The 127,014-nt window shown below is 40.7% G+C and overlaps 1 protein-coding gene across 1 annotated transcript; it reads left to right on the top strand.

Moving 5' to 3' along the window:
- The first annotated feature begins 8,439 nt into the window (after positions 1–8,439).
- Positions 8,440–121,841, top strand: LOC127577498 (Golgi apparatus protein 1-like). Its single transcript, XM_052028725.1, is given in 28 exon segments — positions 8,440–8,852; positions 35,055–35,087; positions 37,871–37,957; positions 41,581–41,796; positions 53,130–53,315; positions 56,837–56,908; positions 61,120–61,303; positions 65,789–66,003; positions 66,724–66,845; positions 71,274–71,375; positions 74,479–74,633; positions 77,409–77,547; positions 77,779–77,801; positions 78,148–78,198; positions 78,201–78,232; positions 83,350–83,412; positions 83,580–83,693; positions 84,613–84,701; positions 91,790–91,907; positions 96,033–96,125; positions 98,256–98,393; positions 100,194–100,317; positions 102,697–102,839; positions 106,503–106,604; positions 106,753–106,860; positions 109,070–109,190; positions 118,841–118,947; positions 119,656–121,841. Coding segments are annotated over 28 exon segments (3,516 nt in total). The 5' UTR covers positions 8,440–8,441; the 3' UTR covers positions 119,824–121,841.
- Positions 121,842–127,014: the final 5,173 nt, after the last annotated feature.

The raw sequence follows: 127,014 nt of genomic DNA, 5'->3' as shown, positions 1-127,014 counted from the left end.
ATCTGATGGTGGAGGAGAAGTAGCTGTTCCTGAAATGTTGAGTGTGGGTTGTCAGGCTCCTGTACCTCCTCCCCAATGGTGGTAATATGAAGAGGGTATGTCCCGGATGGTGAGGATCCTTAATAATGGATGCCACCGCCTTGAGGCACTGCCTCTTAAAGATGTCCTCTATGATGGGGAGCATTGTACCCATGACAGAGCTGGCTGAGTTCGCAACCCTCTGCAGCCTCTTCTGATCCTGTGCATTGGGAGCCTCCATACCAGGCGGGGTGATGCAACCAGTCAGAATGCTCTCCACCATACTTCTGTAGAAAATTTGCAAGAGTCTTTGATGACATACCAAACTCCTAACGAAGTAGAGCCACTGGCGTGTCTTCATGATTGCATCAATATGTTGGGCCCAAGATAGACCCTCTGAGATGCTGATGCCCAGGAACTTGAAGCTGCTCACCCTTTCCACCACTGACCCCTCAATGAGGACTGGTGTGTGTTCTCCCAACTTTCCCTTCCTGAAGTCCACAATCAGTTCCTTTGTCTTGCTGATGTTGAGTGTGAGGTTGTTATTACGACACCACTCAACCAGCCGATCTACCTCACTCCTGTACACCACCTTATCACAGTCTGACGTGGGTGTCTTTGTTATCCAGTTGCTCCAGATGGTGGTGGAGGGGGATGTTGCTTCTCCGTTCAAGGAAGAAATGAAATGCCCTCGGACCATACTGATTTGGAATGCAGATGGAGAGAAACTGGTGAAGGTGTACTCGTAGATGTGAGTGGATAGGGACTGGAAAAGGAAAGAAGCAGGTTCTGTGAGACAAGAGCAGGATTAAACAATGGGGGTATTGGGATAATCCTGTTTATGGATCTTGGTAAAGAGATGGAAATAGGCTATGCTGGGCTGGAGGACTGAGACTGAAGGCTATGGAGGAAAGTTCTTCAAATAAAAAAATTAGGTCCGTGACTGGGAGACAGTGTCTTGATGTTCAGTGGTGGGGTCCTAGAGGGAGGAAAAAGGTGGTGTCAGAGAGCTGACTTTTGACCTCTGTGACGTAGAGCTCAGATTACCAAGCGATTACTGCACTACTCTTGTCAGCAGATTTGCTGAGGATGTCAGGGTTGATCCTGAGCAGAATACTGCGATTTAAGGGGAGTGGGGTAGTCTATGTTCAATGGGAAAGGGCTTGCTTGTGAAACCTCATTAAAGTCTTTGAAGAAGTAACATGGGGATCAGATAAGAATTGGAAATTTCCATAAGGCCCAGATTGTGTCATGTAATAGGTTAACAAATAAAGTCAGGGCATCTGAATTAAGGACAAGTAGAAAACCAGATGGATTTGACGGAAATCAGAGCGGAGGTAAAGCATAGCTACCCAAGGAAGCAGAAGACAGATGGCATTTTAGTTGACTCAGTGCCAAGACCAGTTTTGTTCCCAAGTTATGCTAAATATTTAGACCTTCGAACCAAAACACCAATTTTTAAATTCACAAATTATATTAAGTTATGGGAGAGTAGTTAATATCACAGAAGGTTCTAACGATTAACAGGAAAACATTAATTACTTGTCCATTCTGCAAGTTTATTGCTAAATTTCAAAGCAGGTGAATGTGTCATATTACATTCTGGAAAGAAAATTAAGATCATGTATTATTTGGAAAATATGAATTAGAGGAACATAAAACATAGTAGAGCATGGGAACAGGCGCTTTGGCTCACCAAGTACAGATTTGTGGGGGGTGGGGTAGCTAGCATTAGAATATATCTCCAGAGAGAGAGAGAATTAGACAGTCAGGATGTTATGTTAAACTTGCTTTGAACCTCAGGCAACTATTGAACTATGGGATACAAATCTGGGCACTGGGGAGGATATAAAAGGTTTGCAGGAATGAGACCAGAAGTGCAAGGTTACAACTGAGCTTGAAAAGCGAAGGCTGAGAGGTGATCTAACAGGTCTTTAACATCATGCATGTTTTTATGAGAGAGTGAATTTTCTTGGAATGGAGCTGAGGAAAAATAGAATTTGCCGTCAAAATTAAACAGATCATTAAGTAGAGAATTACTCACAGAATGATGAGAATGTGGAATTCACTATAACAGAGAATATTGAGGCAAATTGTTTAATTCAATTTCAAGGGAGACTAGAGAACAAGGATTATGTTGATAGAGCTGGATAAGAAAAGGTGGGAGGAGACTTAAGGAGACCATAAATGGACTAGTTGGGTTAACTGGCATACTTCTGAAAGATAATTTCCATGTAATTCCAAAGATAAACAGCTGCAGAACCTACTTGCCCCATACCTGGTTCACTAATTTGTGCTCCATCTTCCATGTGTGCAACACACTTTCTCTAATTACTACCATCATTCTGCAGAACACTCAGGCAAGTAAACACTATAACAGGAAGCAGAGAGTATATTTTCCAACATACTATAGTCCTTACTAATTTATCTAGGATTCTAAACTGGAAATAGACATTGGTAGCCAAGAAGTTCTAAATATACACACTATGCATACAGAGAAATCACAAGAAGGGGAAGGCTACAGGAGAAAGTGAGGCAAATGTAAAAAAGGGTATTTTTTTTCAATACCTGAGGTGTTTTTTTTACACACTGCATGACTCATTTCATTCCCTTAGCTGCTTTCACTATTTAAGTTCTCCTACTTGACAACAGATAATCTAATTCCACACAGTCTATTACTCATATTACTTATTTCTTTTTTGTGACTTTGTAGCTACCCCCTGTTGCTAAGTGCACTGTAAGGTCACAGACGAAGGAAACTTTCACTCGGCCTCAGGTGTCAAATGAGAGAAGGCCTCTAAGGTACTTGAGTCAAGTGTTCACTTGTTAAATGTTATGCTTGACCATGAAATAAATTCAGGCTTCTGACCCAGTTCCCAGCAGCTGCTGTTTGATATTTGGGTTGCTGTCAAAGTTAGGCATTTATGAGCTTTCTTTCATCTGATACCAACACGATTAAAAACATTTCACCTTTTCAGTCCTGTGTTGGAATCCTTCCAATAAAAGGCACTTTAAGAGCTGCCAGAAAGACCATTTTCTCTTGTGTCCAATGTCTGGTTATTGTCTACAAAGCAATATGCTTGGGTTCCTAAATGAAGAACAGAAAATGCCGAAAATGCTCAGCCTGTCAGGCAAGATCTATAAACAGAAACAGTTGATGACATTTAATTGGAACTTTAATGAAAGGTCATTGACCTGAAGCTTTAACTTGATCCTCATACTCATGATGTTGTCTCCACTACACTGGAGAAACTAAACATGGATGAGATGACTGCTTTGCAGAGCATGTTTGTACAGGTGACCCTGAGCCCGTAATTCTCTATTCCACTCCCACTCTGACCTCTCTGCCTCTGACCTCCTACACTCTTCCAATATAAGTGGAAGCTACAGCAAGTTATCTTCTGACTTGGCCCGTTACAGCCTTCAGAATTCAATACTGAATTTGACAATCATCCATTCCTGTTTGTGTCTCATATTTCCAGCATTCAGTCTCTCTCTCACATCTGGTATTTCAGATTTCATTTATCTCCTTCTATTTACCCCTCCCACATTAACACATTTACCACCCTCTTTCACTGCACCACCACTGCTTGTGTCACTGTCTCCTCTGCCTTCCACCCTATCATAGACCCCTTTAGTTCTCTTCACCCTTCACAGCCCCCCCCCCATGCTCTTCAACTTGTTTCATTTCTAATTTTTCCCAATTCTGATGAATGGTCATTGATCTGAAACGTTAACTTTCATTGCCTCTCCACAGATGCTGTATGGCCTGCTGAGTATTTCCAGTTCTCTCTATTTTTATTTTCACTTTCAGCATCTGCAGTATTTTGCTTTTGCATACAAATATAATTGTCCATTATAGTAGTAAACAATTTTATTTTTTTATGTCACTGTGTGTCCTGTACCATTTATTAACACAGAGTTTTGTATTTGGTTTAGCTTTGATAGCGTGCTACTTTTTTCTTTCTGGCAAGGATTTTGTCTAAATTAATGAGGGACTTTTTGAGTTGGACAAAGGGAACAATGAGTATTTGTAAAAGGTAATGTGCCAGACTGGAGGACAAATGGAGTATCACTTGAACTCCTGTTGTTTCTAATCTACATTTAATGACCTTGGTATTGAAACCAAATGTCAGTCTGCTGACAGTAATATAGGGAAAGCAGCTGAGACGGAGAGAGCAGTTAAAGATTTGTAGATGGGTTTTGGTGGGCATTGCTATTTGATAAACAGATAGCAAAAGGCTATCTGACATTGATATATAGAAAGTGTTATACTGCTATTGAAAACCATTGGCATCGATGAATTGATCTGAGTGACTTAGAAATAGAATTTGGGAATGAAATGAATCATTTTCAATATCTGGGCAACATGGTGGAGCAATTTAATAAAGTCACCAAAATGGAGCTGTGTAAAAAGCTGTGTAAAAACAACATCCACATTTATAAGTGCCTTTAAAGAAGCCTTGACAGCGTAGCTACCTACAATGGAGCAAAGGGATTGAAAAATGTTCCAATCCAATGTTATGATTTGGGTGAACTCTTGACACTTCTACTGCTCTCATTGTATGCTATGAATTGAGACGTGATATTATGTGAAGGTAACTGGAATAGGAAGGCTTATATTATCACCCATGAGATTTATTAATAAGTAACAACAACATTGTGGCAGTACCTTCATCACAATTCAAGAAGGGAGCTTTTGACCACCCCAAGGGTTGGAGTAAACATTTGTCGATATCTTGTAAATGAATAAAGGAAATTAGCAGGGGATAAAGTGGAATGACAGCAGCAAGATAAGTCACAGAATTTCATGCAACTTAAAGAATCTATAGGGAGAATATGTAAGACAATTGATAAAATGGTGTGCTGTCGGCCAATCTTCAATGTTAATATCTTGTCATAATGGCTAATTAGGAACCACATTGTGGCGAATTGATTAGTAAATAAAAACATGTAACAGAATCTCTGTCTGGCCACATGCTCTCAATAACATTCATGTTGCATGTCCACATCAGAGGGTTAACCTTTACACAGTGTTCATTACTAAAATGGTAAGATGTAAATGAGAGAGCTCAGATGTTTTTTGATTGTTCTTTGTACTTTCATTTATTTGTATTGGTTGTTGAATGGTGATAGATGTTTATGAAATAGAACTACACATGTGAACTATTTATACGTACAACATAGAACAAGGGGTTTCCAGATGTCATCACAGGCATCCTTGTGGACCAGAATTTAAAATTGCCATGGTGAGGGGAAAAGGGTTGATGCCAAGCTGGAGTTGTTATGCGATCAGTCTTCAGAACATTGTAAGAGTATAATTAGAAACAGGAGTAGCTTATTTGGCCCTTTGAGTTTGCTCTGCCCTTCATCAGGATCAGGGCTGATCTTCTGCCTCAGTGCCATTTTCCTGCACTAACCCAGATCCCTTGATTCCACCAATATCCAGAAATTTATTGACCTTTGTTTGGACTGAACTTAACGACTGAGCCTCTATAACCATCTTGGACACAGAATTCCAAAGATTCACCACCCACTGAAGGAAGAAATTTCTCCTTTTTCTTCATCCAACATGACCTATCCCTTATTTTGACACTGTGATCCCTGGATTTAGATTCCTTAGCCATTGTATGTTTCAATGAAGTCAAATCTCATTCTTTGAAACACTATAAGGACCTAGTCTTTTCAGTCTCTCCCCGTGTGATTTTACCTGCCATCCTACAACCAGTCTGGTGAATCTTCACTTCACCTTTTGGCATGTATATCCATTTATAGATGTGGAGAGCAAAATTGTACACAATACTTCAAGTGCAGATCCACCAAGGTGCGATATAATTGCAGAAATATATCTTTACCTTTGTGTGTAACCCGTCTTGCAATAAATGCCAACATACCATTTGCTTGCCTAATTCCCTGCTGCACTTGCATGTTAGCTTTCAGTAACTTGTTTAGTGCTCTGGATGCGTTCCTAGGAGAGGACAGCTGGTGGAATCACTGCTAAAAGGGATCATTATAGCATTATATATAGAAAGATTTTATATAATTTTACATATAGAGAGGTATGTAATTGCTATGCTGAAAGCCTGGCATGAACTCCTGCTCTATCTGCTGCTGCACGCTCCTGTGCCAGGAACCTGGTAGAGGATGTGGCCCTCCCTTGACTGTCCTGCAGCAACTGAATGCTTGAAATTATCTCATTGCTGTGCAGTGGAGTGAACGTGTAAGGACTGGTGTTGGGTAGGCTGGGGTGAGTGGTGTGTCACCTCAATCTGAAGATCTTTCGATGGTAACAAGTTCAATGGTGGTCACAACCTTCTGAACTTGCACTGAGCAGAGTCATGCAACTGAACAAAGAGAAGGGAAAACAGCAGATGTCATCATATCCAACAGGAGGTGATGAGAGAGACCATGGGGTCTGGTGCTTCCAGACCTCAGCAGTAGCCCTACACTCACCAGGATGACCAAGGTGCAGCTCTGGGCCCGCACCGCAGTGCTGAATGTTACACCACTCAGTCCAACATGTCCAACACTAGCCCTCAAAGGCAGCCTTTGCACATCGCCTTAGTGGCTCACTCCATGCTGAACTGTGCAGTGATGAGACTGCCCTTTCATTGCCTTGGCAGTGCCAGCAGTGGGCAGGGGTCCACACCACATTCCTGGCAGGAATGCACAGCCTGATCTTTTTACAGAACAGGTTGTATGAACCTATGAGCATTTGCACTCCAGGACCAAGACACCACTACTGAATCAGGACACTACAAGGTGGTGCCAAGTGGGATGTGGGATCCCACTGTACTCAGCATTTCTGTTTTTTCTCCTGCTGGATAATCTCAAAATTTTCCATATTATACTCCATGTTGTTGCTTTCACAACTCCGCTTGTCTGTATCTTCATGAATGCTCTTTGTGACCTCATCATATTCTAGTTAGTTTCATGTCATTAGCAAACTTGGAAGTGATATATCTAGCCCCCTCAGCCAAACTGTTGATTCAGATTACGAATTATTGAGACCCAAGCACCAGTCCCTGTGGTTCCCCCACTGGTCACAGCTTGCCACCCTGAGAAGGACCCGTTTGTTTCCCATCTTTTACCCAACTCTCAACCTGTGCTGCGAAGGAGACCTGAAACTCAACAATGGAAATGAGAAGATCAAGAGAGGGCCAAAGGCCAGAAGGGGGAGTCCAAGTGAAAGGGCAGTGTAAGAGAAAGGGTTGTTACTGAGGAATGGGGCAGGGGGGAATTCCTTGCCGAAGGAATAGTCACAGAAGTGGAGGCTTTCCCCTCTCAGTCCTGAGAAGAGTCTTGACCCGAAATGTCAACTTATCCCTTTTACCTCTGCTGACCTCCTTTGTTCTTCCAGCATTCTGTTTTTTGTTCTTGATCTATGCGAGTTTATTACCCCCCAATTCCACGTGCTTTCATCTTGTTCATCGATGTTCCATGTGGGACCTTATCAAAAGCCATCTGTAAATCCAAATATCCCACATCCACTGGTTCTCCCTCACCTACTCAACAAGAAATATACTCAAAGATCTCCACTGGATTAATCAAACATGATTTCCCTTTCATAAATCCATATTATTATTTTCAAAGTGTTTTGATATCACTTTTTTTTAGTAGATTCCAGCATTTTCCCCACTACTGATGTCAACCTAACAAGTCAGTTGTTCTGTCTTTCTCTCTCTTAAAAAAAAGGGTCTCATTTATTACCTTGGCAGGAACCATTCCAGAATCTATAGACTTTTGGAAAACAACCAGTGCATCTACTATTTCCACAGCCATCCTTTCCAAAACTCAGGGATGTGGTTCATCAAATCCTCGGGGGTTATCTGCTTTCAGGCTCATTAACTTTTCCAGTAGTATTGTTTTACTCGTACCTAATTTATCTGAATTCCTCATTTGCACCAGACTCTTGGTTCTCCAGTTTTCTTCCTTCAGGACAGACACACAGCATATGCTTACTTCCTCTGCAGTTTCCACACTCCCCCATTATAAATCTCCCCTGTTTGTACAATGAACCACACTCACTAGCCCTTTATGTACCTACAGAAGCTCTTATATTCTGTGTTTACGTTTCTCTCCAGCTTGCTCCCATATACTATCCTCCTTTTCTTTATCATTTCCTCGGGTATTCTTTGTGAAATGGTGTGCAAGGTTCAGCTACCCGAGCAGTTTGTTGCTGCGATGTAAATCGAGGGTAATGCTGTTTGGCCAGGTCACCGGCCAGGACCCCGCGACCCACCCCAGTATGTGGGTTGCCGGCTGACCGGCCGCTGCAGAACCGCCACCAGGAGGTGGGAAGCAGGAGGCGGGGAGAGAATGAAACGTCATGACGCGTAGGTGGGGGGGGTCGACGCCAACGCGATTACGTCGCTGCGCCGCACGTTATAAAGGCGCGGAGCGGCTGCGGCGGCCACAACAAGATGGCGGCGTGTGGACGTGGGAGCTCGGTGTTGGCGGCGGCGGCTGCTGATGGCCGGCGATGGCTGCGGGCCCTGCATTGTATGCGGGCGGCGGCGATGGCGCTTATTCTTCTCTGTCCCTGCGTCTGCAATGCGGAAGGGCAGGCGATGTCGGATCATTTACCGGAGTCGAGGCAGATAGAAGTGGGGAATCGGGCCCCGGTGCAGCAGCAGCAGCCGCCGCAGGGCCCGGGGCAGTCCCAGGGCCTCCCGTTCCAACCTCCGGGCCGGCCTGTGTTCCAGCCCCCGCGGAAGAACATCTGGCGGATTTCGGAGGACCCGGCGTGTCACGAAGATGTGGTCCGCATCTGCCCCAAACACACCTGGCAGAACAATTTTGCAGTGCTCGAGTGCTTGCAGGACGTGAGGGAGGTGAGCGGTGGCCGCGGGCTTGTGCTGGGGGCAAGAGAGGGCACTGTGCATTTTCAGGAGCACCGCACCTGGGGGTTGCCGCTGGTGGCGTTCACTGGCTGTTGGTCCCTGTTCCTGTGTGGGCAGAATGGGGGAGTGGCCTGGCTGCCAGACGGGAAGATCCGACTGGCTGACGGGCGCCGCTCTTTTGTGGGGAATGAAGTTTCAGGTTGGTGGTTATTCGCCACTTCCTATCTGTGTGTTAGAGAGCGAGGAAGCAATAAGACATTCCGTACTGGACAGTTGACACAAGGAAGTTTGAGTGGCTATTGCATTGCTGTGTATCGTGGAGCTTATCAACTGCTGGCCGCTATTTTAAGTAAGATGATCTGTCCGTATTTATCTTTTTACCGTCATTGACTTCCTGATGTTTGTAGTTTTAACTAGCCACGTGTAACTGGGGATCTGGGTGGGGCAGCTTGCAAATATCCATGGCAATGGTTAAAAGCCTGAGGTAAACTTGTTGCCGGAAGAGTTCCACCTGGATATTTTGGATATGAGACTCTGAAGTTTATTGAGTTCCACGACGCAGTACATTATCTGTGAATGTTAACATTTATCCAGAGAGACACTTCATGTAAATTCAGAATGGCAGTTGTTTTTGTATTCTCTGGGGAATACAGGAACAACTTATTTCAACGAATTCTGTAACTTTTCCTAGAAATAATTCCTCTTCGCTACACTACATCTCCCTTTTATTTTCCAAAAATATTTAGGTATTGTATATGGAAGGGTGAGAGTAACATGGAGATTTGAATCACGTATCCATAGTGGTTACTTGATTTCCAAGAAAGTTGGTTGCTATCCAGGTAGAGCTCTTGTCAGGAGATTGAGAATTATGATGTGTTTTAAATAACATATGATGTTGTGGTTAGAACTAGAGAAACATTAGCATTTGGGATCAGTACCAATTAATTTATCAGGAATTACCTTGCAGAAGATCTGAGACCTTTGTTGTCTTCAACACTTTGATCTAATTTTATTACAGGTTGTAGTGAGACGTACATTATCTGAAAGAAATAATAGGTGTTTAGTAAGATCTAATAAAGTTCCATTGTCTGAGCTTAAGAGGAAGGGATTGGATGGAATTTCATATTAATTGATACTTCAGTAATACTGGACCCAGATAAATGCCAACATTTCTCCAGATCCAAACACAATGTCAAATATCACTTGCAAGATATTGAAATTATTCTGACTGAATTGTGTATGCAGATCTGTGCAATAGTTCCATTCTAGTGGAGATATTAAAGGGAAATTTCAAAAGTGGGGTCTGTGTTTGGAAGCAAGACTCAGTCAAAATCTGAATTAATTTATAGGGTAACATTAGTTTGGTTTCTCTAATTACCTGTATGTGCTGTATACCAACACATTTCAGTAGTTGTAGCTTAGTTCTTCTATGCAATTCTGAATATAAAACTGATAGTACAACTGCAGGGTTTAGGTGTTCTACTGAGTTGCAAATAAAAGTATAATTAATGGTCAAGGAAACCACAGTTCATCTTGTGCACTTTTATGTGGGGAGGGATCTAATGCTTTTGTCACTAGCATTGCATGTTGCTAAGGTCTAGCTCTTCAGTGCTTGGGCTCCTTTTTATTTTGTAGATTTGAACCATGGAGATCTGTTGACCCTGGGATTGAGGACCACATGTTATATACAAAGAGAAAAGGTTAGAAGTAGTAGCGTTCCTCATGAATCCCATCTCAGATATAACTTGCTGGTGACTGTAGTGTCTGGCATCTTGTGCTGTTTTCTGGCAGTTATAAATTGTCCTGAGATATGGATTCCTGAATTCTGTATCCCATATTACACATCCTAAAGTTCACTTCCCAAGTTGGTTTTGTGATTGAATCTGAAGTTCAATTCCTGAGATTGCATGGTAAGAGTTTTGACTGATTTGCTCAGTTTGAATATTCTTGGAGGAGGTTCTTGACTCTTATAATTAACATGGCTTTGAGTCTGAGAGAATCTTTTGGAGGGACTAGTTACTAACAGATTGTTGGAGGGGGTGGTCTCTGAAGATGTCACTCCCCAGCATGTGTGAGCTGGGTTGATACATGCTAAATTGGGCTAGAGGCTCAGCTGAAAGCTTGCTTCTCATCTAAACAAAACTTGTGATTTGACAAAACTGCTAATTTGTTATCCCAACACAGAATTGCTTGCCCTGCAGTGCAGTTACTTGGCTCACTAATGCAGTGGGGAGGACCTTGAACAATTTTCTAATGGTTTCTGACCTACATTTGTCTATTCTCTTCCTTTAACTGCACAGTGTAGAACAATAGATAGGGTTGCTGATTCATGTTGTAGATGCATTTGTATAATTGGTTCCACATAATGTTGACTGTTGGCTTTCGTTAAGCAGAGTGAACACATTTGCTCTTTGCAGATTGCTGTATCTGTGAACTGAGCAGTAATCTGTAAATGAAACCTGGCACTTGGTTATTTAGTTGATCATATGAGTACAGGATCTGAGCAGGGTCTATTCTGGAGGGTAGTTGTCACAAAAAAAGGATATCAGAGTTCTGGCATTACAGTTTAAATCTTTTTAATTCAAAGTAAAATATTCCAGTTATCCAATTTTGCCTGTTCTCCCTTGCCCCTTTGGCTGTCAGCTCCAGTCAATGATTCCTTGAGTAGGTACACTTGCATTGGTTTGCAACTATTAATTCTTTCCAGTTTGTTGTGACTTGCATTATACTTTTGACTTGCAGGCTGCTTTATGGTGGTTGCTGACTCCTGCTTGATATCTTCACCTGAAGGTTGATGGAAATTTTGCATCCTGTAACCGTGGAGCACTCTGGAATTAATTTTGATTTCTGATTACCGGTGTGCACAGCCTGGCTTTTATGTAAATACAGATTTGGTCTCTGTTTTCATAGTATTGAACCAGTGAAGTACCTCTTATGAGGATGAACAGCAAGTGTAAAGTGGATCAGACATTCCTAAAGTCGAACAGTCAAAATCATTGTAACAGATATCCAATAAAGGATGATAATTTATTATTTCTAAAGAGGGTGTTTAGCTCCTAAATTGCTGCTCTGTTAATTTTTGCTGCATTTTGCAAAATCCACTTTTTTCTTTCTGGTCTTATGTATTTATTATTCAGCTTTGATTTGTTCTCTGTGCCCGCATATTCAATCGCTTCTTCTGTCTGTTACTCTTTTGCATCCCTCTTGTATCTGCCATCTGGTTTATCTAAATTTTGTTGCCTAATGTTAGAAGTTTTATGTAGATCCTATAATAGAAATCTCCTTTCATGTTGTAAATCTTACTTGGTTTTGCTTTATAAAAAAAAGGTTATCTATCTAATTTGCTTAGTTAGGTTTCCTTTGTCATCTCTCATTCCCATTTGCTTTCATGGTTATTATTGGAATCTTACTTGTGTTCATTTTTTTGTGTGAGTCTAAATAAATGAGCAGTGGCAGACCGTTTAACTGGTTAAGGGCGGTAAATGTAGATTGGGTACATAGGTAGGGCCATGGTCAGGTTTGGGTTTTCCTCTTCCTCAACCTCTACCTATAGTGATCCCACTGCCAGAGTCGTAGGTTATTGGTGAAAAATGCAAAATAGGGCTTTGATCTGTTCTGTATAGCCAGTTAATATGCAAAAGTAATGGGGTGCTGCTTTATAAATTAACTAGGTGATGAACCAATTGAAAGGAAATTTGAAGTAAACCTTCTGTAACGTTATTTTATTGTATACATCAATTAGATTCATAAATATAAACTAATGAATTTTCTTCACGGATGTAAAATATTTGTTTCTCAACTTAATTTTGGATTGATTGATAGCCTAGCTGTTGCTATAATTTTCCTGGATGCTCATAACACACCTGTAACAACTTGCATTCACTTTATTGAATATGGTTGCTGCTTGTATTTGAACTACTAGGTATTTCCTCAGATTAACTGAAAATGCACCAGAAAATTTTCAGTATTTTGGTATTTCTTTCCCCAGAGTTATGCTGATCAACCAACAAGATTTGTGGAAATAAAAGCCAATATTGTGCGCTTCTCCTTTTCAACATTCTTCCACCGTTCAGACTAATTTTTCCATATTTCTATCATTTAAAAAAAAACTACATTATTTAGTGAAAGCTAATGTGTCAATGCAGCAATCAATGTTTTGAACCATATCTAAATAATTTACCTTGGCTCTAAATGTGATTCTTCAGGAAAGGATTACTGGTCCTTGATCGATCAAGAGGTTGTGTATGCTCCTGGGATTTATGCTGCTATGCGCCCAGTGAAGTTGACAGAAATAAGGCAGGGTTATCACATTTTCTTGGTTGAGTAATAACTTTGTGCAGTAGTGTCAGCTTCTGAATCTCGTCTGGATATTGGGAGGCAAGCCTGCCCCCAAATTCAGTGGGTGATCTGTAATTGAGAAATCTTGGTCAATAATGCATTCCTTCTATTCAGTAAATATTCTTTCTCATAATGTTCTAAAATTAGTTTTTCAGGGCAAGTTAGGAATTTAAAGAGAAGAGTGAAGGTCATACACCAAAATAGCAATTTGTGTAATGATGAGCTGAATGTGACAGGAAGAAGCAGTGAGTTTAATAGTCAAGGTGCATCACTGCAGAAGGTTAAATCAAGGGAAAATGGTAGAAGGATAAAATTAAATGCTTTATCAAGAATGCATGAAGAGTTTCCAACAAGGTAGTTGAACTAATAACACAAATAGCAATAAATTGGATTGATCCAATTGTCATTGTTGAGATGTGTTTGCATGTTGATCAGTATTGGAAGTTAAATATTCCAGGGTGCAATACTCAGAAAAGGCAGACTAAGTATAAATAGAGGGGATAATACAGATTGATATATTTGCACTAATGAGGAATGGCAACTTTACAAAAATAGTTTGTGCAGTGAGTTAATGTACATTTACAAAAGCTTCCTGGAGTGATATGCTTTGAAATGAAGAAGGAAGTGGCAATTATGTGAAATAATCTTGTTCAAAGAACCAGGATCAATTAATTAATCTGATAGCAAGGGCCTTTGCAGGAAAAAATGACCAAGGTATGATGAAATTTTACACTGAGTTTGAGCAAAGCAAACACAAGTCGGAAACAAGAGTATTGCACTTAATTAACCCAATCACTTAAACACTGGGTGAGTCAGCAAAGGTAGATTGGAAAATAAGACTAGGTGGTTTGCTAGTTGATAAATAGCAATAAACATTTGAAGAATTATTTTAAATTCTTGAAGTATTTCAAATATTTATTAGAAATAAAAGTTGCACCAGGTGGATTGATGCATCCTAGATAACTCAAAGAAGTTAAGGATAGCATTTGTTTAAAATCAATGCTTATAATGTAGCCAAGAAGAGTAATGAGTTAAGAATAGGGAGAGATTTAGAAATTAGTCAGGGTGACTAAAAAAGAATCGCTCAAGAAGGAGAAGATGGATGAGAGTAAATTAAGTAAAATTTAAAAAAATTGTGAGAGCTTTTACAAGTATATAAAAGTGTGGGAAAAGTAAATATGGATCTCATCAAGGAGAAGTTATAATGGGGAATAAAGAAGTAGCTGAAAATATTTACTATCACAATCAGGGTGAGGAAAATCAGTACCAGTCAAGGGAAGGTATTGGAATAATTGAGTGGGGCCAGCTGGCCAGTGTTCAAGGATACTAAAACAGAAGGCTGGGGGGAAGGTGCGTAGATACTTTAGGAGTGATCTTCTAAATTCCCTAGAACTGTCCAAATTGATTAGGAGTTAACTGCTATGTGAGAAAAATTGAGTGAAAATAAACAGTTAGCCTGATGTTAGTTGCTGAAATGGAAATCATGCTTGATGGGAAGTCTTTTAAGGATGTAATAAAAGATGGATGAGGAAGAACCACTTGATGCACGTTTAAGGATTTTGAAGAAAAACACTTGATGAAAGGCTACGTGAAAGATAGTGGAGGATAGGACAGATAACATTTGGAGTAAACGTAATTTTTGGGTTATTAGGCTATTACTAATGGCATGCTGCAATCTTCTGTACTGAGCTATTTATAATGAAATAATAGGGTTGTGAAGTATACTCAGATTTGCTAATACTACAAAGCTGGGTTGAGAACATAAGCTGTGCAGAAGATATTCTGTAAAGGGAAATAACAAACTGAATGAGCAGGAAGATGGAATATAATGTGCAGAAATTACATTATTGATTTTTAGCATGGAGAATAATAAAGCAGTATTTTAAATGATACAAAATTAGTAAATTTTGGTGTGAGTAGGGATTTGAGAAAGCTGGTACATGAATCATAGAATATTGACCTGCAGTTACAGCAAGAGATCAGAAAGGCATTTATAGCATTTTGTTGCTTTAGGGGTCAGAGTTTAAGAATAAGAAAGTTGCTGCATTTGTGTCTGCCTTTGATGAGAAAGCACCTAGAGTCTGTGTGTGATTTTTGCCTCCACCTGAGGAGTGATTTGTTTGGTTTGGAGGAAATGGAGTGTAAATATATAAATATTCAAGGTTCTGAAAATGATCAACAGGACAGATGCTGAGAGATTCTTTGTCTTTGGCAAATGTTCAAGATCTAGGGGAATTGTTCTCAATAAGGGTCAGCCATTTAAGACTGAGATGAGAAGAAATTTTTTTCACATCGGCTTGCAAATCTTTGGAATTTTGCTCCAGAGCTGTGGTTGCTCAGTTACAGCAGTACTGGCTGTGTATATTCAACACTCAGGTTAATAGATTTTTTGATACTAAATGAATCAGAGAATATGATAATTTAGCATCCAAACTTACTTGAGGCACAGGATCAACCATGATCTCAATTAAATTTGGAGCAGGTTCCTGGGGCCATATGCCCTGACCCTGAATTTCTACATAAACTTAGCAACTTACTATCACTGGGATAGCAGTTTAACAATCCCAAAGAATTGGGGTTTGTGTCTGCTCACTGTCAGATCCGTATGATATTTTTGTGCATACATGGGTGTCCCAACAGTTCAATTCAGAACTTCGTGGCATCTGCATACAACATGCGGAAGAAAAGACCTTGGCAGCTGTTCCTCCTCCCATCAGAAATGAATCAAATCGGCTCATTGTTGTGTTGTCACCCTGGGTCATTTAGTGCGTTAAGCAACCATTAAAGAGCTTCAGTTCATCTAGATTGATGCTAGAGTATTGACAGGTGTCTGTTCAAGCACTGCAGTCTGAGGAGCAGTGAGTTTTCCAGTTTTCTTTCTCAATCATTAGCTTGATTGCTGATCTAGTTTCTGTTGAGATAACAGTAGTACAATTTGATGTGTTATGGGTTGCTTTATTTAACATTGGTTTGTTTTTCTTATTATATTCTGTTTCCTCTGTCATGGTCCATATAGTGTTAACATTTGGATAGCTTTTTGCTTGTGCCATGATCTAGTTAATTTGGATTAGTTGTTTTTCTCTTTTGGTATACTGTTTTCTTAGCATATCCCTTGGATAGGAGTACATTCATTGTCTGGCAAATTGGTGCAGTTATTCAAGAAAACTATTTAGAGTTCTATTTAAGAAAACCTCTTCAAACAAATGACTTGAAATGAAGATCAAAGAACTGCAAATGCTGGACGTTTCAAATAGAAACAAAATTGCCAGAAACACACATCATGTCAGGCAGCACCTGTGGAAAGAGAAATGGAGTTAATGCCTCAGATCAAAGACTCCTTGTCAGAACTGGGAAATAGTTGTAAGTTGTGGATAGGGTATTGGAAGGATTGATAAATCAAAGGGAATAACTGATAGGATGATGTCACGATTGCTGTGGGGAAAAGTTGTTGATGAAGTAATCTGGTTATTGGTTTAATCAAAACAGATAAAGTAAAAAAACATGAACAAAGAAGATGAAGGTAATTGGAGAAAGAAAACAAATGAGTATAAAAGCTATGAAATGCAAATCTGAGGGGAATACTGAGCAGGAAAGGCTAGGCTAATAGAGGGGGAAAACTAAAGCAATATTACACGTGGATGACCTGGCCACACCTTCCAAACTGATATGTTCTGATACAAAAATAATGATTTAGCTGAAGCTGTTGAATTCAATTACGATTCTAGAAGGCTGCAAAGAGCTTGATATGCATACTTCAAGTAGTTTAACGTTTTCAGATTAGTTTAAGTTATCTGTAAAAGTCAGGGTATTAAAGAAAGGGCTTAATTTCCGAAAGCTTTGCATGTGTCTCTATTTTATGTTACAGGTTTACCTTTGGCATGTTTACTTTCACCATTTCACAACTTTTGTATGAGTCACTGTGCAAACTGGCTTTGAGGTGTCTCCCAGTGCCAGGTGATCCTCTGACAGTTATATTACTTCATAGCCGTATGAGAAAGGATCTGAAGCAATGTCTATTGATTGCATACCAGCAGTGCTAAAGCTAATGGTTCTCACTTACTGCATAAATATTAGTTATGCCATCTTGACTATTGCAGCTCTGTATGGGCACTCTAAAGACAGAAATGGTTCTTCTAGCTGGTCATGAAAGTGCCAATGTCCATATCTGTTTTAGAGGTTCCATCTCATTGAATGATCAGACCAATGAATTAAGGAAAAAAAATACCCCAACCACCAGGACTTTAATAGTGCCCATAATCATTGTTTAAAGTTGCGCAAGCTCTTCAGTACTGATTTGCATAACTTTCATCTTTGTGATTTCAACCTCGATGTAGCTTGAAAAACTGGTATGTATAGGGCAGGGATTCCAAACATATCTTCTGATAGATTCAATGCTGAAGATCCCTGACTTTGATTTTTTTTTCCCTGAAAGTTATGGGCAACACTGAACTGTCTCTGCACAAAACCTAGGAGATTTGAATACCAATGGAAAATGTAAAAACTCTCCAGTGGTTATCCAGAACAGATCTTGGTATATATAATCATTCATTGCCTGATGCTCAAATATTAAGGGGCTATCAATCACGTTGATGAATTTTCTTACTCTTCATATAGTTGTTTAGCCCAACCATGTAAGTGTAAAAATTATAGTTGCTATTCGATGTCTGCATCAGCCATGAGATGTAAAGGAGCCAGATAGGAGTCTTGAATAACTTCAGGGAAAGGATTGCTTTGAATATGACTGAGCTGAGAGGAAAATTGAATCTAAAATTCCATAGTTTTTGGAGCTGTTTCTGCATGCTGAAGTTACATTTACACTAATTTGTAGCATGTAATGCAACTTCTTGGTAAAGCTTCTGGTTAAATGTGTGTGGAATTTGGGTTTAATTACAATGTGAAATTCTGGAGCATTTTAATACTGGGAAGCATTCTGGTACCAAGCAGGGTGACTCTAAAATGTTTATCTTATTCTTGTGTATTACTAATTTTTTTAAAAAAATGTGTACCTGGACATTAGGGAAACTCAACTTTTTGAAGCACAGTGCAATCCTACTCGGCCATTGTGTAGATAGGTGTTTCAAGCTGAACACAAGCTTAAATTTTCAGAATTCTGTATTGCTTGCTGGGAAGTCTTCTACTAACACACTGAAATGCTCTAATATATTGCTTTTTTTTCTCTTGTTGGAGCATTTGCTATTCTGAATTATTTTTTCTGACAGCCTTTGCTTATTTTGCTCCCTTACTGAAATGGCTTCTCTTATTCAATTTCTTATTGCATTTGTCCTTTGCATTTGGTTTGCCTTCAATCCATATCACCGTTGTGTGGGCTGCAGCAAGTTGTTGGTACTGCTTGGAGTGCTAAACTGGTGTGAATGCTTGCAGACTTTGATATTGTTTCTGTTGGGTTATCTATTTTGTAATACATTTGTTTACTCTCTGCTATTTATTAGGTGGTCTGACAGTGAGGTAGATGTTAATGATTCATCTTTCATGGCTTTGGCATGTTGTTTATCAGCTGGCTAGAGCTCATGATAGAAGAGCCTGGCCCCTTGAGATTCAATTATGAATGGTGTGTACTAGAGTTCTCTTCTGTGGGGGTATCTAAGATGAGAATCATGGGTAATGATGCATAAACATGATTTGACATAAATTAGGGAGCTGGGCAGCAGAGTTTTTGGATGTCCTTGTTTATTTGTGAGAATAAGGCAGGTTAGTTAGCAGTCAGTCCAAAGTTAGTAACGATGTTGATGAAGTATTCAGCAGCAGGTGAGCCAAGGTAGTCATGAAGCTATGGAGATGGATGTTTATATTACACCTGACAGTCCATATATGTGATTCAGAGTTCATCCCTGGATCAGATATGACAGTAAAACTGTAAAAGGTCTCTTAGACAGTTGTCAGGGAGAGAGAGAACTAGATATCAACAAATAAGGTCACATGATATATAACTTTTGAACCCTCTTTTATCAATAAGGACAAGGGCAGCAGATGCATGGAACCCACAACCTGTCAGCATATCATACACTTCGCCAGTCCTTCTTAATAACTGAATCTAATTCTGGTACTTGCTGTCCAGGATCTAGCCAGCAATGTCCAGATACTGAAAATTAATTTTTAAAGAATTTCTCTAATGTTGAGGTATTTGTCATGCTGTGAGTTTGCAGTTTCTTCCCATTAATTTACAAGATTATCACATTTAAAATATTATCATGTTAATTGTTTTATTGCGTTAACAAGTTTGCAATGTAGCCAAGCCTGAGGAAACTTGCAGCAACCAAACTTCATTTAAAGGGAAATGAACTCGGGTGTTGGGGTTTGTGTCTCTATCAATACCATTTGAAACTTTTTTGGAAGTGTTGGTATAAAGTCATTTGGGACTCAGCCTTGGATTAAAGAATGGGTTTGTTAGTGTCGGACTGGAGTACATATCGATGGGTTTTATACTTTCAAATTTAAAAACTAGCTCTGTTAACAAGTTAACACAATTGCAAATTAACACATTAACTTTTTCATGTGTTAATTGTGCATGGTAATGGAAAGAAATTTCATCACAGTTTTCATTTCTCAAAGAAATAGTGTTCTGCTGTATTTGCTATGTGCCACATCCAGATGGCCATGTCATTTCAGGTGTTGCATTACTAAACTACCTATCATTTTCCCATCTTCTCCCCCCCCCCCCCCCCCCAAAAAAAAACCTCATTAAAGGCAGCATTGTTGCATTTAATTTCCTACCTGACTTGACAGTGTACAGGACCACTGGTGATGAGTTGTGACCTTCACTGCCATGTGATCTCATGGGCAGCAGGTGGGAGGAACACTGGGGGAGAAAGAGAGAACCCACCCTGTACTACTTTCATCAGCTACATCAATCAGATCATTAAATCTCTAGTCAATAGAATGAGTCTTGTAGCTGAGTGTGAGGCTCTCCAGATTGGGGCATAGGAAGTTATTTGAGGCAATAGAAGTAGGCTTTTGTCAAGAAGTTCAGATGCTTAGGTCAAAGATTAGCATGCAGATGTATCACATAATTAGGAAGGTAAATGATATATTGCCCTTCATTGTAAGAGGACCTTAATACGAAAATAAAGGTGTCTGACTGCATTCCCGTGGGGCCTTGGTTAGATCACATCAGGGTATTGTGTACAATATTGGTCTCCTTGCTTAAAACAGGTTCAACTTGTCTTGGAGAGATTGCAACTAAGATTTACCAGGTTGGTAACTGGTACAGCAGGTGTGGTGTATGAGAAGAAATCAAGTAATATAGTCTTCTGTAGAGTGTAAAAGAAATGGGAGGTGCCTTATTAAAACGTACATAATTTTTAAAAAGTTTGATGGGGTAGATATAGTGAGGATGTTTGCCCTGGCTAAGGAGTCAAGAATGTGGGAGTGTCCATATCAAAATGAGTTGATCAATTAGGACAGAAATGAAGAGAGATTTCTTCACTCAAAGGGTAGGGAATCATCGGAATTATCTACTCTGGGATGCTTGTAGAAGCTTAGTCATTGCTTGCTTTCAAAACAGATTAATTGCTTGGTATAAGAGGGATCAAGGGATATAGGGATATGGCAGAAAATGGTGCTTAGGATAGAAGATCAGCCTTGATCTGTAGTGGGGAGGCAATGGAACTTTTTACTTCATTTTTTTGGGATATACGGATCACTGGCAAGGCCAGCATTCATTATCCATCCCTAATTTACTTGAGAATGTGACAAGCTGGTGCCTTAAATTGTTTTGGGAGTGCATTCACCAGAAGGACTGTGGTACTATTAGGTAGTGTGTTCCAGGGTTGGGTCCCAATAACAGTGAGATATTTCTAAGTCAAGATAGTGTGTGATTTGGAGGAGGCCCTGCAGGTGTTAGTATTGCCATATGCCTTCTGTCTTTGCCCTTTTGGAAGAAGCAATTGGAGTTGTCGGAGGGAAGGGGAATAAAAAGTTAGTGTTGGATGGAGTGCCTGGCAAACAGGCTGTTTTGTCCTGGATGGTGCCAAGCTTCTTGAGTGTTGTTCGAGCTGCGCTCATACAACTTATCCTTTGATGGGGGAAAATATCGTTGGAGTCAGGAATGGTTCCTCGCCACAGCATGTACAAGCTCTGATCTGGTCTTGTAGCCCCAGTGGTTGTGGTGGTCCAGTTGAGCTTTTGATCAGTGGTGCAACACAAAATATTGATGGTGGGTATCTTGCCAATGTTACTGCCTCTGACTACAATGGGTAGGTGGATATGGTGCAAGATTTACTTGTCACTTATTAGCCCATGTCTGCATGTTGTCTAATTCTTGCTGCATATAGGTGTGAACTGTTTCATTTCTGACAAATTGCATGTTCTGCAGTCATCAGTGAACATACCCCTTTTGATGGACAGAAGGTTCTTGAAGAAGTTGCAGAAGATGGTTGGGCCTGAGGAACACCTCCAATGATGGCCTGGGACTGGGATATTTCACTTCCACAAGAGCAACCTCCTTTCTTTGTCCAAGATATGATTTCAGTCATTGGAGTTCTTTCCCCTTGTTGTCCACTGACCATTTGTACCAGAGCTTCTTGATGCTACGCTCAGGCTAATGCTCCCTTAATGTGAAGGACATTCACTCCAATTGACCTCAGGAATTCAGCTCTGTTCCATGTTTGGATTAAGGTTGTGATGAAGTCTGAAGCCTAATGTCCCTGCAAAACTGGTTGTATGGTTATTGGTGAATAGGCAATGTTTGATCGCACTTTCAACACAACTTCAATCACTTTGTTGATGAGTGACACTGGGCAATAATTAGCCAGATTGGATTTATCCTGTTTTTCTTTGTGTGAACTGGGCAATTTTTCCACATTGTCAGGTGGATGCCAGTGTCAAATGTGTATAGGTACAGCTTTGCTTGAATAGTGTGTAGTTCTGGGGTGCAATCTTCAATGCTATAGTTGTGATGTAGACTGGTGTCTGGTCCCATTTCCTTTGCTCTATCTAGTTTTCTCTGCCATGACTTTATTCCTCAGAATAAAAAGGATAGACCTAAGAGTGGCTTCTGTGATGGTCAGGGTATCAGGAGGGACCTGAAATGGGCCATCTACTGAGCACGACTGGCTGAACGTGACTGTGAAAACTTGATGCTTATTTTAGCTCGTGTTGAGTCATGCCAACATTGAGGATGGGAATGTTCTTAAAGCCTCCTCCTGTTAACTGTTGATCTTCCAAAAGGGCAAAGACAGCAGGCACATGGCAATCCTCACACCTGCAGGGCCTCCTCCAAATCTCACACAGTCTTGACTTAGAAATATCTCACCACTACTTCATCGTCATTGGACTCAACCCAGAACCAATGTTGTTGAGCTAAATGCTTATTTATAAAGGTTTAGCATCCTGAACATTGTAATATTTTTGAGTTTCTGGGGTTCATGTCAGGAAGGGTGTCCAGGCCTTAAAGTATGAAGAGGGGATTGAAGTGAATTAAGTGGGAAGACTACACATTTTTTATAAAGGCTCAATATAATTTCTCTGCTTTTGTATTATCTGTATTTATGAAGCCAAGGATCCAATACGTACCTTTATAACATACTTAACCACTCCCTTCCTCTTTTGAAGATCTGTATACACATGCCCTCAAGACTTTGTCCCAGCACCCCCTTGAAAATTTTGCCATTCATTTTGTGTTGCTTCACCTCGATCTTTCTCCCAAAATAGGTCACTTCAAATTTCTTTACCTGATGAATGTTGGTCCATTTCATCAGTTTGTCTGTCCTGGTTGCTTTCTTTCTTGCTGTATACTATATTTGAATTTCATGTCATCTAAAGCCTAAAGGCTTGTCTTGTTTACCCAAGTCCAGATCATTAATGTGTATTAAAAATAGCACTGGTCTGAAAACCCGACATTTAGCGGGACACGAGCAACCACATCAGTTGCACACTTCCTGAAATAGGACATCAGTTCCTATTTGAGGACTCTTACATTTCCCTATGTTAGGACACTTTGTAATTGTAGATTTTGAAGTCTAGCAACTTAATGATAAAGTGGAACCTGCTGCTTATATTTAAATTTTAGGCTTTTACACTGAAACTTTGTTTGCAATACACGGTCTTGACAAGAAGAATGGAGTATTTTTAATGATATGTCCTTGCATGAATTCTCAGCAAGCCATTTTATCTTGAGTCCTGTGATTAAAAATGTGTAAAATGGAAGCTTTTTCCTCCATTTGCTCATTCACACATGAAAAAGGAAACATTGCAGTCTGATATTTGGAAAAGCAGCACTTGATGCTGCTTTTCCAAATGTCAGTCAGAAATGTAATGTCGTTTCCAGCCTGCTGATTGGGAAGCAAAAATGCTTAATTGCCAATACTGTTTGTTTCTGTCACTTCAAGTTGATATTGGCTCGTGGAATGCTGAGGGGAAATTAATTATTCAGTAGTACAAATTAACCAATTTGAGGAAATATAGGATACTGCTTTTTTCAACAATTTCAATTTAAACTATCAGATAATATTGAACAGTTTTGAATAAAGAGTGGACCATAATATCATTATTGTGCTTTGTATCAGCTCGTTAAATTCAAATGAGTTTAGCTAAGTTTTATAAATCCCATTTGCCAAATGGTGAATTTGAAACCATTCTACCTCAAGGATACGTTGTCAGAATTTGACTATTTGAGGGTAGTAATGTTATCTGGAGATTCAAGGTTTTACTTTGATTGGAAAAAGTGATACGTGAGTGAGACATGTTCAAAATACCCAGAAGTTCTCGCCATATGCAGTATGTCACATATGTTTAGTTGGTAGTTAAGATTACAGCAAGATAAAGATTGCATGGTATTAGTATCCTGTGTGGATGAGCTGTCATCTGCTCATGAATGTCAATGCAATGAAGATTCTGTAGTTTGTTCCTGTGGCTGTCTTGCATAGGAGGTGTGTTTGGATAGTGGAAGAGACCCAGGTTTCATTGTGTATTGTTGTCCATGATAACTTTGAATTTAAACTCCCATCTAAGACACTGATGTTGAAGGTGAAAATATAAGTTATGTACTGTTTCTTTCATCTTATTAGCAGCCTGTAAAATTAGGTTATGTTTGAAAATGATCAGTTCGAAGTGGCCATTTTCCATTTTCACCAGGCGTTGACCACAAATACCCCTGAAAACTTTCGCACTCAAGGCTAAGCAATGGGCTCCTGGGATATATGCCAAATAATTAATGTTGGTCACCTGCACAACTATACTCTCTATAACAAGAGAGTAAAGCTGTGCAGGTGTGCATTTTCCAGTAGAGGTGACGATTCAGGGGTTAGGAGCTCAATTTTGTTTTAACTTTGTTCACCCTAACAGTTGTACTTTTCCCTTTGCTACTATAAGGTGCGTGAAATGGCTCAACACAGATCAGGCATATGAGTGGCCATTACCAAACCACATCCCTTCAGATACAGGGCAACCAACAAAGTATTGCAGCAAAAGGAATGAATTGTGGGCAGAGCATGAGCTTCCAGAAAGCTGCTTATTACAGTCTAAAGTTAATTCTAGAGAAAAACATACTGTATAAATCTTTTTGTTCTCCTATGTATTTAAGTATCTCCTTTGTAGGAATTGCAGTGTTGGATGTTTGAGTTCTGCCATTATATAACTAATAGCAATTTAAAAAGAAGTACATCTCTATATGGATGGGCAAAATTTGGTGTTTTGAAGCCTTGTAGGAAGAGCCTAATGCCGCTCAGGAGGATACTAAGTTTTTTTTATTTTCAGGAATCTGCCATATAACAATTATATAACTATTTTTGAACCAAAAACGGAAACGCTAGAAGAACTCAATCAGTCAAGCAGCATCTGTGGAAGGAGGTTACAGTTTGTTTGAGTTCCATTTGTATATGGTTCAGTTTCATTAACTTGTTTAACATAAATTAGTAAGTGGTCAAAATCTCTTTGCCTTGTAAGGAGTGTACAGAAGTATTGAGTACAAGCCCAGATTCATATATCACTTATGCACAGAAGGTACCTTTACTGATGAGTTATACATCTTCCATTTATGGTGCACCTTGCGACCAATCACACTAACAGGTAAGTGTTAGTTATTTTTTGCTTCTGAGTAAATAAGAGTGAGGTATTCATTTTGTTGTATAGCTGACTTAAGCAGAATTTTGTGTGCATAAAGTGTCGTGACCAGAATGTAAATGGTTTTTGTGGTATCCTGTCATGTGAATGTGTAGAAATTGCTTTAACATTAGTGTGCCCACCTTATCTAAGCAGGCTCCTGTTTCTATATTGTGCAGGATCCATCCAACTGTACTTTTGCCAGATGTTGCAGGGTGAGATGAGCAGAACCTGCCTCCATCCCACTCTAATCATCCAAAACAGTGAAATTGGCTGCAAGTGATAGTGGGCCTCGGGGATGTATCCCGAGGTTTGTTTCCCAAGATATTTAGCAGCTATTTAATCACTAACAAATAATTTAAAACATTAAAATAATTGAGAATATAAATCATTTATTCGTATTAATCTTTATCAACAAGCATTAACCTTTCTTCCCCACAGGTGACCTCATTCAAATTAAGGTTGTATTTCGTACACTGGCCCTGCCTGGTTTAAAGCTGAGGACTGGGCTCAAAATGCAAATAGACCATCTGCTAATTGGGTATCAGTCAACATGACTTGGCTTGTGAAGTATTCCTTGGTTGTATTTTTAGCATCATGTAATTTGGATTACTTGAGAAATACTTATAATTACAAAACTGTTGGCAGTTGCTCCTCTGGAATCTGGTGGATTTTTGTGGGTAAGGTCAGCTGATGTAGAAAAAAAAGACACAATTGAATTCTTATTGCAGAAAACAAATGATTGTTATACTATCTGTGTTTTTAATTTTTGGGTCTCAGTCCGATGATAAATGGAAGCAGATGGAAGAAACTGGGATTTTTATATCAATCACCCAAAGCCTTAACTTGTAGATTCAGCAACGCACAAAACACAGGAGGAACTCAGAGGGTCAGGCAGCATCTATGGAGGCAAATGGACAGTAAATGTTTCAGGTCGATGGGTCTCAACCCAAAACGTCAACTGTCTATTTCCCTCCACAGATGCTGCCTGACCCACTGAGTTCCTCTAGCGGTTTGTGTGTTGCTCTAGATTCCAGCATTGGCAATGTCTTATGTCTATATGTTGTTATAGATTCAGCATGCTGATTGGGGTCACCAATGGCAGCATTTAGACACCACATGAATGGGCTCAGTGTCACTATGCAGAGGAGTTAGTTTCAAAGCCATTTTTGAGACCCCAGTTAATTGAGCTATGTTCGAGAAAGTGGTGCATTTAACTGCAGTGTAATGAGCAATGTTGTAGATGAACTCAGTCATGCCTTTGACTCCATAGTTTATTTCCACCAGGAGCAGAAAGCTTAGCCAGTTTTTCAGCTCCCTACTCAGGACAGTGATCGGTTTTCTCACTTACCCAGGATCTGCAGAAAATAGATAGTGGATGTAAATCTTCAGCTTGTGAATCTTGGTTTGGGCTCCATTGATTTGAAATCTTAGCTCTTATTATCTTGTAAGGATTGAAACTGACATGATCTTGCAGGAGGAATTTTTTTTGAAAAGCATCTTGTGTTGGCAACTGTTCAGAATGTAGTGATTTCAAACTATTACTCTCTCATTATTATCTGCACAACCAGATATTTTTGTCACAAGGGTTGCACTTGCATTCTGTAGCTATCAGTACCATGTGGTCACTCAGATGTTGAGTTGTAGCTGTTGCTATCTAGATTAATGCAAATAATGCTAATTGACTATTGCTTTTTGGGATGTAATATGTGGCTCATTGCCCTGTTGAAAAATACCAGTTGAATACATGTAGTCAAACTTCCAAAATAACTTAAGCATAGATTCCTGTTGAGAATAACTATCCAGAGACCTTTGCCAGAAGTTGGATATTTAGAAAAGGAGGAATTGATCTCAGTTCTGATACTGTATTAAGTAACCTGCAACATTTTCTCTCGAGGCTTACTGTGCAGAATGATTCCTTGAGTGAGTTACTACAGAATGAAACCCAAATCCAATTTTGTATTTTAAGTAAGGAGGTAGAACAAAGGAAGGAAATCCAGTCAAGTTTTAGACACCTACTAATATCATGATGCAATCTGGTTTTAGAGTGGCTCAATATTATTAAATTCTTTTTTCTTTTTCTCTTCCTCATGCCTCGTCCATCTTTTCTCCTGAGAGTTACAAGGTGCCCCACTCACAGCTGATTACTAACTTGTTCATGTGTAGCCAGAGAAGCTTGCTGTAGATGGTTCTTCCTTCTCTCTCCAGCCTTTTTCTGCAGTACAAGATAGCTTAGATCGGTGATACATCTTGTTAAGAATCATAGACGCCAATCCATGTTATGATGAGACAATGTGCGAGTGCTTTGGAGTGCTGTCAAGCAGCACTGCTTCAAAAGCATTGCTTTTCTTTCCCAGCTGTCTTTATGGTCCACGATCTGAATCAGAATCAAAATCAGGCTTGTTATCACTAACTTAGATGACGAGAAATTCCATTTGAACTGAGTGACTTGGGTTCCATGAGTTTACACTGAAGGTTTCTTTCTATTAGAGCAGTCAAGGTTATCTTTGAGATGATTTTTACTTTCTTAGGAGGTTGAGATTCAGTTTGTCACTGAACACTAACAAACTTCTACAAATGTACTGTTGAAAGTATCCTGACTGGTTGCATGATGGTCTTGTATGCAATCCGAATGCACAGGAATGTAAACTGGAGAGGGCAGCTTCACGTCCGTCTGGGGTGGGATGTAGACTGCCATCAGGATAGCTGAAGTGAACTCCTGTGGTAGGTAGTATGGGCAACATTTCACCATTAGATATTCCAGGCTGAGTGAGCAGGAACTCGCCAGGACCGTCACGTCCGAGCACCACTAGGTGTTGATTAAGAAGCAGACCCCTCTGCCTCTGACTTTGCCCGAGGATGTGTACCTGTATCTCTATCCGATGGAAGGGGAGAGAAGAGAGAATGTCCTGGGTGGGTGGAGTCTTTGATTATGCTGGCTGCTTTACCAAGACAACGAGAGGTAAAGACAAGAGTCCAAGGAGGGGAGGCTGGTGTCTGTGATGTGCTGGGCTGTGTCCACAACTCTCTGCAGTTTCTTGCAGTTTTTTGCCTGTGCTTTCCATAAATCCCCTGCCATCCCATAGACAATCTGCACTGGCTGGCTCGAAGGGAAGCCTTCATTGTATATATACATCACTGGACGATGAGCTACAGCCTACAAGACACCGCTGTACTGCAGAATGGGATCATGTGACATGCATCCAGTCTTACTTTAAAGTCCAGCACTAACACCACACAGGAAATGATGCTATAAAAGACAGACCCCAAACCAAGGCCCTCCTAGCACTAAGTTGCCTCGAAAGGAGGATCTCTTCAGTATCTCAGCTGCAAAAATGCACTAAGATCTCTCTCAGGTTTCACCTGGAAGCAGCAGCATAACAGGAGAAATAAAGGCACGTTTAGGCAGTCAATAAGTGAACAGATCCAGTCAGATGTATGGTGGAGAGCATTCTGACTGGTTGCATCATCGCCTGGTATGAAGGCTCCAATACGCAGGATCGAAAGAGGCTGCGGAGGGTTATAGACTCAGCCAGCTCCATCACAGGCACAATGCTCCCCACCGTTGAGGACGTCTTCAAGAGGCGGAGCCTCAAGAAAACGGCATCCATCATTAAGGATCCTCACCATTCAGGACATGCCTTCTTCACTCGACTACAATCAGGGAGGAGGTACAGGAGCCTTAAGACCCACACTCAATGTTTCAGGAACAGCTTCTTCCCCTCCGCCGTCGGATTTCTGAACGGTCCATGAACATTACCTCATTATTTTGTCCCGTAGACTGGATCTGTTCACTTATTGACTGCCTAAACGTGCCTTTGTTTCTCCTGTTATGCTGCTGCTTCCAGGTGAAACCTGAGAGAGATCTTAGTGCATATTTATGGAAAGCACAGTTCTACTTGCAACAGCCAAGGGTAGTGATCCCTAAAGAACTGATTGAATGGATTGTTTGTCATTTTTCACCTTTGATGAGTGGGAAAAGAAGACTTCAAAGGTGTGCAGGTGAACTATAACAAAGTTCACCAGTTTACCCTGATTGTGAAATAATGCCTTCCTTTACCCACTATTTGCAGTGGTAGAACAATGATCTTTATTTATCCTGTGGATTCTCTACTTTTTTTTTTAAATCATCTCATCGAGAGTGGTCATTGGGAGCTTTTAACCTCATTTGGAGGCTGGACAGTTTGACTGAGGTAGTCATTTTGCAATGGTCCTGACAGCATGAGAACTAAGCTTTGCTTAAGGTTTTGAAAAATATACTAATGCAGACCAGTAGGAATATGTACTTCAGCTCCACTTAAGCTTTCATTTTGCTTACAATCTGTAATCAGTGGCATACTCATGGTACACTATTACATGTTCTCTTATACTTTCCTGGTAAAGGGACTAATTTGAAAAGTGAATGAAGGGAAGAGGCACGCAAGATTTAAAGCACTTTTCTAAATAGTTATAGTTTCTCATCTTAAGAGTGAGTTATGTTTCATGGCACTGAGGGATTATAATCCCAAAAAAGCATACAAAGCAGGTCTTTCTGGAGGGCTTTGTTCTAGCTTCCAAGGAATCTTGGGCTTTTTCAGAGAGGAGTTATTTGTTTGTGATTCCAAAGGTGTCTTTCCTAGACCAACCTTTTCTTCAAGCAGTTAGATTTTTAAAAAAATCAACTCGTACATGCTGACTCCACCTCATTTGAAAAAATTTCCAAGCAAGATCTGCTGTGACTACACTTTGAAAGTACTTTACTACTGTTGGTCACATTGGAATATCACAAGGTCCTGAAAAGTGCTCCATAATTGCAAATTTACTTTCCTTGCTGTTGTATGAAGCATTTTAAGATCAGATAAATAGTTATATATGCATGGTTAGCTGTGCGTAGACTGCCACAATCCAGTGTGCCACGTTTTCAATCTTAAAAAAAAACTCCCAAAAGATAGCTGCGAGTCATTTTGTATCTGACTCGTCATTTTAACAGCCAGAGTGTGATTATTGGTGGCGTGTGTGAAATTTGCCATCTGCCTGTGTCCATAAATAACTTGGTTGAGACAGCTTGAGCTTAACTGGACAGGTGTGGATGGCATTCCAAGGCCACTTAACTTTGGTTCACGTAGTGATTTTGATCTTTATCCATTGCAATGACTTCTCCTAGAGTCCCTATCTCTCCATATTATCTTGATTGGTACTTCCAGACCACTTGAGGAGCAGCAGGAGTGCTAATACTGAAATGGATGCAATGTGGGGCCAGTATATGCTGGTATCAACAAGCTTGTGCCATTGAAGGTTTCTAATAAATTTTAAAAGATTGTTTTCGTTATTGTACTCTTAAGTCGGGTACACTTGCACATTTACTTTTGTGATAGTAAAATTCTGCGGCTCATTTGGGCACTTTTAAAGAAGGCATTACTCTGAATTGTGAGCAACATTTTTTTGTCTTAAAAAGATGAAGGATTCTGATATTACACTTCAGGTGTATAAAGGGATGACTGGAACATATCTGTATTTATAGCATAGGGCATGTAAAGAGGTACTTAATTGGCTGCATAGAATAGAAATGACCTGTATGAAGCTATGGTAACTAATTTGTACGCAGATCTCTCAAACAACAATGAGAAAATGACCATTTTCTTATATGATGTTGGTTGAGAAGTAAATCGTACAAAGGTACTGGAAAATCTTCCTCTCTCTTCATAATGATGCCTGGAGTTGACTTGTGTCTATCTGATTGGAATTGGTTTATTATTGTCACATGTACCGAGATACAGTGGAAAAACTTGTCTTGCATACCATTCATACAGATCAATTCATTATAGGGCATTGAGGTAGTACAAGGTAAAACAATAACAGGTTTCCATTAAGCATTCAGAAGGAAGATTTAAAAAAAAATTTAGATACTGGGATCATGGGGCATTGACCTACTGGAAAGTTAATGTATTTGAATGTCCATTGACTAAATACAGGAGTAGCTGACCAGATTTGACATTCATGCTACAAAAGTACTAAGCAATGACCATCTTCAACAAGAATCTAACAAAGTACTCTTGATGTTCAATGGCATTATCATTGCAATATCCCTCACTGTCAGGAACCAATTGTTAAAGGGGTACTCAAATAGACAAGCCACAAATACTGTAACTGCAAGAGCACATTAGAGGCTGACTATTCAGCAATGAGTGACTCACCTGACACATGAAAGCCATTTACAAGGAAGATGTTGGGTACCTTGCTGTAGCTCCAACAGCATTTAAGAAGCTCAAAACCATCCAGGACAAAACAGCCTGCTTGATTGGCACCCCAACTACCACCCAAAACATTAATTCCCTTCACTATCACTGCATAGTTGGCTGCAGTGTACCAACTAATGATCTGAGCTGCTCTGACAGCAGCCCTCAAACCAAAGACCTTAACCACCGAGGAGGGTAAAGGGTTTGAGTGCATGGGAACACCACCAGCTGGAGGTCCCCCTCGTGACTTGGAAATGCATTGCTATTCCTTCATTGTTACTGGGTCCAAATCTTGGAACTTTCTTCCTAATGGCAGTGTGGCATTACCTTCAGAAGGACTGCCACTTTTCCAAGGGCAATTGAGAATGGGCAACAAATGCTGTCCTTACTAGCTAGACACATTACGAAAAATTCAGTACCAAAAGCCGCATGTAGCTGTGAAGAAGCAATTATATTATATTGCATTGTAATGGTGACTTTGAACATATTGTTGTGGCACAGTTCAATGAAGATTATCCTATACTCTATTGAGAGCTATATATATTTCTCATCAGAGATTATTGAATAAATAAAAGATGAGGCTTAATCTGAACCAGGCAAATTTAAAAAGGAAGCAATGAGACGAGGCAAAAGTAGAAATTTGGGAATACTGGTCACATGCCCATTTTCAGAAGGCTAATAGAAGGAAAATAATCGATGCACATTAAATTGATCGAACTGGGATGGAGGGAATCATTGTATTTAATGCCTAAGAACTCCTATATGGACTGGAACTGTAAGATAAAAACAACTTTGATTAAGAAATTCATTACAAATTAATCAAATATTTTGCAGATACAAGGGAAGGGCAGTTCATAAATTATGAATACAGCTTGAATTGTTTGTTTATATTTGGTTCGGTTCATGAGTGTTTTATCACTTAAACTCACCGTTTTGGTGAAATTAAATATTTTTGCTTATTTTAGGAAATAAAACTTGAGAACTTTTGTTTCTTGTAACAAATTGCAACTAAAATAAATAGAACATGTAGGGTTTTTGTGTTGTCCATTGCTATCTTGACTTTCATTACTCTGGGTTCCTGCAAGTCCCCTGAATCCCACAAATCACCCACCTGTTGTATTGCATGCCCACAAACACAAGCGGTTGATCACTAGTCTATGCACAGTGTGTACATTTTCAAAAACACTTTTCTTGAGGTAAAATACATGGTTGATGTTATTTCAGATTACATCCCTAAAGTCCATTAGGGTGCCTAATAATCCAAAAGGATGTAAATCATAATGATCATAATTGAGTGATGGGGATGATGCTGGGGTGTTGTTCACAGTGCACAAGTTCTAGAGGAACTTGCTTCATGAGCAAATGGCTCCTTCGTGTTCTGTATTTGGGTTCCTAATTTTCCCCAAAAGCTGTTTACTAAGCATTAAATGGTTTTAGTTGGTAGTAACACGCTTCAATTAACAGTAAATATTGCTTTGCTTTCATTCTGGACTGACATTTGATTAAAGTTACTTTTATCGAGATATGCCTGAAAATCAACATTGTTAAAACAAACGGACATTTAACCAACATCAGTTTTAAATCTATAATATCTGGTGACAGGTCTTAAGTCATTGATTTCACCATACTTCTCATTCATGACGTGATGACGTGTTTCTGGTTTTACTGAGAAATTCCAAATTGCCTATGTCTTGACAACCGCCCCCTTTGCCCCCCGAACCACCTAAGGCAGAGTTTAATGTTAAAACTAGGTAATTTGGTATATAGCCGGCACTGCGTAATCTCAAAGCTGATGCAAAGCATTGGAAAATATGATTCCAGTTGTTTTGACAGTTATTGCTACAAAATGGTAAAAAGCTTGTTGCTGCTCATTCTTGCTTAATCTGCTTAACAAGTGTAACTCCATAATAGTTTTGCAGTTAGCATTTGAATGGAGTCATTTCCGTGTTGACATTTAGATTGTTCCCAAGTCTCGGTGCCACTACCCACTGCCCTTGAGGTGGCTATGCTGAGGATGTGACCATCATCTATCTCCATCTGGAATGTACATCTTCCAATAAGGTTGGAAAGAAGTGCAGAGGACTTTGTCAAGGGTCAGTCTGTGCAGCTGCATAGTGCAGGACTCTGCTGTATCGGCTGTTCCCAGGGATGCGTACAGACACAAACGTCAGCTGCTATTGCAGCATCACCAGCTTCATGAAAAACACTTTGGTCTGCCTGAAACTTGCTGGTCATCTAGTGTGGGGAGTGCCTCAACTGAATGCTACAGTCTGGCAAATTTCTAGGACGAGGTGCTGAGAGATGCATTGAAGCTTGGTGGAGCTGTCGCAAAGGCTGTGTGGAGAAAGTCCACAGTATTGGGTCCTCTCAGCACTTTGTCCAGTGGCCGTTAGTGGAACAATAATTATTTTTATGCTTGCTTAAAAAAAGCTGTAGCAGTTAGCATAAAGCTATTACAGGACAAGTGACCCGGGTTCAATTCCGGCTGCTGTCTGTGAGGAGTTTGTACGTTCTCCCCATGACTGCATGGGTTTCCTCCAGGTGCTCTGGTTTCCTCCCATATTCCAAAGACCTACAGGTTAGGAAGTTGGGGGCATGCTACGTTGGTGTCAGAAGCACAGCGACACTTGCAGGCTGCCCCCAGGGCACTCTACGCGAAGATGCATTTCACTGTCTGCTTTGATGTACATGTGCCTAATAAAGAAATCTTATCTTAAAAGATTTGTCTACAGTTAGCATTGAACATCCTGTGTAAAAACTGAAAAGAACTCAGCAAAAGTAAATGTTTCTTGAATCATTTATATCCTGTTGTGTATTTAGCACAGCAGTGTTCCATAAAATCAGCCCCGTTTGAGAAGGATCACAGCTTCAAGAGTGTTCTTTTTTCACACAAATCTTTTTACATAATGTCTCCAGTATGATTGGGTCCACATGGGTGGAGTTTATCAATTGCTATGATGCATTCATTTCACCAGCTCCCTTTTGTATGGTGGGCATTTCTTGGAGATTAATGATATTCAGTTAGAGTCATGTCTATATCATTGAACAAAATCTGCCATGAGCCGGTGTTACTGGCTGGCCTTTGGAATGTAGTTTCAAGGAATAACTTGGTTTAAGTGGAAAAACTAATTTTAAATGACTACCTGATGCAGCTTTGCTTTTACAGGTTTATCTTAAAAAATGTGTTTCGAATTAATGTCCAATTCACCATATTTGAGTAACCTAATTTTGAGCAATTGAATGCATCATTTGGGGAAAAAAACTGTTCAAAATACTTCAGTTATTTTCATGTAGTTTTAAAGGTTGCAATAAGCTTTTGAGGTAATGGAAAAGCATCTTTTATATTATTTGGGTCATTTGGGAAATTCTGCATGCTTTTCCATTTGCTCTCTGCCTAGAATCTTCCTTGCAATCTTTAATTATGTCTTCCTAATTTAGGAGAGTATCTTTTCTGAGAATTTGGAAAAAGTTCCCCTCAACACCAAGAGGATAGTGTGAAATCAAAGTGAAATGTGCAAATTTAAATATTTCCATTTGACGCAGATTTACCACCCATTGCTAATATTGCTTTCTTCCTTTACAGGCAGATGACGAAATTTCCTCTGACTGCAACCATGTAAGTAAAGAATCTTTAGCTCTGTGCTCTATGTACTCATCTATAACTACTTTTAAACTGTTTAAAAGTCAATTGATTTATGATTATTTCATTCTTTTAATCTTCAAATGATCGACTGTTTAATCCTTTTACTACAGATGGCTAGATAGGTACCATTGTTGAGTACATAGCACAATGCATCTGAATGTAAATTTAAACACAAGCTTATATGGTCAGTAATACTGGCAGGGACCTGGCTCACCTGCCAGCAAATTCCAAACTTGTGCTTCAGTTTCCCAGACAAGTTGAAGTCAGCCAGTGTAGCGGACCCTGGAATGCAAGAATTAGGAGCAGGAATAGGCCACCTGGTCCTTTGAGTCTGATCTGCTGTTCATCAAGATCATGGGTGATTTTTACCTACATTTGCACAGCACAGAAATGGGGCCTATGGCCCACCATGTTCATGCCCATCTACATCAATCCCATTTGCCCGTATTAAGTCTATATCCTTTGGTGCTCACTTTCTTCCATGTCCTTTGTGGTGAATAGAGAAGTTTTCAGAAATATCCTCGCCCAGATCTCATTCCACACACACATAGAGCATAGAACTTTACAGCACGGTACAGGCCCTTCGGCCCACAATGTTGTGCTGACATTTTATCCTGCTCTAAGATCTATCTAACCCTTCCCTCCCACATAGCCCCCCCATTTCTCTATCATTCATGTGTCCATCTAAGAGTCTCTTGAATGTCCCTAATGTATCTGCCCCCACAACCTCTGCCGGCATTGCGTTCCACGCACCCACCACTCTGTGTATATAAAAAAAAAACCACTTACCCCTGACATCCCCCTTACATCTTCCTCCAATCACCTTAAAATTATGTCCCCTCATGATAGCCATTGTCACTCTGGGGAAAATGTCTCTGACTGTCCACTCGATCTATGCCTCTTATCTTGTACAACTCTATCAAGTCACCTCTCATCCTCCTCCTCTCCAAAGAGAAAAGCCCAAGCTCACTCAACCTATCCTCATAAGGCATCAATCTATCCTCATAAGACACAGATTACTCCTTTGGTCTCAGAGTGGACCCAATCTTTCCCTGGCTCCCTCTGTTCCATTTTCCTGCACTATGTTTGTACCCCTGACTCCTTTAAAATCAAGAAATCTGTTGATCACTCTTTTGGATGAACTGATTGTCTAAATTTCCACAGCCTCCAGGATAGAGAATTCCAAAGATTCACCGCTGTCTGTGAAGAAATCCTAAATGGCCTACTCCTTATCCTGAGACTATGACCCCTTGTTCTAGACTGTAAGCATCCTTACTGCATCCAACCTGTCAAGCCCAGTAAGAATTTTAAGTTCCAATGAGATCTCATTCTAGGGAAATGTAGACCTAGTCTATTCAATATGTCCTCAGACCTGCTGTCCCAGCATCTCGACTTGTGACTCATCATTGTATTCCCTTGGGTAAGTATGTTTTTCAGGCAAGGAGACCAAAGGTCGACACAGTTCTCCATGTGCAGTCTCATCTATATAACTGCAGTAGGTTATCTTTACTCTTGTACTGAAATCCTTTTGTAATGAGGCCAGTGTATCTTTTTTTCTGGTTGCCAGTTGCATGTTGGCTTTCTGTGACATTTTTTTTCAAGCATACTGAGGTCCCTTCAAACATCAGCATTTCCCAATCTGTCACCTTTAGGAAAAATGCTTGTTCCAATGTGGATGACCTTGCATTTTTTTCACATTATGTGCTATCTGTCATGTCACCAATTTAGTTTCTCTTTCTCCCCTGAAGCCTCTTTGTATCCTTCTGCCTACTCACACTCCCACCTAATTTTGTGCCATTGACAGACTTGGAAACACTGCATTTGGTCCCTCAGCAAAATCGTTGATATAGATTCTGAGTAGCTATGGCCCACACAGATATCTATGGGGCATTCCACTACATACAGCCTGCTAACCTGTAAAGGACCAGTTTATTCCCATTCTTTGCTTTCCGTCTGATAACCTACTCAATCCATGCCTCAAAAATTTCCGATAGTCAAACATGGCTTCCCTTTCATAAGTCCATGTTGACTGCTCAGTCCTATTTTTTTTAAGAAATTCTGTTGCATGTTCCTATATGGATTCTAGCATATTCCCTGGAACTGAAAAGGGGAAAAAAACATTTGGTACTCCAAATTCCAATTATTATCAAAAAAAATAATGTTTTGGAATCTTCAGATGATAAATTTGATGACATAATATAGGTTAGGAATGAATTTTTTTATGACTGAAATATTTAAAACTGATGTGTAATTGATGGGATCCAGTTTATGAATCATTGTGATGTTGTAGAGGATAACTGAGACCTGATGATAAATACCACAGTATCTAATGATGCCTTTGTGACAGGAGGGAAATTATTGAAGAGAAAATAACTTAATTGAGCAAAGTGAACAATTTAGAGAAATGGAATAACTTGAAGTTTGGATTTCCAGGAAGTTTCTTGATTTTCCTTTCAACCAACAAAAATCACTGTACATTTATAGACCAGCTTTTTAATAAAAATGTTTTGCGGTCGCTCCTTTGGCAAATTATCTCCCTGCTATCTTGAGTACAAGTGTCAGGCTATTGGAATCTGAAGAGCAAGCTGATATACCTTTGAGTAATTATTTGCTTCTAGGTTGAGAAATTGATCTCAAGTGGTATTTTCTGTTCTTAGCCAGAATATGTTTAGTAACAACAAAACTTGTTTAACTGATACCAGCATTTTTAATGAAGTAGGTTATCATGGATCCTAATTTATTTCAATCTCTTTCAGCTGTTGTGGAACTATAAATTTAACCTGACAACTGACCCTAAATTTGAAGCTGCAGCAGGCGAAGTTTGCAAAACTACCCTGAGTGAAGTAAGTATATGAGTGATCGGCTGCACTGCAAAGCATTAATAATGGGGAGTGGTTTGGAAAAAAGGGGCTTAACACAGATACTGGTAAACTGAGCTGGATACCTTTTTTTTGCAGTGTGAAGAAACTACTTTTAAATGCATTAAAAAATAAAATATTAAAGTATAGGGTGGTATTTGGTTTCTACTGTAGATTCAAATACTGTAAATTTTCAGGATTTTGCTTGGCAATGGGTTAAATTGCCCATCGTAAATTTGGGTCTTTGTATTCCTGTTTTTCTTGCAGCATATGGGTATTGCTGATGAGACCAGCATTTATTATCCATTTCTGATTGCCTTAGAGAAATTGCTGTTTGAACAGCTCCAGTCTGTACAGTGAAGTTACTCCAATACAGCTGTTAGGTAGAGTTCCAGGAATCGGACCCAATAAAATGAAGAAAACAATATGTTTCCAACCCAGGATAATGTGTGACTTTGAGGAGAATATTCAGCTGGTGGTATACCTGTATGCCAGTTGTTTTTGTCCATTTTAGTGGGTGGTGCTGTGAAGTACCCTTGGTTTAGCTGTACTGCATTTCATTGATGGTAAATACAGCATCTAGTGGTGGATGGAATGTTGGACTGAGGTTTCAATCATGTAGACTGCATTGTTCTGGATTGTGTTGAGGTTCTTGATCACTGATCTGCACTCATGCAGGCAAAAAGAGAATATTCCATTGCACTCTTGTTTTGAGTCAAATAGATAGCAAAAAGGCATTGTGGAATTGGAAGGAGAGTTACCACTGTATGAATCTTGGCCTTTGATCTGCCATGATTCTTTAGAAATTTCTGGTCAGTGATAATACCTCCCCACCCCTCACCTCTGAGCACAATGATGTTAATAGTGGGAGACTCTCTGGTGTGGCCATTGAATGTCAAGGTTAGGTAGTTATACTCTGTTGTTGGAGATTAGCATTCCTTGGCACTTGTGGCAAAAAAAAGGTTGCTTGCCACTTCTTAACACATTCTTAAAAACTGTCCAAGTTGGCAAAAGCTCTGGAATTAGATTTTTCCCTTCTGTCCTTCTCACGAAGTGAAGGCCATAATGAAGCAACTGAAGACAATCAGCTTATGACACAACTTGGAGGAACTCTTGCTGCAGTACCCTGGGGCTGGGCTGATAATCGCCAATCATCCACAAACATCCTCCTTTGGATTAGATATGACAGCTTCCAATGATGGTTTGGCCATTGATTTCAGTTTTACCAACACTCCTTGAAGTCTCAGTCACTTAGATGTTGCATTGATTTCAAAGCCATTCACTCTCTACTTTTTATCCTTTTTGGAAGTGAGGGCGGAATGAGGTCTGGAGCCAAGTGGGTAAGCAAATCTTGATAGCACTGTCAATGACAGTTTTATTACTTTTCTGATGATTGAGAATAGACTTCTTCATGCTATTTAGCTGGATTGGGTATTTCCTGTCCACAAAAACAACATTTATCAGGGCAGTTTTCTCATACTGGTAGATGTAAGATAGCTTGGCTTGTGGTATGGCTGGTTTTGGAGCACGTTTTTCAATACCACAGATGGGATGTTCTCCAGTTCCATAGCCTTTCCTTCATTCGGTGCTCTCAGGCATTTCTTGATATCATGTGGAGTAACTGAATTGGTTGAAGAAGCACTTCTGTGTTGGTGAGAATCAGAGGAGGAGGCCGATCATCCACTCAGAACTTCTGGCTGAGGAGGGTTGTCAATACTTCAGCATTCTTTGGTTCTGTGTTGGGCTCTGGCTTTGAGGATAGGAACTTCTGTGGAACCTCTTCCAGCTCATTGTTTAATTTTCTCTGCCGTTTATGGCACTGCTTTGGGACTTTAGACCTTTAATCTAATCTGTTAATTGTGGGGTTAATTTGTTCCCGGCATGCCCTTCTAAACTCCTTGGTTAATCCAGGTTGGTCCCTGGTTTGATAGTGAAGGTAAAATGAGGTTGCATATTCTGATAGAATGCACTTTTTCTGTTGTGATGGCCCAAAGGGCCTCCTGGAAACCCAGTTTTGATCTACCAGATCTTTTCAAAATGTATCCTATTTAATACAATGGTAGGGCTATGCAATGCAAGGGAGAGTGACCTCAATGTGAAGAGAAACTTCCCTTCCACTATGGTTATACAGGTCACATCTACCAATAGTGTCATGGATGGGTTTGTATACAAGTCCAATATGACAGTTATGTCCTTCAAGACTCGGTTAGACTGACTAGCTGTGGATTTCATGGGCTAATTGGTAATGGACCAAAGGTTTCCTCACCCAGAGTTCATTTTGTGCCCTTGCTAGTTTGTGCTTCCAAATGTTTTTTGATGTGTAGCTGCCTGAAGGTTGAGTTAAATGATAATCAACAGCAAGTTTCATTGATTGTGCTCTAACTGGTACAAAGAGACTTCCAGCGGCTTGGAATTTATATTGAAGCCTCCCCGAGGCCGCTACTTCCTGATTGTCTCTCTCAGTGCTGTCACCTCTGGTTGTTTTATAATCTGTTGTCCTCATAGTGGAATGTGACAGGCCCTTTCTTCTCGGACAGACAATTTAGATCACAATCCTGAAAGTTTGTGAACTAGAAGGATTGGCTTCAACTGATCTCACTGAATCAGAATTAGATTCTGAATACAATGCCAGTGTTTGGTGATCTGTTTTTTCTAACTGTGTTTAGATTTAAATGAGTGGCATGTCAGTTTTGAGGGCAATTAAGAAAACTGCATTATTGGAGGTCTGGAGTTGCATATGCAGATTTCCTACCCTGAAGGGCATTAAAATATCAGGTGGGTTTTTATGACAGTCGTTATTATAGATACCACATTTTTAAATTATGGGATTTGCATCACTATTGTCTGATTGCTAGGCCAATCCAGTGGATTTACCAGTGCAGTAATTTAACTACTATACTACTCTGGTGAAATGAATATTGAGTATGTCTCAGTTTTAAAGACAGAATCTTGAATCTAGATGGACCTAACCTTTGGAAATGGACTCTGTCTCACTCCAGCTGGACAGGAAATCAAAGGTGTATCCCATCTTTCTCAGTCTAGCCAAATCTGTCCCTGCAGTCCCGGAAGTAGCTTGCATCAAATAAAATTAGTTGTCCGAACATAGAATGTCTTAACAATCCCTAACGTCAAACTGGTATCTTTGGTGCAACATCCTTGGCTTGGCATTTCATTCAGATTGAACCTGATCTCAAAAGCACTTTGTGAATATAATTCCTACTTTCATATATGTTTCACCTAGAAATCCTTTCTAAATCAGCTAGTCCACTGTCTCACAGCATAGTCATTCTCAGATCCTGAATGGAAAGTGAATCAGCTTGCCATGCCATCATGTCACAATTTTGTTTCTGGTGTGAGAAAGCACAGTAGACACGATAACATTGAATTATCTGGAGTAAAGAATAAAGAGTAAATAATTCTTGGTGTTTTTCTTTCATTTTGCTCTGGAGGCAATGTAGAAGAGACATCTGGTTGCTTATTTAGGAACCTTCAACGGATATTCTGATGCAATTGCATTTAACTGGACTTGGCTGGGAAAAACTGCACCATTTTTGCTGAAAAATATTTGTGGTTATGTTTATTAAAAATTTCTTTTTTTTTATATACAGGTGAAGGAGTGTGCTGAGCAAGAACCAGGAAAAGGCTATGTAATTTCCTGCTTGATTGAGCATCGTACAAACATAACTGAATACCAGTGTCGTCAGTTCATAACCAAAATGACAGCTATCATCTTCAGTGATTACCAACTCATCTGTGGCTTTATGGACAGTTGCAAGAATGACATCAACCAACTCAAATGTGGAAGCATTCGGCCTGGTGAAAAGGTACTGCCTGTCGCTGTGATTAGGAGCAGTCACCAAGAGTAGGTTGCATTTGTAGATTGTAGCACTGACCACTTGCAGCATGAGGTTGTTACAAACTTTATAAAACTGTACTGTAAACAGTTATAAGAAAAAATGAACTGCTGGTCAAATTCATTAGATGGTTGTTTAAACACAAGATCACAAGGAAGTAAGAGTTAGGAGTAGACCACCAGACCCCTCGAGCCTCCCTGCAGTTCAGTATGATCATGGCAGGTCTGGGCTGGCTTCAACTCGTCTGTGACATTTCCATAACCCTCAGTTCCATGATCTTTTAAATATTTATTATTTCCACCTTGGTGTAACTATTGATCTTGCCTCCGCTAACCTTAGGGGCAGAGAATTCCAGAAATTCACCATCTTCTGAGAGAACAAATTTCTACCCACCTCAGTTTTAAATGACTGACCCCTTATTTTGTTGCTGTGTCCCTTTGTCTGAGACTCTCCTGCTGGTGAAAACATCTGTCCATCCAGACTAAGGGTCTCAACCCAAAACATTGACTGTCCACTTCCCTCCATAGATGCTGCCTGACCAGCTGAGTTCCTCCAGCATTTTGTGTGTTGCTCCAAATTCTAGCATCTGCAGTCTCCTGTGTCAATATCTATCCTGCCAAGCTCCCTTAGGATCTTGTCTGTTTGGATAATGTCACTCCTCATTCTTCTAAACTCCAAGGAATACAGGCCCAAACTGCTGACTTTCTCTTGATAGGACAACCCTCTCATCCCAGGAAATGGTCTGGTAGTTTTTCTTTGGGCTGCTATCAATGCTACTATATCCTTTTTTAGGTAAAGGGACCAAAACTGTGCACGGTATTCCAGGTGAGCCCTCAACAACACCCTGCACAACTGTAACAAAACTTCTCTATTCTTAAACTTCAACCCCTTGGCAATAATGGCCAATGTCCCATTTGCTTTCTTAACTATTTGTTGAACCTGCCTGCTAACTTTTTGATTAAAGCACTAGAACATGTAGGTACCTCTGAACTTCACTCATTTGCAGCCTCTCTCCATTTAACTACCTGCCTTTTGATTCCCTTTAGCAAAGTGCATGACCTCGTACATCCCCACATTACAGTTGATTTACTAAGTTTTTGCCCAATCACAGTTTGTAATTTTAAGTATGTTTTTGTATCTTTGTTTGAAGTTGTTTTGAGCTCGAATGATATATTTGTAGGTTAGTATCTAGACACTAAAGCCTGAGTAGTGTTAACTGTACCTCAGTCTCCTCTGCCTCTGTGCCCATTGCTGTTTATTTCAAGGCATCATCAGCGCATCATTGACCATGGTGCAGTGAATGTGAATGGCAGCGAATATGCACATAAATTTCTCTTTTAGATTGGGTTGCCAGTTTTTGGGTGTCTGGTAATCCTTAGTCCATTTCTGGACTTTGTTACTGAAGTCGGGAGAACATTTTAAATGGATTACTAAGCATCCTTTATCCCCATCTCTGCTGCTACAGGACAGCAAAATCAGTCAGTCTTTTTACAATTTATACAAATGGCTTGTATGTTGGCACAGAAGTATGGTTGCTAAATTTGCTGATAACACAAAAATTGGTAGGAAAGTGAGTTGTGAAGCAAATATAAGGCTACAAAGGGATGGATATAGGTTCAGTGAGTGGGCAAACATCTGGGAAATGAACTATCGTTGGCAGTAAAACTGCACAGTTTCCCAACGGATAAATAAAGCACATTATCTAAATGATGTGGGATTGCAGAGCTCTGAATGCAGAGAGCTTTGAATGCCTTTGTGCATGTTTTACAGAAGGCTAGCATTCAGTTACAGCAAGAAATTAGGCAAGTGAACAGAATTTTATCGAGACAGCAGATGCTGGAAATCTGGAGCAACACACAAAGGAGCTGGAGGAACTCAGTGTGTCGGGCAACATCTATGGAGGAAAAAGGACAGGCGATGTCTCACATTTGACAGATTACTTCTGGAGTACTATGCACAGTGTTGGTCTTCTTATTCAAGGATGCATGTTAATGGAAACAGTTCAGAGAAAGTTTACCAAAATAGTACCTGGAATGAGTCTGTTGTCCTGTGAGGGAAGGCTGAACTGGCAAGACTTGTATCTGCTGGAGTTTAGAAGAATGAGAAATGATTGGAACATAAGATTCAGAGATGTATTGACAGGGTTGGTGTTGGGGATGTTTCCTTTCATGGGAGAGTCTCGAACTAGGAGTTGCCCATTTAAGACAGTTTTGCCAGACTTTTGAAGATTGAGGGTCTTCGGAGTACTTAATAGGTGTTGAAGCAGAATCGCTGAATATCTCTAAGACACATAGGTCCTTGACAAGCAAAGGACTAAAAGGGTACCAAGAGCAGAAGGGAGTGTAGTTACAAACAGATCAACCATGAACTTGTTAAATGCCAAAACAGGCTTCAGGGAACGAGTGCTCTACTCCTGCTCCTAACATTCTAACAAAACAATCAATATTCCTCCACACTCCATTGGCAGCACTAATTTTTGCTTCAAATGGGTCTTGACCATCAGTTTTCAGTTTTACTTCTGCTTAAAGCTGTGTACAAGTACAGTTCTTTCAATGATTTGGCACACATTTGGGGGAGTGAGGGGGGAAATGTATTGGCATTTGTATAAGAGCACAATCTATTGGTGAAAGATGATGAAGCTAGGGGTTCTTGCAGAATGATTGAAAATTTACTTGTATTCAATGGTGGCCTGAGAAGCAGCATATGAGGGAGGAAGGAATAGAAGGATATATTGCAGAGGTGTGCTGTCCGTCCCAAAGACCACCTGAGTCGTTGCATCTCTTGCCCCTTTCAGCAGCATCTTTTCCCAATGCTTGAGTGGTTTGACTCAACTTGCTCAAAGCAGAGATGATTTCTCATTTGTGTATTGACTGAGTGGATTTGGTGCCAACCCCTACCTCCTTAGAGTATTGTGTTCAGGTTAGGTTGCCCTGCTATAAGAAAGATGTTATTAAACTGGAAAGAGTGCAGAAAAGATTTACAAGGGTGTTACCTGGTCTCAGGACTGATTGGACAGGTTAGGATGTTAGTGTAGGAGACTGAGGGGTGATCTAAGGGGTATATAAAATCATGAGGGGCACAGATAGGGTGAATGCACTCCGTCTTTTTCCCATCTAGAACTAGAGGGCAGAGGTTTAAGGTGAGAGGGGAACAATTTAATAGGGGCTTGATGGGCATTTTGTTTTTTAAAGAGGGTGGGATGTATATGGAATGAGCTGCCAGAGAAAGTGGTTGAAGTAGGTTCAATATCTTTTAAAAGACAGTTGGACAGGTATATGGATAGGAAAGGTTTAGAAGGATGTGGGCCAATGAGACTAGCTTGGATATGCATCTTAATTGGCATGGACCAGTTGTGCTGAAGGGCCTGTTTCTGTGCTGTATGACTCTGACTTGGGCAGTGTAATAGAGAACAGTATGTATGAATAAATAACATTGCTTTATTGAACTTGCAAACTCTATTTAAAACATCTGGAAACCCTAGCTGTTCTTGTTAGCTGGAACAAATACCTGTGAAAATCTGATAAATCAGAGGGTGTGTGCATTCCCCAGCTTAACAATTGCCTGGCAGAGAGATTTTCATTTGTAGCTTCAGTTAGAATCTAAAATTAAATTTATTGTGCCCAAGGGTATTCCACTGCAGGTCCATCATCCTTCCAGCTTTGCTGAAGTTCCTCTTGTCATTGCTTCTGCCAGTCAGAATGCAAAGTATACTTCTAGTCAGCTATGCCAATTTTCAGCAAATTTGTTTTCCTTTCATTTTCCTTCACTGTTGCAAACCTGCACCTTGTGTACTTCTCCATCAGCATAAGTGCCCTGTTCTTGTACATTCTTGCATTGAACAAAGTCAATTGCTGTTGTCTTGGCAGCTATAGTTGTATCATCACTCCATGGACTTCAGAGTAAACTTCTTTCTCGTCTTAAATCTAGTGAAAAGCAACTTTGCTGTCTTGTCCAAATCACTTCCTTTCTTCACAATCCATTCACTGTACTTTTGTCTGGCAATTGCCTGCATTGGAATATCAGAATAAGGTAGCCAACAATGTTTAATTTTCCTTAACCATGGCATTGTCACTTTCAATGTGACATTCTGATCTCCCTCAGGTTTCCTGTAAGGTTCATAAGATGGTTGGAGGAAATCCACCAAAATCTGAGTTATGTTTTCCGTACTGCTTCAGTTATTTGTGTAGCTCGTGATAAATCTCCACAGTTGAAGTTGGTGTCAGATGCACTGTTCTGTATCCTATAGAACAGTACAGCACTGGACAGGCCATTCAGCCAATGATGTTGTGCCGATCTTGATGCCAATTTATACTAAATGTCCTCTTCCTGTGTATCATCCATATCCCTCCATTCCCTTCATATTCATGTGTCTATCTAAGAGCCTCTTAAACTCCACCAAACTGCCTGCTTCCACTACTACCCCTGGTACCTGGTAACCCATTCCAGGCACCTACCATTCTCTCTGTGCCCCTCATGTCACCTTTAAACTCCACCACCCCCCCCCCCCCCCCCCCCGCCAAACCCCAACCTTAAAAGCATATCCTCTGGTGTTTGACATTTGCCCTAGGGAAAGGATTCTGACTACCTACCCTATCTATACTTCTCGTAATTTTAAAAACCTCTTTCAGGTCTCCCTTCAGTCTCTGATGCTCGAGGGAGAACAACTGAAGTTTGTCTGACCCTTCCTTATAGTTCATACCCTCTAATCCAGGCAGCATCCTGGTAAACCTCTTCTTCACCCTTTCCACTATCTCCACATCCCCCATATAACGGGGCGACCAGAGCTGCACACAATGCTCCAAGTGCAGTCTGACTAAAGTTTTATATAGCTGGAGCATGACTTCTGTACTCTGAAACTCAACATTCCTACCAATGGAGGCAAGCATGCTTTACGCCGCTTTTACCACCTTATTCACTTGTGTAGCCACTTTCAGTGAACTATGGACTTGGACCCCAAGATCCCTTTGTACTTCAATGCTATTAAGGGGCCTACCATTAACTGTATACTTTCTCCTTTCATTTGACTTCCCAAAATGTGACACCTCACACTTGCCTGGATTAAACTCCATCTGCCACTTCTCTGCCCATATCTGTAACTGATCTATATCCCACTATGTTGTTTCACAGTCCATTACACTGTCCACAACTCCACCAATCTTGGTGTCATCTGCAAATTTGCTAATCCACCCAAATCATTGATGTATATCACAAACAATAGAGGACCCAGCACTGATCCTTGTGGAACACCACTGGTTACAGCCCTCCATCCAGAGTAACAGCCTTCAACACCTACCATCTGTCTTGTATGGGCAAGCCAGTTCCAAATCCAAACTTGCAATTCACCTTGGATCCCATGCACCTTTATCTTCTGAATCAATCTACTGTGAGGAACCTCATCAAATGCCTTGCTAAAGTCCATGTAGATAATATCCACTGCCTTACCCTCATCAAGCATATTTGTCATCTCAAAAAGACTCAATCAAGTTCGTAGGGCATGACCTACCCTGCACAAAGCCATGCTGACTGTCCCTAATCTTGTTTCCTCCACCTAATTCTATGTTTTGGATAACTGTTGCAAGGCCAGTTTCTTCGAGGTACTTGATGGAGGGCTTTTCATCTTTTATAACTGCAACATCTAGATCTTTGGCAGATAATTCTGTTGGATCAAATGCAGTTGAAGGATTGTCATCTGCTTGGTTTCTACGATTCAGGTGCCAATGTGCTCTTAGAGCAGACTCCTTGATCTGTTTAAATTTGTTATTTCAAAGGCAATAATATTCACCAGAAGCTTTAAAATTGATATTTTTACCAGTTTCGGTCTTCCAGTTGAAACAGTGCTGCTGTTAGAACTGTGGCATTGAATTCAAATTCTGATGGTGACGTCTTAGAGTCAAAGAATCCAGAACAGGCCCTTCAGCCCATTGCTTCCGTGCTGACCTTTTTGCCCATCCACACTAATCCCATTTACCTGTGTTAGGTTGGTATCTTGTCCTCTTGTCCATTGACATTCCCACATTCTTATCCTTCAGCCTATCAGCAATCTGCAAAATTAGTTTTCTTTTGGCTGCATGGTGATACTGCCTTGAAATTGTACCTGAACTTGGTAACACATTATTTGCTGATACTTAACCACAGGTAACACTCGCGATGGTAGGCAGGTGTGCTTGCTCAAGAAAACCTTCCCCAAAGGCTGCTTGGATATGTCAAACATCCTTGCAGCAGAGACTTATTTATTTGCCCGTATTTTGTAATTTCTTAAGACCGGATTTTTTTGGTGTACAAAACACTATCATGTACGACTGACTTAGTTCTCTTGCAGTGTCATTGCATCCTCCTTCAGCATGCCACTGTATAACTGAATTACCTTTCTTTGCTGTAACATTTCAGTGCAAGTTTGCAAGATTTATATTGAATAAAACCACTAGGTTTTTACTATCATGGAAATCAATGACGTGGAAATGTTTCCAAGCCACACTTTACAGTGACACAGCCTCTGTGTACAGTATTAAACTTCCCCTACTGACAGTTTTCTCTTCATAGCATCAGCCTCCATGAATGCTAATGATTGAGAATTACTTCTATGTTTAATTTGTGTAATAAACCAACTTGAGCACAGAGAACTGCCTCATATTGTACACTTCTTTATCATTTGGGGCTGTTCTTGGAAGAATTTTTGGGAGGTATTTGCCAAAAGGTTAAAAAAAAATGGAAGCTTGCTTATTACTAATGTGCAGCAGTACATTTATTTTAAAGTTGTGCATTTATTTAAAGGTCTGGGCTTTTTCATATTTATAGTGTTTGACCTGGGACAAGTGCATAATTTTTTTTTCAAACACAGATGGATGCATACCTGGCATACGTAGTCAGGTCCCATTAGTCTCGGGTTGGTTATCCAGTCTGCTGAAAGGCTTAGGAGAGTTTTGGGTAGAGCCAAAACACCATCCTAACTTATTTGGGCTGAATGACTTGCTTCTGTTCCATGAATTGTTTGTAATTTTGTGATATATAGTGCAATTTATATCTAACCATGTGTTCCAGAAAATGATGGTCCTTGAATGAGACGATGTCTTATTTCACCAAAAAAAAGTATTCCCTTAAGTTGAGTATTTTTGAGGCTGGCACCCAAACCATATTTCCTCATCCTTCACCCTCAGCTGGGAGTCCATGCATTGTAATTGAATAGGTTAGGGATCTGCTTCCAAGACTTGGTTAACTGCACAGAAGCATTCACAGTTAGAAGCCATGCAGGAGCATCTTGAGAGGTTATTCTGGTGGTTCAATTCTTTGAATTGTCCATTATTAAAGACTGTGATTGTTATCTGTGGTACATACCTCCCCTTATGTTGATTTCCAAAATATTTGCATTTAGAAATGAGTACATCCGGGTATGCATGTGCTGATACTTGTTTAAAAAAAAGACTTTCCATTAATTGGATTGAGTTTTTTGCAAGGTATGGTGAACTGCAGGTAATGCTGCTGTTATACAGTATAACACCCTTCAAAAAATGTAACTGCTTTATTATTAAGTACAGGATTTTTTAGATTGTAGACATTATTTTGTATAGGTGGAAATAGTGGCTGCTGGTAGAATTAAATTGAGCAGTATAAGTTAATCAGCACTTGCAACTGGAAATTGTTCAGTTGACCCAAGATTGAAGCAGTGTGACGAGCTTTAAAGCCATTTCTGGCTGGTGCTATGTTAGGGCTTTGTGTTTGTAATTTTCTGAGAATGAGTAATTTAGAAATCGGCAAAAAAAAGTTAAAAGTTCATGTCTTAACATTATGGTTTCCAAAATGAATGGAACTGAAAGAACAGTATGATTTGCCAGCGGTGCAAAGTAATGAAGGTCTGCTGGCCAGCGTGGGTGGTTCAACCACTTGGTAGTTTCATTTTGTTATGTTAATAATAATAAACCTTAAGTGTCTTCTACCAGAGTGTAAGAAAGATCTGGGATCTGATGTAGGTACAATGTACTGTTTGGAACATTGTACCACAATTTAATTGTGTACTTAACTTGAGTAAAAGGAATATTTAACACCTGCAATACAATTCATCTTGCCATGCATGTTCCACCATTGCCAGTAGAAGCTATGGTCGGTGCCTGGACTTGCTGGGGACCCATTTCTCTCCTTTAATTATGTCTTTATTGCTTATTTTTTAAATTTATTTTGCAGAATATGTTCTCTTTAGTCTTTGCTGCATAAGTGTCCTGATTATGCCCAGTTAAAAAGAGCACTTGGAATTGTTTGCAGTTTCCTATTGGGAAATACCAGCTGTATTATGAAACTGTATTAATTGTTGAGGCACCTTTGGAATTACTCCCAATCAGCAATTGGCACAAGCCTAATTATAGCCCATTAAAGTAGCTGATGAACTGCAAATTGTTTTAATTGCTTGCTCTAATGTCTAATCTAATTCTTACTCTACAGCATCAAGGCTGGAGTGCATGAGTATTCTGTTAATACTTTAACTTCAGTTTTGTACTGAACAAATAGTCCCTTAAATAGAGCCACAAGGGTGCCAATTTATCTACATGGAGATAGATTAGAGAGCTTGCAGCTTCTTTTGCAAGGTCCCCTTCACCTACTCCAGGACAAAACATTTCACTCTGTATGCATTTGTGCGAAGCTTATTGTTGGAGAATACTGCAAGTGATTCATTGCAGTCTACCCCACGTTATACGGAGACACAGGGATTCTGCAGGTGCTGGATATGGCATCGTTCCTTCTGTAACTTCAGGATGGTACGTCCAGAACAGTCAATGAATGAAGGATAACAGCACTGAGTGTAAAGGCATCAGGTCTAAGTAAATCGTATTCATTCTTCAGTGTAACCTGTTCCCATTTCCAACCTCAGAGTGGGGACTCCAACTAACTCTTGATTTCTGTTCATCATTCTCATCAGATACTCATTGGTATCCTTTATGCATGCAATTGAATTAGGGATCTTCCTGGTGCATGCAAGTGCATTTCGTGCTCACCAGTTTTTTGCATTGGCGAAGCTATTGAATGTGTTGTCAATTTTACACTTGCACATTATCATGATCCACAAATCCTTTCATATCAAACTAGTTGCAATGCTGAGGATGAATTTAGCCTGCTGCTGAATTAGCTACCACTCTTTCCCCCACCATACATGTACTTCAACCTAAAAGTAGTCATTATCTTTGTGGCTCAGGAGGAGGGCATTTAGACTATCGAGTCCATGCAGCTCTGTAGAGCAATCCAATCAAACCCATTCCCATGCTCTTTTCCTGTAGACTCGCAAGTTCTTTTTTATCCCCTATGCCTATCCAGTTTCCTTCTAGAATTGGGCAGCGTGATTCAGGTCATTAACATGTGCTGCGCAAAATAAAAAGTGCCTTCTCACCTTCCAACCTGCCGCTGTGCCCACCTCCCACCCACCCCCACATCTGTAGCCTAGTAGCTTAAATCCTGTATTCTCCAAAGATTGAGAATAGCCTTGCTTTATCTACCTTGTCTAAATTGTCACAGTCTTCTCTACATTTGTCAAATCTCTGCTCAACCTCCTTTGTTTCAAGAGAACAGCCTCAGCTTTTCCAACCTAACCTTATAATTAAAATCCCTCACCCCTGAAATCATTCTGATAAATCTCAGCAACCTTTTGCTTCACATCCTTCAGGAGATGTGGTGATCAAAACTGAACTCGGTAGTCTAGTTGTTACTTAACCAGAGTTTTGCACAGCATAACTTCGCTGCTTTTCCTTTTGCACTTGTACCCTTTTGAAGCTGATGATCCTTTTCTGAATACTGTCTCATTATATTATTGTATTCCTGATGGTTGTCCTCCCTCCATTGCTATTCAGCTTTCTCATTCCTTTATGCATCTTGTTCATCTTATTTACATCTCATATGCTGGTACCCAGCCCACTTCCAATTTAGTTCAGAACCTCTCCAATCACATCAGTGAACCTCATGGTCATAGCTTTGGTCCCAGTCATTTTAAAGTATAAACCACCTTTTTTTTTTATTAAGTGCCTCCTATCTCAGAACTGTTCCCTCTTGTACATACAGTGAACCTTGTTTAGATCCTCCATTACTTGCAATTCCTTCTCTTGCTGATATCTGGCATTGAGAGTAATCCAGGACCTGGATGTTTGAGGTGCTTTTTAATTTCCTCCCTAGTTGCTGCAAGTCTGACTGTAGGATATCTATTCAGGTCTTCCTCATGTTGTTGGTACCAATATGCACCATAGCTAGCTCACACCCTTGCTCCTGTAGGATATACTGCAACCTCATGATATTCTCTACATTGCACCGGGAGGCAACACTTGTGATGTTAGTTACAGTCTATCTCTCCCAACTCTGGAATCTCTAAGGATGGTTGCATTTCTACACACCACTGTTCTCCCTTGTGCAACTTTCTGCTTATTCATATCACAACCTACACACCACTTTGAAGTTTTGTAGCTCAACAGCATTCTGTAATCCTGAGTACAGATTGAGAGTGACACACATTCCGAAGGTTTCTGCACCTCCTGTTCTTCTGGATGGCCACCCATTTACAGAATTGATTTTCCTGCCTGTGAGGTTGCTGTAACGCTGGCTGCCTCTGAAGCTTGGAAACCTTGAACTTGAGCTAAAGCAATTGTGGATGTTTTCTGCACAGTTGGCCTCCAGGAAGTGTGACGTTAAGCAAAGTTTCTAATCAACTGGCATTGGAATTGCAATCAGCAGGTCTTGGTTGCTATTCTGTGAATTCATGAAAAGGAATTCTCCCTTTTTAGAAACTATCTTGTTTAAACTATTAATTTTAATTAATATCTCTAGACCTTTACTATAATTTAACTTATAAAAATTACAATCCTAAAGTAAAATACTGAAATAAAAACAAAAAATGCTGGAAATGCTCAGCCAGTCAGGCAGTCACCCCATGGTCTTCCTTTCATGGACATCAGAGCATCTTTCACTGTGGTTTAAGCAGTTAGTCTTTCTTGTCTGTACTGTTTTGTTTTCCAAACACATAGCATTGTGTTGTCATTAAAACAAAAACAAAAGGCTGTGGTTCTGTTCTTATCTGGGGTAATTGTTCATTTTTAGTCAATCTGTAGAACTGTAGCAATCACAATATTAACTGGGTGTTATCAACATTTGCTGGTATAATTGCTGAGATGCATGAGGGATGTAGCCAGTAGACAAATGTTCTGCGAGATGGGACAACTTACTGTCCTGGAGAGGTGTGGAGCATTTAGCAGTTATTATAAATTAAAATTTATAAAAATTGTTATTAAAATTAGCTACATTTTTAATAGGCTTCTAAATATTTGTTTCTTCCAAAACAGGATGTACATTCACAGGGGGAGGTGGTATCCTGTTTGGAAAAGGCCTTAGTTAATGAAGAAAAGGTGATTTCTGAAAACTGTAAGAAGGCCATCCTGCGTGTAGCAGAACTATCCTCTGATGACTTCCACCTGGACAGACACCTGTACCTTGCCTGCAGAGATGATCGGGAACGATTCTGTGAAGATGTAAGTTTTTATTTATTATAAGATATTGGTGCTGTAGTCCACTGAAATGAAAACGTTGAATAATGTGTTTTTAACCTGCTGCAGAGTTTAGTTTGATGGAATGAAGATGTGGAGGGTTTGGTGGAAAGAAGAGAATTGAAAATCTGAAGTCCTTGTGAGCTGTAATAATTTTTTTAGTAGCACAAGTATTTATTATTCAAATAGAGTGCAATGCTTACCCAACAATTTAAAGTCCACTTGAATGTGCCATATATTGTCTTTGAAGGATATTTGAGGAGATTATGAACACAAACAAGTTGCATGGTTCTTCAATTGCAATGTGTAAACACTTGGAAGTGTAATCTGTCTTGGTAAATTCTGGAATTAGTGTGCTGAACAAATGCATAAGAATTTTTTTTAAATGCCAGTTTTGCAAGTCGTTTGTTCATCATTTTCAGTTTCACTATTTACCCCCACCTTTCGTGAACCAAACATCTGCCTTCAAATTTGGTGGACACTGCATAATTTGAAATTTTATTTCTGATTCAGTCCAAATAGCTTGTGTAAATAGTTTAGGAACTTATTTCATAAATTGCCACAGACGTTTGAGGTTTAATTGTTTTTTTTGCCTGAAATCTTTGTTCTGCATTCAGTAAAATGGATTCTACAATTGTAAAATGCTTACAGTTGTAAAATAGTAAAATGTAAAAGAGATGACCTGAAGCTTGATCAAGAGGTAGCCAGCTTGATCAAAAGGACAGCCTTAATGAAGAGTGTGAGATAGAGAGGGGCTTCCAGAACATGGGCTGGAACAGGAAAACCAGTGAACAGCAGCTAGATGTATGGTGTTGAGAGAGCACGATAGCACTAATTGTTGCTCTGAATGCCACACTGTATTGTTTTTAATTCTTGCAATGCTTCTGTGGAGGACGATTGGAGGCTATGACATCTTTCGGGAGGAGAAAGGAAAGAAAAACTTAATGATTGAGTGGTACTTTGTTTGTCAGCATTCTAATACAAGTGGTTGTTGGCAGATTTGAGCACAAACTAGCTGATGTGACACAAAAAAAATGAATTCTGTGCAAACTGGTTCCTGGCTTCTGAGAACCAAAGGTAGAGGCAGCATTCTTAATTAAATCATAAGATTTTTGTCAGAATATTCTAAATTTGATGAGTTTAATCATTATGAATGTCACCAATGGGTCCATCACAGACCCAATGCCAGACATATCAGGCAAGACTAACCGCTCTAACCCAGTTTTTAGTTTTCCTCAATGCATTATTGTACCTCACTTCCAAGTTCCCCACTGGAGTGAAACTAATCTACAAGATGAATGGGAAATTGCTCAACCTACTTCATCTCTATTACAGAAGAAAAGATCACTCCAATCTTAATTTGGAACTAAAATTCTGTAAGATAATGGTCTTCTATCAATTTCCAAATTAGCACTAAATTGACATTACCACAATCCCCATGCCACACCAATGCCCCTCCTGGACACCAAAATCAACGATGAGATCCTGGAAAATGTGGATCACTTTGCATATCTTGGGGGCTACCTCTAAGTGAAGGCAGAGATTGATTACAAAATTCATCACTCCCTCTGGTGCACTGAACAGACACCTGAGGAAAATTATTGAAAGATCAGAACCTCAAATGAATCTTGTATTCTGCTGAACAACAGCGATCCCTCCTTCCTGTATGCTTATGAGACATAGAGCTATGTACTGTGGGTAATCCAAACAGAGATGAAGTATCACCAAATTGTCTCTGCAAAATTCTCCAAATCCATTATCAGCGTCCATTCCCAGGCCAACATCCCCAACATTGATGGCCCGATTACATTCAACCAGCTTTGATGGGAAGGTAATGCCCTTTGCGTGCCTGACACCTGAATGAGGTACCTCTCTTTAGGGGGGAAAGAGAGAAATGCAACACCCTCATTGAATCATGGAGATCGCTGACCCATGGCCACTCAATATGGAGAAACAGCATCTGGAAAGTCACTGAATGCCTCTTATCTCTGGAAGCTTGTGGAGCCCAACTGAAAATGACAGAAACCCTGAACCTCCCACATCTCTGGCCTGCCAACTGCTTTCTATCCATCTGAGGCAAACTTTGGGGACGATCTAGTAGCCTCAGCAGCCATCTTGCATCTCACACATCTCGAGTGGAATGCTGAAGGACTGCCTGCCTGAAGTTGAACCCCAAGTGAACTTATTATGTGGGCTGCTGATATGAAATGTTCACAACTGTTTTAATGTGTAAACTCAGCAATATTACATCTGTTACAAAGATAGATACCCGAAATGCCTCCCCTGGTTTCGTATGCATTCTTACTTTCCTGACTCTGAACCTCAGTTGAGTTGCAGACAATTTTAATTGTTTGTTGCCTCAAAACTAATTAGACATCATTACAGGCTTGGTCATCTCAATGATTTGTTTTGTTTTTAAACATGCCCAGAGCATTGCTTCACTCTTAAGTAATGTCATTTTGGGTTTGGGACGGTTGAGTGAATTTCAGAAAGAGACTTTACAATATGAAGATATTAAAGTGGATTGAAAGGAGATGGAAGTATTGAGCTCATTGAACGACAACACATGCCCCCAAATCTGTGATTATTGTATAACTGGGAGGTGGCAGAGCTCTTCAGTTTCCAGTGCAGTCTTATTTAATCTTGGGTTACTATATTAATGATTTTCTTGACTTTGGAGGAAAGCACCAGTTGTGTAAGTAGTCCAACTGTACTAGCACAACAAATTTAGAAAACACTGAATAAGCTGTAATATCTCTCAGGTTATTTCTTGGCTTATTAATCTGAAGGGAAAATGGGTATGGCAGTTCTTGTGATGACTTGCCAACATTTACCTGTGGCAATTATTGCAAAGTTTTCTTATTGGAACATGGGCAAATGCTTATCCATGACTATTTGCTTATCTTCCTATCAGCAGCTGTCAATACAGCAGGTTCTTCCATGGTAATGCTGCATACAGTGAATGAATGTAAACCATTGATTACTTTCAAATCTAAAAAATTTTGCTCCTGATCATAAGGACAACTTTTAGTAGGTTGAATCCAACTTTCATGATGCACTGGAATGCAAAATGCAAAAGGAACCAGGCCTTTGGGCTCACTGGCAGTCAAGGCCACCTAATTTGGCCAGGCCCGGCACCGAGCAGAGCCTCAGTGATCCTGTGGAGAGAGCCTCTCGATAGAAAACTTTGTTTGGGGTAGATGAAACAGCCAATCTCAACAGCATCCAATTTCTGGCAAAATGTTGGCTATATCATCTTGGTGGTTAACATGGGAGGTTTTAGTCTTAAACCATCCAGAAGAATGTGTCCTTGTGATTTGATTCTTGTACAGTTCAAAAGCAATTTGCATTTTTGTGTAGCATGAGAATTCAAATTTAAGTTGGGTAATTTTAGTTTCTTCCTCGCCCTGCCCCGTGAATGATGCTTAACATTAAGTTGCATATCTTACTATTTTCTAACTCTAGGCACTGATGTTGATAATTCTGCCTCTTCATTGGCTTCATAGATTCAGGGTGGTGAGGGGCGAGTGTACAAGTGCCTTTTCAACCACAAGTTTGAAGATGCAATGAGTGATCAGGTAAGCAGCCAATTGAGTTTGAGGATCTTTAATGCCTCTATTCTATTTGTTTTGTTATATCATTATCTCCTTTGAAATGTTGAATTGCTAGCTTCAAGTTTCTGGCTGTGGGTCATGAACCAGTTCCAACTTTCCAATCCAAGTGATTGCAACAAATGAAACGTGCTCAGTAAGCTATGTTGCATGTTCTCATTTGTTTAGTTTTACTTTGCTTGGAAAATTTGCATTCTAATTAGAATGTCTGCTGGATTAATCTCTTCGTTCTCTCCACAATGGAGTTCTTCCTATTTCGAGAGAATATTGTGCTTGATTTCCCGGTTTCATTTTAAAGGATAATAATTTGTTTTGGATTTCCATATTGTCTGTTACATGTACTAAACGTAGGACTCTTTAGCATTCACTTTCACATGAAATGTACACCTGTGCAGCTGTCTGAATAATAACCATGACCACAAGGTGACCTTACACGACTTCCTTGTATTTTGAATTAGTCTGGTTGCACAAGAAAAACCCTCAATGTGCAACTCCCCAAAATTATTCACAGTGTCAGATCGAGTAAGGAAGATAACTCTTGCAAAGGAGGACAACTTTATCTTGCCCTGATCAGCAGGCAAGCACATTAACTTTCACATAATCCCAAAACAAATTATTTTGGGTATTTCTGCAATCCCAAGGCCCTAAAATGAACAAAGACCAATGAGAGAAATCTTCAGTCTTCAAGAGTGGTCCATACTTCTTGTGCAATAATAATTATCCCAGCGTTGTATCTGAAATGTCCAACTCTAGCTTGCCTGTGTAACCCAGTAATGCCTGTAAGGATTACTGACCCTATTAAATCTGCTGAACTTTATTTCATACTTGAGCATTTCCAAAATGGCCTTGTGAGCTTTGTGATTTCAACACAACTTCCCTGTCATGCTGTTCTCCCTTGTTGCACACATTGGTGGTTGAGAATTTTGTGTAATTAATTTACTGTACACAAATTTTTGGTGGTGTTTGTGTGACTGTCACATATGAACCTTGATAGTACTCGGCTTCCTTGATCCTGGACGGGTTGAGCTCAGTTGTTTATAGATTAACAAACCCAACCCTGGATAATGGAATTTTTTTGAGCTGGTTATTTGTTATTCATACAAGTGATTTGAATTTGTATATACTGTATGTTTCTTTTGCTACTGCGTTAAAGGCAGGTAAAGTATCCACAAGCTTACTTATATAATCTCAAAGTCCAGGTTAGTGGTTGGAATGTAGCAACCAGTCAGTTGCAAAAAGGCTAAATTCACACCACACTAAATGCAGCCAAGCTATTAAGGAAATGAGAAGCAGATGGGTTTTGTTTGAAATGTATCTGCTAAATGGCATAGCTGCTACATGCAGCTTTTCTTATGCCACGTTTCAGATGCTGGAAGTCATTAACTGTGTTCATCCACAATGAGCAAAGTTTAAGTTTTACTTTTCCAGAACTGTTGGATTTTGAGTGCAAAGTTGAGGAGCAGCACCGAAGACGTAGATATTATATAGCCTGAAATTGTTGATGTAGATGTACATGTTAAGAGTTGATTAAAGAACAGATAATCCTATTCTGATGCCAACAATAATCCACATTTAAAATGATATCCAATGTTACTTGTGTTATTCAATTCATTGTGACTCTTTGAAGGATGAGTAGGAAAAAAGACTTTCACACTTGATATTTACCAGCTTCAGAACAAATTCACACCCTCCAAACACTTAAGTATCAACTGGTTTCGAGGTGCTCACATTCTGCCATGGACCAGATGAAACCTGTCTGCCTTCCAACGTACCTCATTCCCTCATGTACATAGACAGCATCACAGAAGGCTTCACTTATTTACTGGCTTTGCATTTTTAATATGCGTTCACTTTCCATATCTCAGGAGTCACCTCTCAGTTTCCACCAGCTTCAATGTGGTTGGTTGATGAAAACGGTAACTCAAGATCACGACCTCAGACCTGGCACAAAACTCGTGAGCAGCAGTGATTGCTGCCCTCCTGAATCTTTTGAGACCTGGATTGCCTACAGCAGGCATCTCAGTTTCTATATAAAAAAAATCTTCTGAAGGATAAGCAAACCAATGTCAGTGTCCTCTCTCAGGCTATTGTTCCCAGGACTGAGGCTTCAGTTACATTCTCTTGGCTTCATTGGGCAGGCCATGTCACTTGCATGTCTAACAATAGTCTCCTACTCCAAGTTCTGTCATGGAAAGATTACCAGGTGGGCAGAGAAAAAGGTTCAAGGATAAAGCCTCCCTGAAGAATGCAACATTCCTACTGATTCCAGGGAATTTCTGGCCTAACATGGTTCAGTGTGGAGGGGGAACATTCAAGGTTGATATAAGGGAACTTTGTCTATATATTGGAAGCACACAAAAGCTTTGTGTAAATGGCAGAAGGTGCAAACGTCCCAACAGCTCATTTCCTTACCCCATGTAAGCACTTCCTACTCCATCTGTGGAAGAGTCTGCCGTTTCTGCATTGGTCTCGTCAGTCACCAAGAAACTCGTAAACGCAGTGTGGAAGCAAGTCATTCTTGCTCCTAAGGGTCTGCCTTAGAAGCAGTTGCATGAGGGTGCACTTTGAGCCATCAACAAAGATTATTATTGAGTGCTGATAGTTCTACAGGTGTTAACTTCAAATTTGTGGCAGCTGTTAACAATCTTGTTTTATGCTAAAAGCCTCTTGGAAAATCAACAGTGTTTTTCAGTTTGGTTTTTTTATTGGCTCCCAATACCATGTGTTTTAGTGAGCTGTTTCTCTGACGTGTTTGTTGGATATTTTGCAATGTCCATTCCACAGTGTCACCAGTGCTCGGAAGACCTAATCAAACCATCTGTTGGGAAAGGTTGACTTCAACATTGCCAGGCACCTCTTGTCTAGAGGTCATGAATTCTTCTGTTAAAGGCATCAATTGCTCTCCTTCTTTATTACTTGTTACCTACCTTGGAGCAAGAGGAGAGAACTGCCGAGAAATTCACGTGTTGTGTTTGTTGGCAATTACACTCGTTTTATTTTAAATACGAGTTGGTGTATGTGGACTTGGACCTCTGTTGCAAGGGCATGAAGTACCTCACATAGTCCTGTTGTTAGTTAAAAAATTGCATGTGCTCCATATGGATGGAAGTAAGGCACCCACAAGTTCTTGACTAGCAGAGAATAAGTTTGCTGCTGCAGGTATTGATTTTTTCAGTAAATGCAACTATGTATCAGTATCCTTCCCAGTTCTGGATAGTGTTTGCACACCATGACAGTAATCTGTAAACTGCTAAGTCGCAGCTGCCATTTTGGAAACACAAATTTTTAACACAGTAACACGTCCCAAAGGTGTTGATGCAAAGAGAACAAGTACAGACCAGTTGTTAGGGGAGGTGACTTTAGGGTTCAATGAAATGATATGCAGCCAGTTGGAATTGGGTTTAAAAAAAACTTTGAGGGTAGGGTTGTGACCTTGAAGATGGAATGGGAATACAGGCAACCCCTACGTTATTGGGGGGGGGGGGGGGGGGGGGGGGGGGGGGGGGGGGGGGGGGGGGGGGGGGAGGATTGCATTCCCAACGAACCATCTGTATTGTGATATTCAGTAACACAAAGCCACATATGTGCATTCGTCAAGAAACGCAAACTGAAAATAAAATATAAAAGTTGACACGCATTCAGTGAGAGCGAATTTTTATTCCATGTCTCAGATTTTTTGGCTGATTTGTCAATTCCATAGGGGTGAATTTTATTATCTGAACTGTTGCAAAATAGGGGTCACCTGTATCTAGGCTAATTAAAAGAGCATTGTGAGAGAGCTGAGATGTAGAGCTAGAGGAGACTGCAAAAATATGTGAGGCAAGGCTTTGATGGCTAGATTGATGTTGATAGATGAGAGTAAAAGCTTTGACATCCAGTATGAAAAATTTTAATTCATTTTTAACTATTTAATGTTTCTATTTGTCATAATGCTAAATCTGATGACAGACAGTGAGGGCTTTCTACATATAATTAAATGACTTGTTAGGAAATAAGATGTGTAAGGAGTGCAGTGTGTATTAAATAAACATGTTGAGCCTGGAGTTTATTTTAAGCCACTCCAGCTGTTTGAGCTTTGGGTGCCAGCCTTTATACTGTTGCAGGTTTTGTTATTAAAATTTATGTATTCATGTACCAGGAGATTTAAAGGCTGTTGCATTTATGGTTTTTCTGTTTAGTGTCGTGAGGCACTTACAACAAGACAGAAGCTAATTGCTCAGGATTACAAAGTGAGTTACTCCCTGGCCAAGGCGTGCAAGACTGACCTCCGGAAATATCGGTGCAACGCAGAGAACTTGCCGCGTGCCCGTGAGGCTCGACTCTCCTACTTGCTGCTCTGTCTGGAATCTTCTGTGCACCGGGGTAAGTGTTAATAAACACCATTACTGGTCTGTACTTGGGTTAATAGTCTGAACCAAGAGCAGCTATACATTGATTATCTTTAGGTATGGTGCAGTTTTAAAACTAATATTCAATTGGATTAAGAAGTGCATTTCTGTGCTTTGGCATAGGAAAGTGGCTATACCAGGAACTTAGAATAGTGATCAAAATTTGTGCTAGCTCGAACCTCAGCCACCTGAGCCATTAGCAAAACTGAGTCGAAAGCTAACATGAGCCAAATATAGCTTTCAGAATCTCGCTGCTGTTGTGTGATCTCTTGCAGTCAACTTTAATTTGGATATTGCACCTTCTGAGCATCCTTAAGCACTTTAGAAACATTGGAAGGTGCAAAGAAATTTAGAAGTCTGTTTATATACCTCACAGTTGCAGAAGATAATAAAAAAAAATCAACAAGCATGGTCATATGTAGAGGACTAATGTGAAGACACACAAGTTAATTAACAACAATGCAAAGCCCCTGTCAGGCCACATCTGTAATACCAAGAGCATTTCTAGTCACCACACTTTAGGAAAGGATGTAGTTATCTTGGACTGAATGGAAAATAGATTTACCAGAATAATATTGAACATAGAATAAATTGTTAGGACAGATTTACACAAACTTGAAGTGTGCTTGGAGATTTGATAATCCCAAACTTTTTTTCTGTCTGCCTACCACCCCCAATCTCCACTCAAACGTTGAATAGAAGCTTTATATTTAATCCTTCCCTTGTACCCCACTCCACGGCCACCTCCCCTAACTTGCGAAGCCTTCAAGGTGAACTTGACCCTCGGTCTGAAGCTTGGGGTCTTTGAATTATAAAGAGCTGATTTGATTGAAGTTTCCAAGCTGAATGCAGGAATTAGAGAGAAACTGTTTCTGGTAACTGGAGAGTTTAGAATTAGGGCACTTTTCATGAATGAATTCAGAAAACAGTTATGCATCTGTAAGATATGTCAGTTTGTAGTTTGCTTCACTTATAAGATTTAATTTAAACCAGCTTGAAAGTATTGTTTATGAGTACAACACACCACTATGGGTCCATGAATTGGTTATTAGTGATTTAAATTTATCAGGTTGTATCCAGTACATTAGTACCCCGGTTAGTGATGATTTGCTGTTTTGTTGGGGGGGGGGGGGGGGTCGCTGTTGGCTGTATTTGCTCCATATATTGACAGACCACTCAGATCCTACAGCCACCCTTTATCATTGTCTCTCATCCCCTCGAATGTGATGGAAGCTGCTATCTCCCCATGATCCTTATTTGAACCCACTGTCCTGTCTAGCCTGGTGATTTTGAATCCACTGTCCTGTCTAGCCTGGTGATTTTTTTCGGTGGTAACAAGCTCAATGACCTGCCAAGCTTGTTACCATAGAGAAAGCTCAGGGCTGGGCAAGCTGTGCAGCCAATCGAGAAGAGGGGGTGACAGCAGCTTGCATTGGATTTAACAGGAGGTGACAAACTGTAGGATCCCAGTGGTCTGTCAACTCGTGGAGCAGGTTTTGTCAGTTCCCAGCACTGGCTGCACAAATTGTGCTGGCCAGGGTTGTCCCTGGGGCCTATACCCAGCACCAGGTGGCTGCTCTACTCATGCCACCTCACCCAACACCAGCAAACAATGGACTGTGGGGTGAGTCATTGCTGGATGAGCACCAGGTTCCAGGCACCACATCCCTGGCATAACAGGTCTGGCAGCAACATATCTCCCTATATTTCTTGTTATAATGACTCCTCGTGGTGCTGATTACGTTAATGCTCCTGCTTCTGGGATCACATCCTGTGCACAAAGTAAGATACCAGTGTACAAAGAAACGTCACTTAACAAAGGTGACAGTCAAATTTAGCTCCTTAACCTTACATGCTTTCCCTTTTTGAGCAACTGTGGGGCAGGTCTCTTTTCCTTTTGCTGTATCCTGTTGACTGCAGGTTCACATTCTTCTGATTGTACTCATTCTCATACCATACCTTGAATACCTTTTCTCTTTGATCTTATCTGCTCTCAATTATCAGTGCTATCTTACCGGGTTCTATTTTTAAAAATTTGTCTCTTCTGCAGATTGAGCTATTCCTTATCTTTGTTTGCTCTCTTATAGACTGAGCTCTTTGAATGGTAACCTTATGCTAATTGTCGAGAATTATCACAAATGTCACTTGAATCAGCAACAAGGACCATTAAATGTTTCAACCCCTTTATTCTTTCTGGCTCTTAGTGTTGTTTCAAGCACTCTCCTTCATTGGTACATTCTTGGTAGACTTGATGTAGTTGGTCTGTCCCACCACAGTCTAAATTAGTGCCCTGACTTTTATATTTTGCAAGTTTAAACATTAATTCAGGTTCAACATGTCTTTCACAGCTTGTCCTGATGCAGGGTTTTGAGCTGAAATGTTGACAATTTCTCCTTCCACCACTAACCTCCCCCCCTTGCCCCCCCGCCCCCCCCCCCCACCACACACACACACACACACACACACACACACACACACACACACACACACACACACACACACACACACACACACACACACACACACACACACACAGATGTGCTGGAACTTTTGAAAAACGTGAGGATAGATAAGTCACCGGAGCCAGACAGGATATATCCAAAGTTATTACAGGAAGCGAGGGAAGAGATTGCCGCGCCTTTGGCAATGATGTTTGCGTCCTCACTGGCCACAGGAGTAGTGTCAGATGATTGGAGGGTGGCAAATGTTGTTCCTTTGTTTAAGAAAGGAAGTAGGGATAACCCTGAGAACTACAGACCAGTGAGTCTTACTTCAGTGGTGGGCAAATTACTGGAGAAGATTCTTAGAGACAGGATTTGTAGGTATTTGGAGAAGCATTGACTGATGAGGGACAGTCAGCATAGCTTTGTGAGAGGCAGGTCGTGCCTGAACAGCCTGATTTGAATTCTTTGAGGATATGACAAAGCACATTGATGAAGGTAGAGCAGTGGATGTGGTGTACATGGATTTTAGTAAGGCGTTTGATAAGGTTCCTCATGGAAGGATCATTCAGAAAGTCAGGAGGCATGGAATCCAGGGAAACTTGGCTGTGTGGATTCAGAATTGGCTCGCTCATAGAAGACAGAGGGTGGTGGTAGATGGAGTGTACTCTGCCTGGAGGTTGGTGACCAGTGGTGTTCTGCAGGGATCTGTTCTGGGACCCCTGCTCTTTGTGATTTTTTTTATATATAAATGACTTGGATGAGGATGTGGAAGGGTCGGTTAGTAAGTTTGCTGATGATACAGAGGTTGGTGGCGTTGTGGATAGTGTAGAATGTTGTTGTAGATTACAACAGGACATTGATAAGATGCAGAGCTGGGCTGAGAAGTGGCAGATGGCACTCAACCTGGGAAAGAGTGAAGTGATACACTTTGGAAGATCGAATTTGAAGGCAGAATACAAGGTTATTGGCAGGACTCTTAGCAGTGTGGAGGAACAGAGGGATCTTGGGGTCCATGTCCATAGATCCCTCAAGGTTGCCGTGCAGGTCAATAGGGTTGTTAAGGAGGTGTATGGTGTGTTGGCCTTCATTAGTCAGGGTATTGAGTTCAAGAGCTGCGAGGTAATGTTGCAGCTCTACAGAACTCTGGTTAGACCACACTTGGAGTATTGTGTTCAGTTCTGGTCACCTCATTTAGAAAGGATGTGGAAGCTTTAGAGAGGGTGCAGAGGAGATTTACCAGGATGCAGCTTGGATTGGAGAGCATGTCTTATGAGGATAGGTTGAGTGAGCTAGGGCTTTTCTCTTTGGAGAGGAGGAGGATGAGAGGTGACTTGATAGAGGTGTACAAGATGACAAGAGGCATAGATTGAGTGGACAGTCTGAGACTTTTTCCCAGGGTGAAAATGGCTAACACGAGGGGACATAATTTTAAGGTGATTGGAGGAAGGTACAAGGAGGATGTCAGAGGGAAGTTTTTTCACACGAGTAGTGGGTGCATGGAACGCACTGCCGGCAGAGGTTGTGGGGCAGACACATTAGGGACATTTAAGAGACTCTTAGATAGCCACACGAATGATAGAAAAATGGAGGGCTATGTGGGAGGGAAGGGTTAGATAGATCTTAGAGAAGGATAAAATGTCGGGACAACATCGTGGGCCGAAGGGCCTGTACTGTGCTGTCAAGTTCTATCAACATACTGAGGCAGGTGGCTAACAATGAGTTTGTGCTTCAAAAATTTCAATGTCTCCATCTGTATTTCATCTCCCTGTTCCTTACCTCCACTTTATTGTCGGTATGTTGAGAGTAATGGAGATACCACCAAAGTTCTGCACCTTGCAATGAAATGTTAACACTGTTGACAAAATCAGGGAATTTAGTATGGTCCTGCACTCTGGTTACAGAATTCGTAGTCAGCAAAAGTGGGTTTAACCACTGCACATGAATTGTCTTGCGTTTTACTGTGTATTTTCCATTGTCAAGTAAAAAATGCCTGTGTTCACTCTCCTACTGGACAGGTCGACAGGTGAGCGGTGAGTGCCAGGGAGAAATGCTGGATTACCGCAGAATGCTGATGGAGGATTTCTCACTAAGCCCAGAGATTGTTCTTAATTGTCGCACTGAGATTGAACTCCACTGTTCAGGGCTGCACCGAAAGGGACGGACGTTGCACTGCCTGATGAGGCTAGGGCGAGGGGACAAGGGCAGTTTGGGGCAGAACTGCCAGCAGGCGGTGAGTATCTTGATGCGTAGAAAAATTCTGTTCTTTTGACCTGCAGATTGGCTAGTTAATTTGTATCATATTATTTGCCACTATCGATGTTAGCTTAGAAGTAAAGTTGATCATTGTCTGTTTGAAGTGCTTCACAGGACAATCCTAAAAAGCCACATACAAAGGTGGCTTTCCTTGTACACCAACCAAAGCTGTCAGAACAGCTGTCGGTTGTTGATTTTTATAAGTGGGTGGCATCACCTCGTTCATAAAAGTTACAAGGGAAACTAAATGTCAGCCCAAAAGGGTATGCTTTTAATGAGGCATCTGATTTTTTCAGTGGTGGTTGAACTTGTTCCATGTTTCTTTTGTAATCATTCTTGACTCATTCCTTTTTCAAAATAAAACTCCTGAAAGGACTAATTTAAGTAGAACATCATCTGATAATGAATGATAAAGTGGATGTTTGACTGTGTTTACGTTTTGACCAAAGAGACCATTGGTATGTACTGCTAAACAATCTGGATATCAAAGGTTTTGTCTCATTGGCATATGGCGTCTGAAGTGCACTGAAGTGATTTCATCACAAGTAGCACAAAGTATTAACTCCTGAAATTGTTATGGGGTAAAAATGAAGAGTCAAAGAACTTGAGAGGATAGGGTAAACTGTGCTGTACTGCTTCATTGACCAACATTCTCGTTAGTCAGTGTATTTTAAAGCTCTTTCTGCTCCAAATCCAGCTTCAGACCCTAATTCAAGAAACGGACCCTGGTGCAGACTACCGCATTGATCGAGCATTGAATGAAGCCTGTGAGTCAGTCATCCAAACAGCTTGCAAACACATCCGCAATGGAGATCCCATGTAAGTTAGAGTAAGAATGTATTTGCTCATTGTGTAGGAAATGTAAATTGCTATTCTAATCTGGAGTTCTTGGAGTTTGTGCATGGGATATTAGACTTCTGCACATTGTTTGTGGTTTTGTCTTCAGCAAACATTTGGAATTTCAAATCTGCATAAAGTACAAAAGACATGATCCTAGAAGTAGAGTTAGCTTTTGGGAGTGAATTCTGGAACTCTTGTTGTACAAAGAGAAGAGCAAATATCAAAATCACCCCCAAAAGATTTGGGGTGCCAAGTTGATTGAAATTTTCAAGGTGAGCAATACATTTCTGAGCAAGAAGAAAAATAAATGACTGAAAACATGTGGTGCAGATTGACTGACCTGAAGCTAGTCCAAGAATGTGGGTAACTCTGCAGATGCACCCACCCACTGCTGAATTTCTGACTGCCCACTCAACTGGTGAAGCTTGTTCCAAGCCTCTGGAACCTGGAATCTCCCAGCCTTTGTGTCTGCAGATAATCTGTACTCCCGGCAATCCAGATTCTTGGAGTGGGGAGAAAAATAATGGAACATGATGGGGAACTTGCTGTCAATATCATACCTTGAAAAATAAACATGAAAGAAAGGGGAATAAGTTGGATGCTTTCTGCTGCTTTTTCTGACTTTCGCAATTTAACCATTTCCCAAGGTGAAGAGAGGATTACTTTAATGCTAGCAGTAAATTGGGGATTAAATTTCCCCGAGCTGAAGCAATTAGCCTCCAAAGGACCTTATAATTATGGTACCTCTCCTAAGGGAGAAGATGGGCAGGCAGAAAATCAGATATTACCTCTGGCCCCTATTTTGATAATAGTTAATCTTTATTTCGATAATTGTTTAAGCTTTGCTGTTTCACTGGATACATCAGGCAGAGAATATCTGATGCTATGAAAGTGTTTTACCTAAATTTTTGTCTATTGGGAGATAAAATTGATTGGGATGAAGATTCTGGATTTTAGAACTTTAATCCAATTATCAAAAGATAGTAACACAATGTCTTCATTAAAATTATGGAAAATGAAATATACTGTACATATTTCTGTGTATTACCTTTCATGGATCTGCAGACTTGTGCAGCATTGCACAATTAGTTTTACAAACAATGACAAGGCAAACTCAGAGGTGAGGCTTAGTAGAAAACAAACACATCAGTTCAGTTAGCAGATAAAATGGGTAGACAGAATCAGATTTTTAGCTCTGCTTTACATAACAGACTGGCTACTTCAAATATGATTTGGTAATGACTGTTTTGCCGTGTATTCAGAGTCATCAGGGAGGGAGAATCCAGTGCCACTGAAGCGGTTTATGTAAAATTTTAAGTGGGGATAAAAGTGGATGAGATGCTTGTGTTCACTCAGGAGATCCAATATGAAAATATGTTGCATAGTCTCCACATTAACATTTTCAGCAACTGCCTTTCTTTGAATGGAAGAAATATTTTATCATGGTGTGTGGCTGGGAGGAAGAAAGCAGAAAGGAAGAGAGGTAGGGGACAGGGATCATAAAGGATTTCAGAGAGTGAGCGGTGGGGGAGATCAAAAATTGGTTGGAAGTGATCAGGGCAGTTAGGTTGTTGGGGGCGATGGTCAGATGAGTCGGGAGACCCTTGACAGTGAGAAACCCCTGGAAGAAAGGTGGTCTCTAGCTCAGCCTTGGATTCAGATGTTATTTATTTTCAAAATTGTCTTGTATATGGAAATACTTCCTAAGACCAGCAGCGTCTGTTTACTGAAGTAAAAAGTACATTTGCGGTCAGTTTGCTGATCTGTGATTTGTGCAGTGACTTTGAATGGAGTGATGGCAACATGGCTACTGATCTTTACCCTACTAATTCCCTATCACTTGGACATCTCTAAGTAGTGCTCATCTCTCTTACAAAGTAGGGTCGTACTGAAGACTGCCTAATACCAATGCTGAAAACATCAGCTCTGGTTTTATTGGCTGAATGGATGTGTTTGTGCACTGTTTAGCATACCCAGTGAGTTGGCCTTATTTTTGTTTGTAGGAATAGTGTGTTCATGCATAAACTTGATATGTTCTAACGTTTTAAAGGAAGCAGTGTGTTGCTACATTTTGACAGTTGGACTAAAGTTTGAAATTTTGAAGCTGTTTTGCAATGTAATTGGACATTATTCAGTTTCCAAGACCATAGCCAATTAAAATCAACTTGTGTTTTGTTTAAACCTGATAATTTTATTCCAACATTACTTAATAATAGAGGGAACTCTGGTTTCAGGTATTGCCAGTGAGGTTGAAATAATGAGTTGTGGAGGTGGGGGGGTGGTGGGGGGGGCGCGGGGAGAATGCCTTTATCATTGGTTGCATCAGGATGCACAATCTGGTCCAATGCAGACCAATGTGACCAGAGCATTGAGAGATTTGCTGGAAGAAGGAGCTATTGAACTCCAGGAGTTCAGCAGATTTGCCAAGCAGCCAAACAGTAAAGCTTTTGCTCATAGGAAGGAAACCAGCACACAATGAGTTGGATTGTGAAACAGAGCTGAGATAATGGTATTGATGTTCAAATTAGTTTACTTCAATGTGGTGGAACAGCATGAGCTGGCAAGGCCATTGTTTATTGCCCATCCCTAATCGTCCTTGGGAATGTGATGATGAGGTTGCACCATGAACCAATCCCATGGTGATCTTGGGTCGGGAGTTCCAGGATTTGGACCCAGTGACCCGGAAGGAGCAGTGTAATGGGGTCTGACCTGCTGCCGTCAAATCAGTCGTAATAACCCGATCCGGATGTCAAGGACAGACTGAGTTGTAAATTTGGGAGCATGCTGATTATCTTCTAACAGATGGCTGTCAAAGTCATTTAAAAAGAATTCTAATTATTTATTGTTAATTGTACACTAAGGTACAAACCTATAGATCTAGTAGTGGTGCATGTCTTCTGTAGTTTTAGGAGAATGAAGTGTTGCTACCTTTCAAAAACTGGATTTAACTCAAAACACTTCAAATTAATAGAGATTAATTTAAAACATTATGATAAAATGAAACAAACCTGTACTCTGCACGTTTTTATTTTAACTCGTTTATCGAAGGTTGGTGAACCCGTTCAAATGGCTCACCAGCCATGGCCACCCTGTTCAGTTGTTAATGCTTCACCTTTGGATACAGAGGCAGAGAGGGAGGTCAGATGCATTTACATTTGCCCTCTGGTTCTGTGCTGATTCCATATTTCAGTGTGTAGGTGTGGACATTAAGAGATGAGCTGACCTGGTTCTCTGGACCTGCTAGCCAGAGGCGAGTATAATCTTGAGCAGTATTTCCAGATCAGAATGGTTTATGATTTGGAGTTGTGTACCAATGATGCCTGCTGGACTTCTATTTAATCATGAAGGTTACAGGCATGGGAGTTATTGGTGGAGGCAACTGTTGGAGTAGCCCCAGCCAATAACTGCAGTGAATTTTCTTGACAGTATATATTGCAATCCAGGTGAGTTTTTTTATGGCGGGTGTATGTTTAGGTGATGGATGAACTTCTAATCATGTAGGCTGCTTTGTTCTGAATGGTATTGAGATTGTGTTGATGGCACTGCACTCATTGGGAAAGTAGAGAGTATTCCATCACATTCCTGGCTGATGCATTGTAACTAGTGAAAAGCCATTGGATTGTTAGGGGATGAGTTACTTGCAGCGGGATATCTACACTCTGACTTGTACCTGCAGCTTCTGGACAATGGTTACCATTGTCCATGATCTCAACTGCACCTGTGGCTAGTCCAGTTGAGCTTCTGGACAATGGTGACTACCCCTCCAGGGTGCTGAGGCAGACTTGAAGGTAATGTCATAGAATATTTAGAGATGGTGGTGAGATGCTCTCCAGCTTGCGAGAGTCATGACGTAGCACTGTGTGGTATAGATGTTTCTTTCCACATTTCAGCCTCTGCCTGACTGTTATCATCGTTTTCCTGTATGTCGGCATGCCATCATGAGATGCAGCATCAAGCTATGCAAATTCTGAGTCCCATTCAATTTCTGACTTGTTCAATTACATGACTGTAGCCATGCCATTAGTTTGGGTTCCTCAGTACCAAAGTCAGGATTATGCTTCCTGTTTGCTATCCAATAGCTCCCACTGAAAATTGTGTATAGTGACAGAAGATGGTTTTGGATTCAAGTGCAAGGCTATCTTTCCTAAAAACCTGACCAACAGTTTTGAACTATGAAGGTATATTAAGGGAGAGAATATACATTGCTGAACTAAAAAGCTGCTAGGCACTTGCACAAATTAACATAGTAATAGGATTTGATTATAAGTAAAGCTTTACTCTTGTGTAGAATATGCTGAGGAATGTTGCTCACCTGATAGCCTTATGTGCTTCACCAGAGGCTGTTTAGGAAATAATTCAAGCACCAAGTTTTGTGCTATTAATGGTTACTCTATTTTCTACTGGCAGGATCCTCTCGTGTCTGATGGAGCATCTGTACACAGAAAAGATGGTGGAGGAGTGTGAGCATCGCCTACTTGAGTTGCAGTACTTCATTTCCCGTGACTGGAAGTAAGTGTTGCTGCCTGTGCTGTGAGTTTGGAAAGCGACGGGTTACATTGCAATCAAAGCATGATCTATGAAGGGCAGAGAGCAACATTAACTGCTAGAAATTGGGAGTCAAAGCTAGAGAGGCTTTGCTAGTGATGTTAGTTGGCATCTGAAAGTGAAAGCAATCAAGCAAGCTCCAGGGGACCTATCTACCTCCTGTATGTTTATTATAACTTCAAGAGGTAGCACAGGTCATAACTAGGGGATAGAGAAACAAATAAGATGAAATATAATGATAGTGCTGACCATGCTCGCAAAGGTTGTCAGCCAATTCTGTACAAGTTAGTAGTTAGAATATGCTTGACATTGTTTGCAAAAGGTAAATAATGGGAGGTTCAACATTGAGTGCTCGATGTCGAATGTCCTGCTGAATATACAGCTGCTCCATTTAAAAAAAATCCATAAGCTTATAATGTTTAGCATGTTTAATTCAGTTGAAATTTCGATTGCTGTGGTGCTGAATTTCTTACTCTGCTGTGTGGTGGTGACAAATTGAGGTGTTTGTTCCTTTTTCTACAGAAAAGTAGGGGAGGAGTTTAATATAAACTAGATAATGTTGTCCATTGCAGAGTGACACCAAATATGACCCTGATTTTATCAATTAGTTGATGGGCCTTCAACTAGTTTTGCCTGTTGGCACAGTGGAAATGCTTGGGATTTAGGAGTAGAACTTGATGACCTGACCGGACAGTGGTAGGTTTGGTCAGGTCCTTGTTCTGACAAAATATTCAGAATTGGTGTCAGTGAGTGGTAGATGTGTCAACTAGAAACTCAGCTAAGGAGCAGATGAATGACTTGAACTGGGATGGTAGAATTTTATTTGAGTGTTAGTTTCAGATTTGACTCCCTGTCAGCAGCAGGATGTAATACTTGACAAGTGAGTAGACGGAGTGCAGCCAGGAAGCGATTCCTGTGGCACTGCCTCCAAGTTTGCCTTGGTGCTATGGTGAGATGGTGACATCTTCCCATGGGACTTTACCTGGGTTTAAAGTGCCTTTCCTGGGCATGTATGCTGAATCTGATTTGGTCAATGTCCAAGCACAATATTCTGCAAATGCCTGCAGGGTGAATTGGATGAAGAAAAATTATATAAGGGCTCAGGCTTTTATCAGGTTTGGATTGGCTGGGATTACAAGGGTTTGTGTTGCAGTTGAAATGCCACTAGGAGCCTGGAGTCATAGATGTATTCGGTATAAGCAAATCCCTAGGGGAGGTCAGATGGTAAAAACTGCCTGAAACTCAAATACATTGAGTACTATACCTTTTAAATATAATAATATATAACAGATGACTGACATCCTGTCAATGTGACCACATGAGACCATCCTCAGTCTCTGCACAAATTTGAGACAAGGGCATTTGTGTTTCATTGGTGCCAAATGCCTTAACCCTAAAATGTCTTGTGATTCTGATGCCTGGATCACTCATCTTATTTCTCTGCACTGATGATCGTTCTCAGCCACCTCGTACATTTTGCAGTTCTCTGTAATACATTGATCTTCCTACCTTGATCTCATCAGTCTGTTGTGACTTGGAGTTTTGATGTGTGTCTGAAGGAGTTGGTTAGAACTCAGTTCATGTATTTGTCTCAGTTGTCTTGAGGTGGATTCCGGTACTTTTGGCCAACTGTCCTGGTCAAGTTGCATTTGTTCTGTCCCAAATTAAATAAATGCATCTATATGAAAATATATGTTGAGGAACTAATCATTGTTTATATAAATACAGCAATCAGTTTCCAAATCACTTGTGTTGAGTAGCTGCCGCTATTACAATTGCAGTTGCTGCTTCAATAGAGAGTGGTCTTTTGTTTACACAGCAGTACCTTGTGAATTCAAAACTGATCAGTGCTTGTAAGTATCAATACATTTAGAAGTAGTTTCAAGGCAATTCTTGCCAATATTAATGGTTCCTATATGAATTGTATACCCTTTGTCTGTGGCTGCCTACTCCTTAACAGCTTGGATCAGATATTAATTTTTGTACTGATCAAGTCTCTAATTAGTAGGGATGGGATGACATTAAGAATGGAATAATTCCTAATTACAGTAATTTACACAAATCACTTAATTAGGTCACCTTTGAAAAATGTAAGTTTATGAGTCAATGTGAAATGTTTAGTTGATATGGCCAATGTTCTTGGTATTTAACAGAGGATGTTGCAAGATTGGCAAGATAGGGGAAGTAAGGTCAAATTTGGCAAATCAGCCAAGCAAAACCTAAAAATAATAGGCTAACACAAAACTGATGCATTCTGTGCTGAATTCTTGAAGCACACAACGTTTTTGCAGAGCAGTATATCTTTGCTAAGTTATTAGTTGTACTGATTGCAAAAAAAAAATCAAAGTGGATAGAAAGAAAAATCCCTGCAAAATGATTGAACAACGCTTTAGATGCTGTTTGTCTCGGATTGCTACTGTGCCCACAGGCAAATTTATCTTGTTCACCAGTTAACTCGTTTTTCACAACTCCTATTTTATCAGAGTGTCATGGTTCCAGACATACCAGCATTCAAACTTCATAATTTAAGATGAAATTCCCCAACAATAGTCAAGAAGGAGCTTTCCACTGTTAAAATGTTACACTACAATGGACATGTTGATGAGTGCTGTACTTTAAACTTGTGTCTGTTCATGTGGCTCAGTATATGGAGGGAATAAAGCATGATCCTCTTACGTTGTCATGGCCTACATTGCTCCTTCAAATGCCATCACAAAAAGATAGACTTGCTGCTCATGCAGCCTTCTGAGAATGGCTGCAAGTTTGCTGACGAAATAGTAACTACTTTTGTGAACTGTTTGAGGCAGGTTGAAGCTCAAAGTACCATCAGAATACAAGATAGATGGTGAAAATTATAATAAATATTTTGTCAACTGCATTCCTTAATCTCTGTACAGGCAGTCGGGGGAGGGAGTGTTTTTTTTATGACGAGGACTACGTCACGCAAGTTGTCTGGTTATAAATCAGTTATTTCAGTGTGCGGTTGGGAAGAGATGGTAACTTAAAATCCTAACAGAAAATGCAATTGTCAAGTCTTTTAACAATATCTTCTTTTGGTTTCCCTCAGGCTGGATCCTGTTCTTTATCGTAAGTGCCAGGGTGATGCTTCAAGGCTGTGCCACACCCAGGGTTGGAATCAAACTAGCGAGATGCTACCCCCTGGAGCAGTATTTTCTTGCCTGTATCGTCACGCCTATCGTACAGAGGAGCAAGGTCGCAGGTGAGAGTGGTGGCTTGTTTATTTCCATAACACTAAATAGCACCACATGCAGTTTTAACTGTTTTGGCAGGGACTTCACACAATTTCTATGTAGCATCCAAGATATTGGCATGCTAGAACGTGTTAGAAATCTAGGGATTATTGGATTAGAGTTTAAACACAGAGTGCTGGTAGGCTACTTGACCTTGGAAGATGGTACATCAAGCTTGGTTTAGGACCATCCAGAAGTAATTTCCTGCACATTGGAGGTCGTGCAAAAAAAGGTGAAGAGCTTTTGTTGATGAAGGGATCATTGCTATAACCAAGGGATATGGATAGGTGAATTGCACTTAAAGCAGTTACCAGATGAAATAAGTAAACTGAGATGAAACAAGCAAAGTTGGATGTGTGTTGAGCCAAAGTCTGACTCATCATCCAGCTAATGTTGCATTGTTCCCCCTCATTTTAATATCAAGTTTTAATTTTGACAGCTTAAGTCACATTAATTAACTGTTCACCACTGAACTGCTGACAGTGACAGCAATTTCCAGTGATAAAATGTCATCTTGTGATTCACGCCACTAAACACCTGGTTACATTTTACACTGAAATTGTATTGATTTTGATAAGGACTTTTTTTTTGAGGGAGAGTTTACTTTGTAGATAAATCTTCAAGTGGGTATTGCTGGGTTTAATTTCTTCAGACATGTGATGACATTGATGTTCCGGGTGCACTTTGGAGGCTCCCATGGACTATGCTTAGCTGAAGTGGGATCACAAAATGGGAAATGCAGGCTGTTGGTGCTGTTCCAGATAAGAAGCCATCTAATCAAGTGAAATTTGAAAGATAAACACAAAACTACCTCTAACTAGGTGACATTTTTAATTTCCATGGAAGGAGGAGAGGGAGAGGAAATTTTCAGTTTGAGCTTTCATCGGAAGTGATGAAAGATCATGAACCTGAACTTTATAGATTGGCTGAGTGACTATAAAGTTAAGGGTCATGGTTTGATGGGTGTTTTTGCAACTGAAAGACAACAGCCAATGGAGTTCCACAGGACTGAGCACTCAGTAGGACATATTAATGATAATGGATTTAAATGAAGAGAGTGTAATACAGATATATGCAAATATTACAAAAATTGGCTGTGTCATTGATAGCGAGGAGCAATGTTTTAGATAGCAGGAAGAAGTGGTTATAAAACAAATCTGCACATTGTTACGGACTCAGTGAAAGTCCCTTTAAGATAGTGTGTGTGTGTGTGTATATGTGTGTGGGGCGTGCTTACGTCAATAGAAGATAAAGGACATAATGACGTTGTTTGAAGAGGTCAGAAGAAGAAGGGAGAGAGACACCAGCCTGCTTGTTTCTCTATCGATGGATGAGAAACAATAACTGTGTTTGCCACTGAAAATCCATGTATGGCAGTTGGAAGTAATCCGTGGAGTTCACTTTGTTGCTGACCTGTAGAAGGAAACAGGTATTTGTGTGTGGACGACCACGTGGTTCGGATGCTTTTCGGGGTGAGGAAGTCACTACCGAGTAAACACTGAAGTGTCGTTTGGGTTCCATCGTGGAACATTTGGATTTCGTATGTACTCTCTCTATGTTTTTTCTACATCTACATCTTATCTTCAGACAACGGTGTTGTTGAAGAAGCCCTTGCTCATGTTTCACCCTATGGCTTGCGGAACTGAACTTTAAGAACCATTCTGGAACTGGGAGTTTTGGACTTTGTCACACACACACACGACAAGTTTAGTTTTGGGGTTAACGTTCAAGGTTTAACAATTTTTGAATTCTAACATACTAACATTTTTACTTTTATTTTACGTATTATCATAAGTAGTGATTAATAAAATAGTTTTTAACACTGAATCATGCTCAGTGTGTTTCTTTTGTTGCTGGTTTTGTGACAACATGGAAACAGGATCTTGGATCATTGTTGCTGAATTCTGATGATGGCCTTCTTATTTGATGAAGTAGAATAATTTCTGTTAACACACTGGTTAAATCTTTGAACTCCTGACTGGGTTTTGTAAGGGAATACTTGTGGAGAACGATTCTTGTGCTCTGTGGCCTGTCATTTAAAGACTGCATTTCTTACTGCATTTGATTTTATGTACATTTGAAATGTCCTGTTATTAATGGATGCTAGCTTGGGAAGACGGTACTAAATTATTTGCATTCACCATTGAAATATAATATTTAAGTAGCCATTTTCATGTTGTTTTGAATTTGAAGGCTATTCCAATGCCAGGGTGCAGTTGCATGATCTGTAGTAGTACTTTGTATATTCGATTGCGCTTCGTATTAAGAGGGCTGTTATTTGAGCAAGGCTAGGAGTTGGCATAGAGGTGTAGAATTGTCCTCTAGCAATTGCATGCACTTTTGGGCAGAGGTTCATCAGAGATTTACCACTGCGGAAATTGATTTGAGCAATCCTTGTTTTAGTTAGTTCTGCATTTACTTTTTAAAGTATCAATTTCTGTGCATGTATTTGTTTCAAATTGGTACCTTGTCATACATCTTGCTGATCACACAAAGTAATGGTTGGCATTCTGGCAGTTTAATGAGTTGTGGCTAAAAGCTTAATTTGGGGGGAAACTGAATGGTGATCTGAGGATATGCTGATACAGTAACCCATCATAAGCTGTGAGGAAGCTTATCTAGAGCATAAGCAAACAAACCTTCTGGGCCACGAAACCTGTTTCTGTGCAGTAAAATATTTGAAATATGCACTATTGTTTGACAGCAATGAAAGACAAACTGACCAGTACTACATTTTTCACGCAGTTATCCAGAGACTGCAGAGCAGAGATTCACGGATTCTTCATCAACGAAGCCTTGGATGTGAAGTTGGAGCCTGGATTACAAGAGCGCTGCATAATAGACCTTGGCAAATGGTGCAGTGAGAAGACAGAATCCTGGACCAGGTAGCACCAGGCTGATTGGCAGTACACCCTGATCTAGCCCAATAGATTAGAAAGTGGAATAGGCCAGGGCATGCATGCCTGTTGTTGGGCGATGTATACAGCTGCAATAGTAGTCTGATAATTGAACTGACTTTAGTCTGAGTAATTTGAATAGTTGCTCTAATCCTACCTAATAAAAGCAGCTGCACTGTGGCATACTTAACATTAATGCTGCTCTGCTTTATTTCACAGTTACTTCATGTTTGCCATGAAAGGTAGTGTGCCTTGGAGGTGCAATTGGCACCTTGGTGAAACAGTTAGGATTGGTTTCTTTGTAGATTGTCCAAAGTAATTACTTTGATGTAAGTAGCTCAAATAGCATGTAAAAAGTACACAATTTTCGTGAGAATGGGCAGGCACTTATTTATACAGTTTAGAAAACAATTTTGTTAAGCAGGTGAATGTAGTTTCTTTGGAAAATGATTTGTACGCAGCCTCCTTGCAATACTGTTGGAAGCTTGTATTTGTGTGCTCCTGATTGGGACACAATAACGACCATTGTTTGTCTCAAATTGGTTGTTGATCCCTGACGTTCATTGCTGGTTTGCTTGCTGTCTCTAGGAGCTGAGTGTCTCCAGGACCATCTTGACGACTTGGCAGTAGATTGCAGGGAATTGTGGGTAACTTGACAGAGCTGGAATCAGAGGTGAGCCCTATAGCAAATAACATATTAAGTGAGCCAGCAGATATTTTAATGATGCCGCCAGCCTCAGACTTTTCCACAGTTATTGCCAGATTTACTGCCAGAGCAGTGTGTCAAAAGGGATACTTTTATAATTTCTTTGCATGCAAGTTATTCATCCATTATCTTAACTGAAAATGATGGCTGCTAATTTCTGGAATCTCCTGCCCCACATGTCCTCTCCCAGTTTATGGTCATTTGAGGATGTATGCCTTTGGGATCCCTAGACTGTTTCTGTCTCCTGTGATAGTTACATAGTCCTGGAGTAAAGAGACCCTCCAGAAATTTGAATGACTTTGTCCATGTTCTTTTGCTACCCTTTCAGCAAACTGAGGTCAACTGCCACCCCTGACTTGGTTGTTTTCCTCATCAGAGAAACCAGCACTTATGTACACCATATCTTGACTGTGTAATTAAGGCATCATCTTCACAGATTGTTTTTCACTGTTTTAATTACTGTCTGATCTGACTTTGTATTCTGTCTTTGGATCCAACATACAAAAAGAGAGGAGACTCTAAAAGAAACAAACTTTGTTCAAAGTTCATCATAATTTATCAAAGGAAATGATATAGAAACTGCAAAGTGCAGTTAGCCCTGCTCAGTTATTCCATTACTATTACCACATTATAGTTCTGTGGTAAAATATGGGACTGAATTCTGAGAAGCTGGAATGCTGTAGATGGCATATGATGGAGAAACTATATGCTGCTGCGATGGCTTCTTTTTGGGAATCGGTAGAAATCACCTGAATTGCATCACATGAAGAAAGAGCACTTCAAATTAAAAATGTGCCTACTTGCCATCCAATCAGCATTCATGACTCTGGCAAGTTAGATTTTGATGTGTTCTTCACTATTCCAAAATTTATTTTAAAAAAAATGAAGTGATTGGACTGTTTAATCCGTTGTTTACTTCTTAAAATGTATGCTTGGATTAATCCTTGTATAATGGGGAAGAACAGTAAGGATTCTTAGTTTAAACTACCTCCCCTACTTAAATGTGTAGAGCAAAGCAATATACTCTGAGGAATTTTACTTGTTCCATGTTGGGAATGCTGCCAGAGTGGATAAACTGAGATGGACCTTATTTTGAGGTGGAGAAAATCCAGTTCCAGAGAAAAATGATTTATCCTTGGCAATAAAGCTCAGTAATTAAGAGTATAGGAAAGGCAATTGAACAAAAATCCCAAAGTGCTAGTGTCACTTTGAATTTCATAATATTATAGACTCTTCCAATAATGTTTTCATTGTCTCCATTCCTTTGTCAATATTTTTATTAATTTCAAATAAGTAGTACCAAATTCATGAAACAAAGGAAAAAAAGAAAATGTTACAAAATAGACTGTATTGAATCACACAAGAAATCACAATGCTTCGTATTGATAAAAAAAAATCAATTGATATTGATAAGTTGGAATAATTTTATTATAAAAAAAATCTAACCCCACTACCAAAACCAAGCTGTTTGTAACATCCTAAAGACATAGTAGTTTTAGCCAATATCTGTACATTTAGCACCAATTCAGTGGTTTTGAAAGTAGTTCAAAAAAGGTCCCCATAATAGTTTGAAAGTTCAGAATAGATCCAGAAATAGAGCAACGGATCTTCTCTAAATTTAGATGTGACATAACATCCCGTAACCATTGAGCGTGAGTAGGGGGGAGTAGTTTCCTTCCACTTAAGCAATACAGCCCTCCTGGCGATAAGAGAGAGGAAGGCCAATATGTGCAAGTTGGAAGTCTCCAGAATTATATCTTTTTCTCCAACAATCCTGAATAATGCAGTTAAAGGATTTGGCTTAAAATTTATTTTAAAAAGTACAGAAAAAGTTTGAAATACCTCTATCCAGAATTTTTCCAAACTCAGACATGACCAAAACATATGGACTAAGGAAGCCTCTCCATTATTTCATTTGTCACAATAAGGAGATATATCTGAATAGAAACGCAATAACTTGTCTTTGGACAGTTGGACTCTATGGACCACTTTAAATTGAAGGAGGGAGTGATGTGCACATAATAATGAAGTACTAACCAGTTTAAAAATTTGATTCCAAGTTTCCTCAGAAATTGAAATCTGCAGATCACGTTCCCAAGCGTTTTTAATTTTGTTTAAAGGGACCTTATTCATTCCTGATAATCTACCGTAAATCTTAGATATTGAAGCATCATAGAAAGGCTTCAAATTAAAAATTACATCTAGTAAGTTCTTATCAGGACTTATAGGGGAAGGTATGTACTTGAGATTGGAGAAATCTCTAATTTGCAAATATCGACAAAAGTGAGTTTTTTGGCAAATTATATTTAGTTGCCAATTGCTCAAACGTTAAGAAATTTCCTCCAACAAACAGATCCTGAAAACGGGTAATACCTAATCTATCCCATTCTTTAAAAACTATATCAGTCATAGAAGGTTTAAAGAAAAAATTAGCAAAAATGGGACTAGACAAAGAAAATTCAATAAACCATAGTATTTTCTAAATTGTAACCAAATCCTCAAAGCATGTTTAACTACCAAAATATCAGTTAATTTATTTATTGATGAAGGAAGTGAAGAGCCAAACAAAGAAATAATAGAAAATTTTTTTACAGGATTAGCTTCCAAAGAGACCCATACTGGACAGGCTTCGTGATTAATATAATGTAACCAAAAAGTAAGATTTTGTGTATTGACTGCCCAGTAATACAACCTAAAGTTAGGTAAAGCAAACCCTCCATTATTTTTAGCTTTCTGAAAATGAACTTTATTTAACCTGGGATGTTTATTTTCCCATATGTAAGAAGAGATAATTGAGTCAAGAGAATAAAAAAAGACTTAGGAATAAAACGGGTAAAGCCTGAAATAAATACATAAATTTAGGTAAAATATTCATTTTAATAGAATTAATGCAACCAATCAGCGATATAGAGAGGGGTGACCAATTTGGTAAGATCCTTTTCACATAATTCAATAAGGCAAGGTAGTTCTCTTTAAATAATTCTTAGTAATAGTTACACCCAAATAGGTAAAATGGTTCCTTACAGTTTTAAAAGGAAGGTTAATATCTAATGGTATCAGATTGTTCAAAGGGAAAAGTTCGCTCTTGTGTAAATTCAATTTATATCCTGAAAATTGGCTAAAACGGGGAAGTAAAGAAAGCATAGAAGGTAACGAAGTCTCAACAGTAGAAATGAAGAGCAGTAAATCATCAGCATAGAGCGAAACTTTATGGATGGTACCTCTCCTAGAGATACCGGCAATCTCTGTAGATTCTCGAAAAGCAATAGCTAAAGGTTCTAGGACTAGGTCAAATAGCAGAGGGCTCAAAGGGCGTCCCTGTCTAGTTCCACATTGAAGTTTAAAAGGTTCAGAAAGTTGAAAATTAGTAAGAAAACGAGCAGAAGGAGATAAATAAAGTCAGTTAATCCATTGAATAAAATTGGGTCCAAAATTAAATTTCTCTGAAGTTTTAAATAGGTAACTCCATTCGACCCGGTCAAAGACCTTCTCAGCATCAAGAGAGATCACACATTCCGATATTTCATTAGGAGAATAAATAATATTCAATAAACGACGAATATTAAAATGGGAATAACGGTTTTTGATAAACCCTGTCTGATCATTGGATATAGTTAATGGTAAAATATTTTCTAATCTATGAGCCAAAACTTGAGATAAAATTTTAACATCAACATTTAGTAAAGAAATTGGTCTATATGAAGAACATTCTGTTGGGTTTTTAGTCTTCTTGAGAATAAGTGAAATGGTAGCTTCATAAGGATTGTGGTAACCTTCCTGATTTAAAAGAATCCAAAAAAACAGAACTTAAATAAGATATAAGCAATGAAGAGGGAGCCTTATAGAATTCTCCTGGAAATCCATCAGGACCTGGTGTCTTTCCAGAGTGCATTGATTGTATAGCCTCGGCGATGTCCTCATGAGTAATAAATTTATCTAATTGTTTTCGGTTATCAGCAGAGAGTGTAGGAATATTTAATTGGTCGAAAAAGTTGTTCATTACAGTATCTCCTTTAGGAGAATCAGAACTATCAAGTTTAGAATAGAATTCTCTAAAAGTATCATTTATTTCGAAATGATCTGTTGTCCTTTGTCCATTGGCTTTGCGAACTTCTTTGATTTGCCGTCTAGCTATAGAGGTTTTTAATTGATTAGCCAATAATTTACCAGTTTTATCTCCATGGATATAAAATTGAGTTTTATCTTTTAAGAGTTGATTCTCAATTGGATATGTTAAAAGGAGAATGTATTTGGTTTTAATTTCAACTCGCCTTTTATATAAAGTGGGATCTGGATCCAAAGCATATTTTTGGTCTAAGTTTCAATTGATTGGCTAAATCAATCCTTTCTGCATTAGTTTTTTTCTTAAAGCTTGCCGCGTAAGAAATAACTTGTCCTCTAATATAGGCTTTAAAAGCATCCCATATAATAAAGAACATAAGTCTCTCCCGGGGTATTCTCTTTAAAAAAGAAAGTGACTTGTTTCTCCAAAAATTAAAAAAAAATCTCTATCAGATAGCAAAGTTAGATTCATTGTCTCCATTCCTTGCAAACTTTATTTGTACAATCGCCTTCACACTTGAACCTTGACCCACTTCTTCAACAGAATGTTTAAAGGAGGTACTGCATCGACCAGTCTGTTACATGTAGTGCAATAGTTCTCTCAAATTTGCTTGACCTTACTAAGTTAAGATATCTTTATTAGTCACCTGTACATCGAAACACACAGTGAAATGCATCTTTTTGCGTAGTATGTTCTGGGGGCAGCCCGCAAGTGTCGCCACACTTCCGGCATCAACATAGCATGCCCATAATTTCCTAACCTGTATGTCTTTGGAATGTGGGAGGAAACCGGAGTACCCGGAGGAAACCCATGCAGACATGGGGAGAACATACAAACTCCTTACAGACAGCAGCCGGAAGTGAACCCGGGTCGCTGGCGCTATAATAGCGTTACACTAACCGCTATTTCATCACTTAGAAGTAACAAGCTGACTTTCAGCATTTTAAAACCTGAATTGCATCCACTCTGCAGTTTTGTGAAAAGAAATAACGTTACTGATCTTGTTTACACTGCTTTTTAGGATATTCAGATTGAAGCACTGCTGATGAGAGCCTGTGATCCTGTTATTCAGATATATTGTCATGTGAGTAACTGAGCATTTCATTTTAGTTGTCATAAGCCAAAAAACTGAAAATAGTCTGCAGAGGCTTTAAGTCTTTAGCAATGTTAAAATAATCTAATTTCTCCTACAGAGTGGCAATTCCTTTGATCATTTGAAGCAATGGTCTCATTGTATTTCTCCTCCTGCAGGAGTTAGCAGATAATCAGATTGATAGTGGGGACCTGATGGAGTGCCTGGTTCAAAATAAACACCAGAAGGAGATGAACGAGAAGTGTGCTGTTGGAGTCACACATTTCCAATTGGTAAGATAAACCATTCTCATCAATCAGATTAGAGCAAGAATGGGTTGCAGTCGCTAAAGGCTTCCAAGATATGTGGCTTGGCAAGCTATCAGTTGACCTGCAGATTATGTATGTTTCACAAACTTTACCACTTGTGTGGTTTACAGAAAATAAAGCCTGAAATGAATTTTTCAGCTTCTTTTGGCAAGAACTGTATTGAACTTGTTGGCTGTCTTGCACTGACCCATGTACTGTTATTATTTGGTGAATATTAATTTGTCTTATAACATTAAATGTCCACCCAACTCCAAGAAGCCATTAGCCCCTGGAAGAACTGCTACTGTGAAGGTTTTTGGTGCATGATGTGAACAATCTAATTAAAAATATTTGGTATGCACCAGTGTTGTAAGTTTCTACTAATTTCACCAGACAACTCTTTTGCTCTCTTCTGTCACATTCCATGTGGCCGTCGTTTCTTTGACAGAAGCGATGGGTCAGTGTGAAGTTTGACACACAGAAATATTTTTGTATATGGCAAACATCTTCACTAGCAGAACACAGCTAATGTAATCAAATAGTCACTGTTCGAAAATGCTGCAGGAATCTTGTGCTGTCAGGGTAGACTCTCCAGCATAGTGTCAAAACAAAGACCTCCACAGTAGGGGTTTCATTCAAAAATGAAATGGATGGACAAGCTGTAATGAAGGAAAGTTTCTTGATTTCACAAGGTCTCATTTGCCCTGTTGCTTCCTGCAGTCATTGGAAAGTGACCTCAGTAGGATCTGTGAAGTTGAACAAAGGCCAGTCATGTAAAGGATCCCATTTACTGATCACTGTCATATGTAGCAAACCTTTCTATCTCAAATGGTAATGTTTCAAACTGAAATTTCAGTCTTTTTCTTGATGTGTAACTAAACATTTTTTCTTCAATTGTTAACAGATTCAAATGAAAGATTTCCGTTTCTCATACAAGTTTAAGATGGCATGTAAAGAAGATGTATTGAAGTTGTGCCCAAACATCAAGAAAAAGTAAGTTCATACACTCTAAATATATTTCCCTCCTGTACTCATTTCTGCATCCATGAAATTTTGATTCTGGACTTGAATGAGGAGTCAAATCCCTCTTTCTCCAAGTAAGTGAAAATCAAAAAAGAAACTGCAGATGCTGGAAATCTAAAACAAAAACAGAAAATGCTGAAACAGAGTTAAAGGTTCAGGTCAGAGACCCTTTATCAGAATTGAAAAGGAGGCAAAAGAAGCTTGTAAATCTGCAGGAAGGGTGTGGGAAGGGGATTCCTTTGAGGAGGAAACCAGAGTGACCAAGGGGATAAACTATAAACAGATTATCTAGTCAATGAGTGAGTGGGAGCAATTAGAGAGTAAGAACATGGACACAAGAACATCAAGTGTGGGAGTTGCGAAATGCACATCAGGTCACTCTGGTTTCACCCAATCGGAGGCATTCTCCTTTCCCACCCTTCCTGCAGCTTTACCAGCTTTTGTCCCCTTTTCCTTTCTGACGAAGTGTCTCTGACTTGAAATGTTATCTCTATTTCTCTTCCCACGGATACGGCCTGACCTGAGTATTTCCAGCATTTTCTGTTTTTTGTTTCCCTTTCCCCTCAGCTTCATAATGACTCAGTAACTAACAGAGTCAATAGTTCAAGAAGTTCCCAGACTTGATATCCAGTCTGTGTTGAGTTTAGTGGCATCAGCTGATATGACAACAGGGGTAAAGAATTTGTTCTTGGCAGCTTGCTTGAAATACATCCTCATGGTGCAACCTGCTCGTCAGGTTGATGTTTATTGCCATCCAAAACTGCCCCTAGAAGATCTTGAAGCACTCAAGTTGTAAAAGTCGACCCGCACTCTGTAATAAATTAGACAACAGCAGAACTGAGGAGCATACAAAAAGTTCTTTATGGTTTGACGCTAGCGGGAGTAGGGGGTACGTGGATGAGCAGCCAGTGCTGCTCTTCCATGCACGTGGCCTGACTCAAAGAATACAGGGTGCTAACAAACTTAAATACATTGTTCACCGGTGGGTGTCCACCTACTGCACTGGCATACCCATATTTGGGTATGCTTGACTAGCTCACACTACCATTGATCCCAGACAGGTTAACACATCTTTCACAGTGAGTCTGAAACAACCCTGTTCTTGTGGCCTTGAAGTTCCCTTATCAGCCAAGCAGAGGCTATACGAGCAGGTGGCTCAAGCTGTTTACCAGAAGAGAGAGAGAGGGTAACCCTTTGTTCACTAGAGCTCCCTTCACATTGTCTTCTACATTCCCTCCCTTTATCATTCCATGATAGCCACTTAGAGCGAATTTAACTTAAGATAGGAGTGTAGCATACAAAAGCACCATAAAAGCAATATTGTCAACAGAAAAACAGCGAGGATGCATATTCCCTGGCTAAATGTTATCTACCATCCCTTAAAAGGCCACGAAGATGGTCCTGGGGAATTGTAATTGTGAAACTGTTCTCCTGTTTCCTGTACCTCGGTTATCCATTCCTTGATGTGGTTTGCTAAATGGGTGATATTCTGCATAAGTTCCTCCCTTGGTAAACTTGGTCAGTGTAAAATGCAGGGGCTCTCTGGACTGATTATATTGTCATGCCATTCTGGTTAGCTACATGGTTTGAACACTTTCCCCCTTGCATCAAAGTATTCATTACATTCTCACCACTTAGAAGTCTCATCAGGGGTCTTGCTTGTCCTCCGTTGCGTCATGCTGTCCTTTTCCAGGGCCAAACCTCTTACAATCGGAGTGATGTATCCACTGTGGTTGTCCTTCAGCTTTTCTGAGTGTTATGCAGCTGCGAATGTAGAGTCTCAAGAACTGCAGTTAGTTTTTGTACATAACTATAATCATTCTTTCACTAAGGGCATGTAGGTCAAGACACACTTCTATTTTTTTTATCTGCAGCTCAATAATAACAAGACAGTACTTGTAGCCATGCACTCTAGGCAATTCTATAAAACCAATCTGGATGCACTCAAACGGGCCCGTAGGCATTCTTGTCTTACCCTGAGGACACTTAACTGCTTTACCAGGATTATTTTTCTGACATATGTTACATTCTTGTGCCTCCTTCCTCAGATTAGGGTGCCACTCCTACCATTCCCTCCTTCGCCAAATGTATCATTTCATGAATATAACTAAGTAACACAGGCAAAAATACATCTGGTACACAAACTTGACCAGCAGGGGTGGTCCATAACCGTGTGTCAGGATCTTTGGTGCACCCCTGCTGTTTCCACAATTCAATTTGATTTGCAGGGGCATCCCCCTGAAGTCGCTCTACACTTCCCATGTCAGGCAGGGCTGGTCTATTCAAGAGTTGTTTGTCGCAGTCTGAATAGATGGTAAGGGGTCCCTGGATAGCAGCAGCCTTTGCGATTGCATCTGCGTAGGCATTTCCCAGGGAAATGGGGTCTTGGACTTTAGTGTGCGCATCACACTTAATTATTGCCAGGTGGGAAGGTTAGGACAGAGACGCTAGCAAGTTAGACACAAACGTAGCATTTTTAATCGGGGCACCTGAGGAGGTCAGAAATCCATGATGCTGCCACAACGTACCAAAATCATGGGCAACCCCAAATGCATATCGTGAGTCTGTGTCAATGTTAAGGGAAATATTCTTTCCTTTAATGCAGGCACACGTCAAAGCGAAAAGTTCAGCTTGTTGTGCAGAGAGAGGATGATGGAAGGCTGTAGCCTCTATCACTGTATCAGTACCTTGTACAATTGAATAACCAGATTGGGGAGAGCTGCCTGCCAGTAGGGCTCGTGGCTGCACAGAGGGTGAACTCACATAGAGTCCCCTATCGGTGCACAATATTTCCACTCCAAGTCCTCTGAGCAAGTCCCTTCCAGTCAAATTACAACCCAGATTCGATGTAATGGTGAAGGGTAACGTATGAGTAGCGTAATCATAAATCACTTGTAAGGGTGCTGTTGTCGGATAGTCTCTGAGATTACCTTCCAGTCCAGATATTCGAACAGTACAAGTAGCTACAGGGAATCCATATTCCTCCACGAATTCCTGATCCAGGGTGGATAAGGTTGCTCCTGTATCAATCAAAAATGGAAGAGAGACACCCTGCACATTCATCATCACAGTGGGCTCTGCACTTCCCCCTTTTTCTATGAGTGGCAGAGCCCTTCCTGTAACTTCGGGTCACTGTCTGAAGGGTGGTGAAGGGTGCCCCTTCTCTCATACCTGCCGTCTGTATTCTCCTGGCAAATAGTAGGACAGTCCCGTTGCCAGTGTCCCTCTCGACCACACTTAAAGCAGAACCCCCCCCCCCACCACGTGGTGGTGGCAGTTCATTAAAAATACTCGAGCGACCCTTTTGTAGTAAAATGTTCCCAAAATTTTTGGGCCGTCTCGTTAGAAGTAGGTTTACATTCTAAAACCTTACTCATATCAATGGGTCTTTTCAAACTCTCCGAGAAAGCCGTCAACATAATATTAACTTGATTCAAGATTTACTTTATTGTCATTTCTGAGTATTTACATACACAAAAAAAACGAAGTACTGTTTCTCACCAGCTCATATCAGTGCAACAAAAAGAACAGTGATAAATATCTAAAATAGTCTATAAAAACATCTCTAAAACACAACTAAAGACATATCAACACCACATATTCATATCTGTTAAAGTGCGTTTATGTATTAATAAGTGCTTATTCAGTTCGAGAAGAAGTTCAACGTATCAGGTAACTAACTATCAAACTGTTTCTGTATTGATGTGAGTATGTTCGTGTGTGTGGAGGGAGAGTTTGTCAGTGGAAGTGGAAGGGACACAGTCCATTTATGATCCTGACTGCTTGTGGGGAAAAAGCTGTTCAGCATCCTACTAGATCTAGAGCAGATGCTCCTATACCTCTTCCCCAACAGCAGGAGGGAAAACAGGTCGTGAGAAGGGTGATGAAAGTCCTTAATGATGGCCGTAGCTCTGCGAACGCAGCGTTGCTGATAGATCTCCATCAAAAAGGGGAGAGGGGCACCAATGATCCTGCCAGCTGTCTTCACCATCCTATTGAGCTGCTGTTGTTTGTAGACCTTGCAGCTACCAAACCAGGAGGTGAGGCAGTAGGTCAGGATGCTTTCAGTGGTGCCCCTGTAAAAAGTGATGAGGTGTGGAACAGGGAGGCCTGCCTTTCTGAGTCTCCGGAGGGGGTAAAGCCACTGGTGGGTTTTTTTAACGATGGCTGCAGTGTTAATAATGGAGGTCAGGTCATCCGCTAGGTGAACCCCCAGGAACTTAATATTGCTGACCCTCTCCACAGCAGCACCATCAATAGTCAGCGGTGTATGATCATGTTTGCCAGCCCTCCTGAAATCAATCACCATCTCCTTTGTTTTGTCCACATCGAGGGTGAGATTGTGGAATCTGCACCGTGCTGTTAGCTGCTCCACCTCCATCCTATTTGCAGACTCATCATTGTCACTGACGAGATTCACCACTGTTGTGTCATCAGCGAACTTAATGATGTAGTTGGTGCTGAATCTAGCAATGCAGTCGTGTGTGAGCAGGCGAAACAGTAAAGGGCTCAGGACGCAGCCTTGAGGTGAGCCTGTGCTCACTGAGATGGTTCCTGATGTATGACTGCCAACTCTAACTATCTGCTGTCGCTGCATCAGGAAATTGAGGGCCCAATTGCAAATGCCAGTATCCATCTCGAACAGCCTCAGTTTTTCCACCAGCTGTTGTGGAATGATCGTGTTAAATGCTGATCTGAAGTCGATGAAGAGGATCCTGGCGTATGTATTCTTCCCCTCCAGATGTGACAGTGTGAGGTGGAGCAAAGTGGAGATTGCATCCTCTGTGGATCGATTGACTCTATATGCAGACTGTAGGGGATCTAAGTTTGCAGGTAAACAGGTCTTAATATGCTGCATGACCAATCGCTCAAAGCATTTCATTATTATTGGTGTAAGGGCCACAGGGCGGAAGTCATTCAGGCAGGCTGGATTTGACTTTTTAGGCACAGGAATAATGATGGCACTTTTGAGGCAGGTGGGCACTACTGCCTGGCTGAGCGAGATATTAAAGATGTCTGCAAAGACATCCTTCAGCTGCTCTGCACAATCCTTTAAAACACGTCCAGGAATGTTGTCCAGCCCTGCAGCTTTATGTGGAGTGACGCTGGCGAAGGCCTTTTGCATTCCAGCTGTAGACAGCTGAAGTACCTGGTCTCTTGATGATGGTGGAAGCATCTGTGCCTGAACAGTGTTATTTGCCTCAAAACGTGCATAAAAGACATTAAGTTTATCTGGTAAAAAGGGATCATTGTGACATATCCGCAGGGGTGTGGGGGGGGGGTGCTTGTAGTCAGTGATTGTTTGAAATCCCTGCCACAAACGACGTGTCTTTATTGTTTGTGAAGTGGCTGTTAAGTTTCTGTCCATACAGCCTCTTCGCCTCCCTGATCCCCCGGGACAAGTTTTTCCTTGCCAGTCTGTACGCAGCAATGTCCCCAGATTCAAATGCAGCAATACGGGCTCTCAGCAGTGAACAGACTTCCCCAGTCAACCAAGGTTTGTGATTGGCACGCATCTTGATGGTTTTGACCACAGACCACTTGTTGATTCAGATCATTATTTTGCCGATTTAAATCTTCATACGTAGCAATAGGATCTCCTCCTCTTCCAGGAGCCAGCATTGCTGCCTTCCACTTTGTGCTCTCTCCAGGATTCAATATAGCACGACAGAGGGGAAAAGAGATCTTAAGGTTGTGCCCCGTACATGGTCTGAATAGATCGTATATAATTTACAAATCCAACTGGACCTTTGTTTCTATCTCTTGGGGTTTCCATGGTGTATAAATCTGCACATTATCTGGTCGGCCCTGAACAGCTGCTCGGGGTTTGGGGAGTACTCAAACAGGGTACATTCTACCATCAGGGTTTTTCTCCCTCTTTGCTCGGGGGTCTGTTTTCACATGTTCAGATACCCCTCCTACTACTTGCTCATCTCTGAAGGGAGGCTAGGTTTGGGGTAATTGCTCCACACCACAAGGTGCTTGTACCAGTTCCTGTGGTGGCAGAGCCTGTGATCCCGGGGGGGGGGGGGGGGGGGGGTCATCATACGGGGGTGGTCTCACCCACAAGGAATCTTCCAATTCCTTATCCTCATCATTCTGCAAGAATAGGGTCGCCATGCCTGACAGTGGGTCCCCGGGGTCATTCAGTCTTATTGTTTTTGGCCACTTTATCAATCACTTGATGCTGTGCTTTGTTATCTTTATGCTCCTTTTCTTGCTTGTCATACTATTCACACTCAGCCTTTAAAACCTCCCAGTCTTTGAGTGCACCCTCCTTTGTACATAACTCAATCCCTCTTTGACATGCATTATCCCTCCAACTACTCTCTTTTGTCTTCTATCCCTCTTTTAAACCTTGTTCTTTTCATAGATTTCATAGGTTCTTAATTCGTCTTTTCCACTTCTTTTTCCTACATTCCTTTTCCCTCCTGGTACATACTAGGCGGCACGGTAGTGTAGTGGTTAGCGCAACGCTATTACAGCGCCAGCGATCGCGGCTCTATTCCCGTCGCTGTCTATAAGGAGTTTGTATGTTCTCCAGTGTCTGTGTGGGTTTTTCCGGGTGCTTCGGTTTCCTCTCACATTGCAAAGATGTACGGGTAGGTTAATTTGGGTTTATAATGGGCGTCGCGGACTCGTTGGGCCGGAAGGGCCTGTTACCATGCTGTAAATAAAATTTAAAATTTAAAAAAAATTTAAATAATGTTGCTCATTAACTATTCAAAACTTATTAGAACTCAATACTCAAAAAATCTTACATAATATGAAAGACAGAAATAACCCAAAAACAACACTTATACATTAAAGTCTGCATAGTGAAGGTGCTCCAAAAACATGGTTAGAGTGAGAGTTCTGTACTCTACAGCAGTCTTCCACAATTTGAGCGCACACAAGAGCAGTTCAGAGGTTATCACTGGCTACCTGGATAAGATTTCAGAGAATATCTGTGGAAATGTGCATAGGCAACAATCAGGCAGACAATCAACAAGCAGAAAGGATGAGAGTAACTTTCCATAAAAGTAATTCTGGCACTTTATCCTTGTGTTTTAATGCAGAGTGGATGTTGTGTTCTGTCTGAGCACCACAGTACGAAATGACACACTCCAGGACAACAAGGAACAACGCGTCTCCATTAAATGCCGGAAACAGTTGCGTGTGGAAGAATTAGAAATGGTAAATACCCTCAGTGTGCAACAGTGACAGTGCCATTTGGTCTTGCATTTAGTCTGACAAACAGGGCAATGATTCCCTTGCTAACTAAGACAGGCAAGTCAGACATGCCCTCAAATTGCATTTGGACTCTTTGAAAGGTGACAACAGAGGGCAAAGTTGAAGTGATAACGTGAAAGTGCAGAGAGGAACTTGCCTTCCCCTCTAGGTTGGAGCGTGGAAAAGCAAGGCAAGTATATAGTACAGGTTAAATTTGTTAATGCTGATTAACTATCCAGTATATTATTGGTATTTGTTTATTATTGTCACTTGTACCAAGGTACAGTGAAAAGCTTGTCTTTACAAACCGATCGTACAGGTCAATTCATTACACAGTGCAGTTACATTGAGTTAGTACAAAGTGGATTGATGTAGTACAGGTAAAAACAGTAACAGTACAGAGTAAAGTGTCACAGCTACAGAGAAAGTGCAGTGCAATAAGGTGCAAGGTCACAGCAGGTAGATCGTGCGGTCATAGTCCATCTCATTGTATAAGGGAACCGTTCAATAGTCTTATCACAGTGGGGTAGAAGCTGTCCTTAAGTCTGGTGGTACATGCCCTCAGGCAGCTGTATCTTCTACCTGATGGAAGAGGAGAGAAGAGAGAATGTCCCGGGTGGGTGGGGTCTTTGATTATGCTGGCTGCTAGACCAAGACAATGAGAGGTAAAGACAGAGTCCAAGGAGGGGATGCTGGTGTCAGTGATGTGCCGGGCTGTGTCCACAACTCTCTGCAGCTTCTTGTGGTCCTGGGCAGAGCAGTTGCCGTACCAAGCCGTGATACATCCTGATAGGATGCTTTCTATGGTGCGTCGGTAAAAGTTGGTGAAAGGGGACAAACCAAATTTCTTTAGCTTCCTGAGGAAGTAGAGGCGCTGGTGAGCTTTCTTGGCCGTGGCATCTACGTGATTTGACCCGGACAGGCTGTTGGTAATGTTCACACCTAGGAACTTGAAGCTCTCAACCCTCTCGACCTCAGCACCGTCGAAACAGGTGCCTGTACACCGCCCCCTTTCCTGAAGTCAATGACCAGCTTTTTTGTTTTGCTGACATTGAGGGAAAGGTTGTTGTCATGACACCATTCCACTGAGCTCTCTATTTCCTTCCTGTACTCCGACTCATCGCTGTTTGAGATACGACCTACAACGGTGGTATCATCTGCAAACTTGTAGATGGAGTTAGAGCAGAATCTGGCCACACAGTCGTAAGTGTATAGGGAGTAGAGTAGAGGGCTGAGGATGCAGCCTTGTGGGGCACCAGTGTTGAGAATAATCGTGCTGGAGGTATTGCTGCCTATCCTCACTGATTGAGGTCTATTTATTAGAAAGTCAAGGATCCAGTTACAGAGGGAGGTGTTGAGTCCTAGGTCTCAGAGTCTGGTGACGAGCTTGCTTGGAATTATTGTATTGAAGGCAGAGCTGTAGTCAGTAAACAATAGTCTAACGTATGTGTCTTTACTGTCCAGATGCTCCAGAGCTGAGTGTAGGGCCAGGGAGATGGCATCCGCTGTACACCTGTTTCGCTGATAGGCGAATTGCAGTGGATCCAGGTTGTCTGGTAGGCTGGAGTTGATGCGTGCCATGACCAACCTCTCAAAGCACTTCATGATGGTGGATGTCAGAGCCACTGGTTGGTAGTCATTGAGGCATGTTACCTTGCTTTTCTTTGGTACCGGGATGATAGTGGTGGTCTTAAAACAGGAGGTAACCTGAGATTGAAGCAGGGAGAGGTTGAATATGTCCACAAATACTTCTGCCAGCTGATCAGCACAAGATCTGAGCACGTGGCCCGGGACACCATCTGGGCCAGGTGCTTTCCTCGTGTTCGCTCTCCAGAAGACTGATCTTCTGTCCTCCTCTGTGATCACAGGTTCAGCTGCGTTGGTGGCTGTCAGGGTGGATGGTGACAATCCGCTTCCCTTTTGTTCAAAACGCGCATAGAATGCATTAAGTTCATCAGGAAGGGATGCGCTGTTGTTAGCTATGCAGCCCGACTTCGTCTTGTAGCCTGTTATGGCATGTAAGCCGTGCCATAACCGGCAGCTGGTTAGGGACTCTATTTTGAGTCGGTATTGTCTCTTGGCATCCCTGATAGCCTTCTGAAGGTCATACCTGGATTTCTTGAACAGATCAGGATCCCCAGATTTGTGTGCAGCAGTCCTCTCCTTCAGTAGGGAGTGGATCTCCTGGTTCATCCATGGTCTCCTGTTTAGAAAACACCTGGATTGTCTTCTTTGGTACACAGTCCTCCACACACTTACTGATAAAGTCTGTGATGGTGGTGACATACTCATCAAGGCTGGCAGCTGAGTCTTTGAACGTGGACCAGTCCACTGTCTCAAAGTACACGTAGGAGCTCATCTGCTTCCTCAGACCAGCACTGCACAACTCTCCATACCGGATCCTCCCGTTTCAGTTTCTGTTTGTATGGAGGGAGAAGGAGCACAGCCTGGTGGTCTGATTTCCCAAACTGAGGATGAGGGGGGGCTCGGAAGGCATCTTTGATTGTATAGCAGTGGTCAAGGGTGTTGGCGCCCCTGGTGGAGCAGGAGATTTGCTGATAGTATTTTGTTGATACACTCTTGGGGTTGGCCTGATTGAAGTCCCCTGCGATGATGAAGAGGGCCTCAGGGTATCCTGTCTCAAGGTTGTTGACCACAGAGCATAGCTCATTGAGTGCAGGCTTCATGTCCGTCTGTGGTGGTATGTAGACTGCCATCAGGATAGCTGAAGCGAACTCCCTTAGCAGGCAGAATGGTCGACACTTCACCATTAGATATTCCAGGCTGGGTGAGCAGGAGCTCGCCAAGACCGTCACGTCTGAGCACCACAAGTTATTGATTAAGAAGCAGACCCCTCCGCCTTTAACTTTGCCTGAGGACTCTGTATGGTCCATTTGATGAATTGAGAAGCCCTCAGGTTGAATAGCAGAGTCAGGTGAGGCAGGTGTGAGCCATGTTTCAGTGAGACATAGTACACAACAGACCCTCAGTTCTCTTTGGTAGGCCAGTCTTGCCCTTAGTTCATCAACTTTGTTCTCAGTGGACTGGATGTTAGCTAGTAGTATGCTGGGGAGGGGGGTCTGGTAACCACACTGTTTCAGCCTCATCCAAGGTAGTCATAATGTGTGGGGAGCAATCCATAGCCCTCCAACTTTAGGCTGCAAGTCCATCAAACTGAAAAAGGAAAGGATGGTAAGACTGACCCAGATCCAAGGCTATTATTCGTACAATAGCACTCGTTTGTCCTCATTCTGCTGGGAAACAGAATCACAGGATTGGCAGGCTGTTGTAAAAGATTTAGAGGTCATATTTGCTGCTGATCCTTCACCACTCAAACTGTAAATTGTTGTATCAACCTTGTACCCTTGCCACAACTTAACTACCTACCTAATTGGCAGGTTGTCCTTTGAGGGGAGGTTAGACAAGCTTGGCTTGTAGCCATTGGAGTTTAGAAGGGTGAGAGGCAACCTGATTGAAACGTGGAAAATCCTGAGAGGTCTTGACAGGGTGGATGTGGAGAGGATGTTTCCTCTTGTGGAATAATCTAGAGGTCACAGATGAAAAATAAGGTGGGGGGGGGGGGGGTTCACTCATTTAACCCAGGTGATTTTTTTAAATATCTCTCAGGATCAAGAGCGTGAAACTCTGCCTCCATTTCCCTTTGAGGAAGAGTCTTAGAATATTTTTAAGGCAGAGGTAGGCAGATTCTTGATAGCAAATGGGTGAAAGGTTACTGTGGGGATAGGGAATCCAGTGTTAAGGTTAGTCAGATCAGCAATGATCTTATTAATTGGCAGGGCAGGTTTGAGGGATTGTTCAGCTTCTACCTGTTTCTAATTCATCTGTTCATATTGGGGTGTGATTATGCATTGAATTGTGAACTGTTAACAAGTTGTTGACTCTAACAGGTGAATGTTTAGATGGCTGTGACATTATTTGGAATCTTGCATTATGTTACTCAAAATAATATTAGTTTCCTTTGGGAAGGAATTCTAAGGTGACTGAGGGGGATTTTTTGCTAAGCTTACAAAGAGCTTATATAAAACAAAATCGCTATTTTCCATTCAAGCTTTTCTCTCCTCTCAACAGACTGAGGACATTCGCTTAGAGCCTGAGCTCTATGTGTCCTGCAAAACGGACATTGAAAAGTACTGTCAGAATGTTCCATTCGGGAATGCACAGGTGAGCAACCAATGAACCAGGATCTCAACAGTCTTCAGAGTTTTGCAGCTATAAAATGAGGAATGTGAGCTATTCTTAGATGTCAGGAGCGTAATGATTCTGATTAACTTTGGTAGATGACTGTGTAAAGCTGTGCAGTATACACTTTACGTAGAATTGATTCTAAAAGTAGCACCTCTTGTAAAACATCAGCTTAAAATAAGCAGGGTATTGTACGTTGGATTGGTCTTGATTGTTCGTAAAATTACTGTCAACAAAAGCTGGCTATGAAATACAAGTCCTTCCATCCTAGAGGGAGAAGGATCATTTATCAAATACTTAAGTGAAATAAAGATTAGATACATCCGTGCATGCTAATAAACCATAGAAAACTACAGCACAGAAAACAGGCCATTCGGCCCTTCTAGTTTGTGTCGAAACATTATTCTGCTAGTCCCATCTACCTGCCCCTAGCCCATACCCCTCCAGACCTCTCTCGTCCATGTATCTATCCAATTTACTCTTAAAAGTTAAGAGCGAGCCCGCATTTACCACATCAGATGGCAGCCCATTCCACACTCCCACCACTCTTTGAGTGAAGAAGTTCCCTCTAATGTTCCCCCTAAACCTTTCTCCTTTCACCCTAAAGCCATGTCCTCTCGTTCTTTGGGGAAGAAAGAAAATGCAGTGTACTAAGGCCTTGGGTAAGGGTAAGTCTTGGAACTGAAGGGTTTCTTGGTGTGCAAGTTGCTGAAACCAATTCAGGCATCAAATAAAGCATCAATTTCCAAAAAATGATGATGACTAAGGAGTCTGTGTATGAAGGATTGACCTAAAAATTCACTGGTCGTGGAAATATCAAACACCTGCAAAAAATAATCTCGCATTCAGTTGGTGATCTCATTGTAGGTTTCTTCATTCAAAGAAGTCTAACTGAAACCCAAGCAGGTCAAGGTGAATTGGTACTAACTGATCAAATTTCCTGTTTGTGAAGGCATTCTTGCACATCTTTTGCGACCCCCACATATCACTATTTGGACCAATGCCTTTTCTGATATATTTTAATTATTTGGACTTTAGAGATACAGGGCATAATTTCTAAGTCTGCAGACTGTTTTAGAAATATGATTAAAAAGTGGGGAGGATAGTAACAGACTGGTGAAGTGATGAGACAAAATTTAGTGTAGAAAAGTGTAGTGATATATTTTATGGAAAAAATAGGTAGTGATGAAGTGCAAATTTAAAATGCATGCTGAAGCAATGGACTATTGGATGTGTGTACAGAAATATTTGGGGGAGGCAGAGCAAGTTGAAAAGGCTGTTTAAAAGTGCATGTGGAACCCTTGACTTTATCACCAAAGGAATTGCGCATAAAAGTGATGAGATTACACTAAATTTGTCTGCCGCACTGGTTAAGCCTCAGGAAGCTCTGAACACAGTTTAAAATGTAAGTGCTGTGGGCCTTTCAGAGCTTTCAGAAGAGATTTGCAAAAATAACAGCAAGGATGAGGGACCAGTTCAATGGAGTGATTGGCAAAGGAATCAGGGTGACATGGGAACTTCCTTTTTACACGTCGGTTGCTGTGATCTGGAAAGTGCTGCTTGAATGGGCAAACTGGATAAATAAATGAAGATAAAAAAAAAATTCTCAGGATTATGGGAAAAGGGAAGCAGAGTCTGTTTACTACATATCAGTTGATCTCATACTCCACTAATTGGTCACAATGTGCATCATTTTGGCTCTTTGATTCAACTTTGTACACTTAAGAGCTTCTGTCTGCTGTTACTCCTGTTTCTCAAAACCAAGCATGATTTCGCTTTTAAATAAATAAATTACCTGCTTGGTCTTGCATTTAATGTCAAATCTTATCACTTGCTGATATTATCCAGTAGGGTTCCTTGTCATGATTTTTCATTGCCTCTGAATTATTAAATTTAATTGCACCGAGTATTCTCTTGACATTCATATTTTCCTTTACCACGACCAGCCGCATATTGTGTCTTGGATCCTATTAATATCATTTCCTTTATCTGCAGAGTTTGTGTTGTTTAACCGAAAATGTTTTGGGAATGCACGCACTTCTAATTTGGAAAATGTAAATTCTCTTGGATTTGCAGGATTGAGCAGCCCAGTCTGTTTTCTTTTAACAGGTAGTTGAGTGTCTAAAAGATGCCAAGAAGTTTCTGTCCAACCGCTGTCATGACAAAATCTTCAAACTACAGGAGACAGAAATGAGTGACCCTGAGCTGGACTATACCCTCATGAGAGTCTGCAAACAAATGATTAAGGTGGGAATCTAGTTCATTCTGGAGACTTACGGCCAGAAGGTTGTGTTTGTGTTCTTTTTTTTATTGTAACCCTGATATTTCCATCACCATGGAAGATGGACTGAGTTCTTATTGAAGGCAGTTCTTCATTTTTTTTAGCTGAAAATATTTGGCAATAGCTAAACTTCTTGCTTTAAAGCTACTTCAGATCCCTAAACCATTCTATTTGCATTCAAAAAGTTTGATTTCCAGTCTAGAGGCTTTTAACTGTTAAATTCTTCTCCTTCATTGCTGCATTTTTTGTTGTGTTGAACCTTTGTTACCACTGAGGAAAAAGTTTCCTTCTGGGAGAATGAAATGTGTCTGCTGTCAAAATCTGCAGCCAAATACTTTGTGTGATGCAATGTCGGCTTTCCTTAACGGTTACCTTCCCTGGTCTTTAGTCTGAGGCTATATTCTGATTATGTTGGGACAGGGAGGAGACTGAAGTGTGATTAAAAGTGTTTTTTTTACAGCTAAACATTGTGAAGTTGTTGAATGTGTGTCCTGATGGCATTCTCAATTCTGCACCTTTTGAAGTGTTGTAATTCTAGTCTATTAGTTATCTTGCTGGATTACTATAGCTGATGCTGCACCCCATATTTTTTCTGAGCTTTTTGCTATCATTGTCACACCAAATGCTGGCTGATTGAGATTCTAAGTTAATAAACTTCAAATTCATACATGGACTTGATGCAAGTGACAAGCCTGTGTGAATGTTCTGTTTCTTTACCAGGCAGGCATATCCCAGGAAGGTTTGCCTATTTCAGAATTCATTAATCCACAGCATGCAGCTGTTCAGATCCACCTGCTGAAACAAATCCCGGCTGTACAAATGCATTCAGGTCTTTGGCTTCCAAACAACAAAAGCCACTTTTTGGAAGCATGGCATACTGGGACCAAGCTGCTCCTGTATTTTAGGTTGATCTTTATATAGAGAACACGTACTGCTTTATATTTGTTGTCAAAGCCAGCTTTGTCTGCCTATTTATCTACCTACCTATTTACCTTCAGCCCATGCCCAGTGACATTGCTGGAAAATGGGTTCCATTCAAAGTCTAATTGATTGTTTATGCTTGTGGTTTGAGACTGAAGGAAAGATTGCACCTTAAAGGGGATCCAAAGATGCATTTGGACCAAAAGTAAGAGCTGTGTGTTAATCCTAACAAGTGGCTGATGCCATGCATTGCTGTTGAGTGAGGATTATAGTTTAAAAAGATTGCCATTTGCTGTTCCTGTTGTTGTTCCATTTGTGCTTTGCTCTATCTTTAAATGTGATCGGACAATTTGGCAGCTAAACTTGGCTCAGCCATGATGTTGAATGAGTACAGATTTTGGCGATCAAATATTGAAGGAAACATGGTAAGAAGCTGCAGGGCCATAGTGCCATGTGAATTGTGCAACAACTGTTAGGTCAGTGAGTGGCTTAATTGACATACCCTAGTTCATACTAGAGGTGGCATATTGCAATAGCTAGGGTACAGGAAATATTGAGTTAATTTGTTGATTGTATTCTCAAAGCCACTTTCTTCACTGGTGTTTTAGGAAGAGGTGAGTTAAGTATCAAAGGCTGAATTTACCAGGTATGAATTTGTTATTTAATTATCTACTAATTTGCATTTTAGGAGTGATTAATACGGGTCATACTACTGTAACATTGGCTTATTTGAGGTTTGTGTATTTTTTGAAGGATAAAGCTGCATTTCATCAGAACCAGATTTGAATGTGTAGCTGCTCTAGGCTTACGTGGATCTTGACTGGTTGTATGCTTTGCATTTGCAGCGTTATTGTGCTGATGCTGATTCAAAGAACGTGCTCCAATGCCTGAAGCAGAATAAGAACGCTGAACTTATGGACCCCAAATGCAAGCAGATGATCACCAAACGGCAAATCACACAGAACACAGGTATGTACAACTAGATACAGAAAATTTGTCATCACTCAGGAGAAAAGGGACTGGCAGTAAAGTTGGCATTCGTTTGGAACTATGGATAGCTGTATGGTGTGGGTCCCACTCTTTGGAAATAGGAATTGACTTGGAACAAATTTGCATCTTCTGGGCACTGATGGTTTGGAGGGAAACCTTTTGTCTCAATGTCCTGCCAATTCCCTGTGGAAAGAGCACAATCCTTTTTCAGTTGGACATGATTCTGAGGAAAGAAGAAAGACAAAGTAACTGTTGAGAATTGAACATAGTCTTTGGATTGCTCCTTCCGTGTACATATGGGCTACGATTTCTGTCCAGTTCTCTACCTGAAGCAAGCTAACTTAGTGCAAATGTTTTTATAAAGGCTCTTAATAATTCTGCAATGTAGGTCTTGGTGCTATGTTCTCAAATCACGTTACAAGTGATCTCTTTCTGGATTGGAACTCTTAAAGCTGTGAATGGTGCACTTTTATAAAAGTGGGCTATGGTATCGTCTGATACTGTTCATAACAATGAGCTGAGTTAGTGAAGCTGATTGAAGTTGTGTGGGAGTGACAAGAGTTAGTCACAATATACTCTCAACCTTTACATATAAATAAACTAGAAATGTGTTTTCACACTCATTTTACATAAGCTCAAACACAATTTTATTTCATGTGTTATTTTCATAAAAACAAATTTTTGTCAGATGCATGAATACTGATAATTTTTTTCTGTAGTTTAAAGGGAATGTTGCACATGCAGTTGTACGTTAATGCTGGAGTCTCAGGAATTGAAGTAGTTATTTTAGCTGCTTAATCCCATTGTGCTATTTATTTGGATCAGTAATAACCTGGATCTTAATTTCATTTACCATAAACAATACACAGGAAGATGATTGTGGTGGTTGGAGGTAAATTTTCTTAGACCCAGCACTGTAGGAGTTCCTCAAGGCAGTGACCTCGGCCCAACCATCTTAACTGCTTTATCAGTGACCCTTCTTTCATTCCTAAGGTCAGAGGTGGGGAATGTTCTCTGATAACATGATGTTCAATTACATTCACAACTTCTCAACGAATGAAGCAGTCCATGCTGAAAGCAGCATTCAGGCAGTGACTGACAAGTGGCAAGTAACATTTTTTGTCAAGAAAAGTGCTAAACAATAACCACAATCTTTCTAATCACCTACTTTTGACATCCAATGGCACTACCATCGCCAAGATTGCCATCCTTGCCCAGTAATTCAGCTGGGTTAGCTACAAAATACTCTGGCTACAAGAAGCCTAGTATACCGTGGTGACTGACTTGCCCCCTGACACCCAACACACAGGTCAGGTTAAGTGCAGCTCCCGCAGCACTCGAAGTTTGACAGCATCCAAGGTAAAGTGCTTGCATGATTGGCATCTCATCTACCTTTCTAAGCATTCATTATCTCCACTACTGATGCAGTGGCTGCAGTTTCTATGATAAATTGACTGTATTTACTCTTGTAGTGCCTTCTAAACCTACGACCTGCACTACCAAGAACGTCAAGGGGTTTAGGAGAAGGCCATCACCTGCAGGTACACCTTCCAAGTCACACACCCCTTTGGCCTGGAAGTACCTCGCTGTTCCTTTATTGATGTTGGATCTAAATGCAGGAGCCCCTTCCCCAACAGCATTGTGTGGGCACTTACATCAGGACTGCAGTGGTACAACAAAGTGACCCATCACCACCTCGAGGAGAATTAGGGATGGGCATTTAACGCTGACCTTGCCACTGATGCCCAGACCCCATAAATAAATCGAACTAGAGATGAGTGCAGTGTCTTAATCTTAAAATTTTCTATTAACCTGGCTTCAGCAGGATGAGGTGAGAGTTCCAGATTTTTATTACTGCTCGATGTTTAAGCCCGTGACCACTTGCAATTCGTCCAGATTTTTTAAAAAAAAGTCATAAGTTATTAATTAAATTTTGATATTGGATGTCTGAAAAATGAAGCAGATGCCTTTTTAGTATTTTCAGCTGTGATAGCTGTTAAATGAAATTCTTTCTTTCTTTGTTTCAATGCATTTTCCCCAATCATTCTTGGAATTTGTCTACACCATTTCCTGCAAACCTGTCACCTGGTGCTCAGGTCTATTATTACTGATCTTGAGGGCCTCATTGGGCAGAGTTGTAAGTAGTGTCCCAGGGTAGCTTCACCTTTAATTGCTTCCTCTAGGAAAGCACGTGATGTCAGGAAAGTTACCATGACCATATAGCAGAAATTATGTCTTGCACATCCCATGCAGCGCTGTCCCACATCTTACTTCACATCTGTGTTTAGCCGAATGATGAGTTTGTACTGTAGGCAATTCTACTCCATTGTGCATCTAATTTTCATGTGTCTGTTTCAGATTACCGTTTAAATCCAGTCCTGAGGAAAGCTTGCAAAGCTGATATCCCTAAATTCTGCCAATCCGTTTTGAACACCGTAAAAGATGGCAAAGAACTGGAGGGTCAGGTTGTTTCCTGTCTGAAAATGAAATACGCTGACCAGGTACTGAAAGGACAGGTGGGCCACAGAGAAGGGTGTTCATCTGAATTGCATGTTGCCCATTTCTCATTGTCTCTCGTGCACTCTCCACTCTCTTGTTCATGTGCTTGTTGTTGCTTACCAAGGAAATGTACCTGCTGTCAGGCATGTCATGTTGTTGGAATTACTTATTTAACAATTCGCCAGATACAGATGGAAAAATTAGAAAGATTGTTGCCAAATGGTAATTATCCGAGATGAGAAGATTCACTAATGAGATGAGAGAACATCAGAACAAAAACAGATTGAGATAATTGAATGGAGGTGGTCATAGAAATGAAGCCCTGATGCAGCATATCAGAAATAAAATTAGTCACTGGTCAGCAAATGGAGTGCACACCTATAAGATTATTAACAGGAAGGGGTTAGGACATATAATGCCTGTAAAGGAGAATGCATTTGCATTTTTAGAGAACCAGTATAGGTGATGGGCTGGATAGTGACCTCCATTGTTGTACAGTTCTAAGCAGTGTCTAGACTTTTTATTGAATATCGGCAGGCCTGAGCTGGGAGTCCAGTTCAATTTTTCTATCACTGTTACTTCAGCTACTGTACCTAAAAAAAAAAGCAGTCATATTTTAACTTGGCCTTTCCATTTATTTATGGGAATTTCTGAAATTTTAATGTTTATGATTCTTCTCTGAGGCTTATCAGAACCGTACTCCCCTGTTTAAGGCCTCTTGTGTTACTCAGTTATGGATTGTTGCCACCAAGGTTCTGCCAGTTGTAAGTTTTTCCTGCTCTCAGGATTCAATTTAATCTGGCTCAAGGGAGTCTGTGACTACAGCAGACCACTGGGTGTGCATATATAGGTTGTAAACACAACAGATTTGTTAAATAATTAATCCAGCGTAAGAAAGTAATTCTTATCAAAGGCGGAAGTGACCGTGTTCCTGGAAACCTTTTCTAGGTTGTTTTCTGAATGACTATGGCACAGCCTCTCTTCCTCTTACTCTGACCATTTGACTGCTGGTTCTGTTCTCCTCCCCTTCCCTTGGACTCTGTACTTGCTTGATTATGGCTATTAACCTCCCGAGCAATCCCACTCCTTGTCATTTCTAATCAATTTAACCCCATCTCCTCCCATATTCTGAGTTCCTACTTTTTATCTGTTCATTCTCTTCCCTGCTACCAATGTTTCTTTACCTAAGTACTGTGTGCTTAGCTTTTTCAACTTTTCTATTATTTATCCCTCGAAGTCCTGCCCCTACATCTACCTGTTTTGATAACTGTCCGTTGTTAGCACGTTCCTTGTTGATTTAATTAATGTTCTGTCCCTGGTTATTTGCTGGTTTTTGAACTTGACACTCCTTCAACTGGTCCCCAGCCTGATAACTTGACCTTCAGTCTACAGTCCTCCAAAATATTACAGCTTATCAACATATTCTTTGCAGTTAATGTCGTTTTTGACTTAATTGACATTCATGTTTCGGTTCTTGATTTGGCGCCATGTTAGTGAGTTAATACATATTTTAATTAAGTTTTTTAAAATCATTACAACAGTAATGATTTAGACAGTAAGATCAGAAACATAAGCTTATATACTTAAAATATTGCTGGAGTCTTGGCTATTCCACTTGCATCTGTTTTTGGAAATTTCTGAAATTTTAATTATTGTGTTAATTGAGTTTTCATTGTTCTGCTCTGACGCTTTTCAGAGCAATACTTTACTCACTCAGGTCTCCTGAGTTTTTGTTCAACTGTGGTTATAAACCACATTGACGGATAAAGCCAGCATTGTTGCCCATCCCTAATTGTAGTTGCAAAGATAGTAATGAATCATCATCTTGAACTGCTGCAGTTGTGTAATAAGTGTGTATTGGCCACTTTCACCCTTAAAATAAAAAGCACCCAAACTTAAAATTTAAAGATCTTGCTTCCAGGTACATTATATTGATTGAAAGGAAGCATTTTTCTCATTGTATAATGTTGTACAGTTTCCAATACGTATTCAGCATTCAAACAGGCCAGTGGAGTTTGTTACAACATTGACGTGTTACAAGATATTGCAACAAAATAACAGAAAAGAGCAGCATCTGTAGTGAGTTTCTTATGAAAGATTAAGAATTGCTGCGTCGGCTCTTTTCTCTACACACTGCCTCTCCTCAATGTGTTTCAGCACTTACCGTCCAGATTTCCAAAATTTTGTTGTATTTACTTAATACTTCATTATTTCTTGCAACCATACATTGTGAGTTCAGCTCACAATTAAGCCAATTGTTAAGGTTCAGGCAGGTTTCTTTCCTTTTGGCAGATGTTCTTCTGTTTGCCGAGGCTGCACTGAGCAGGTAACAGCAAATGACTGAAGTACAGAGGGATCTAGGTGTTCCAGTGCTGAATCACAAAAAGCTAGCAGGCAGGTCCAACAAGTAGTTAAGAAGGCAAATGGCATTTTGGCATTCATAGCAAAGGGGTTGGAGTTGAAAAATAGGGAGGTTTTGTTGCAGTTGTACAGGGTGTTGGTACAACTTCACCTGGAATACTGCGTACTGTTTTGGTCCCCTTGCCTAAATCAAAAGATGTAGTAACATCGGAGGCAGTGCAAAGGAGATCCACCAGGCTAATTCCTGGGATGAGAGGGGTTTCCTATCGTTTGGGCCTGTATTCCTTGGTTTAGAAGAATGAGAGGTGACTTTATTCAAACATATTAGATCCTAAGGGGGCTTGACAAGGCAGATGTTGGGATATTTTCACCAGTGAGATGGTCTTGAACAAGGGGGCATAACTACAAGATATGGGGCTGGTCATTTAAAATTGATGTATGTTGAAATTTCTTCTCGCAGAGGGTGGTGAATCTCTGGAAATTCTCTGCCTGGCAGGTGGTGGAAGCTGTATCATTTGAAGGATTTAAAGTGGAGGTGGATAAATGTTTGATTGTTCGAGAAATAATGGGGTATGGAGAGGAGTTGAAACCGCATAGATCAGTTATGATCATATTAAATGGCAGGAAAGGCTTGAAGATCCTGATGGCCTCCTGCTCTTCCTATTTTCTTGTGTTCAAGGAAAACTGCTTGCAGTCTGACATTTTATGAAAAGGAAGGTCCTTGCAGCGGTTAGACAGGAGAAGAGTTGTCTGTGTGTTAATGATAACTTCACCCCCTCATGATTTGAAAACGATGAATGAACAGCTAAGTTTCAAAATTGTTTGACGTAAATGCTGATTAACTCAAGGTATGGTTACTGAAGGCAGTTATAGTCTGCACGATGATCGATGGCTGCTGTTCATGGATGGCGTGTTGGTTTTGATGAATAAGATCTGTGTATTAAGCAGGCGTTGCTAAGGCCTGGAAATATTTGGAAAGCATCCAGCCCCTTTGCATTAATTATTACTGTGCCTTTTGGTGTTTTGCAGTTCTGGGTTCTTTTTTCTCCCCCCCACTGAGGCTTCACTGTGATTACTGTGTACACAATTCTTTTGCGTCCTTCCCTATGGAGAGCAGAAATCCAGGCCTAAAGTTCTGGTTAACATTTTAAACTTCATTTCTAAGATGAATTCGGTGTCAGTCTAGCAGTTGCTTGGTCTGAACTATTCTCAATTTTGAGCTTTTGTTTAGATGCGTTAAAAGCGCAAGTTTAACATTGCTTGTGTTTAAGTAACTGAGCTCCATTTAATCTCATTCTTGGCAGCGTTTGTCTTCAGATTGTGAAGATCAGATCCGTGTAATTATCCAGGAGTCAGCTCTGGACTACAGGCTGGACCCTCAGCTGCAGATACACTGCACTAAAGAGGTGGGTTGAACTCAGGATAATATGGTGACCACTGAGAAGGGTGTGACGATGAGGAGAGTGGGTGTGGTTGGTGAAAACAGTGACGGGGTAAGGGGATGAGGGATATAATTGTGATGATGTGGTGAAGTTGCCTTGAATGTTTTTGCAGATTAACACATTGTGCGCAGAGGAAGCGGCTGCACAAGAACAGACTGGCCAGGTAGAGGAATGTCTGAAAATCAACCTGCTGAAGATTACAGGAGATGCCTGCAAAAGGGTAGGGCTTTCTATAGTGGATTGTTGGAATTATAAAAACAATACTCTTAAATCATTTCATGCAAAGATGAGCAAAAGGATGGATTCAGTTTCACAGATATTCAAAAATAGTAGTACCAGCTAACAAAGCAATACTAAGTTCAAGCAATGCAACAAGTAGATTTCGAAAGCAAGGAAGTAATGAAAGACATGAAACTGTAGTTGTACCACAAGTGGGGAAGTGTGCAGAGTTCTGGCACATATGGTAAGGAGAATAGAGATTCTGGTGAAGTCATAACGAAATTTGTAAAGATGATACCAGAACTATAATGTTAAACTGAAAGAAGAGACTGAACTGGCCTAAGACTTCAGGAAAGGGAAGGCTGAGAGATGAATTAACAGAAATCTTTTTCTGACTAGAGTTTGATCAAGTGAAGGGATAAAGATGTTTCTTTCTATGGTTTTCCTAAACCAAGGTCCATTGCTATAAGAAGGTTTTTAATAAATCCAGTGCAGAATTCAGGAGAATTTTGTCCAGATATATCTAGAAGTTGCTATCGCGTGGACTAGTTGCAATAACGAAATAGATGCCAATGACAGGAAGTTAGTTATCTGCACAAGGAAGAAAAGAAAATGTTAGTAGTTAGCTGAAGTAAGCTGAAAATAGCCTTGTTGAACCAAGACCTGTTGAACTGAGTAATCAGTTATTGAGCTCTAAATATTATGAAATGCTTTGTATTTACAGTGGCGTGTATTGTCAGGTTTTAGGTATTATAATTTGCGCAGAACCGACCGGATGAACTCAAGGACTGTTTCATGTTTGTCATTGTTCATGGTACAATGTAAAAATGTAGCTACTGTTTATAATTTTCTCCATAGTGAAGTTATAGCAATAACTCACCATGTGGACAATACCTATATCGTGCCCTTCCTTGGAATTGATGGGAGGATATTTTGTTCTTTTCTGGTCTTGACAGTGTATGCAAGATGACAAATGGAATGCAATGTGAAAAACTGTGATCATCAATTTTATTAGAAGAAAGCAGATTATTTTTAAATGGTGGGAGATCAAAAATGTTGGTGTTCAGAGGGACCTGGGTGGCCTTTTACATGAGTCACTTAAAGTTTACATGTATAATTAACATTAGGAAGGCAATTGGTATTTTGGCCTTCACTGCAAAAAAAAGTGAGTACATGAGCAAAAGTGTCCTACTGTAAGTTTATATAGGATCCCAGCAAGACTGTACAAGTCTCTCTACCTAAAGAAGGATATTCAGTAGACTTTTGTTCATCTTGTACTTACTCATGCAACTGGCAAAAGATTTCTCGGAATATTGAGCAATTTTAAATCGTGAGTTTGATTTTAATTGTAGTGCAAAATAAGTTTGAAAAGATTTTTAGTTTACTTGCATTTATACATAAGAACAGTGCAGTTATAGGCTGATTAGCAGCAGCATCCTCATTGAAAATTTAGCATTTCATGTGGTGGTGAGTACAATCATTCAATTGATTTATTTTTGCTGTATTTTACACTGTTTAACCTTAAAATATAGAATTATAGCATTAAACATCATTACTTAAAAGGGTAAAGAGATGTCGTTTGGTAATTTATTTATATGTTTATACATAGAATACCAATGTGAGATGTGCAGTAATGTTGGAGTAATTCCCATGCAGCTGGTACCCCATTCTCCATAGATGTCTGATGGCTGAGAATTTACTGCACTTGTGATAGAGGGTGTACAATGGAGATTCATCAAATGGATTCCTGTGATGGTTCAGTTAGGCATAAGCATACTGGATGTATACTCTCCGGAGAAATGAGAGGTTTTTTCTTTGAAATATAGTAAAAATTTTAATAGGGTTTGACAGGATGGACGCAGACTGGGATATCTTGAACCTGGGGGTCACAGTCTCAGAATAGGAAGTCACGTATTCAGGATTGAGATGAGAAGAAATGTCTTCACTTGGAAAGTAGGGAATCTGTGGACGCTGAGTTGCTGAGTATGTTCAAGACATTTCAATAGTTTGAATCTAAGGAAATCAAGTTGCTGAGGAAAAAGATCAACAATGGTCTCACTGAATGGCAGAGCAGCTAAGAGGGGCTGAACAACCTACTGTTGTTGTTTTGTATTTATTTCCTGTACTGCTGTTTACGCAGTCTCGTGCGTGTGACTGGAAAGCACAGATTGTTTTGGTTTTGTTTAATGGTATAATGCTTCATCCTGTAGGAGGTGCTGAACATGTTGCAAGAGAGCAAAGCCGACATCTTTGTGGACCCTGTGCTTCATGCAGCCTGCGGCCTAGATATCAGACACCATTGTGCTTCCATCCTTCCTGGCAAAGGACGCCGTAAGTGAATAGGGTTGTGGGGGAAAGTTTGCTCAGCTGTTCTTGAAAACATGACCAGTTAATAAGATTGACATCAGCCCCCAAAGACAGACAAACGTTTTCAATGTATCTCGGAACGTGACAATAATAAACCAATTACCAATTGTTGCTGTTCATGGTGAGAGACAATTGGGAAGGAACATTCTTGTGCTGCCGTAGCAGTAACTCTGTAACCTACCAGACGGTTGGGTACAGATGGTTTCTCACTGATATGATGAGGTTACTTTGATGTGAAGGTGGATTGTTAAGGTCTGAGTGAGAAGGAAGTTTTATTCCAAGTCTAAATGAAATCTAGCAGAGCCTGCTGCTGATACTGACAGAAAAATGTTAAATGATTCCAGACATGGGGATTAACATCTTTAAAGATGGCAGCCATGGTTTAGTTGATAGCACACTTGTCTCTGAGTCAGAAGGTTGCCCCATTCTAGAGAGTTGAACACACCAATGTAGTACTGAGAGTGTGCTGGGGAGGTGCATTCTTTTGGGAGAGATGAAAAAAAATTAATGCCTGAACTACTACACAGAGTCATGAACTACAACTGGCCAGAATTTTGTGCCTAAATCTGTACCAGTGTAGGGGGAAAGACATCTGATTACTATTTCACAGTGTGTTATGCTTTGCTGCTGCTTTTCCAGATGTGGTAATGAAAATTAATATTTAAATGCATGGGTCTTGGAAAAGTAAAATCACAGCTTTAACCAAGCTGCAATTTTTTTTGCGACATTTGCTGGGACTGCCAGTATTAAATGCCCAAGTCTGATTGCTGTTGAAAGGTGCTGGTAAACATAAAACCACTACAGTCCTTGTGGTGAAGCTGCAGACGTTATGGTGTATTGACACAGTAAAAGGTGAAAGAACGTTGAGGTATTTTGCATTGGGAAATGTGTGATTTGGAGGGGATTTTGCAGGTTGTAACGCTCCCATGCACCTGCACTGGCAGAGTTTGCGTATTTTGACCTGGCGTAGGTGGATGGATATTAAGCAAATTGGCTTGTGGTTTCCTGCTTTCTGTCTCTCCTCTTTTTGTGACCTTTGTGGTTTTCAAGTCCTCTGGGACCTCTCTAGAATCCAGAGAATTTTGGGAGATTCGAACCAGTACCTCCTCTTTCTCTGCGGCCACTTTGAGACCCAAGGCACTTAGCCCCATTAGCTTGCCTGGTACTTTTTCTCCAGTAACAGAGATTAAGTATCTCCCTCCCCATAGCCCATTAATTATCTATTATTGGATATTTTAAATGTCTTCTTCTGTTAAAAACGGATCCAAAATAATTCCTTAAAATCTTTGCCATGTCTCCCTTTCTCATTATTCCTCAATGTCATCCTCAAGGGACCAACATCTACTTTATCTGCTATGCTTTTTATTAACCTGCAGAAGCTCCTATTGTCCATTTTTATATTATTTTCATAATCTATCTTCTCTGTGTAATTTTAGTCATCCTTTGCTGTTTTCTAAAAAAAAATTCCCAATCTTCTGGCCTTCTGCTAATCTCTCCAACGTTGTATACCTTTTCTTTCAATCTTACACCATCCTTAACTCCTAAAATTGGTCGCAGGTGGTGCATCCTTGTTGAACCTTTCTTTCTCACTGGAATATTCCTTTGCTGAGATTTATGGAATATTTCCTTCACATCTTCATCTGCTGATCTTCTATTTTACCCTTTAATCAACTTTAGCCAACTCTGTCCTATCATAAGTGCATTAAGTAAGTCTAGGAAACTAATTTCACACCCAAACTGAATTTGAAATTCTACCATTCTATAATCACTGTTTCCTGGGTGTTCCTTAACGACAAGATCATTAATCCTATTTCATTACTTAATACATAAAAACATAAGGAATATGAGCAGGAGCAGGCCATCTGGCCCGTCAAGCCTGCTCCACCATTCAATAAGATCATGGCTGATCTGGCCGTGGACTCAGATCCACCTACCTGCCTTTTCCCCATAACCCTTAATTCCCCTATTATGCAAATATCTACCTAACTGTATCTTAAATATATTTAATGAGGTACCCTCTATTGCTTCCCTGGGCAGAGAATTCTACAGATTCACTACTCTCTGAGAAAAGCAGTTTCTCCTCATCTCCGTCCTAAATATATACCCCCAAATCTTGAGGCTATGTCCCCTAGTCCTAGTCTCATCTATCAGTGAAAATAAACTTCCTGCCTCTATCTTATCTACTCCTTTCATAATTTTATATGTTTCGTCTGAATTCCAGCATGTATAGCCCCAGGCGACTCAATCTCTCTCCATTGGCTAACCCCGTCATCTCTGGAATCAATCTGGTGAACCTCCTCTGCACCGCCTCCAAAGCCAGTATATGTTTCCTCAAGTAAGAAGACCAGAACTGCACGCAGTACTCCAGGTGCAGCCTCACCAGTACCCTGCACAGTTGCAGCATATCCTCCCAGCTCTAAAATTCAATCCCTCCAACAGTGAAGGCCAATGTTCCATTTGCTGCCTTGATAACTTGTTGCACCTGCAAACCAACTTTTTGTGATTCATACACAAGCACTCCCAAGTCCCTCTGCACAACAGCATGCTGCAATCTTTCACCATTTAAATAATAATCTGATCTTCTATTTTTCCTTCCAAAATAGATGACCTTGCATTTACCAACATTGTGCTCCATCTGCCAGACCCTTGTCCACTCACTTAACCTATCTATATCTCTCTGCAGACTCTCCGCATCCTCTGCACAGTTTGCTTTTCCAGTCAATTTAGTGTAATCAACAAACTTAGACACGCTACACTCGGTCCCCTCTTCCAAATTGTTAATGTACATCGTGAACATTTGCGGGCCCAGTACTGACCCCTGCGACACCCCATTCACCATTGATTGCTAACCAGAGAAACAGCCATTTATCCCAATTCTCTGCCTTCTATTGGTTAACCAATCCAATATCCATTACCCGCAACTCCATGCATCCTTAGGGATAAGTCTTTTATGCAGCACCTTATTGAATGCCTTCTGGAAATCTAAGTATACAACATCCACTGTTCCCCTCTATCCACTGCGCTCATTATATCCTCAACTCCAGTAAGTTTGTAAAACAGGACCTGCCCTTCCTTAATCCATGCTGTGTCTGTCTGATGGAATTTCATCTGTCCAGATGTCTTGCTATTTCTTCCTTAATGATAGCTTCAAGCATTTTCCCGACTACAGATGTTAAGCTAACTGGCCTAGAGTTACCTGCTTTTTACCTACATCTTTTTAAACAGTGGCGTGACATTCGTTGTCTTCCAATCTGACGGGACCTGCCCAGAGTCCAGAGAATTTTGGTAAATTATCACAAATGCCTCTACTGTAACTTCTGCCATTTCTTTCAGTACCCTGGGATGCATCCCATCAGGACCAGGGGACTTGTCTGCCTTTAGGCCCACCAGTTTGCTCATCACTTCCTCTTTCGTGACAATGATTGTTTTAAGGTCCTCTACTCCCATTGCAGCCAAAACATCTCTCTTTGGCATGTTAGATGTCTCGTCCACTGTGAAAATTGACAAAAACTAGTTGTTCAAAGCTTCAGCCACTTCCACACTATCCAATATTAATTCCCCCTTCTCATCTTCCAAGGGACCCACGTTCACTTTAGCCACCCTTTTCCACTTTATATAATTGTAAAAACTTTTACTATCTTTTTTTTTACATTTTATGCTAGTTTACTATCTATCTTCCCTTTCCTTATTGCTTGCTTCATGGTTCTTTGTTGCTTTTTAAAGTTTACCCAATCTTCCAGTTTCCCACTACTCTTGGCGACTTTGTATGCAGGAGCATTTAGCTTGATGCTGCCTTTTATTAGTTATCCAAGGCTGGCTCTCCCCACCCTTACTGTCTTTGCTTTTAACTGGAATATGCTTTTGTTGAGCACTGTGAATAATCCCTTTGAAAGTCTTCCACTGTTCCTCAACTGTCCCACTGTGTAGTCTGTGTTTCCAGTCTATGCTAGCCAACTCTTCCTTCATCCCGTTGTTGTCTCCCTTGTTTAGGCATAATACACTGGTTTTAGATTGAACTATTGCACCTGCCATTAGAATGAGAAATTCAATCATACTGTGATCACTCTTTCCAAGAGGATTCCTAACTACAAGATCGTTAATTTTATCTGTCACATTGCACAGGACCAGATCTAAGATAGCATATTTCCTTGTAGGTTCACTAACATCATTCCTCCTCAAGACTGCCTCGACCAACTTGATTTGCCCAATCTATGGGGAAGTTGTCCTCATGACAACTGCTGTTCCATTCTTATGTGCATCAAATATTTCTTGGTTTATTGCCCGTGCCACTGTAGTATTATTAGGTGGCCATTAGATAACTCAAACCCAGTGATTTTTTTTTTCACTTTACTATACCTAATCTCTCCCCAGATGGACTCAACATGCTGCTCCTTAGATCTTATATTGTCTCTATCACCCTGATCTCATTCTCAATTAAGAGCGCTACCCCACCTCCCTTAACTTCCTGCGCAGCCCTTTCGTATTATCTGATACCCTTGGATATTTAATTCCCACTCATCTCCACCCTGCAACCATGTTTCTGTAATGGTCACTAAATCATACCCCTTTGTACTGATTTGTGCCACAAGTTCACTGACCTTGTTTCAAATACTATGGGCATTCATGTAAAATGCCCTTACACTCCTTGTCCTTTTGGAATCTAGTAGCCTTTGCATATGGCTTTTCTGCACTCCACTCTTACTGTTGCCTTTTCTAACTTTTGCTCTGGTCTCTGCTTAGCTTCCCTCTGTCTTTCTGCATGGATTCCCATCCCCCTGCCATATTAGTTTAAACCCTCCCCAATGATATAGGGAAAAAGCGGGATGAGGTCCTACAAGCTGAATTTAGGGAACTAAAAGTTAGATTAAAAAGTAGTACCACAAAGGTAATAATCTCTGGATTACTACCTGTACTACATGCTAGTCAGAGTAGGAATAGCAGCATAGTTAGAATGATAATGTGGCAAATAATCCCCCTAGAACACTGATCCCAATCTTGCCCAGGTGTAGACCGTCCAGTTTGTACTGGTCCCACCTCCCCCAGAATCGGTTCCAATGCCCCAGGAATCTAAAACCCACCCTCCTGCACCACTGCTCAAGCCACATATTCATCCTAATTATGCTGCTATTCCTACCCTGACTGGCATATAGAATTTAGAACATTAGAGTCCAGTACATTAGAGCACAGTACAGGCCCTTCAGCCTATGATGTTGTGCCGACCTTTTAACCTACTCTAAAATCAATCTAACCATTCCCCTCCCACATATCTCTCTATTTTTCTATCATCCATGTGCCTATCTAAGAGTTTCTTAGATGTCCCCAATGTATCTGCCTCTATCAGCACCCTTGGCAGCGCGTTCCACGCACCCACCACTCTCTGTGCAAAACAAAAAATTGCCTCTGATAATCCCCCCTGTACTTTCCTCCAATCACCTTAAAATTATGCCCCCTCGTGTTAGCCATTTCCACCCTGGGAAAAAGTCTCTGGCTGTCCACTTGATCCATGCCTCTTATCATCTTGTACACTTCTGTCAAGTCACCTCTCATCCTCCTCCTCTCCAAAGAGAAAAGCCCGAGCTCACTCAACCTATCCTCATAAGACATGCTATCCAATCCAGGTAGCATCCTGGTAATTCTCTTCTGCACCCTTTCTTGAGCTTTCACATCCTTCCTATAGTGAGGTGACCAGAACTGAACACAATATTCTACGTTTGGTCTAACCAGGGCTTCAGAGAGCTGCAACGTTACCTCATGGCTCTTGAACTCAATCCCCCGACTAATGAAGGCCAACATGCCATATGCCTTCAGTAGTAGTACAGGTAGTAATCCTGAGATTATCACCTTTTGATGTCCTATTTCTTAATCTATTTCCTAGTTTCCTAAATTCAGCTTGTTGGACCTCATCCCACTTTTTTCTTATATCGTTGGTACCTACATGCACCACAACAACTAGCTGTTCACACTCTGCTTCTGGAATGCCCTCCCGCTGCTCTGAGACATCCCTGACCTTTGCACGTGGGAGGCAACACGCCGACCGGGGGTCCCGTTTGCGGCCGCAGAAGCTCCTGTCTATTCCCTTTACCATGGAATCCCCTACCACTATAGCTCTGCCACTCCTTTTCCTGCCCTCCTGTGCAGCAGAACCACACACGGTGCAACGATCCTGGCTACTGCTGCCTTCCCCTGATGAGCCATCTCCCCCAACAGTATCCAAAGCGGTATATCTATTTTGGAGGGAAATGACCGCAGGGGACTCCTGCTACTGCTCTGCCTGTTGGTCACCCATTCTCTGTCTTTCCCTAGGCCTTTAAACTGTGGTGTGACTGACTCACTGAATGTGCTATCCACAACATTCTCAGCATTGCAGATGCTCCAAAGTGAATCCATGCGCAGCTCCAATGCCATCATGCGGTCTGACAGGAGCTGCAGCTGGACACACTTCCTGCACATGTAGTCATCAGGGACACTGGCAGCCTCCCTGAGTTCCCACACTGTGCAAGAGGAGCATGACATGGGTCTGAGCTCACCTGCCATGACTAAAAAGCTTTGAAGGAAAATAAAAAAGACAGAGAAAAAAAGAATAAGAACCTACCCTCACCTTAGTGTTGCTCACCCTCCTCGCTGAAGCCTGGTATTCACGAAAGCTCACACTAAGACAACCAGCAGCACTTAGACTAGAAAGCAGCCCCTCTCAAAATGGCTGCTCCAAAATGGCCATTCTGTTTGACCCTAACTTCGTTTGATTAGCTGCTGATAATTAGTTAATTAGCCAATTATCTATTAACTAACAATTAGCTGACTTGCCTCTTAAATTCCTGCAAGTGAAACTGTCAAGGAAGCAAGGAGACTCGCTTTCTTCAATCCCCTGCTCTCGCTCCAAGTTGCCAACTCCTCAGCCTCTGCCTCTTCTCGCCAAAGCCTCAGCTCCCTACTCTAACACTGGCGCACTCGCACAATGGCTGCTCCGCTTGACCCTTACTACTTTTTACTGGCTGCTGTTAACTAGCTAATGAGCCAATCAACTATTAACAATGTGCAAATGTGCCTCTTCTAGACTCCTGCAAGGTGAAACTCCCAAGCACAGATGCTCACCTCTTTTCAAATCTCTCGCTCCAAATCCCGACTCCTGCAAGCTGAAACGCACAAGCACAGAGAATTGCCTCTTTTCAAGATACCAGATCTGAAATAGGATATTCTCTGGTTCCTCAGTGCACTACTCAAAGAAACCATCTGAAATAATCTGAGTTTATCCTTGAGGCTAGCTTTGCCAATTTGATTTGTCTAATCTATATAATGATTAAAATTGCCCAAGGTTGTTGCAATACCTAGATTACAAGCCCCCATTACAACTAAATTTAAATTGTGTCCTACAGTATAGCTACTGTGAGGAAGCTTGTCTGCACTTGGTCCTCACCAGCTGTCTTGCTATCCATGGACTTGTGAACTTGTTACGTGGGCCCCATCTTAATTTTTTCAAGCAAATATCTGTATACAGGTACACATTGAGTAACTATTGTTTGTCGAAATACAGTAATCAGTTTCTATAGCACTTGTGCTAAGTGTCTTCCTGCTGCAAAACAAATCAGCTGCTGTTGCAAATGAGAGAGATCTTATTTACACAGCTGCACTTTGGGAATTCACAACTGATCCATATATTGTTCTGCTGGGTGATATAATTTCCTCTTCAGTAATTAAATATTGTAATGTGATCATTAATGTGTGTTAATGCTTTTAACATATGGGTTTATTTGTGGGGGTGGGGGTGGCTGTTGTATGTGATATATGGTAGAGGGTCCTGTGGGTATCTGCGTTTTTGTTTTCTGTGTGAAGTTGGTGCCCCATCTCCCAGATAATGTGGACAAAGTGTACTACTCCCAACAGTGACTTCTTACCCTTACCATTTCCTATCTCTCCCAAACTGATTCTATATTTTATACTTCTGAACTCACTAGATTGCTAACCCTGTCACTGCCTTGCACTATTGCCTTTTCTTTTATCCATGGTGAAAATGAACCAGTTGGGGCCAGGCAATTGGAAACTGGTAAATGGAGGGCATCGCAAGTGTTGTTCAAGTAGGAGGGTACAGACTGGATAAGGGAAGAAAGCGGATGTTGGAAAAGGAAGAAGAAAATTCTGTTTTGAGAAGAGCGGGCTGGGAGTGTAGATCTGTTGGGATAATCCAGTTTGTTAATCTTGTGGAGGAGGTAAAAAAAAAGCTGGGCATAGTTTATGGGCAATGTATGTAGAGGGAAATGTATTGCAAAGGGCAAGTCTCACAAAGGAAAGAGGAAGCAGTGGGCTGATGTTCTGCGGTGGGGTCTTTGTCCAGGGGAGGTGGTAGGTATCAGTGGTGCACCTAGTCCCTGTAAGGTAGGGATCTGTCGGTGTGCTGAACAAAGGTGCAGGAGTAGGCACCTTGCCCCCTCAAGCCTGCTGTGCTGTTCAATAAGATCATAGCTGAGCATTTCTGTTTACCTGTAGTAACCTTTCACTCCATGCTTATTAAGATTTTATTTGCCTTTACCTTGAAAACTATTGAAAGACTGCTTCTATTGCCCTGAAAGAGTTCCAAAGCATCTTGATCCTCAGAGAAAATAATTATCTCATCTACGTTAAGTGGGTGATCCCTTAGTTTTGAATAGTGACCCCCACCCCCCGTTCTGTCCTTCAGGATCTTGTGTTCCAATCAAGTCTTTTGTAATGATGTTAAGGTTGGTCTTAAGTCAATGGATTGTTGCAAATTTGAGGAGAGTTGGTTAGTGAGTATGCAGAGTGTAAAAATTGAGATGTTCAGAGTGATGCTGGCAGTTTACCAATCACCTATCAAAGGCCAGATGAAGGGTTCTGGCTGGATCAGACATAAAGTCCCCACTAAGCACAGAGACTAATGGCCAAAGTAGGCACAAAGGTGAAAGTTTATTTTTCACTGCATAACATTCTGATTATACCCCATTTATTACAATGTACTGATAAACAACACAATGAACACTGTCCTTATTGTGAAGATGGGACTTTGTTTTCAGAAGGACTTGGATGGTGGTTACTGTTCCAGTAATACCAATGCTTTCATGGACAGATGAACCTGCAGATATTAGATTGATGAGGACCAGGCCAAGTTGTTTTACCTCAACTGTTGGGTTCTTCCACTGTCAAATGCAAACCCTATCTGGTGTGTGCCTTCTGGGATTTGACCATCTTGGTGAATGGTGGTGTTACTGGGCCATACTGGGTGATATTCCATGGTTTGCAATCAGGCATTAGCAATGTCCTTGGTTAATAAACATAACCACTATGTTAAAAACTATAATCAGCTCTGATATTTTCAGCATCCAAAGCTTTCCAGGTTTCCACATCTTTTGATGACAGCTCTGTATCTGCAAATATTGTTGCTAACCCTGCTGTAGCTTAAGGGAATATTTTGTCTCACTTATCAATAAAACATGAAGAGAATATGCAATTTTTTAAATAATCCTGCACTTTAATAAGTTAATCTTTCATTCAATATTTGATGTTTTGACGACAGTCCAAGGTTAATACCACTTTGCACAGGATTCCTGTGGTTTACTCGTTGGATGGTTTGACATTTATTGGTTTTATTTCTTTTATTTCTCCAGAAATGTCATGTTTGCTTGAAGCACTGGAAGATAAAACAGTGAGATTGCAACCAGACTGCAAAAAGAGATTACAAGATCGTCAGGAAATGTGGAGTTATGCAGCAAAGGTAATGTGAACTAGTGCTTGAGTAAGGGACTCTCGGCAGTGTGTTGCTACACCAACGCAGTTCTTGGCATGCTGGGGTATGAATGCAGAGTGAAACATTCCACTTTTAGAAGCATAAAAGCCACAACTGAAAATACTACTTCTCTCCACCCTGTCAATAATTGCCAGTGCTGAATTCTCTTCATTATAATAAAAACACTGAAAATACTCAGCAGGTTTGTGAAGAGAAAAACTTAATGATACAGGTCAATGAGCATTTATCAGAACTTTAAGTGGGAACGCAGCTCCTCAGCACCACTGAGCTTTTAGCAGACCTTGACTTTCAGTACTAACTTGGACCATTAGGCACGAGGTTGATAACACTTCACCGTACATTTCTGAAATGGATGTTGCTGCCAGGGAACAAGTTTTTAAGGTCATTAAAGGTAAGGTTGTGGGTGGTGGTTTGAGTATATCGTGGGGATTGTGGCACATCAGCTGAAGTGCTGGGAATTCTGATGTAATTTTGCCTGCATTGGGAATAGTGCATTCCAAGGGTGGAGAGGGTGGAAAATGGAAAGGTACAAGGTTTCACAGATATTGCACTGGAATTCATGTTCACAAAACTTGGTGCTTATCAAGAATCTGTTGCCTGGTTTTCATGGAATATCATTATGTCTTAGTTTAGTCTTAATCTCAGTTAATATAATGCTTCTGTTTTTTCTTGTAGGTTGCCCCAGCTGAGGGTTTTGCAGACCTAGCCTATCAAGTTATGACATCTCCATCCAAAAATTACCTGATGGGCTTCTTGGCGTTGGGAGTGTGCGTCCTATTTCTACTGGGCATGACCTGCGGCAGGATCACCAAACGAGTGACACGGGAGCTGAAGGATAGGTAGAGCATGGTCAAAGCCTGCTTTTGTACAGCCTCTGTATAGTCTCCTTAAATAAGGGCAGCGGACGTAATCCAATCCTTTACACTTGCTCTCAGTTTGTTCTGCACAGATTTTGCCTGCAGAACAAATGTGCGAACTAAAAGCTGCTGCTTCTGCTCCAGCAGGACTCCTCTCTTTAGTTCCCTGTAGACTTGGTTTCCAATGTGTATCTGAATTGCGTTTGCCCAGATCAGCAAGTCTTATTGGTAGCAGTCTAATCCAACAGAGATTCTCACCTGTAGGAAAGTTAACTGCCACAACTGGAATGATTCCAAAGAATTGCATCAGTTCAAGTAGACTGTAGGACACTTCACAAAAGTGTCTGCTTCAACTCTTGTGGTGACTGTACAAATCAGATTGATTTGCTCTTTTTTTTTGCAGATTGTTCATGCTTTCTTTAGGTGATGGTGAGGAAGAGAAAATGGGCTATGACTCTGCCCATTATCCAGTCTTGTAAATTAAATACTGTGTGCTAGTGATTTAAAGGGACCTGTCTGTGCAGAACATAAAAATTGAGCCACTCTCTAAAATGTCCACATGTATTGAGGCCAAACTTAATTCACTGTATATTTGAAATGTTTGGCATTGTGTAAATTTGTGGTCATTTTAATCTGTATGCTGTGCTTTGATTGGCTTTCTCTTTCAGTTCCAGTTTGTGGCTTGTAGCACATGCTCAGAGGCCTCAGTTACAGATTTTTCCTCATCACTTGGAGTTCAAAGGACTTAAAGGGGTTTAACCGCAAAGCTCAGTACTGCCACTCTGAGAATGGTTTACTGTGCATGTGTTAGTTACGTCACTTTATGCCCCTTGACCATTTTTGAATTAAGACAAGGCTCATTAATTCATATGTAATTCATTATATTCGTGCACTTTTTTTAACAGCCCCATTTTGATCATATTGCTCTGAAAAAGGCTCTCTAGTGGGAACTAACCAGCCTAAAATTATTTAGTTTTAGAAGGATATAATTTCATGAGATGAATTTTCACATACATTTACAGCAGTGAATTGTGTGGTTATATGGTATAAACTAAGGTAGCATAAAGTATAAAGAATTAAATGTGCATATCAGTATGATGTAAAATATTGCTGACTTGGAATCAATAGAAGTAATATTCTGTGGCAGTACTTTTGCCCATTTTAAAAATTCTGTTCGAACAATTGCCAAAATCTGTCAGTTCTTTGAAGTCCGTTTTATGCTGAAAGATACTTTGTCATGAATGTAGTGTTAATAATCAGGTAATGAACCAAATGCTTTAATCGGCCTCAGTCAGATTTGACAGGATCTCTGTTGGATGCACCTTAAGGGTGCTACCAATGATTAATACCATTCCACAAGACTGTTGTAAATCCCATCAGCTGAACAATGATCTAATCAGGCAATGTACATTTTACATACTGATCCCTGACTGCTAACAGAAGTATCATGCACATTTATTTTTGCCCTATGTGTTGAATTTTCAGCCTTATTTATTGTTTACTAATAAATTCTAGCAGGGTCACGGCCTGCAACTGTCGACTCTTTTCTGTTGCCTTCTGTTTAAAGTTCTCGTGTGGATTTGCCTGGTCACTTTTGTGACTGCCATCGTGGTGAGAGGGTGGCCTGCATGTTGCAGACATGGGATTATCATTTTTTAAATTTCCTTTGTAGGGTGTTTAAAATTTTTAATACAGATTATCTGTAGTGAAATTGTGTACAGGGATGCTACAAGGTATCACTCTGTGTATTGTACAGAGAAAACGCGAAAAGTTGTGCGTTGTTCTGCTGTAGGTGTCAATGTCACTTTGAAGTAAAATTTACAAACCAGGGTTTGTAAACTTTTTTCTGTGTATAAAATCCACTTTCTGAACGTAAAAGATACTTGTTCCCAATCATGCTGTGTAATTTGAGATGTTAATGAAATCCTAACATACAGGCTCTTTGTTCTGTACAGAAGAAATGGCAGAATTTATTAATAAAATGGTCTGCAGGTTTTTAAACTTTGTCCTTTCCACTTGAGTCCTGTTCATTGTATTTCCTTGCCAAACTTGAATTTTATTAGGTTCTGAACAGTTTTCTGGTTAAGATTATCTGAAATAAAAACAAAATGCTGGAAATACAGCATCCATGGATAGAGAAACAGATAACACTTAAGGTTGGAAGTCCTTTGTAGGAACACTTTGGATTTCTAGCATCTGCAGTTTTTTGCTTTCATAAGTTGATCTGAACTCTGACTTGCTAGTGGTGAGGTGTCCTTTCAATCCTTTGGGTGGTTCTGGTGCAGCTGTGAGTCCTCTTGGCAGGTACACTGGGCAGGTAGCACATTGTTATCCCCAGTCTAACAATTATTTGGTAAACTGACTCAGAAATAGTGTCAGATTGATGAAATGTCTGGAGTTCTCGGCAGGAGGGACTGAGTTATAAGAGTGGTTGTGCAGTATCTATGGGAACACTTTGCATCTGGAGCATAATGCGTCTATCATACATTTTAAAAATAATCTCCCTCTGGCCTTGAGTGACACCACAGATGTTCCAAATCTTTCAGTTCAAATTTAGTTTAATGGTTTAAAGTTCTGATGAAACCTGATATGTTAAGTGTATAAATGTCGCTAAATTGCCTGCCTACGCAGAAGCGTATGGTAAGGAACGTATTGCAGCTAGCTCTATTTGTGATTAGGCTTGGCAGGTCAATAAATGATTGTCAAAGATAAATTGTAACTAAAATAGTAATGGATTTAAAATTACAATTTGGATACATTACATGCCAAAATTGCAATTCATTCAAATCTACATGCTGATTGTGGAGGACTGACTGCACTGATTTTTTGTTTACAAATTTAGGCAGACTGTCCTGATCCTGTGTATAAGTGATGCTGGAGTGTTATTTGATTTTAATGTTTAAGTAGTGTTGAGGCTAAATGTGCTTGTGATTTTCCATACAAATATTGAAAGGCATGGAGTTCCTTTTCTAACAAATTCAGTCCAACGTTACAAAACAACACTAAGTTGAGGCATTTCTGTCTAAATACCATTTTGCTGTTAATCTTAACTAATGGGTCCACAACAGACCCCAGCTCGGTGCAGACTGCTTTCAAGCAAGGCTGCATCAATGCCCCAACATTTTTCTCAATCTTTCAAGCTGCAACACTGCACCTCATCTCTACCAAGTTTTCCACTGCAGTGGAACTGTTCAATCTAGATTGCCGCTACTTCAGAACCACCACCCTGATTTCATTGAGCTCCAATACGCAGATGATGCTTGCGCATGTGTACATTAAGGAGCTGGGATCCTAGTCGAAAGTCCATTCTCTGCTTTAATGAATGAGTTGATGATAACTAAGCTTGGTCTCTGAATGTGTACATCCTCATCTTAAGAAGAATGAGCAGCAGAACAAAGGTACTCTACTGATGAATCCCCTACTACACAACATTGCGCTCTGACAGTAAAGGTCCAATAATGAGACCCAGGAAGACATACACTGCTTCCCTCAGAAGCCAGCTCTCAACGATGGCAGATAACGATGAAGAAATTCACGATCAGCCGTTGGCTATCTGAGGAGACCCATTTGAAGGTGAAGACCATTGAGCTGGCACGTGGTCTGCCAGGCAGTAGTGACTTCTGCCCTCCTGTACACTGAGTCGTGGACCACCTCAAAGTACTGGAGCAATACCGTCAACACTGTCACCGCAAATTCCTCCAAATCCGTGAATAGGATAGGTGTATCACTATCGGTGTATCACTATCAGTGTCTCCCTCTCAGGTCACTATCTCTGCTCTGTTGGACAGACCATGTAGTTTCCATACCTGAAACAGAAACGGCCACTACTCAGAGCGCTGTCATGACAGGAGATTATCAGGTGGACGGAGGGAATGGTTCAAGGACTTCCTCAGATTCTCTTGGGGAGGGGCGGGGGGGGAATGTATCGTCCCTGCTAACTTGTGGGATTCAGTGGCCTGTGACTAAACAAAATGAATAAGGAGCATTTGGGATGGCACTGAGAAATGCGTCTGTAAGTTGGGAGCATGCACAAATCCACACTAAAATGTGAAGTAGTACACCACTTCCCAAAATACCACCCAACAACCCCATCAAGTACCATTTCCCCAACTGTGGCAGAGTCTGCAGATCCCATATTAGACTTATCAGCCACCTCAGAACCCACAGAATTGGAGCAGAACCAAGTCCTGGATGCCAAGGAAATGCCTGTGAGAGTTGCAGTAAGTCTTAAATCACTGCCAAGCTCTGGTACTGAAACTAAAAGGTATGGAATATCCTTTAGATTGTAGTGACTGTTTGGAGATTAATTTTCAATTTTGTCTTTTCCTCTGTTTAGCTTTCTTCATCTGATTTGACAGTGAGTTATCTTTTCTAAATGTTGCTCAGTTTGCACTCTGTTCATTAGTAGTTCATCAGTCTGACTGTTTAAGGAGATACAAATTGCTTGTGTCATTCTCAAAGATCCCAAATGCTCTTTGGCTGGGGTTGACTGTGTTTAGATGTCACCTCTAGCAGTGCCCTTTATGTTTGCAGTGATACCTTGTACTCAAATCTCATAATTCTTGTACTGAAATCCTATAAACCTTTAAAGGCCAAAAAGATGGTTAAAGATCTGTGAATATGCATTCCAAGGTCTCTTTGTTCCACCACTCAATATCCTGCCATTTGGGACAAGCTCAGTTAGGCAACTTGGTCAGCATGGACAAGTTGGGCCAAAGGGCCTGTGTCTGTGCTGTATAGCTCTATAATTCTATTCCCTTGTTTTGTTGCACCTCCCCAAATGCATTACTTCACATTTTTCTGGATAAATTCCATGTGCCACTTTTCTGCCCAATTATTTAGACCATTGCTAGCGTCCTGTAATTGAAAGATTTCCTCTGTCATTGCAAGTCACATAACCAACATTGGACCATTCGCAAATGTTTTCATCAGCCCTTGGCACAAGTCTAAATCATTGATGTTTGGGTGGGGGAGGGGACATTTTCCCAAATACACTTCCTTGCCCATGGAAACCCTCTGTGACATAGTTCATTTAAGGAGCTACATAAATTGAAGTCCTTGATGTATATTGCTAATGGTCATCATGTCAGTGAATTATGAATCCTCTTCCTGAGATAGAAATTCAAATAGTTGAACCAATTTGTTCATTCCTCATGGCACAGAAGGATTCCATGAGAATGGAGAGAGCTTCAAACTCATCTACTGCATATGGTGTTCTTGATGTGACCTCCTCTACATCGGCGACACCAAGCATTGGCTACACGACCATCGTGCGGAGTACCTGCACTCTGTCCGCAAAGGCCATCTGGGGTTGCATGCCATTTTAATTTTCCTTCCCGTTCCCACATCGACCTGTCTGTCCTTGGCCTTCTCCTCTGCCAGTGTGGGGCCAAATGCAAACTAGAAGAATAGCACCTTGTTTTGCACCTGGATAGTCAATGGAATGAACATTGAGTTTTCCAATTTCAGGTAACCCTCACCCACTGTGCTCTTTCTCTCTCCTGATCCACCCATCATCTCACACCTCCCCCACCTGGTTCCATCTACCTTTCACCCACATGCTCAACCCTCAACCCACTGGTTCTCAAATCCGCTCCCCCAACTCTTTCTGCCTGCCCATTATCCCTTCCAATCTGGTTCCACTTATTACTATTCTTATCAATTCCAGCATCTGCAGCCTCTTGTATCTCCACATATCACCTTCCAGTCTCTATCTCTACCTCCCCACCCCCACCCCTCTCCCCACATGGCTCCTTCTGCCTCCCCCATTTTTTCCTCTCCTTATATATCTACATACCACCCACCAGCTGCTGTAACCTCCACTCCACCCCTCCTGTTCCATCTATCACCTGCCAGCGCCTGACTTGCCCTTCGCTCTCACCTCTTTATCCTGAATCAGAACTGAGAGTAGAGAGAACATAACCCTCTTTATACTGGCTCTGTTCCCTCTACTCTCAGTCCTGATGCAGGGTCTGAAACGTCGACCATTTCTTTGCCTCCACAGATGCTGCCTGACCTGCTGAGTTCCTCCAGCAGTTTGTTCTATGAGAAAATTCTGTGTTGGGCTACACACCTTCATGCTTTCTTTACTGCTCTTCATGCCTCTGCAATGATTTCATTTTCTGTCCACCTGGGCGCTTTCTAGTGGCACTTGGCACATGTGCATAAACTATTTACATCTCCTTTTCACAGTTTGGATAATAGATTTTGCATTTATCCTATGATCTGGTTTTTACTCAACCAGAAAATTTCAAGATATTATGCAAATTAGTGGATAATCGTTTTTGCTCTGAGTACTTTTCAGCCATATAACAGACTGAAAACATTGCTGTTGAAGATGCTTAGCTTTATCTACATTCCCTCTTGCTTCATTCATTCCATTGCTGAAGGATATCTGAATGTTAGTTTGGCTTTTTAACTTCTTGAGTTGACCTCTGTGTAGGTGATGTTGGTGGTTGTGAATATCATATAACATGCAAACAGCCAATAAATGACGAGTAGAATAAATCTCTTACAACAAACTAATACACCAAACTGATCTGGAAATTTCAAGCGAGCTTGAGCAGATAGATTAAATCTTCAAAGGGAGAGTAATATTAACATGGAATTTCAAAAGTTACAACTGGGAAGAAGGCAGTTTTGCTCGTCGAGGCCGTACTGGCTCCAGGTAAAAGCAATCCATCTACTTCCATACTTTGTCCTTCCTCCCACCCTCACCTTGCAAATTGTTTTCATGAGAGATTTATTTATTTATTAGTCACATGTACGTGGAAAAACACAGTGAAATACATCTTTTTGCGTTACTGAGAATGTGCTGGGCAGCCCACAAGTGTCGCCACGCTTCCAGTGCCAACATAGCGCGCCCACAACTTCCTAACCTGTACGTCTTTGGAATGTGGGAGGAAACTGGAGCACCCGGAGGAGACCCACGCAGACACGGGGAGAACGTACAAACTCCCTACAGACAGTGGCCCGAATTGAACCTGGGTTGCTACCGCTGTCATTGCGTTATGCTAACCTCTGCACTAACATGTCGCCCGAAATCGAACCCGGACTGCGGCAGTGAAAGCGCCGAATCCTAACCCCGAGACCACCAGGGAATTCCATTTGAAAGCTACAAGTGAATTTACTTCCACTACTACCGTGGAACTACATTCCAGATCCTGCTCACTTACCG

This window comes from Pristis pectinata, chromosome 13, assembly GCF_009764475.1.
Source record: "Pristis pectinata isolate sPriPec2 chromosome 13, sPriPec2.1.pri, whole genome shotgun sequence".
NCBI classification, from domain to species: Eukaryota; Metazoa; Chordata; class Chondrichthyes; order Rhinopristiformes; family Pristidae; genus Pristis; species Pristis pectinata.
The sequence above is the reverse complement of the archived record's forward strand: the minus strand, read 5'-3'. Positions and strand labels throughout refer to the sequence as shown.